Consider the following 144179-nt stretch of genomic DNA (forward strand, 5'->3'; position numbering starts at 1 on the left):
CTATAAATTTTTTCTAACTTTTTGCCATTCATGTTTTTTTGGGAGGGATTTATGACTTAATTATTTTTCTTTCTTTCTTTTTTTTTAATGAACGTATTTTTCCTTACATTTCTGATAAAAGGTCTGCTGTTCAAAAAATAAATAATAAAGATCCATGAATCTTTTTCTATCATTATTTAGCTGAACCATTTAGACACCTTAATCTCATTTTACATTTAAAAAAAAAGAAGAAGAAAATGTTAGTTGTCATTTGATATAAAGGTATTTGATTAAGGGTAACCCTTAAGGAGATCCGAGAAATAAAAATCGTCAAATTTTGCATTTTTTTAAAAAAAAAATTATATAAAAATTATTAATTTTTTTTTTACAAGGACATTTGAATCTTGTTTCTATCTTAATTAGAACAAACTATATAATTATTTTTGTTTACATGCATTTAATTAAGATTGTATTTAACTTTAAAATTTTAAACTCGTTTTTCTCCATTTGGCAATTTTTCCCGATTTTTTACATTCAAACTCTTATAACTCAAGAATTGATAAAGATAAAGTAATGAATTTTGGAGCATATCTTTTTTAAGCAGTTTATTTTAGTTTTTATTTGACAAATTAAAAAAAAAGTTTACTTCAAAAAATATGATTTAAAAAAAAATGTCTTTGAATTTTTCGAATTCTTCAAATATTTTCTATTTTTTAATGAACGAGGGGGCTTTGTCCCCTGCTCGCTAACGCTCACGAACCCCGAAGATTGCTTTGCAATCTTATTTGATTCGCAAAGATTTAAATCGTCAGTTGAAAAGAAACAGATTAAAAACGCATAATGAGTTCCCTTTCGATAAAAATACACCCCTTACCCGGGTTTCAAAAAAACTTATATCAATTTTCAGAGCAATAAGCGCAAAGGGGCTCCTGGGCATTGCAAAACTGCAGTTTTGTACGTTTGAAAAGTCGCTTTCATATTCGTGGTCTCTAGTAATATATTTTGCTCTTTAACTCGGAGCTTGAATTGAGTTAAGCCTAAGATTTTCCGTTAAAATCAAAACCCTTAAAGTTAGTGAAGAAGAAAGAAGAAACATGCGAATCGAATTTTTAACGGTTTGTAACTTTTTTTCCTTTGAGATAGAAGCTTAGTTTTTCGACCAAACGTCGAGTTGGATCTGGAGTAAAAAAAGCCTCTCTTTCCAGTAATGTCAAAATGAAAACTTTGGGAAAATTTTTTTCGCTTTTTACTGATGGATTTAATGATGAAAGTAATGCTTAAATTTTAGCTAAGCCTAAAAAATTCGAACTTAAAGCGCAAATAACTCCCGCCGCATCCAAGTTAGAGTATTGAAACAAATTGCGTAGAACGCGGAAAATTCCACCCTTTCCAAAGATGTGTAATATTAATATGTGCAAGTAATTTTTCACCCCTTTAATAGGCAATAATAGGCAATTTACGCGAAATTTGAGCTTAAAAGCTTAAAAACAAAAAAACTAATTTGAATTTAAAAAAATAAAACCCCAGGTGCACACCCCCGGGGCTCAATGTAATTTTGTTCAAAATTTCAAGGCTGTAGGTGCGATGGGGTCTTCTGGACGCAGGTTCGCCATAGACTTCCTTCCAGAATTTCTTTAAAACCTTACTTTTATTTACTACTAGTGGCACTCGCACGGCTTTGCCCGTAGTATAAAATTAAAAGGTCTTATGGTTAGCCTGTATATTAACAAAAAATGTATGATGAATTTATCGCCAATCGGCTTGCCCATGTTACGGTTCCACGTTATGATAACTTGGTAATTTACTCCTCCATCTTATGATAATTTTGCTCGGGAAAATGTTCTTGAAATTGGAATAGAAAAAAAAATCGAATTTTCAAAAAATCGCTTCAAGGTGCACACCTCCATGCTACAAACTAATTCTGTGCCAAATTTCATGAAAATCGGCCGAACGATCTGGGCGCGACAGAGATCCGGACAGAGATCCAGATAGAGAGACTTTCAGCTTTATTATTAGTCAAGATAAAGATATTAATATTGTTTAAATCGCCGAATAAATATTAAAACTTAGATATTTAAGCATAATCTTTTGAAAACAATTTGAAAATTCACCAAGAATACTTGAGTTTCAGCGATTTAAAGCAACTCCATTTAAAAAAATGTAAAAAAATTAATTAAATTCAAATAATTTTTTTTATAAATATTTATATTATGATTTTGTTTATTAAATAGATGGTGAATCAGTGCAAAAAATTTCAAAAATCTAAACTGTTTAATAAATTGTTTTTCAAAATGTGTCCCGGACCTCCTTAAAAGCATCGTGTTGCCATTTGGCAACCTACTCAATTTAGTCTTCCAAAATATAAGTACTTTAAAAACAAATTGAAACTCTGTAGTTGCTTATAACCGAGAAAATACTCATTGAAGATGCTGCTAAATCAAATTTAAACCTGTAAATGCATCAAATGCATCTGATGAAAAACAAAATATATTTCTTTTTTCGGCATTTGCAACTGTAGGATTTTTTTTTTTTTTTTCAAGTTTAGTGAGCGGGAAAATGTCTACTTTTCATTTTATGACGAATACAGTTTTACCACTACTTAAGGGTAAAACTGTACTTACCGTTAGGCCTTTTTGCAATTTTTATCAATGTTTTGGAAGGTTTGATGGTAATTATTTGTCGCTTTTATTTATTTATTTTTTTTTTTTTTCAGTTAAAGCCCAATGTTGCCAAGTGGTTGTTTAATCATAAACAGTACCTAAATTAAACTGTAATTTTTAAAGTATTTTTCTCGTGATTTGAACATAAGTTTAATGACAACGAATATATTTTAAAGTGGTTTTAGAAAATCATGTATTAAGGGTTAAAAGAAAAGGAACAATCAACGATTATCCTTTCTCCTTCTATATCTTTCTTTATGAAGCATCAAATTCTTTCCTAAATGTCAATCTTTTATTAGGGTGATGCCAGGCTTTGAAGCAGAAATAAGGATCGTGAAATTGTAACAGCTGATGACAAGGGTGAAGGAGGACGTAATGAAAAATGTGACATCATCCAATTATTTTCAGTAAGTCACAGCCCTATAGTCAGGGCGAAGGCAGAAATACATAATCAATCAGTCACTTCTTATTCCGGGCTGACGAGTGCTAATAAACACGAAACTGCAGTCCTCGGATGGAATGACTGAGCTGGCCGTGTATTTTGTGTATCACCCACTTAGTTTAAAAGATTAAAAAATAATAACGATGTGTTAATGTAATACAGCTAGACATGATACAAGGTGAGGGTGGGGGTAAAGTGAAGTGTGACATTTTTTGACCGGGGGGGGGGTCGAATACGTTTTTTTTAGTGTGACTTCATTTATAGACTGCTTAATTTTCTAACGTTGATAGAGTTGTTTTATTTTAAAGACATGTATCTATCTAGCTGGTGTTTAATATTCTCTCTAGAAAGTTTCTAGTTTACTTTAAAAAGATAGATAACTATAATATGAGACTACGTAAAAGATAAAATGTTTTTAAATTTGAGTCAAATTGATAAATTTTGTTGTGGTTAAATAAAGGGAGAGGAGGAGGGGGGGGGGTAGTACGTTAAAATTCTAAAATAACATGATATGGCTTTTGTTTCGTTTTTATGACTTGTATACTTTTTAAAGAAAGAAGTGGCTCAATCCCTGACTTCCGCCAGCCTATTATAATGTTATCATTATAAAATTTCAAAACACTTATGTTTATAAAAGTTCATTAAAGAGATTTTTGGAAGAGAGTCATTATTGTTTAACACATTAATTACCATAAAAACTCTTTTCGTTTTACCTTATTTAATTAAAGAAATCAAGATTAATATTCAGTTTGAACTATTGAAAAAAAAAAGATATTTAGCTTTTACGGGATATCTTTACAAACAAAAGCTCAGTATTTTGCATTGAAAAGGGTTTCCTTCAAATTCCAAAACCTTTGTATGTAGTAATCTGCTAATTTTGTGCGATGAAATGTTGTTTATTTCTTTTTCCTTTCCGTTTTATTTAAGCAGCTATGAGTTCGTTTTTAAATTGTTTTCAACTACACTTAAAGGCAAAATTTTGTTGAAAAACTAATACAAGAATTTTCAATAAGAGGAACTTATAAAATCCACAAACAGTTTAACTATTGAGATGACTTTTCTAAAAGTTAATTTTCGCCACTTTGAGCAGGAAAAAGGGAAGACACAGACTAACTGAAGTCTTGGCATTCATTAACCTTTAAAAAAAAAAAAAATCTGTAAATAGATTTACGTTTTTGAAAGGCAAATTTATGAATTTTTTCAGTGATTTTTAAGCAATAAATTTTCAAATACATATAGCACCTTCCCAACAATGATTATCAAGGAACTAACTTAAATGAATTGAATTTCATTAGTGTAAAAAATAATTCGCAATAATACTTAAATCCATTTGCTGTTACTAAAACGTAAGCTAGATTATTTGAAAGCTTTACAAAAAGGCACAGAACTATTGTACCACCAACAAAAACGCCTGGTAAAATCAGCTATATATCACAGACTATCAGTTTATTTCAAAGCCCAGCTCAATTTGATCTTAAAACACAATTTGCTGATCTGATTTGCAATAAACTCTTGTGTTTCCTTTTTATGCCTCAACGGCGAGCAGCTGAAAAAATTCCATATAACGCCACATATTTCGACTTTAAAATTTCCAACAATTGTTTTACTCAAAGACCTCCGAGCTTTTTGAGTGTTCAAGCGAAGGCAGTCCGAAACTTGACAACCCGTAATATAAACTTGTTTTTCTGGAAAAAACAAAAACAAAAAAAGTTTTCCCTTTTTCAAGCAATTTTATACTGAAACGAACCGCTTTGTTAAATGAATCCACCTTACATTAACAAAAAAGCACATTAATATTTATTAATTTTGAAGTTGCGGGCTGTGTGAAATAATTGTCATATGCATGCAGAAGGAGGAAAAAGGGGGTAAATACTACTGTTCCAAAACCTTCCTATTTCTTCTGGAGATATTAAGTTCTTCTCTGAATTGTCTTTAAGTTATCATCTTGTGGTTATTTTTATCGCATGCCTTTTAAATGCAGTTTATAGTTACCCAAGTAAATGAATTCTGTAAAAGTTGTTTCTTTGCCAGTGCACTGTCAATGCAAAGAAAACAACTTGTCCTCGCTACGCCACGCAATTGGTACGGTCACGAGGCTGCGGAGGTAAGGGAGAAAATTATCAACTTGAGATGAGAAATGTGAGGAATTTGTATCCTGTGGGTCATATTCAAAAGGGAGAAATCATGCTGCCTGTGTGCTTATCAATAGTAAAGTGTATCCAGGGACTTCAAAAATTGGCATTCTTTAGGATTCCTAGAAAAAATCTAACGAATTGGTCTATAACTTTTGTTATGTAAATAGCATGTTTCAGCTCTTATTTTCCAGTAAAAGTTCAACTACGTATGTATTTAGAGAACGAACAAAAAATTGAAAAAGCGAAGATAAATTTTAATCATCCAGTTTTGTAAAAAAAAACAAAGCGGTTTGGAAATGAATCCCTCTCAGGCTGGCCGAAAACCGCTGACAAAAATCCTTTTTACTTCAAAACCATGCGTTTATCAAATCGCCATTGTAAAAAACGCATGGGTTAACATCAACAATACTGTAAAAAATTGCTTAACAAACTTACATTTTAATTGTACGGGTTAGTATATGGCATGAAAGTGAGAAACCATATGAATTTAATTGATATTCAAACAGAAAATTAAAAAATAAAAGTTTTACAAAGTCGCTTTACTTTAAAACCAGATCAATCCAAATTATTTATCTGTAAATGATAGGACAATAGTAATGAAGCAAAAAAAAAAAGAAAAAAAATCGTAACCCGAATGTTATTCAAACGAAAAAAAAAAAAGTGGAGGTGGGGAGGGAGGGGGGATAAAGATTAAGGGGGCAGCGCGGGAAATAATTTATATTTCCTGTAATTTTTGTAAAAATATATTGATCTAATTCTGACACTAAACTTTTGAATTACTTTTGGATTTTCACTTAAATTAACGAAGATACAAGCATTTCTTAAAAATATGCCAATTTATTTCTTCATTGGGCTCATAAGAGTTTTCCAACAATTTTCAGAAAACTTAAAAACAAGCAAAAGAAATATTATACGAAAATTATTATTTTTATTATTTTTATGAAATATAAACACTTTTCAAAGAATTATTGTCACTGGGCATACGCGAAAAGTAACTAATTATAACCTACATAATTTTGTGGTTAGGTGTACTCGTAACAGTCAAAAACAATAATAAACTCTAATTGAACATCGCAAAAGTTTAGACAGATATCAATTGTATAATGTCCTGTATTTTTAGATTCTCGATGAGTCGTAGAAATTAAGTTATAAACTATGAGAGCGGTGCATTTCAAGAAGTATAAATATACTACATTAATGTTGTATTATAAGCCTACTTAATTTTATTAATAATCTTAATTTTGTATGTGAATTTTGTAACTTGAATAAATATAAGCAATTTTTGCATAGTAAATATTTAAACTGTGACTGCACACATAAAATTTTTATACAGAACGTAATTTTCTCATGAAAGAGGTAGTCCGCACTACTAATTTTAATTCGTAAACAATATGAATTCCGTTTAATATGTAACAATTTAAAAAAAATTGCATGAAATTGAAAATAAACGCAGGAACTGAGCTCCTGCGAGCTTTCATGCAAATTAAGCCCTGCATCAAAAAATTAGGTAGGGAGATAATTTATGTAAATTGATAGCAATAAAATGAAAGTAGTTTTAACTTCTTCAAAGCACGATAGATGACGCTCTAGTGCTGAATATTCGATTTGCATATTACTGATGAATTATTTGTCAAATCGTACTATGTTTACGATTTTTCATTCAGTGCGTTAATTAGCTCGACTATCACTCCATGTATGCCACCCCTCAGTTCTAGGGACAATAGCTGTGCCCGCTGTGACGAAGTGAGCGCTTTTTCGTCAGGGTAATCCCGCTCCTATTCAATGGCAAGTGTTTAACCCCTTTTTGCACAAGTTTTTTTTTAACAGAAAAGGAATGTATAGATAAGGTTAAAGTTATTTTTTCCAAAGCTAGTTGTGTGGGGAGGAGAGTGACTGGGCAGCGGGGAGTGAGGTAAGAGTTATTTTTAAGAAAATGGTATACAAAATAAATGGTTTTATTACATGTTTATTTTGCTTTTGAAAATGTTAAAACCAAATTATCATGCATAAGAAGCATAAGAATTGCTAAAGAGTTAGTTTAGCAGTAAAAATTATATATAGCGAAACCCTGATTTTATTTCAGGATCAGAGTGCATTCAATTGCAGCAGAGGCTAAAACTGTCTAGTGGTCAGAGGAGTCTGACGGCGACGGGGAGGTCTCGGGTTCGAATCCCGGCTTGGATGTACTTTCTCTCTCTTGTCCTTTCTTTGTGTGAATGTGTTGTTGTGATGTGAATGGTTGCCTACCCTATAAATGGGTCCTTATGGCATGTGTGTACTGTGGAAGTCGGACCTCACACTAAATTACGGTACAGTTGGAAAAGTAAAGCAGCACACCCCAATTTGCCAGCCTGGCAAAACAGTAACAACAGAGGATAAAACTACATTTTCACAAGAGTTTATTCAGATTCTTCACGATTTGATTTTCATGCTTTCTAAATCTCTGCTTTTTGTATAAGTTCTGTTTCCTTTCAATTTAGATTTATTAATTACCAATTTTTCCTTGCCATCCCAGCTTTCGTTTAATCAAAAATAATTGATCATCTAAAATTGAGATCTTCCATAACGTGTCACCAACTAGAGCAATGTCAAGCAAATAATCTAATGACCGTTTCCATTAATTTTCGTTTTGAATTATTGAAATAGAATGTTTTTTCTTTTTCTGTCTCCCCCCCCCCCAAGATTTGCACATCTTTGGACGAAACATTTTAATCACATACTTTTTAAAAATTAGTAGTTTGCGTGTTTTAAGTCAAATACTTCCATGACATTTATGGCTGTTGAATGGGAAGCATTTCTAAAGTGTTTTAATCCATAACTTGATTGAAAAAAAAAAAAAAAAACACAAGGTCATAGATTTCCTTTCTGATGGAAGTCTCCTATGACTGAATGAGGAGGACATTTGAGGCAGTGAGAAGCAAAGGGATGTAAGTGGACATTTTCAAGTTTTGAGTAAAACGCGTACAAAGATTACGTCCTTGGTAGGCTTTCATTGAATTTTTTTCTAATTCATGCCGTACAGCAGCACCTACCAGGGCTACTAGTACTATCTCTAACCCTAAGACAGAGGAAAGGTTTACTTACCATTTGTACTGGTTATCTCAAAATTTTTAATTTTGCAACTTGCATCCCTTTGCTTCTCACTACCTCATTTGATCTGTTGTCCATATTTATTACAGTTGACGAGGATAGTGCCAGAATGATTGTGAAAAACTTGTAGTTGCAGAATAATTCACAATGACAAAACCAAACAAAGCTTAAATTTTAAATTGTTATTTAGTTTGTTTCCATATTATAAGCAACTTAAAATAACATATATTACTATCAGAAAATAAAACATTGATATCATTTGTGTAAAAAAAGAACCACTGATTTTTGAGTTGTTAACTTACAGTTAAGAGATTGAGAGTTGATTGCTTCTACAAATAATTAACCTTATTTAATAAAATGTAAAATAAATACCAAGTCAATAACTATCTAAATTATCACTTTTTCAAATTATTGACAAACAAATCACATAATATACTAATAATCGATGCAAAAAAAGCGCGATTTGAAAAAGTCAGCAATGGTAGCAACCTCTAAATGTTATTCAATTTTTATTTTTAAGATACGTGAATTTTTATTTCGTCCATAGGAGCAAACGGAGAGGGTGCCTCATGAAAAAATAACACCTTTAAAAATGAGACGCATCCTAACTATACAGTCAATAAAATGTCTGACTAGAAAGTGCAAATGGACAGTTTAAATTATATTAAGAAATTATTTTAATTGTTATAGAGTCATTGAAATTAATTAAAGTAGTCTTTGAAACTCCTTGAGAAATGCTTCAATTTTATTTATTATCATGTGTATAAACAATGAATTGTCTGAAAGGCCACAACCAGGATGTTACTCTTTCGGTACCTAATTACTAAATCCCTAAACCAATTCTTTTAAAGCTTTGTATGCATTTTTTAAAAAAACTATTGATCATTTTACATTTAGTACAGAGTAGTATTTGACGGTGGGTTTGTGGATGATCAAAAACTAACTATATCGAAAATCGATGTGAGCAGTTGACGATGCGTTATCTTTTCTCCTCTTTCCCTCTTCCTCTCTGTTGGTTAATGTCAACGATCTGCGAACCAAATGTAATTTTTATTTTAGTTGATCTTTTGATTTACAAAAGAGTGTATAGTTTTTGAAAAAGGGATCTTATCTTTTTTGGCCTATTTCTTTCCTGATATTCTTGTAGTCCCAATAACCCCTTATAAGACCTCAAAAAGCAACATTTTATATCTTTTTTCCAAAATTTTCCTGGCGGGGTAGATAAATCCTTGGACCCCCTAAAATTGAAGATAATCTAAACCTCACTTGAGGGGGATTCCTGTATCGCTCTCTTGATACCCCTCCTACTCTTCCCCTCCAAGGTCAAAAAAAAAAAAAAAAAAAAAACAGCGGGTGCATTGAAAACAGTTAACATATGGGTTTGTTTATGTGTCAGTGAAAAAGGCTCGCATGCGAAAATTTTTTTTTAAACAATGCCGTGTTTAGCCACCAACGTTAAAAAGTTGTTCGAACTACGAAAGGGGCCCCATAGCTGAAATAGCATAGGATCCCGACAAATCTAAATCCTGCCCTGGGCTTAACCCTCTGGAGTTGCAACACCAGTCATTTCCACTTCTATAAACTTGGATATAAGGTTGGAAGAAATTTTCTCCAGCATCCCAAACCCATGGTAAACAGGTTATTTTTCAAATGTTACTCATGTATTTAAATTTTTAGGAACATATATTCTAGGGAAGACTACGGAGGGAAGAAGTTTAGAAGAAGTTAAGAAACAGACGCATGGGAGTGGGAGAACACTTTGCAAATTTACAACTTTTTAGAAGATAATGAATTCCCAGAAACTCAATTCTTTTACTTTTCTCATGATATGAAAAAAATCAACAAGAATACCATACTTTATACCAAACGATCGTTTTCCGTAATAGGAACAATTTCCCCGTCTAACGATCGCAAAACAAAACCGTTTCCATAGATTTAAGTGGCCAAAATGCTTTAACCAAAGCATATCTATCAGAATTGCATTATCAGCTAGAAAAATACGAGTTTCCGAAATTCATTGTTTCAAGCCTACTGTACTCATTTAGCCAGACAGGAATAACAGGAATCGCGCTGTGGGGAAGGAATAGTTTTCAATAAAACAAACACACACAGCGGAATAAACCAAAAAATGTATTGTTTTAAAAAGAGCCATTTTGAATAAATACGGCGCAGATAGCAGGCGAAATCTTGTTCAGGTAATCCTTTACAATGGTCGGGCCATTGTGTTGCGATCTTTTTAGGATTTTATTTCTCGTCTGAAATAGCTGTTTCCGCTGGACCCTCGGAATTGGGGCAAATCCTTCCTTCCAGCATTCGAGGAGAAACATTCCTTTTGGTCAGCAAAAGATTTATTCGGTGCGAAATGATTCCCTCAAACGGCGGCAGGACGGAGCAAAAAGAAAGAAACGTAAAATTATGGGATGAAAAAATATGACGTACTCTGTGACCCTATTCTCGAATGCCGAAATCGTGCTTTTTGTCACAATGGAGTCTTATCATATTCTTCTCGACACAAGTTGGCCGTAAATTAAGTTTGCAGTTTTACCGGGAATGCAAAAACAAGTGGAAACAACAAAGATGGACGCTTAAAATGAGGAAACTGAGCACAACCCCGTTGGAACTGCTTGAATTCAGCAAGTGGTACCACGATCAGTGGGTACAATATTACTAGAGCCCCGATTATATGCAAATACATATGTGCGTATGCACAGAGTCTGACAAGTCCCAGGCACCCGGTTGACTTAAAAATACCTTTCCGAATAGTTCTTTCAGAAGTCATGTTACAGTGAATTTTCCAGTAAACTCTGAGAAATAATTTGTCTGCCACCTAAAATATTTTCCTGGCACCAAAGATTTTAAGCTTCTTCGGTCTCTGCATACTGCACGGGTGGATACAGACTATCATTTTAGGGGGGAAGGGGTCATACGCTGAAGAATAGGGGAAAGTAGGGAGGTTTGACCCATAGGTAGACTTGACCCACGATAATTTTTTCCATGAAAAGAATTTCTGGGGAAAATTTTAGTATATTATTGGCTGGACCAGTCATACAGCAGTATTTTGCAGGGACAAGCCATTTCAGAATTGTCAGTGGTTTTCAAGAAATTCGGTGTTAAATGATACTGCACCTCAAAAGTAAAGTTTGAAGATTTTAGAATTTTTTAGTTTTTAACCTCCAGTTTTGAGGGAAATGGATTTTAAAAGTATGCATTCTTTGCCACTTTTCTAACTATCCATTGATGTACAGTAGTTTTATACAACTTTAATTTAAGGTAAACAAAAGAAAGCTAACTAGGGAGCTTTGGTCCAAGCTAAGTAGGGAGACTTGACCCAAAGACTAATTATTATATTAATTCATATTTTTGTTTAATTTATGTTTTTTTTAACGAATTTTTGTTTCTGAATAGATAAAATATTGTCATTTAGGCCTAATGATTTTATTTTATTCATGCAATGACTCAAATATTGTGAATATGAAGGCCTGATTTTTGAGAAATCACGATTGCTTATTGTTCTCACTTGACAGTTTTGATGTCCTTTGATTTTATTTTCCCCCCCGCCTCCCTCTGCAGCACCACCGTCGGCTGGCCGCCTCACGATGCTGCTCTCCTCTAGCGAAAACCGTCTCCAAGTTGCGTCACTTACTTGTCTACACTTACACATACACCTACACACACATACACATACGCATACATACAGACACCTACACATGCACACAGACACCTACACATGCACACAGACACCTACACATGCACACACAAACACACATACACCTACACATATACACAACTACCCACCCACACACAAACACACACGTCTACATACATACACAGACACACACACTCGTGATTGCGAAAATCATGATTTGAATTCAAGATGTCAAAGTTCAAATTATTTTTTTTTTTTTTCAAATAAATAACTATAAGAAATAGCATTTTGGTCTGAAAAATTGTTTTTCTTTAACAAATAAATAAAATACTAATAATCTTTGAGCCCAATGACTTGTTACTTAGTAAAATAACTGAAATATTGCTTAGGTCTGATCTATGGATAAACCCTTCCTGCTGATTTGGAGTAAGATTAACTTAGTAAATATATGTGACACTTCTCCTAAAGAGTGAACGTTTTGTATATTTACTTCAAGTATCACTTATTTAAACCAAAAAATACCATCAAACCTGTGTTTTCGATTTCAATATCTATGATTTTTCTTACATTCATGAGGGGATCACGTCTCCCTAAGTGTTGGGTTAATTTGTCCTAGCTCTAGGGACACTTGATCCATTTGCAGCCTTGGTGAATATAATTTTTTTTTACTCTTTGTATTTGGCATTATGCTATTATTTATGTATATGTTTTGTTCCCTTTTCATTACTCTACCAAAAAAAAAAAAATAATAATAAATAAATAAATAAAAATAAAAAAAGAAAATAAAAGAAAAGAAAAAGAAAAAAAAGGAAATGAAAAACCATAAATTGGGTCAAGTCTCTCTAGTTTCCCCTGAAAGGTTTTGGGAGAAAGGGGGTGGGCAACGAACAATCATAAATTAAGGTTCTTGTTTAGGACATGTTTAATGGGTCTGAGTGAGCGAGGGAAATTTATTCAGTTGCAAAACTTTCTTTGGAATAGTTACTTCCATAAAAATTTCCCTGCATAAATATGTTTCAAGCAGTGAAAAGTATAATGGTAAATAGATGTATTGGTAAATAGATACTTAGTTGATCTATTGCCTATTGCTATATTCGTAATTAATGTGTATTCCATTTTCTGCGCAAATAATTGTTTTAAAATGCTCTTATGCCATCGTACGAAAATTCGAAAATGGAATGATCAACATTTTTTTCTTCAAATGTAAACATTTCTCGAGGTTTTTAAAAAATTATTAGTGCATATTTTAGGTATTTAAGTATATATTTTCATGCATATTTTAATGTTCTTTTAGGGGGCTATATGATCTAATCTGGGCACTAATCTTTATAGTATGCAGAAAATAAGAGAGTAAGCTTTCTGCGGACTTAAAATTCTTCAACTCTTTTTAAAAAAGAAAGGGGAAAAAGGCTTTCGTAAAAGAAAAAAGAAAGAGAATTCGTTATATTTTTACAATAAAATTCTCTTAAAAAAAAAAAAAACTGTAATAAGACGGCGGTTTAAATGATGAAACGAGCTCTGAGAGCATCGTTACTATTTTGGCCACGAATTCAAGATAAAGTTCTTGCGAAAGTCTTGACAGCTTCTCATAGGCAATATTTATTTTATTTTATTAATTTTTGTGACTATTGCTCACCTTCTTGATAAATGCTACATAAAAATAAGTTTGCGTGCTATTTTTGCAACGATATTTCAAAAATAGAGAATTTTTTTTAAAAATAGAAAGCACTTTTCATAACGCACTCAAAAGGATGAAATAACCTTTCTGGGTCAGAAATGACAATTTAAGCATTTCTGTAGTTTTCGAAAATTCCAAGAAAATGACACCACAAACGAAGAAAAGTGCGATTTTAGTCATGAAGAGAATTTCTTATCATTATCTAGCTTTCAATCATAACTTCGAGTGTTCAAACATGCATATTTTTCTTATTGGGAAAGTTTGGTTTGAAATGACTAGAACCGCACTTTTCTTCGTTTATGGTGTCATTTTCTTGGAAATTTCGAAAACTACAGGAATGCTTAAATTGTCCTTTCTGACCCAGAAAGGTTTTTAGTCCTTTTGAGTGCGTTATGAAAAGTGCTTAGTATTTTTTAAAAAATTCTGTTATTTTATTCTTTTTAGTGTAAATGTATTTCAGAAATTGAATAATTTTACCATCACGAAACTTCCCCTTATTTTTTCATATAAAGGCTCGGTACTTAAAGGGAAAAAAACTATATACGTGTCGAAGACTTTAAGCAGTTAGCACTAAAATTTAATCCTCGTTCCTCTCTAGGATTTATGCTTGCTAATTTCATACTTGCTTCAGAGAAGCCTTGATTCAAAATTTTCATTGTGATTGCTTTTAACGTTACTGTTGCAAGGCAACAAAATTTGTAACAATGGGTTTTATATTTAAACATTTAATGGGGAAATTACATGAAAATTGCTATTTTCCATCCTAACCAAAATAATAATTTTATTTCAGAATTTTAATTTTTCAGCTTTAAGTTGTACCTTGAGATTAAGCAAATCATAGTGAAACTCCGAAGTCTCTTAAGTGGTCTAGTTGCAGAGATATAAGCAAAAGGCCTCAGATTTCTCCGTGACAATCAAGCCAAGTATAATAAAAGTGCTTAATAAACAGTTAAACAAATCTGATATGAGTACCACGTGATTTCTTTGCACTCTTGTTAAATAATTTATATTTTTAATAGCTAAAAATAAAAAGGTGCGTGTAATCAATCGTGCTTTAAAAGTTATATACTTCTGAAATGCATATGTAGGGGAATGTGAGGCAAAGTGAAATGGTTAAGATGACTGAGCTTTTTCAAAATGAGCTAATTGGAAATTTATTTTGAAAATTGCAGCACATAAGAAAGAACATTGTATTTTATTCCAAACTTGCATTTGAAATAGCATTTTTTGTTTTTGGCTGTGAATTTTCTCTTTCAAAAAACAGTGGAAAATTTTCCCTTAATTTTTTCATGGGGCAAAGAGTAAAATTAAATAATTTTGTAAGGAAATGTTTTCTATTCGATTATAAAAACAAATTGATCAAATGAATCGATAAATAAAAGGTTGAATGAATAAATGAAAAGATGCTGAAAGAAAATGAAACGAATAATTAAATAAAATAATTAACTAATAAAACTCGTTATATGAAGCATATACGTCTATACCAATTACATTAGAGGGTTTGTAACCTATACCGAGTCAGTTTGAATTGTACAGTAACTGTCATTAAGAAAATATTTTTTCCCAACTATATAACTCTGCTCAATGTCAAATTTTAAAGTTTCATAGCATGTTTTAATCATTGGATCAGCAAGCAAAAACCTTATTAGATTAAACAATACAAAGAATATTTTATTTTGTAGAGTTTATGCCTGTATAGTGTATTTAAGCTTCATACATAATGTTATAATGAATTTTAAAATTATTCTAAACTTCAGTTTTTAGTTAAAGGAAAATCTTTTGTTTTTATTTCCTTGCAAACATTATATAACACTAAATTTTTGGCCAAATATTTAATAATTAAAGAATTTTAGAAATAAAAAATTATAAAATAAATAATTAATAATTATGTAATAATAATTAAAAATAAATTTACAAATTGATTGAAGTGAAATAATTGTTATAAATTTTTACATCTCTTTTAACACTTATAAAAAGCCTACACTAATTAGTGAGGGGGCTACCGGGGAAGAAACTGCATTTTGTGATAAAATCTTGAAACTTGGCATGTTAGTAGACAGTGTATATACAAATATTTTAGAAAGGGGAGACATTCCAAATCCCCCGCAAACCCCCTGGTGGTCATTTTTGGTTCAAAACAAAAAATGGCCATTTAAAAAAAATATTATAATTTTTTAAATTATTGGCTGTATCACTCCATAAATGTTAATTATATTTTTTACTGCTTAAAGTTCCACTAAACGTCTAATTTCAGAAATAACTTCACAAAAAGTAGTTTAAAAAAATCGATATTTTTGAATTGTAAATTCTCTGACGTGAATTTTCAACCTTCGTAATATAATTACTGGTTTCTGAATTTAAAGATATATTTGATTAGGGTTATATCAAAGTAGGGTTCCAGTTATTCGAACTCCAGTTGCCCGAACTGTTCAATTATCCGGCCATGATGCACCTCGTTTGTTATGACTAAGCACGCATAATCGAAACTATTTCCAAAGGATATAAGAGAATGAAGACTTGAAGGAAAATGGGTGAAATTAATGTCAAGACAATATAATTCTCATAGAAAGTAATTTAAAGTTTGAATTTTTAATTTCTTCTTCTTATTACTATTGTTGCTGTTGTTAATTCTCCGTTACCCGATCGATTACTGCACTAATAAGTTTATACGCATTGTATGAGAAAAAATACCTGAAGTGTATAAATAAAATGTTTCTAACTACATCTTACAAAAAGATTCACATCGATGCAATGAAGACACTTTTGACAGAGAAGTTTTTAAAACTTAAAAATCCGAGAAAGAAAGCAACCCAATGTTCAAATTTTGGAGCACCGTATTAAAGCTGGGGCTTTTATTGTTAATGTTCATTATATCACAGCTTTCAACCAACTTCAATATCTTTACTGAAACTTTGAAGCAGTTGATTCTGTTTTTTTTTTTACTTTTTTTTTTCATTTTATCGCTATACTAAACGATGTACATATACTTTTTACTAACTATGCTCGATGGTTACCAGTTTTCATAAAAGATCTTCTTTATTCTACAAACCTTCCAGGCGTACACAAAGTCTTCAAAGGAGGAATGTTTGTTGTAGAAAAGACAATGAACGTGTTTTCTGTAATTGTATTCATGCTTGCAAGCAAAACAATGCGGTGGTGAAAGGAGACGGGGGTGTAATTGGTCTATCACAGATCTAAATGCGTTAAGAAGATGGATGTTGGTTGGTCTTGAAGTTATCGATTTAGTAACACATTTTGAAAAAGTTATCTCGACTCATTTAAAGAAACGCTGTATATGCGCAATGAAGAAATGTTAAGTTTCCAAGCCTCTTTTCAAGAAAGGTCTTGAAGAGTCGGCCCTTGAAGAGGAATATCTGAACATGGAAATCCATTTTTAGAAACATCGAAAGAATTGTTCTTATTAGAGAGGAATATAGCAGTAGACGAAGAATACGTGGAGCAACTCATGAAGATTGGATAAGTGGGGGGGAGGGGGGGGGGAGTTGCAACAAATTCATAGAGAAAAGAATTGTGACTCAAAAGTCACTTTATATTCGCGGGTAGAAAACAAACTTTTTAGTCTTTCATTTTTACAGAAAAACCAGCAAGTCTGTTTAATGATGCAACACTCCGAATTTATTATTATTCTTTAAAACACTTTTCCAACATCAAGATGTGTGATTTATCATAAATTTATGTAAAATTAATAACATTAAATTAACATGTTTCTTAGGATGATAAAATTTGTATGTAATCTAAAAGTGAAAAATGAAGTGATTTTCCAGTCTTATTAACATGTGCCAATTACTGGATCACAAGGTGTCATACACTGGGGTATCAGGTGTCAATTACTGGTGATTTTGGTAACTTTTTATATACATATTGCTATGAAAATATCAATACATCATCAAAAATATATATCAATAATCAAATATTTTTGATTTTAGTGAACTAAATATATGCACAGATGTGCATTCTTTAATACAAAAATATTTGCAAGTGAATATTTTTTTTCTCAGTAATGAAAACAAAGGTAAGTTTAAGGACAAACTCTTAAAGTGCCAGTTACTGGGGTAGTTACCCTACATACAAATATAATTTTCAAATGCTTCTTTACTCCGCAAATTAAAAAAAAAGAACCATTATCACTTGATTTTGTATTAATGACTCATCACTGAATTTCTGTTGACTCTAGAACATTAAAGGATTTTTCCGAGAAAGAATAAGCAGACCTGAAAGTCAATATACATTTCATGAATCACAAAAATATTGCTCGTTTTAAACGGGGTTTGCTCATTAAAAGTGAGTTGTGCTCCCATGGGCTTAACATTGTACCGACGAAATATTTCCGATTTTCTCGCTAAATCCGGGTTCTCGTTAAATCGGGGCTCGTTATACGCGAGTTCGATTGTATTGCATAACATGTAATTACTTTCAGTCGCGTCAATCTAAGGTTCTCACTCGACAACAGAAGACGTAACAAAATAGAAGACGGTGGTTAAAAATAAGGTGTCCGTTGCAGAAGCTAAAACTAGCTTATTATGGCCGATTGAAATTTTCTGCATTAAAAAGAGCATCATTAATTGGAAATAACTTTATTTAAAGAAAATAAGACAATGTTGGTAACGAAAGCTTTTATTCGTAGAGGTTCGCAGAAACTGAGTCAAAATCAGCTCTTTGGAAAAAAAAAAAGAGTGATACTAGGTTAAATGTAAACCCGATTTGCCATAATATCGAACACAAAAACAGATACCTTGATATATCAGATATTAAACAGTCTAAATATTAAAGTCTATTTTTATAATTTATTATAAAAATAAGAAACTAAGATAGCATTAGTAACAAAAGTTGCACAGTCATAAAGGTTTATTCACAGAAATGGTGAATCAAAATTACAGTTTCGAAAAAAAGAAAAGAAAGTCTCAAACTATCGAACTAAGAAATAAAACGCAATTCAAAAAAGAAAAAAAGGGGGGGGAGAAAAGTAAAATATAAAAAGAAAGACAAATAAAGATCCCACGACAAATAAAATATTTTACTTAAAGAAAATCAGACATAATTGTATATTATTTTACATTCGTTAAGTATAGTTTATTCCTTTTATATTCATTTCATTTATATTCGTCAATAATAGTCACACTTTCTGTGTACATTTATAAATATGAATTAGTAACGAAATTCATATTTATAAATGTACGCAGAAAATGTGAGTCAAAATCAGTACTTAAAAAAAAGTCGAAAATATCAAATCAAATTTAATAAAATATCGAACGCAATACTGAAAAACAAAGATCTTATGACAAACCAAATATAAAAAGTCAGAAAAAAAACTTTAACGAAAATAAAATGATATTATTAACGAAAATCCCACTAAAATATCGAAAATAAAATATAAAACCAAAGATTCCATGAAAGATCAGATGTTAAAAATCAATGAAAAAGTACATAACGAACATTAAATCAAATATGAGTTCTTCTATTATGTCTTCCGTTTCGTATTTTAGCATTCCAGAAACACAAAACAGCACAATATATATGTTGGTGGAATTTGTCATAAATGGATCATTCCCATAAAACCCCATTTTTTCCGGAAATTAGAGGTCATCTTAAGTGAAATATTGTTTACAAAAAATGAGAATGTGCTATTTCTATTCTTTTGGTTTATTTCCTACTAAAAGCGAAGCATCATCTTATTATCGAGGGCAAAGGGAACATCAGGAGAAAAAAAAAGAACATGTCGTTGAAAATACACCATGAATAAATCACCCTGTCAGACGAAGGGACAGATTGCACCTTATTTTTGTTCTTTTTTAATGGGTATGTAAGCGAACGAGTTAGGTAACTTCCTGGGTCCGCACCGAGCCATAAAAACGATTCGATTCTTTTCTTTTCCGAAATTCTACAAATGTTCCAAACAGAGAAATCACGTACAATGGCCACTAAATATTTCCCAAAACGGTCCGGGCTATCACCCATTGACTCGACGTACAAGCATAAAATGCGGCGAAACAATGGAACGAAAACGAACATTCTGTGTTTGTGTAGATATTCGTAGCTCAGTTTAATAATATTAATAAAAAAAATGGCGAGTATCAAACGGGTGGAATGAGAAGAAAAATTCCGCAAAAGAAGTCAAATGGGCGACTAAACGGTCACGAAAATGGCTTTTCGTGGAAATCTGGTCGCGAAGCGTTTTTCATGCGAATGACGTCTGCGACGGCCATTTTCTGACTTTTCCAATTCACGCAGAAGCTACATAAATTAGGAGCGACGGTTTCCGTATTTATGAACACAGTGTCAGAAGGGCAGCGTTAATAATGAACGGAATTAGCAGTCAACTAACGGGATAAATATTTATTTTTCCAGCTCAAATCAAACTGAGAAAGGGGAACTCTTGGGGAAATGAAAAGAACAGAAGTAAGGTCAGTTGGGGTGTCATATGGGATAAACTTAACTATTTTATACTTTTTAGTGCATTCGATTTAACAGTTCAAATGAGCAGGTTTTGAACAGTTCAAGGGGGACAAATACTGTAAAAGCACGAATTTTTGCGAGCTGTAATTTTCGCGAAAATGAAGATATTGGTGTTTTTGCCAGCTGGAAATTTTGCGCTGAACAGAGACAAAAGTTGATTTTTATATAAAGTTAAAATATTTTGCCAATTTTAAATTTTCGCAACTACAACGAACTCGAGATAATAGTGTTGTTTCCTCCAGTCAAAAGTACTACTTTTAGTCACTGAAATTGATAGAATTAGTAAAAAAAAAATAACATGAACCCAGAAAATACTTTTATTTCCCCAACAGTTATTTTTTAATTAATTTTTTAAAATGTCCGATTTTGAAAACAAGGCGTGGTCTTTATGACGTCACAAATGATGCAATTTATCGCATCTTTCTACCACGGTTCTACGTTATGATAATCAAGAAACGAATTAAATATTGCTCTCTACGCTTGTTATCAACCATATCGTTGCCAGTACACGTGAGTAAAGATGCGAATTAAATATTTTGTTCTGTGAATGGCAAACTGAATGGCATTTCATCATTTGCGATGTCACACGACAGAAGCGTGAACAATAAAAGCGCACCGATTTAAGTAAGTTTTCAAAAATATTAAACTTAAATAAATTATTTAAAAAATGGTCAGTCCTATATTTTTAAGCATGATCTTTCAGAAAAAATACTTTTAAAGTTTTGGAAACCACCCCATTGCGAAAATTAAAGCCTTGCAAAAAAAAAAGCGCTTTTACAGTAGTCATTATTCATTTACTATTTAAATCACAGCCGAGAAATTTATCAACGATTATAAAACATACACTTTTCTCTGCTTATTTACAAATTTTATTGAATTTTGAAATAATTATTCATTTTGAAAAATAGAAAAAAGAAGAGAGACAGAGGGGAAGAAAAAAGAGAGAGATAGAGAAAGAGAAAAAAGAAGGCGAAAAGAAGAAAGAACGAAACTGGGGAATGAGCTGTTAAGCTTAGGCATCCTTCAAGCAAAAAAAAAAAAAAAAAAAAACAAAAAAAAAAAAAAAAAAAAAAAACAGTTCACTCAAAAAAAATGTTAAAGAGCAGCAGACAGACTGAACGACGGACATTTCATCTGAATAACTTAATTTCAAGTTTTATTCATTTGCATTTTTGCTTTAAATAATTAATTCTCATTGCATTGTTCTTATAAATATACGTATGTATTTATTTGAAACACGCTTATTTTCACTTTTGCTTACTCATTTAATTTCACCTTTATCAGTTTCTATTAAAATAATTTTTACAAATTCATAATCATTATTTGATGTGAAAAGCTTGGTTGAAAACATGGTCATTTAAAAATGTTGTAATTAATTTAGAATCCCTACTTAAACGCAACTAACAAATATTCTTTCACCCATTCACCAAAACTTCAAAAATACATATATAGTTTTAAGTTTTTTTTTTCCTTGGGTGATTTGCTCCCCCCCCCCCTCCCCCCCCCCCGATTTCAAAACACAATATAATGTGCATTTTGCGTGTAATTTGGTGCTGTTTTCCTATAAAATGCATTGAGTACATACCGTTCGATCTCTCCCCCCCCCCCTTGGAAAACTTTCAAATGACAGGCCTGGCCCCATGGGAAGTTAAATTGATGACAGGGTGTCAAACTTAGTGAACTAAATAAGATAATAGGTGAACTTAGAATATGTCACTTTGAAGAAACAGATTTTAGAAAATATAAAAATAATTTTAGTGAAATTACCGAAAAGTCAAATTCTTTGAATAAAAAATTCTATTAAACATGAAAAGTGAAATTATTGTCCACTTCACATGTGACTGCGAAAACAAGCAAATAACAAGCTCATAAAAAGTAGAAGTATATTAAAATAGTAATAATAATAAAAACACTTTGATGAGGTTCTAAAAAATGGCAAACTCTATGATTGAATGTTTTTGAACAGCAGTTACACCGTACCCAGGGTGTCACATACTAACGTAAAATTAAAACCCATTGCTGAAGTGCCCCTAATGACTTCACTGACACTTCCAATGTCCTCGTGCTTGCCATGGCACGAAAATGAAAATATTTTGAGACTAACCATTTATGATCATGGCAGAACGAGTGAAAATTTCCTTTTTTGAAGAAACTTGAATTTATCGTTAAAAATTATTTTATTAAATTAAACTTACTGTATTCGCAACTCCAGAGCTCGAATACGCTACCTTGCGGTGATCAACAATACTAAAGAAAAAGGTAAAACATTCCATTCCACGTGTTTTCTTTGGGGTGAATTACAGGCTTCAGACAGTTTGTGGTGTAATGTAATTTCAGAAGAATTGAAAAGAAAGCTTCTCACAAACACGATAAAAAATTACTGTCATTCACTCAGCGTCAAAGCAAGTTATAAGTTACGGCATTTGTTTGTTTTAGCTTTTTCATCCGCCATTAGACAGTGGCTGCAGCTCCCCCTATAGTTCATTGGAGTTGCGAATATGTTACAATGTGACAAAACGTTCTCTAAGAACCACTTTAAATAAACGAACTTTCAAATATTTGAAATTTCCGATTTTTTCACTGATCTCTGGAATTTTGAACTATTAGTAATCTAAACTTAGACGCAAAAAAAAGAGTTTTCATCCATCACACAAATTTGCCATACATGTCTCTTAAAGTAGCCATAATTGCCTGGAAATTCTAACCTTTCAAATTTCTCCAGGCAAGGTCATTCGTCGCTCGATATTTAAAAAACAAAAATGTTCTCAAGGTTGCTATTAAAACGAACTGCAGTCTTTTCGAACGTCACGTCACAATTTCCATGTCAAAAGAGCGTCACAGAAAAGAATAAACGCGTCGTTTCTGGAACGTTCCAAAACTTGAAAAGAGTCTAGAAATTGGAAGACAATCAGTAGCGATTTTCTATCTTTTTCTCGGCAAGTTAACCCATTTTTTTTTCTTCTGTCCGGCGGACAATTAGCCAGACTCAATAAAGAGAGAACATGTAGTGTCAAAAGTAACTTGAAGGAAATGGTCGAACTGCAATTTGGCAAATTATCACTTACGGTGTGTCAGTTCCCCCGACAAAAACACTCAGACGAAATTAACAACGTTTAAAGAAACTAGATAAGAAAAAAAAGGTTCTTTTTTTCTTTAAAGCGAATGGAATCTGTTAATTACACGGAGTACATTTGACGCAATAATCTGTGTTGGGCGTAATGCAACAGCTTTTTTTTTTTTTCCTTTTCTTTAATTACAGCTTGTTCAATCATTTCGAAGTGCAACCATTTTGTTGGCGAAGTCTTATTGGAAATGAATAAAGTTAAACTTCGCAGAAATTAGTTTTTAAAAACCTCAATTTACTGGTTTCCTTTTCTTTTCTCTCTTTTTTTGGATAATTTCAGAAATGAATTCTAAAGTTAGCAAAATCAATGACATAACAAGAAAACAACGAGTGAAACCATTGCGTGAGCACTACAGACTTCAGAAGCAAGCATCCTAGTTGGAATTGCAAGAAATGGTAAATTAAATTACAATGTTACTATATAAAACTGGTAGCCGACTTAAATTATAAAAGATTGCTCTTACTTAATAAGACTATAATATTAATCAGCATCTAAATTGTTTCTTACCGTTTGGTGTTTTTTCTGTTGTATGGTTACAGTTTTTAATATTTTTATTTAAAACCCTCGCTAAAACGAGAAGGGATTGAAATTGGTTAAAATCAGGATTTATAAGGTAAAATAGAATTTTACTATTGTTGAAGTCAAATAAAATGTAGCCTATGTTCCCCGGATCACAATTACAAAACAAATGACACCTTATTTATCAAAATCGGATGCGTAGTTTAGGCGCTACGGTGGAACAACCGTAAATAGAAACATACATAGACTGCTGAAATCATAATCCTTCCTTTTGGCTTTGCCGTAATTGGGTAAAAAACATTATTTCAAGTTTGTTCTTAGTTTAAAGAACTTAGACATTTTGTACTTGATATAGCTCTACTTATCTTCCTAAATGACTAATTGTACTACAGTAAACTCCCGATTATCCGCGGAATTGGGGTGGCACAAGTGCCGCGGATAATAAAAATCGCGGATAACCGCAAAAAGACTAAAATGGGGGACAAATCAGGTAAAAATTATCCTATCTCAAATTCTTAACTGTATTGATGCATAACACTTTCTGCAAACAGTGAAAATATATATAGAGTACAGTACAAATGTTTTGTATTTTTGCACAACCGAACTTAACATCAATAACAAACAAGTGTATGTACGATGAAGAACGCACAAAAATAATAATAATAATAATAATAATAAAATTAAATCAAATCAATCAATCAAGCAAAAATAACTGAGTGTAAATTTACGATTTTTCAAAAAAAAAAAAAAAAAAAACAGCCACTGGTATTCGCTTTTTACTGCGAAAATACATGTTCGTGATTGTTGATTGATTCGCGGATAATCGGGAGTCTACTGTACTATACTACAGTGCTAAGCACAAAAGTCGTATCTGCATCTGAGTTCAAAATGAGAAATTACCGTTTAAAGTTGTGTGCGTCCATGTATTCGATACAGATGCAACTTCTTCAGAATCTTTTCAAAAATATTTCCCACTCACAAATGAATATAAAAACTTGCATTTAAGTAAAATATGTGACAAAGAATCATTTGGTGGCCGTAACTCAGTTTTGATAAAAAGTGCAGATGAGTCATTCTTCAAAAAGTAACTTTTCTGTCACATGCCTTTTACAGTAAAAACTTTGGGCAACAATTCATTTAACAATGCTTTTTAATTTCATCAAAAATATATCTATTTAAATCTGCCAGCAATTTTTTAATATTTTTTAAGTTTATTTTTGGTCCACAACATATGAATTCTCACCTCCGTGTCATGTCACACACCTGGTGTGACTGTTTATGTTACTCAATAACTTGTTTAATTAAAAGTATATACTTATTTATTTATTATTTCTTTCACAAGTGTCTCAAATACTAATTGTTTAAGTATATTTAATTTTTTAACATTGTGTTTCAGTTCGTTTTAGTAGGATGAAGAATCACGTCACACAATAAATTCTCACCTCTCTTACCAAAACACAAAATGCCATTCCTCATTAACACGAAGCTGTAATGACATCAAATTTTATTTTCCATGATACAAGGGAGCCCCCTCATTTATTTTCAGTCATAAAGAAGTTGTGATATTTTTGTCGAAAAATAAGAAGATATAGATTTTGTTTTAAAAACTAAGTGTGGTTATTGTGACTTCTCACCTCCGTGAACTTGAATTTCAAGGATGTAAATTAATGTAAAAAGAGAAGTGAACATGTTTTCATATGCTTTAACATGTGCAGATTATAGTAACGAAGAAAAAAATATTTCCCTGAAAAATGTATCCATTAGGCTTATATTAATGGAAAATTTCTCAGCTCCTTGATAGACCTTATTAAGGTCATTATTTCTGAAGTGAAAATAAATAATGGAAGGGAAATACATCAATCTTAAGCATTCGACCAGCATTATAAATTGCCAGTATATTCTCAAATTTACTAAATACTATTTTTTAACACACATTTGAACTAAAAGGATAACTACTAATTAAGCCTTACTTAAATTAAGAGAGCTTAATATTTGATTCCCACTAATCATTAAAGCAGCTCATTGTTTGCACAAATAACAAAATTACTACTTTGATATTAAATTTGACCTCAATTTTTAAACATTAAAAGTTTTTCTTCTTTTTTTTAAATTTCTGTGAACAAGGCATTTTTTTATTTTTTTTATTTATGAGTAAAATAATTGGAACTTAGCTGGGCCATTGTTTATGGTGACTTCTAGTAGGTAACACTTTCATGTAAGAATGAAAAAAAGAAAACAAAAGGTTTCGAAATTGAAAAATATTTGCTTTCAAAAGTTACATTTTCTGGAGAATGACCCAGATACGATTTTTGTCTTTAGCACGGCAGTATAGCTCACGGATGGATTACCAGGAATGCATGTAAAAAATTAACTATAATATCCATTTACTAATTATTAAACAGATATTGTTACAAAGCTATGTACATTGATGAAGAAATAAACAAATCTTCTGAATGTCGGTGTGCCAACTTGAGTCGAACACTGAATTTATTTTCCCGTTGTCATGGATAAATACTGAATTGCACTTCCGAAAGTGATGTCTATTGAACTACCTTGATTCTTCGAGTTATTCAAGGGTTCACCTCTATGGCTCCTTTTTAAAATTATTTATTGATTGATTATTTATTTATTTATTTATTGAGCATCTACACTAAATAAGAAAACTCAAGCGGTTCTGCAAAAATCGTGTTTACTTCTGTCTCATAAAAATATTTTGTGCGCTCTTATTAAATTTACAACTTTTTAAAAACTGCCATTGAAACGCCATGAAACAATAGTTAGGATTAATCAATAAATAAATACCTTTGTGCCGAGTAATAACATTAAATGTCCAACATTGTTTAACACAAGTAAACAGATGACAGAATACACATGTTTCGGGGTTTTCAGGAACACCTTTTTCAATTTCAAAGGTGTGAGCTTCTAGATATAAAAAGACATCCTGTATAAGCTTTTACTAGATGTCTTTACATCTTCATAATAGTTAGGATTATTTTTAGTTGTCAGTATTCTATTAATTTTCATTAATTTACACTTTATATTATATTTTGTGAAACAAAAAGTTAGAACTAGTATTGCTAAAGTATACACTCGAAGAAAGTTTTGTTATAAGTTATTCTTCCAATTGCTTATGAAGAAAAGTTCGAAATTTGGATTCAGTGTTCAATTTCTATTATCGAGTACGACTTTATAGTTTATCCTGAATTCAGGTAAGTAAAAAAAAAAAAAATCTTGACGTTAAGTTTCAAAAGTTGTGGTATAGATTAATGTCTGACCAAACTATATCCATGCCCGGAACGATGGATTAGTGTACGGGAGGCAAAGGGGCGCTTTGCCCTGGTAGGCAAAAACTTATTCTACGTCACTAGCTCTATAGCAGAAGCAGTGTGACGCTGCGGCGCATGTCACAGATTCTTTAGAAAGTCTGCAGACTATTTCTTGTTTGGTAGGGAGTTGGGGATAAAACATCAAAAAGAAAACTTTAATTTCTGCTAACGAAATTTGTACGCATTTTCTGGGACATAACTCACTGGTAGAATGTATTTGAGGTTTTTAAGTTTAGGATCTTATTTTCCCTTATTTTTCGGAGTTGATTTAGATTTTACGATTAATGTAATGTCGGTTCATCTCGCAGACTATTTTTGGGTTATTCAATCTGCGTCGTATACCGCTGAAAGAAATTTTGCTGCTGGGATTGCAATTGCAAACTGTACAAGAAGGTTGCAACATGTAAAAAATGCTGTGAAAGTATGAATTAGTATTTTGACCCAGATTGTACATAGTACATAGTACCCTATAGTACATAGATTTTTTTGATGAACGCAATGAAACAAATACATAATACAGCATCATTGATCTTCTTTCAGTAAATATTCAAAGTAGAACATTTGCTGTAGATATGTTTCTTATTCATACATCTACACTTCAATGCAAACATTTAGTAGAAGATTTGAAACCTCAAACTTTATATATATATATGTATATATATATATATATATATATATATATATATATATATATATATATATATATATATATATATATATATATATATATATATATATATATATATATATATATATATATATATATATATATTATCTCTCTCTCTCTCTCTCTTTATATATATATATATATATATATATATATATATATACCTTTTTTCTAAAGAGTATTTTCAAAGATTCTGCAAAATTGTAGATGAGTAAATCTTATAAATTGACTGTTCTGCTATAAGCTATTGCATTTGTTCCAAATTATTTCAAGAAAACGGAGATTGCGCTGACATCTCAAATAGATTGAACTAAAAAAATAATAATTTGTGTCGATATGAATGCGAATGTCATTGTGAAAATACAAGGTGATGCCCTGTTCACAATTTTTTAATTTCTAGTTTAGAATCTCTCAAAAAATGCAATTGCTTAGAAGTCAGAAGAAGTAATTCTAACAAGGCACTTATTTAAAACCTGTCACGAAATTTCACCCTTTCAAAAGGAAATTCCTTTTCAAATTCGGAGAAATATTGTTCGCGACGCTGTTATTAAATATTGCTATAATAACGCCCTTTCTTATTTGTAGTCTGCTTGAAAACAAGTGCACAACTACAGTTATTTATTCATGCAAAAATACCTACGCGCGTGTATTTCATACCTTCCTCTCGCATTAAGCGAGCGCATACAGACGACATTTTGAAGGATTCGAATTCTAAACATCCCTCGCTCCCCACCGGCAGGGGCCCTTGTCGCATAACTCAACATATTCAATCCCATATTAAACACGATGCAAAGTTCTGTTTTCGAAAGTGGCAGCGATAATACCATTTTCAGAAATTCTTTTTGTGCTGCTGTTGTTTACATACTTAAGCTAAAAAATACGAAGAAGAGTTGAAAAAAAAGGTAGAGAGAATAAGAATGTAAAAGGACGACGACAGACTCGATATGCGCGTTACTTAACAGTCCCTTTTTATTCTTATTTTCGCATTTGTTACTTTCTCACAGAGAAGGGGGGGGGGTAGAAAAGAAGGTGTTCAGATTCAATATGATTATTATTATCCGTTCTATCTGACGACCGTAATGCAGCTTTTGCCTCGCAGATTCTCGCCCGAGAATGAGATTCTGCGAGGAAAAAAAATGAAGGAAAAAATCCATTTGGCTGTTTTTTAACTGCATCCCCTTATGATGCAAATATATTTGAACATGTTCTCTTCTTTCACGCATACCCTCTTTTTATTATCGAATGCAAAAAAGGAAGAAGAAAAGTACACATCCGTTCGTTTTAATATGGGGGTCCCATTCTTTTTGAAGTTCTTCTGAGGCAGTCTCCGTAATTTGGTCGGAAAATGCTGCAAGCGCGGGTGCAGTTATATCTTCCTTAAATTATAGCGGAAGGGGGAGCAGCAATGGAATTAACAATGATACGCTTAGATAGCTGATGCGTTGGTTCTTTTTGATCCAGGAGAAGACACACTTCGTTTATTTTAATTATTGCTCAAAATGCAGCGTTTTACCCTTTGATTTGCGCCGATTTTTCGAGCTAAGCACAAAGTTTAGAAAAAAAGAAGGGGCTGGAAGTATGTGTATTTGATTCGTAAATTTTATGCGGGAAATTTCTGACACTCAACTGTTTTTGGCGGAAAAATCATACTTTTTAGTTTTTTATTAAATAATTCTCCAAGTGTAAAAGGCGTTAATAGTTTTTCAGTTGCCAAGCAGTTGTTATTGGCTAATTGCTCATGTTAGTATACGTCTTAACTTAATTATGACGTAATTAGTAGCCGATTATCACATACTTCATTTCGATTTAATGCTCAAGCTGTGCAGTTATTTCTTTTTTGGTACAAAACCATTTAATCAGCGTACTATGCTGTCATATTCTTAAAAGGTCGCACATACTCATTTCATAGCAAGTGACATTAAAGTTTGTTCCTTGTCCGTCAATTCAAAAATATTCAGAGGGGTGTCAAATAGGGTTGCAAATTATATTTAAAAACAGCAAAAACCACAGCCTCATATATCATTGATTTCCCAAAAACGGGGGAGGGACAATTGTCCCCTCCTCACCTCTTAAATTACTGGCCTGTTTTATTATATAAAATATCTATGACTGCCTATGATCCCACTATCGTTATCTCGTTAAACCGTCGCATTTAACCGCACATCAGCAATCAACGACATTATGAGCGTGCATCGCTTTGGAATGACATGATATTTGCTTCGGAAATATTTTTTCGCAACGGAGGAGAAAAAAACTACTGACATAGAGCATTGGTTCCCAACCTGAGTGTAAATACCCCTTGAGGGGGGAAAAGGAGATTTTACAACAGGTAAAGTAAAAGGATTATTCCGTATGTCCACCGTTCTGTAACAAAAGAAAATTCTACGTACCATATTATCATTAATGATTATTAAATAGTAGCTAATGCATAAGAATAGCGATTCTCAACATGTGGTCAGGAAAACACATAACCCTAAAAACATCTTCATTTCTATCCTTGGCTTCGAAAAGGTATGAATTTCTTCTGCCTCACAACAGCCATTAAGTATGTTAAAAAGATGGTCTAGCTTCGAATTATTTCCATTTATTTGGTGTCAACGTCTTTGTTTTCCTTATTTTTTATCATCTACATTAACTTGAATTTGAACTAAAATATCCTGAGAAGTATACCCTAGAAGTGATAACATTGTCGTCAAATTTTATGTAATTTTCAAATACTTCTGTACTCCACAAATTAAAAACAGAGGCCTTCAGTACTTTTTGTCAGGATATATGAGTACTTACTATTGCGTCTGTTGTATAACTTACAATAGACTTCGGAATGCTAAAGGAATTTTCCAAGAAAGGATAAACTGAACTGGAAATCAATAGAAAATAACAAAAATATTACTCGATTTAAGCGAGGTTTGCTCGTTAAAAGCGAGTTATGCTCCCATAGACTTAACATTGTACCAACCAAATCTCTCAGATTTCCTCGCTAAATCGGGTCTCTCGTTAAAACAGGGCTCGTCATAAGCGAGTTCAACTGTATTTCCATCGTATGTGATCCGCTTAGGATTCGAAAGGGAATCAAGTGGTCCACGGTAGGGAAAAGGTTGATAACTATTGCATTAGAAAATTTTAGCTACAAAACTTGGAGCATGACTTACGATGTGCATTGGTCGACCGACATTGCATCAAATATTAAGCAAATAGTTTGAACTAAGCAATATCAAACCGTCTCATAGGCTACTTCTTGGTCCAAGACTGGACGGCTTAGGAACTAAAAAAATCGATTTTTTTTTCGATGGAAAAATGTCCCAAAGACATAGTTAGACAAAGTGCAGAAAGCCCAAAGTGGCAAATTCTAGTAGTAATAGTTCAAAAATTTGGTTGATTTCATAAACCACTGGAGAATATTTTTCGGCTCACATGAAAAATGCTCTATTTTGGACTTTGCTCGTTTTCTGCTTATAGTCCTCAGTTAATTGAGGAAAAATACGTGTGTGTTTTTTTTCTTTGAATGAATAAAATTTATTAAAAGTATTATTTCTTTTGTATAATTTTAAGAAAAAAAGACTTTTTTTTATTTTCAGATTTTTTTTTATTTTCAGAGACTTTAAATTTTTATGGAACCCAAAAAATTTTGTCTTAGAACATTTTGTTTCAATCTATATTGCCAAATGCAGTGACCATATGTATAAACATACAGTAACTGCTGCCCCCTCCCTTCCAAGGAGGAAATTCTAATATCCTTATCATTATAAAACTTGTGATTTCAATCTGTCTTAGGAGCAATAAAACCTTATTTCGACACCAACAAAATCTCAAAACTGTTACAGGCACAGATACAGTCAAGTTGTATTAATAACATCCATGAAAATAAGAAGCAAAGTTTAAAGAAAGAGAGAAAAAAATAGAAGTCTCTCTCTGAGTCTCTTAATTTTCTTTACAAGTAACAATTCCACTTGTCCATCAGACTGGCGGAAGATCGGAAACGGGGGGATGTGAGGGGAAAATGGGAGGAGAAGGAATCACGGCAACTAGTATAATCTATCTCAGAACTTTTTTCTCCTTCCTATTTTCTATTCTCATTTTTGATTCTCAGTTTTCTACCTATTTCAGGTGGTTCTTTTATTTTTCACCTTTGTGTCGCGGTGTACAATCTGCGGGCTTCCAAAGAAGCGTTTTCGTAATTGAATCTGCTGGATGTGTAATTAGTGTAAAACGCTGACGGCAGTAAGGGGACTTCTTTTTCTCTTTCTCGCTTTATCTCACTCTCGTTTTTCTCCCCTAGCTCTCCCCCCTTAAGTTTGATTTTGCTTTCGCTAGATGTAATTCGTCGGGGGAAAGTAGCAGCAGCCATGTGCACTTTTTTTCGATTGATTTTATTTTCGCTAAAAATTAATGTGGTACATTTAAACTTGGAAAAATATTGTTTTACAGGGTGACAGGAAAAACTTGGACATACGTGTGATCAGAGTTGGCTTTCTGCCGGCAGAAACTGGTTATAACCGGTAAAAACCGGCAGAAACTGGCAAAAACTTAAAAATATCTTTAATAACTCAAGTAATTAGTAAATGATATTTGTTTAAGTAAATTAAAAAATTAAACATCATTTCATCATTAAAAAAAATAAAATCCAATGCTAGTGCCCTTGATTTAGTTCAGAAAGGGAACTTTTCAATTGCAGAGGCTCGTAGTATTTGGATTAGTTTAACAAAGGATAAAAAATCATACAGGGGTGTTTAGGAAAGAGGAATTAAACATACAGAATTAAACAGGCATTACTGATTTTAATTTGCTCACTTCTATGCTTCCTCTAAATTGTTTGTGATTGAAATTATCATGTCATGTGCTTCAAAAAGAAAGTGCCAGAATTTTACTTGCCTAGATTTTGTACCTAATGTCACAGCTTTGCAAAACAAATTAGCCCCATTTCTCAAAACTTATTTTTCCAATCAAATTTTTACCACAACCCCAGTTACTACATGGTGGACCTGTTATATACAATAGATGAAAGTTTCACGAACATTGCTTGCTTTTTGATGCATTGTCTGCTAGCTCTTCTGTTTCAAGAATATTCTAAAATTTCTCATTTGTGCGTATTAAAGTGAGAACCTGTTTAGATTTTTGAAACCACCTTTTCTAAGAGGCAATTGCAGGGTCCAAAAATGTAACATTTGATTTTGAATTGTGATAATTTTGTCATAAAATTACAGTGATTAACAATTATTTATTTTTCCCATGCATTTTCTATTGTATATCAAGAATTTATTTTTCATTTTGTGAGTTTTTGCCAGTTTCTGCCGCAAAGTGGCAGAAAGTGGTTTTTGCCATGCCGGTTTTAACCGGTTTCTACCAGTGGTTTTAACCGCCTCGACAGAAACTTGCCGACCCTGCGTGTGATACATCATAACTTTAATGCTAATGAAAATATTACGATCAAGCTTCAAAATTAATATGAATACATTATTTCGTCTAATGTATTTACAATTTTTTAAAGTGACTACCTTTAGCCGTCAGGGTGTCTTATAAACATCATAAAATTTTGGCATCGCTAAAGAAACCCTTCTGCAAGGAACGGGATAAAATATCCATGTTGCCAAACAGTCACCGTCGAATAAATGGACAACGCAATTATTCGGCGGTGTGTACCATGTTACCAACTTTTGTTTCGTAAAATAAAGAGTAGAAAACTTGTTTCATAACCTTGACAGAAAAGTGCAACATTGAGCCTCATAATTTTTTTAATGTATTTATTTAAAAATTAATTCAAAATTAATCGACGCACATAGCTCAAAGTTACTCGAAATGAGTGTACTAAAAATGAACTTGGTAAGTTGTTTCATGCTCCTTTGAATTTCAATAAAAAGCAGGTGAATTAAACGAGTGAACTTTTTTTTTTTTGTTAACATCGCTTTAGCAAAGTCACTCTCGATTTTGCTAAATATAGTTGCTCGAGAGATCACATTGAAAAAATCGTTCATTCATTTACTGTCCAGGAAGATTACCGCAATGATATTTGGGGGTGGTCGTACGTCAGAAACACACTGAAAAGGAACTATTGGAACATTCAAACAGATACACTGAACTATTTACTCAAACATAAAAGAGGAAATCAAAAGTCCAACTGTCGACCAGCAAAGAACATTACTTCAAATTTCCACTAAGACAAAGCACATAAGAAAAGACGGGAAAAAAACTTGAATGCGTGAAACATGAAGATGATATTTTATGTTTCAGAATCGCATATTGACTGCTTCTCACAAGCTGACATTCCATCTCACATGTCCTTCCTCTAAACGTCAATTGCGATGAATGAATCGTTGGGGAAAGGAAAAATGCTCAACATCTGCCACTTCTTTTGACCAAAATCTACCAAAAGTGCTGTGTTCAAAGCCACTGAATACGTGTGTGTACCTTTCCTTGATGGTCGGTAACTTTTTGCATTGATGGATTGTGATCCAGTAATTACAGGACCATATCTTTCCTTGTCATGGGTGAAAAGGTATTCTTCGAATAATTGAAACATGTAAGCGAATCAACATTTCAAATGTGTATTTCACATTTAAAGTTTAGTTCAATTCGTGACTTTTGCCGTGAATGAAGTCTTTTAATTCCTTATTCAGACATGAAAATGATTAAAGAAACAACAAAAATATGTCACTCATTAGAAATGCATAATTAGAGATAAGTATTCAATAAGAGAGAATGAAACAAGCTATTTTCGTTTCGATTAGAACCTTTCCTGCAAATAAATTGGAAGCTCAAATTCATATACCATTGCAGTATAGCTTCGATTATCCGTAACCGATCAACCGATTATCCTATTAACCGGAACTTCTCACTTATTTATCTTTTTTCTCCATTTCTTTAACTTTCATTTTCTGTCACCTTCTACAGGTTGGTTCCACGAAAACTGGTGCTGACACACTGAAATATTAGTTTCACATACAGTGTAAACAAATCTTATTTTCAGACTAAAACATGTCTGTTCCTTTCAATTTCAGCATCAATTTTTGAAATAAAAACATTTTTTCTATCAGATTTTGCTCAAATTTGACAGCACACAGACAGCAAATAAATAAATAAATAAATAAAACATATTGTTAATGAGATCAAAAGTCATATTTCTTTAATCATTAATCTTTGTTCGAAAACATTATGAAATACCACTAAAAATGCTCCACTATAACTATGAGTTATAAATTAATAATATAAACTTTTAGTAAGTTTTCAACTTTGACCACTTTTTTCAGTCACACGCGTGACGCATAATGTAGTTAAATTTTTCTCCTAAGTTAAATTACAGGACTAAAAGAAAATTATCTCATATTATAAATCGTTTATCTTATACGCTTGGTAGCAAGTATTTAATAATGAAAAGATGTCATACTCGTAACCCTTTACCGTAGTTTTCCTTACATGTTGGATCTTTACGTTTGAGTATAAGGGGAGGAGGCTGTTTTTTAAATGATTAATCTGAAGGCATTGTGTGCTGACCCCAAAACTATGCCTCAGTGAAAAAATTAAATGATGTTTAATGTATGATATGTGCTCAAAGGATATACAGGGTATCTATAAATGATGGACCGATTTTAAAAGATCATATTTTCAAAAGTTCTCGACGGAATAAAATAATTAATGCATAAAATTAAAGAGAAAAGTACTAAGTTTCTACTGTAAAAAGTGACAATTATCTCAACATACTGGAAATTTGGTTATTTCCGTAACTGCTTGAGGACAGTCCCGATCTTATCTTCCAACAATATGGAGTACCTCCTCATTGGTCTTTGTCGGTTCATACTTAACCAATGTGCTTCCACACAGATGGATAAGCCGTGTTGGCTACGATGATATAACGTTATTCACATGACCACCAAGATCCCCAGACTTAACCCCATGCGATTTCTTTCTATGGGTTACATGAAAGACCGTGTTTTTGTAGAGCCAATGCCGAAAACGCTAACAGAATCGAAACAACGCATTTCTGAAACATTACAAACCATTAAGAGAAACATGTAAGAAAACGTGTGGAATGAACTAGATTATTGAATGGACGTATGCCGTGTGACAAGAGGGTCCCATATCAAACATTTATAAGGTAAAAAAAAAACTTGGTACTTTTCTCCTTAATTTTACGCATTAATTATTTTTTTCCGTCGGGAACTTTTGAAAATACGATTTTTTTAAATCAGGACCATCATTTATAGACACACTGTATTTGAAGAAAGAGAATAAAACGGAAGGAAGAATTGATTTAAGTACCTATAAAGAAAAATTGAAATTAATTTTCTTTATCTACACAACTTGCATGGCGAAAAAATTGCTGACAGAGTGAGTGAAAAAGAAAAATCTGTAGTTAAGCAAGAAAAATGTCAGTAAATTGATAAACTTAAAATTTCAGCCATCAACTAATTTCTTCAACGTAATAAACTATCCTGCGTCTTCAACTAAAGTAGTTTTGTTTAATCAAGTTAAGATTGTCTGGAAGTTATACAAGACGGCCTTTGAAAAAACGTAAAAGATATTCCAAGTATCCAAATAAACTTAATGTTATATCAACTATGAGTGCAAAATTATGGTTCTCAGATGCAAATATTCTGTAGTACATTTGACAGTGACTTTTCATTATTGAATAAATGAAACAAAGGCTGTTACTGAGCTACATGCAGGTACGTGGTGTTTAATCATGCGAATAAGAGACATCTTATCCGCATACTGTCTGATCACGGATTGTATGGAAAGGCAAACATCCGGTTTACACGCGGAAATGGGCGCATCTATTAGTTTTCAGGGATGTCAGCTTTTGCAGATGCATGTTAACCTCTAAGTTAAGAAGTGTCTCATTCAAATAAGCTGAATACGCGCATCAATTTTTTACTTTTTTCTCTCATTCAGATAGACTCGTCTTAACTGAACGTTTGCCAATTCCATACAACCCAAGGTTGGACAGTAACTTCGAGAACCACAAATAGAAGTTTCAGTGATGGTCCTATCAGGGAAATATTGGACTGACCAGACATTTTGTTCTAACGGACCAAGTGGTAAAAAATTAAAGTCATCAATTGCAGGTAACACAGGGCTTAACATCCTCCTAAAGGCGATGGCCAACGCCTGCTCCCCTCCAACGCTACAGAGCAACTCCTCATTTCCAAAACGAGATCAAGAGTCCAATGAAATGAGCCCCCTGAAGATTTTTTAGTTCATGTGATATGAAATTGGTTTGAATAAATCCTATTTTACTATTAAAATGACTTTTAAATCAACCATATTTCACGCGTGGTCACACATGTAACAGATTGCATTAATTTTTTACTGACAACGTGCACTTCAGAAAAAAAGTATTTTAAGGAGTAATTATTTACTATATGTAGACGCATCATCGCTTGAAAAAAAGAGTGACCAACTCAAAAAATACCGAAAATAAGATTTTTAATTTATAATACTTAAAAAGAATTAATCTTTTATATGGAATAAAGACACAAGTCGTAGATAGCAAAGTTGCCGGTAGATGGCAAGTTTGATTCAAACCTAATTTGGCCTAAATTTGATAAAAATTTCTAAGAACCCTAAAAGTCTAGCCTAAAAACGGAATGAAATAAGCAAAAATAATAGTATTAACCATTTTTAAGGGTCATTATAAAAATGAGGAATTGTTATGAATGAAACAACAATGAATTACAAATCCCAACAATTAAAAAAATGGTCTCCTGAAAAAGTTGCTTTTTTGAGTTGCATCACTATTCTTTTCAAGCTGCGACATGTAAAAAAGAAACACAGTTCATCGCACTTTCAAAATTCCACACAAATAATTATAAAATAAAATGAGGAGCAGCTCATATTTACAGGTTTTGCACGATTTAAAATGTTTTGAAAAACTTTGAATTATTCCTCACTAAAAGTATTTCCATAAAAATAGTCTTAGATATTCGCTGTTATACTAAAGAAATTTAAATTCTGGGAAGAGAAATGACCCAAATAAGCTTTTAGTTGATCCACCCATTTTTGCTTCCACCCCATGCTCATTCTGCAGGGAATAATGAGGAACTTTGAGAAAGCTGTGAACAAAGATGATTTTCAAATACCTTAGGGGGAAATTCCCAAGATGTATTGAAGCTGAAATTAAGGAGATAATTTTTAACGACCCTTCAAATACGCACAGTTATGGAAATCAAATTTTTCTGAAAAAATTTTTGAAAAGGAAGAAAAAAAAACACCTACGAAGCCTTTAAAAGTGTATTATAAGTATTTAAAAAGCTGTGAAGCTATGAGCGAAGAAATGTGCCACCAAGATATCTTTATAATAGAAAACAGATAGCAAGGTCATTGGGCTGAGTTAATGCTCTCATTAAATGCTGCTGAACTATTACAAGAGATGGTCATTCTATGATGTACAAAACGCAATCAAAAATGAAGCATTTACAGCATCAGGCCAAAAGCAGCCACTGCTTCCGAAAAAATAAACATTGTTTAATAAAACATGACCTATTGAATAACATTTATTGCACAGGTGTTTTCCCCCCTTTTCAGCCTTACCCTCAAATCAATGCGTGGTTATTGTGCACCTTTCTCCGCAGGGCCTGATTACCGCACAGGCCTACTAGGTCTGGGCCTGGGGCCCCCTCTTCCTAAGGGGCCCCAAATTACTTAAAGAATTATGCACAGCATTACAACTATGCAAAAAATACACACATTTTTAAAATAACAGCCTTCAGGGGGCCTCCAAATTATTGTAGGCCTGGGGCCTCACTTTTAGTTAGTCGGGCCCTGTTTCTCCGGTAGGCTTTTGTGTATCTTGAAAGCAAGAGCTAATAGAAAAAAATCCACTACGATATTCGTTTTTTCCGACCCAAAATTAGTAGGAATTGACTATTTGATACCAGAAGAATTGAATACAAAAAGTTCGTTTTTTGTTGCGTAGTGTTATTTTCCACTTTATTGGGGCTTAAATGCAATTTAATGGCTTTTTTAGTTATTTGATCTGATTGGACCATGACTTAGTATCCAATCCACCAGGAATCTTGCCAAACTTTTTGCAGAAAGATTTTAATGTCTGAAGTCCTCAGCACTTTTTTCAACTGTCGCTGTTTTTATTACCAGACTATATTATATTTTTTCTCGGATTTCACGATGTAACCAAATATTGCCATTAAAACAATCTTTAAAACTTTTATTCATATGTAAAATATTCTGCCAAATAAATTAGGGGTTAGACATATCCTTAAACAGAACAAAAACTTCCATTAATTTGTTTTTTCGCACAAAGTAGGGAGGGGGAGCATCATCCAAGGTACCCCAAAACGATAACTGCAAATTTTATAACATTTGAAATCGCATCGAGAGGCCACAATAATATGAAATTGACCAAAATAACAAACGCAAGTATAGGAGAGTTGCGGGAAGATACATTTTTCGCAACAATTTGTACTTTAATTGTCATATAGAGAAGGTTTAAGAAAAAAATTAACTGTCAAATCTTTTAAACAAGTGAAGGAAAAAAAACTTGGAACATATTTTGGAAATTCTTCACATTTGTATGTTTAAATGTCGTGCTTTCGTGTCTAAATGAATAATATTTTATTATTTATTTTTTATTGCTGTTTTAGTTTTGTGGGTAAGGATGGAGCTAGATTTTTAATAGCGTCAAAGCGGTGCATTTTACGTTTTGTCAGTTAAAAAAGAAAAATGAAAGTAGCTATTGTTTCTCATAATTATTAAACCAGGGAGGCCGAGTTTTTTTTTTTTTTTAATGCGCTACTTTAATCTTTTTGAGGGTTTGTTCCAAGAAAATGGTAGGCCCATCAGATAGAATGGTTAATCATGCTGCGTTGATAAGCATTAGAGCAACGGCGGGCAATAAGCTAATTTTTAAAAAGTATATTCGTAGTCAATTATAGTATTTTCATATTAAAATAATGAAAATAGTGTTGCTAATTAATATTTCTTTTTCCATGTATCCATGCTCTATAGTTAATTCTTCAGATTATCTTTTTATACTTTTTATCACTCAATTATTATGCAAAGAAAAAAACAACAACATTAATAATTCAAGACACATTAAAAGTTACACCATACTTTGCATTGTAGGGGAGACCGGGTATGCGAAGGGGTAAGTGTGCGAATGTTAAATCATTTTTTCGTTATTGGTTTGACAGCTCTGAGTGAGCTGTCACGTAACCACGTAGCTGTCTCGCTACTGTCAGTGTATTTTCAGTGAAATCTGACTAACTGAACGTGTTGTACGAGATAAAGTAGTTTTTTTTTTTTTTTTTTGCAGTGTTATGTAATTTTTTTCATCCTAAGTTATTTTCTTATAAAACAAATAATAGTAGAGTAATTTACCAAATCTTATTAACATTGAATAGCCCATGCTTCTACGCAACAAATGACGTCCTATTCTGATTATTTTATGAAACCATTTTTAAACCAGTGTAACTTGATTTCAATACGACGATTTGGGGCTAATAGGCGAACTTTTTTCGGGTTAAGTGTGCGAATTCGCATACCTGTCCCAAGCTACGTTTTTAGAGCCAAAACATTTAACAATTTAAATTTAAATTCTGTAAATTCTCAATTTGATGAAAGGATTGCATTACTTACACTATTCTTGAGCTTATTATTTCTCACAGACACGCTTATACAATTGCCAACATACGTGCTCTTCCTTCCGGAAATGAGAAAATGCAAGCGAAAAACCAACAACAGGAAAACCCCACCAGATGTCATGCTGCATGTATGGTGCATCCCATAGTGGGTAGATGACAGCTGAAATGTTTCTAGATTTCTTAAATGATTTTGCTAAAAACACTTGATGTCCAGAGAAAATCCTCTGATTGTCTTACTAGACATTTGCGACTTTAACGCCAATAGAAGGGCTTGATTTTTTGTAAGGAAACAGCTACAGCACTAAATATATTAATAACACTACTCTCTTTCCCACCACGTTGTAGACATTAATTGCTGACTCTTGATAAGAGTCTACGTGGCCCATTGAAAAAGTATCAATTCCGCCTATGATTCTTGGATGGTGAATAACCCAGGAAAGCCAATGACGATTTACGACGTACCAACAGTGGTAATAGTTGCTTTTTCACAAGAAGCAAGCCCCATAAATATTATGAATGGTTTCAAGGGATCTATGGTGTTTCCCTGCAATTCAAACATTTTTCAGGACTGTGACTTCATGCCAAGTTACACTCATCGGTCAGACAGCCAGTCTCCTCTATCTATGAGTGAATCTGTTTGTCCCACCAGGCAACCATGTCGGAAGAAAATAGTAAAACTGAATGTACCTGTTCTAGAGCAGATTCAGTTGCTACTTCATTCAATAATTCAGATGTAGAGTTTCTAACTGAAGATAGTGCTATGTCTCAGCTATACCCACATATGCCTCTGAGCATTACTCCAGATCATGTACGAGCTTACCCTAAAGCTGGAGAGGGTCAGACCAAAAAAGGAAGAAAACGAAAGAGGCCTACAGCAATACTCTTTGATATTCCAGTCAAAAAGGTTCTTCAGGAAAAAAGAATCGCAGCAGAAAAATGCCAATCATCACAAAAAGTCCCAAAAACATACAAGAAATCTCTGAATTCAGGAAAAAAGGAATGTAAACCCAAAAGAAACATAAAAAAAAGAACGGAAGCAAATTAAATAGTTCATTTCAAATAATGATTACATTTTTATGCTTTTACTTCTAAAATCAAAGTTAAACCTTTCGGTGTAACATAGCAATTTTAAAGCAATTACAATACTAATTTCGCTTTTTTTCATTCATTGGTAAGTTTTACTTGCTTATTTAAAGCATCATTGAGGCTCTATGTGAAATTTTCTGTGTCTATTCTGAATTTTTCTCAATTCGCTAACTTATCGAATACGGCTCGCCAACCTACCCCGTGACGGGGCAAGTGTGCGAACTCTGCGAAGGTTCACAAAAAAAAATGTGTAAAAAATAGGCAAACAATGGTACTGTCAAAACAAAAATTGGACTTTATTGCTGATACCATACAGATTACCCAAGCAATAAAAGGAAAATTTTCTACTTTACTTGCAACCTTTAAAAAAATAAAGTTTAAAAAGTTCGCCAACTATTCCCGGTCTCCCATACATTATGCGATCATAAAAGTAAAAAAATCTACGGAATGAGAAATGTGCATAGTTGAAATCACTACACTACACATTATAGAACTAATAATATTTATATTATAAAACATTATAAAACTAAGTCTTCCACCGCGTCTGTCTGTTCGCAATAAACTCAAAAACTACTACACGGATTTTCATGTGGTGTCCGCCAATAAATAGGAACACAAATACAATTAAGGAATAAAATATTGTACCGAAAAATGCTAATTTGGAAAATCAGGGAGGGAGGAGTCAAGTAGGGGGATGTGGAGCAAAGTGAAATGGTTAAGATAACTTACTATTTTCGAAATGAACAAATTGGAAGTTTGCTCTAAAAATTACGCAAGAAAGAAAGAACAATATATTTTATAATGAAACTTGCAATAAAACGTAATTTTTTCATTCCCGGCAGTAAATTTGTACTTCCTAAGAAAGGCGGAAATTTTTCACTTCTTTTTTTCATGGGGCAAAGTGAACAATATTCTAATTAAAAAGTGAATAGTTTTCTAATGAAATACTTTCAGTTCTGATATTAAAGACATTTTTACCATATAAATGAGTAAATAAAAGAATAAATGAATAAATGAAAAGAAAATGAAACAATAAACGACTAAACTTTTAATAAATAAGTTAATAAATGAGGAAAATAATAATAAGTAGACAAAATGGTGAGTGAATTAGAAATAAGTGAATGAATGAATAAATAAGAGAAATATTAAATGAAGGAAAGCAAATGAAACAATCAATTAATGAATGCGTAAGTGGTTTAGTGAATGATTGAATGAGTGAACGAAATAAACTATTTCACTTTGCCCCATCCACTTTGCCCCCCCCCCCCCCCCATGAACTTGACTAGTTGTAAAGTATATAAAAAGCAAACAAGGTTTGTATTAAACAAATAAGTTCTGCACTGAATATTAGTAGGTCTTCATTAATATTTAAAATGTTAATATGACAAGAACTTTATCCTTTAAATAATAACAAAAATAATTTTTGACTCATAATGAAATATTACAATATGAGTATCAGTTCGTGAAAATTGCTTGTATTATCATATTCTTTGATTTTCAGAGGTAATTTTTTCTTGACTGGAATAGACTACATGTGTTACTGCACAGTTAAAATACTACTAGATACGTGGCACTAAAAGCAGAGTAAATATTTACTCATTTCACTCTGCTCTGCTATTTCACTTTGCCCCACATTCCCCTACTTCTCTACATTTCTAAACATACATACATATTCTAAGCATACATACATATTCTAAGCATACATTTTTGTATGTTTTGGGTATTCTCCTCTCTGTCATGCATTAAGTATTAAGTATATGCACCTTTTGCCGTCACCCCCGCCTTGAACATTTTGAATCATGTACTTTTTTTTAATTAAATTGTTAAAATTTCAAATTTATGTTCAGCTGATAAACCATACTAAATAGACAAAAAAAGAGCTTCAATCATATTTTGTTTTTTATTTTCAATACTTGCGTGAGCTTGACATATATATACATATATATTAAATTTATTTTACATGCAAATGGACGGAATTCGACATTTTCAGATACATTTGTCTAAAACATGAGATCATATAGCACAGTTCAGGCAACAAAAGTCTTTTTTTTTTTTGGATAGCTCTGTTGCTCCCAAATTTTCTCAAACACTTTTATTACAGAAAAAGCAAAGCATTTTTTTATTTACATATCAGAGTTCATATTAAATAGATGCTTTAAGAGAAAAAAGTCTTATGTACAAAGTTAGTTCCATCAATGTTCGGACTTAAAGTTCTCAAAAAGTATTGTTTTTATTTGCTGATTTTTAAGTTGACTGACATTATCAGCAGTTATTACATATGGACTAGACTTGTCTCAATATTTATATAAATTGCTCTTCGTTGATTAGTTCACAAATATGGTATTGGATCAGTTTCAAAACTATAACCAACTTTCATTGCACAAAACTAAACAGTATTCATTTTTAAATTACTGAAATCAACTGTACAAATTTAGAAGGAAATGTTTGTCAGCAATATAATAATAATCTTTATCACAATCTTTAATCTCATTTCCCGAGATTTGAAATCAAATACGACTGAAATGAAGAACACGTTTCAAGTTTTAAAGTTTCCAAAACTGTTCTGACAATATTCTTTTTACCATCTTTACTTTCAGGTTTAACCTGGAATGACGCTAAACTCGTTCGCTCTTTCTTTGTTCACAATAAGACACCCTTTTTTTAAATATCTTTTTAACCATCTTTTTCGTTTCAAGAGATATGCATGATAGTCTGATATTTTTTTTCTGCGCCACTGAGATAGTTTCTTATTGGCTAAAACAAATTTTAAAAAGGTTTTTTTGAATTTCATTTTAACTTCAAATTCCTTTTCGAAAATTCTTTTCTTTACTTTCACTATTTGCACTGCTTTCAGTTCTTCAACACATGATTTATCTTTCATATACAATTATGAAAAAAGTTTCACGCTTTCGAAAATCGAAAAACCTTTATTTATTGATAAAATTTCAAAAATTTAGACTACTCATTGCTCACTTTCTGTATCCATTCTGACTGATGCCTCGATTAAATTTTTCTGAAATCGGCATAAGCAGTATCAATGTAAATTTATCTCACTTGAACGACATTGATTTTACGATGTTTTGTGAGGTTTCACATTTGAAGAATCATTAAATTACATCATCCGCAATTCTCTTCATAATTACATATATACATCACTGAACCATAACATTCAACCAGTATAATTTACCAATTATATCTTATACCACCAACGTTGTCTTTAGGCAGCAAATCATTTGAACTAGTGGATAAATGTCTTATATGTGTTTCTGTGACAAGTCATATATTTTTTTTTCTACTGTAGAAACTGTTCAACAAAATTCTTCTCATGTTTCATTTTGAGTTTTTCTTTTAATTCCATTACTTCGTATTTTAAACGCAACGTGCTAAGCTCACTGGGTCGCTTGGCCTTGATAAAATGGCTGCAATGATGGATATCCAGTGGCAGAAGGATAAACGACCCTGGGCAACACCGGCCTTGGTGCAGTAGTTACAGGTGGAGTCGTCTGCCTTTGATAAATATCCAGGGATGGAGGCATAGCAGTGGAAGATGTCGGGGCTCCGAGATGGGAGGCTCCAAGTCCTGAGAGTGAAGAAATGGTGGAGAGGTAGCTGCTGTAACTGTACGGCCAGTACGGTGATGGTGCTGGGCCCCAAAGTCTGGGAAAGCGGGATAAAGCTGCTCCATCTGGTGGGAATACTTCGAAGCCGATCATGGCTTGCCGTTTCCATTTAGTCCTGCGGAAATGAAAGGCAAAAATTATGAGATTTTTGAAATTAGAAATAAAAAAATAAGATTTATATTAAAATTACAGGTATTAATCTCCATTCCATGATCCTTTGTCTCCCATTACGACTAGTATAACGTGCCCCTCCCCCCCTATTCGTAAGTACATTATATTAGAGTTTATACAGGTTTAAAAAATATTTTTTAAGAATATATTACGTTTTGCTTTTCCTTCCATAAATGAGTCAACTTTTCTGCATTTTTTTTTTTTTTTTGTCTTGCTTGTGCCCATATTTATGGGTATTACACCTTTTTGCCAGAAGGAAGCTTCTTACAGGTTAAAAACAGCTGGTGAAACCAAAGTTGCAGCACATGAAACCGAATTCATAAAGGCAATCATCCAAGGAACACTATAAAGCAGTGTGGCCCAACCTTCACCCTAGCGCCTGCTAGGTAAGGGTGGCCCTAGGGTGAATTGAATTTTAGGATTAGAACGTGAGGGTAGGAGACATTCGAGAAAAAGAACGAACTATTTCACCCAATTACACATTTTGCTCAAAAACTTCTTTCGACGTTTATTAAAATTAACGTTAAAAGAAGTACTAGTTTATATATTATAGAATATACTAGTTTATTTAATAATCACTTCATTTTACTGATGAGAAATTGATGTGATAATTGTTATTGCACTCTTAAGACAAGTTTATTGAAGTCCACTTTAATGTAATGAAAGGCCCTTATAGCGTTTATAGGGAAGAGTAAGCTGCTGCTGACATAAACAATAAAAAAAAGAGGGGTAGAGAGTTGTTGAATGTGGGGCAAAGTGAAGTAGGGAAATACTTACTCGATTTTTACCTCTACCTATTTGATAATATTGTAACTGTGTAAGAAACACTTGTAGTCTGTTCCAGTAAGGAAAAAAATATCTTTAAAAGACCAAATCATATGATAATCCGTAAAAGCAAATTTGGTGGGAAACAGGGCGTCGAAATTATCTGTGCAATTGACATCAAGTTTTAATGATGGTATATCGTATTGGAGGATAGCATTAGGTCTGCAAAAGGCTATAAAGCCTAACACAGCTTCATGAAAAAGAAAAAAAAAACTTCATACTGAAAGCTACATTTTACGGAGATTTAAGTTAAAATCTAGCTTTTTGTTTTAAGTTTACGGATATTAGCACTGGTCAGTAACACCCCTGGAGATTATTTTAAGGAAAAATAATTTATTTTACTCGTTCGCAAAAGAAAAAATACATTAAAAAAACACAGGCCTACATGTTTTTTGGTGTTTTGAATTTCATAAGTGTCCTTAGCTAATGCAAGTACGCTGATTCTAAATATGAATTTAGTTTGAGCCCATCACGTCAAGATTTTTCCCAAAATTAAAAAAACTTGATGAGATATTTTGCAATAAAGCAAAAAAGCACCTTACTGATACTTCCTGAATTGCATTGAAATTATTTCTTTAAAATGTCCTACCGCCAAGAAAACAAATGTCGGCCACCAACAAAACCAAATATCCAACGCCAAGAAAGACGAAAGAAATTAAACACGCGACTAAGGACAGTTTACATGTTGGGTTTTTTACCTCTCTGTATCTCAGCCCCATAAAGACTCCCGGAGTTGATTTTTGGTATACTCAACTTTAGTGACCCAAGATGAAATCTCCATACATTGACTAAAAATATTTTTACGTTAATTTCATTTTAGTGGCATCACTTTTTCATTTTCGCATTTGTCAAAGTCAACTTGACGGTATCGACATTTGTTTACGAAATAGTCAGTTGCTTGTAGCATCGAGTTGTGTTTTGTTTTCTGAGTGTTTAGTGCGTCATAATGTCATCAAGAAATTATAAAAAGTCCTGATATATTTTGTTACGTGTGTGTGATTCAACGATAACAAAGCATCAAAGAAACATAACAGTATCTATCAAGAAAGCTCATCACACTTCGGTGTAAAGCTTGGTGATCAGGACAAACATTGGGTTCCACACAAAGTGTGCTTAGCTACTGAGAAAACGGACAAAAGGTACACGTAGCTCTTTACCCTTTGGCATTTCTATGCATAGGGAACCAAAAAACCATGGAGACAACTGTTACTTTTGCTCCTGCGATGTCAATGTCGAATGTTCGAAGAATAAACATACATTTCAGTATCATGATTTACCATCTGCTACATGACCTGTACTTCATGGACCAGGATTTCCCATTCCTGCACCTTTTCCAACCATCCAACAGCAATCATCAGATGCAAGTTGAAACGACAAAACTGATGAAGAAAAAGCGAAAAAACCAATTTTATTCAAAAGAAACCCAACGATTGTCTAACGTAGATAAAACTGCATTTTTTAATGCACTTCTCAATTTTGTAGGAATTTTCTATTAAATATAGTTTCAATAAATATTCTCTCAGTATTTTTGCCAGTTTCTATGAAAAATGTCAAAAAACACTTCTCTTGAAAACCTGACATGCTGGAAAAAAAACTAAGCTCAGATTCGTGATCAGCAGACCCCATTTACTATAGGGCACATATTAAACTTGAAACACTTTTTCGTGAAGAAAAAAATGTAGACCTGTGTAATTAGTGCGTTACGGATATGAGGAAATAATTATGAAATCTGTACCTCCTGTTTTGATACCAGGTCTTGACTTGTGTGTCTGTGAGGTTTAGTTTGGCAGCTAACTCCATTCGATCTTGGACACTCAAATATTTTTGTCTTTCGAAGCTCTTTTCCAGCGTCTAATCAAACAAAAGAGAAAAAAGATTATTTAATTACAATGTTGATTTTTTTCTTCAGAAATAGTATCTCGTCTTGTGGCATTTTATAGTACGTAAAATGAAATGTGGTGCCGTGTTAAGAAAGAAATTAATGCTTTCTTAAAAAAAGAGAAATAAATAAATTAAAAATAAATTAATGAAAACATAAAATAAATGAATCTATTGATTTAAATTATCTATTACGTAGTTCTACACTGCAAACTGATTTTCCAACTGGCTTAATTACATATATGGAAAATTTGCATTGGTTCAGTATTTTCTTATTTTAATACTTATTAAGTGAAATTCATAGACTTAAAAAAAAAGAAATAAATAAAATAAAAATAAAAAAAATACGTAAACAAAATTTTTAATAAAACATTTTGTTAACAAACTAATATTGCAAAATAGTATTTGAAACTTGTAAGGAGGGGAGAGGTAGATAGAAAAGAAAAAGCTTTACATCTACTGATTGGGTACAGCTTACTGCACTCTGAAATAAAAGGTTTCTTGCAGAAAATAAGTGGATATGATACTTGTAAGTCATAAGTTTTGCAATAAATTTCTTGTTTCATTTCTTTAATAATGCATTAACTTTAAAAACCTAGTATTGTAGCATTCGAAGTATTATTATGATGATAATCATTATAATAATTAATATTAAAGTTAAAATAACCAAATTGTCGCAATGATGTCACCTTGCTAATTTTTCGCAAATTATGTGTGTTTCTTACATTCCGAAAACAGTTTAGACTTTAATTTGAAGCACATTTTTACTTCCAAAACATTTTTGTCCCTTTTTCATTCCTCAACACTCTGATATCCTCCTAGAGTAATATTTGCTCTGAGGTCGAAGTGTCAATCGTGAAGTTAGATTTTGTAGGTAGAGCAAATTAACCTGTAACACGGAGTTGACATTTATAATTTAATGTCCTATCTCTTGATGTGTGCCATTCAAGTTGGCAAAGGCTCCATCCTGATGTGTTTATTAGCCCTCACATGTGTAATTAGCTGTTTTTCTCTGTCTCGAGTGTAGGCTGAAAGGGGAAGAGCACCCCAATAAAAGACCCCGCCAGAAAAGGTCATTAACTCGAAAAGCCGAAAAATGTCTCGCTATGAATCACCAGCGCCATTCATTATAGCTCTGACATTCCCTGGACAAACAAGAAGGGTCTGAATGCGTGGTCGAAATGAAGTTGCCATCTCATTTTTAGAAATAAAAGAAGAAAACGCAGCCTTCAGATTAAAGCATAATTGAGAAAGAGCGACACGCCAGCTACCATTAAATGGCGTTTTCTGCGATAAATCATTTATTGTCACTGGGCTTAAATGTACATTTTTTCTCTCTCGATTCAAAGCGGTTCCGAGCGCCTTTAAGTGTTGCGTGCGCTCTCTGATTGAATAGCAATTGACAGCGGTTACAGTTGAGTTTTTTCTGCCGAGACATTTTTAATTATAGTCGAAGATTTGTTGTGGAATGGAGGACTGCTACCGAGACGTGTCTGCTTGGAGAGATGTTCGCTAATCGTTCTGAGAAATTTCTTTCGCAGATTTGGCATCCGTGTGTGTTGCCTTTTAATCTTTGTACAACTTCATAAAACTTGAAAAAAAGTATTCTGACGTTCAAAGTGCGGGAAACCTGTTACAACGAGGAGAAAATGTCGTTTTTGTGTACACGATCGTTCTGAGACATTTCTTTTTTCATTTAACTTTTGCAAATGTTGCCTTTTAATTTTTGCAGATTCATAAAACTTAAATGAAAAAAAAAAAAAAAGAAAGAAAGAAAAACAGCCGAACCTTTCCATTTCGATTTTTACTAAAAGAACGAACTGACTAGAAGCTTCTTGATTCGATTATATCATTCTGATTTTTCAATCTTTTTTAAATTTAACAATGTATGAAGAAATTGCTGCTATTCCACGAAACGTTAGTTAGACCCTACGCCAAAAACTTTTCTGCCTCCCCCCCCCGTAGTCAAATTTAACTGTGCATTTTTAAAATCTGTTTGCTAAAGCCATTTTAGCCATTTGATGGTCCCTCAAAAGCAGGGGCATAGGCCATGGCCTACTTGGCCTATTCAGTAATCACGCCCTAGAGGGGGAGGAACATCAAATAGTAAAGTGATTAGTGCTTAGTGACTCTTTAAGTTGTCATTTAATGTGTTGTATTTTGCAGTAAGTCCAACTATTTACAGAATATGAAAATATTTACTTTAAACACGTATTCAAAATTAAATAACAAAACTCTAGAATTATGTATTTCTTTTAAGGGTTAGTTATTAGTGAAAGGCAATGATAAACTTTTTGAAAAAAACACTTTTGAATTTTTTTCTCCAAATTCTGAATGATTTTGTATGTTCTGTTCTTTAAAAAGCTTAGGTGTTTCTTGTTTGAACAGGCACCTGATACATATTTGTACTTACCACTTTTTGGTAACAGAGCTGGAGAGATTTAAAAAAATAAAAAACTTACTCTGAGCTGATGGTCCGTGAAAGCTGTTCTCGCTTTTCTTGGTTTTTTGTTCTTTAATGAAGGACTGTCCTCTCTTTGCGGCCGACCTTCATACCTGTCATTTCCTATGTAAACAAATAAAATAAAAAAAATATATTATTGTACTTGATAGCTTATATTGTTTTCATTTATTTATGTACGTATTTATTTTTTAAATTCTTATCTGTAAAAAGCCGTGCTTTCATGTTTAGCACTTTGGATTGTTTTATGTATACGTTTCTTATTTATTTATTTATTTATTTTTGGCTTTTATTGATGGAGTAACAAATCTCAAACTGCTAAATTGGGGTTAAGGGAAAAAATAAATAAATAAATAAAACTTCACAATGCTCAGAAAGGGGAAAAAAAAACCTCTCTCTCTCTCTCTCTCTCTCACACACACACACACACACACACACACACATACACACACACACACACACATATATATATATATATATATATATATATATATATATATATATATATATATATATATATATATATATATATATATATATATATATATATATATATATATATATATATATATATATATATATATATATATATATATATATATATTAAAAAAACCATAATAATTCTAACCGTTGCCAAAACATAGGCATAAAATAATATAACATGAAGAAAGGATGGTGAGCGATACATAAAAAATAACAATTTCATTTAATTTGTCTATCTAAAAAAATACTTTTCAACCATCAGACGATATTTTTCACATTCATAATTTTTCAAATCATTTTCAAAGACCATCGCATACTGATTAGCGGAAACCGATACATTATTCATGCATGTATTTTGAAACATCATATATAACCCAGTCTGTATAAAAATGTCTACCTTAAGAGCGAGGCTGTGCAATTTATACGTAATTATGGGCACACGGACCATTGTCCGAAAAATCCGTAAACGGCCAACTTGATCACGAACACGATTTCGCTTCGTCACTCTCCTGCGACGAATGGACTGCGTTCTGTGGCACCCTCTATTCGCAGGTTGTTATCAGAATAGAAATGAGAATCGCATGCTGGAGAGAATAGAATATCTACTTTGTGCCCATTCCGAGAGAGTTACGACGTAAAATATTAAATGTTTGCCAAATGTGTCCACAGATGGCGTTGCGGGAGTTTGTTGGTTAGTTTCATTGCAATAGCCGCGAAAATCAGATCTCGAACATGACTTCCGATTCCACAAGGTGCATCATGATCTGGCATAACCTACCATTGATTCCTCCCCTTTCCAAAACGAAGGAGGGGGGGATGTATAATTTTTTTGGAGTGTTTCTTTTCCTTTCTGTTTTTTTTAAATCTCGCATTTGTTTTAGTTGTATTTATCGAAAAAAAGGAAAATGAAGAAAATGATAAAGTGGTCTAAATTTATGCAAATCATAAGCTCCAAAGTTGCTATTTAACAGGGTTTTTTTCTTTGTGTCTTCCTTTTTTATTAACTTTTAAAAATTAAAAAAAATCATCACCTTGCGAAGCTGTTAATCAAAAATCATGTTATAGTTACTCTTAGTTGTTAGTTCTGAAATGTAACTTTTTAAAAATTTAAGACTTAGTATTGTTCAGAAGACTAGGAAAATGTTCCTAAAATTTACTGTCATAGAATTGATGGGATGCTTGCGTATAAGAAATTAAGTTTTCACGGTTATCAAAACTTCAAAACATAATTTGGACATTCGTAAGCATTTGGTTCGATGCAAATGTAATTCGTCTTGGAGGAAAAACATTATCCCTCTAACGTAAAATAATTCATTCGTGAAAGGTTGGAAATAAGGAATAACAGAAGCTGAATGATTTTCAGTAATTTTGCTTCATCACAAATTAGTTACACACGGAAAGAAGAATTTAAAGTAGAGAAATGCGGCGCAAAGGGGAATTGTTAAGATAACTTACAATTTTTAAAATGAGAAAAATGGAAATTCGTTCTGAAAATTACGGTACATAAAGAAAGAACAATATATTTCATCATAGAACTTGCATTGAAACATTAATTTTTATTTTTAGCAGTAAATTTGTACCTTCAAAAAAAGGGACAAAAAACATGGAAATTTTTACTTGTTTTTTTTTTTTTTTTTTTTGACGGGACAAGGTGAAAAATAAAATATTTTTGAAATAAAACTTTTTCTACTCGATTGTTAAAGATATTTTTCATCAGATAAATGAGTAAAAAAAAATATGAATGAAGAAATCGAAAGGAAATGGAACAATAAACGATAAACAAATTAATGTATGAAAAAAATAAATGAATGAATAAAATAGTGAATGAATAACAAAATAACTGAATTATTAAATGAAGGAATGGAAATGAATAAATGAATAAATGAATACGTAAGTAATTATATAAAGGATTGAATAAGTAAATGAAATGAAACTATTTCATTTTACCCTATCCACTTTGCCCCGCATGCACTTGACTAACAAGTACAAAACACTTAAAACAGAAAGAAACTTAATATTAAATAAAAAAATACTTTATCGAATATTAGTAGGTCTTAATTAATATTTCAAATGTTCATAAAAAGAAATTTATCATAAAAAATAAGAAAAATTATTTTTGACTTTCAGTAAAATTTACAATATGAGTACCAATTTTTGAAAATTGCTTGTTTTACCGTATTCTCTCATTTTCAGAGGCAATTATTTCTTGACTGGAGTAGGCTACATATGTTACTACCTAGTTAAAATATTACTAGTTAGGTGGCGGTAAAGGGAGAGTAAACATTTCGCCATTTCACTTTGCCCCACACTTCCCTACCTAATTGGAAAAGATCATCATAAAAAACTTTTTAAAAATACCCCCCCCCCCCCCCCGGACTCTTTTATTTTATTTTTTGTTTCTTAAAGCTATGTTTTTTGTCTTCCTAGTAAAATATTTTTTACTTTTATTTTTTTAAAGGATTAAACTGGTTTTGATACTAAACGTCTCATTTGTAGCACATCGTACATTCGAAGCAACCAGAGGGGTATAAGTATCAAAATTTAAAATTTGGCGATAACTAGTACAAATGGCAGGCGAAACTCTCATCTGTTTTGTGGTAAGAGATAGTAGCAGGACCTGGCTAATGCTGATATACAGCATGATTTAGAAAAGCTTTCAATGAAACCCTACCTACACTATAAAAAAAAAATTCCGAAACGTTACTGAGTATTTCCGTGTAACGTTTCGGGATTTCAATGGTTTTTATCCACTTCCTGGAAATATCAAGTATCATTGTCAAAAAGTTTCCTGAATTGCTACAAGTTGCACCCAGTTTAAAGAATAACTGAGAGTATTTGTAAGATATATCGGCTTCAGTTCGATTATGGCTCGTCCAGACTAATTAAGCTCCTAAACAGAGAGAATAAGACTTTGGACTACGTAGCTTTGCAAAAAAATTGCAAGCAAGTGAAATGCTTGATACTTGCAATTCTGGCTTAGCTTTGGCCATGGTTATTCTTATATTGCTTTTCGGTTTCGATTCCGAGTCACAACTGACTACAACTGTATTTATGTCGAGGACTGCATACTAAGTGCCTTGCCTCCATTATTTTTTATACCGATAGATGACAGCACCATTACCGGATCGAACAGTTAATGAGAATTTAGAACTAGACCAGGAGCTAATAGCTACCTGGTGCTAGCACCCCAGAAGTATCTTTTCACTTGGAGGACAATGACGACGGTGAGTCTTCGACCATCGAGGTTCGAACTCAGGACCCTCCGGCCCCGAATCCGACACTCTACCGATCGAGCTACCACGGCCCCGATATTGCTTTTGGAACTGTCGTCTTGATAAATCAGGAAAGTGCCAAACTGTTGTACTATCCGAACTAAAATTATTCTGAAATTCCAGAGATGTGACTGGCTTTAAACGGGAAGATTTTTAAATTTTTCGGGATAATTTTAGGAAGGTTACTGAATTTTCGCGGAAAAGTTTCCTGGTTTTTGCGAGATATGTTACTGGTAGAAATTTGGTACATCAACTGCCTATTATCTTCCAGGAACGTTTCTGAATCGTTTTTACAGTGTAAGGTCTAAACTTTGCAAACATTTTCCCAAAACTTACAAAAAGTAATTCACATGCGTTTGCTTCTCCCTGCTTCATTTATTTTCCCAAACACAAAAAAAAGTAGAAAATGCGTAGTAACAGTAAAATACGATTCGTCTGACATTAGATTTTTCTATTCAAGAGTCACAACTGACTTCAACTGTATTTTATGTCGAGGTCTGCATACTAGTGCCTTGCCTCCATTATTTTATATACCGATAGATGGCAGCACCATCACCGGATCGAACAGTTAATGAGAATTTAGAACTAGTCCAAGAGCTAATAGCTACCTGGTACTAGCACCCCCAGAGGTATCGTTTCACTTGGAGGACATTGAGACCACGAGCATATTTAACGTCGCCCAGTCCCCTTTAATGACAACGGTGGGTCTTCGACCAGCGGGGATCGAACCCGAGCCCCTCCGGCCCCGAGTCCAATGCCCTACCGATCAGGCTACCACGGCCTCCTGACATTAGATGAGCAAAGTTATTAAACTGAACTTAATCGGCACAGATACATATTAGCATGGATTATTCTTGTCATCGACTTCATGCATTTGAATTGTGTGTGCACAATAAATAAAATACAGGATCATAATTTAAGCCAAGTGATATTTATCTATGCGAAAGTTCATAAAGCGTAACAGAAAGAAGGGGGGGGGGGGGGGATAGAAGATTACTCCAAGACTACCATTTGGGAGATCCAGAATTCATGGTACAAACTTTAAGTGTTGGTTAACTGTAACAATGATCTATTGCATAGTAATGTATGGGAGCAAGTGATGCAGTGAGGCGCAAAACACATGAAATAGGAGATGAAAAGAAAGATAAAAGTGTTTAATGACAGCATCGTTGACAAGTACAATTTCACAAGAACTGTTTAACTTTAAAATGTTGCTGCAAAAGCTTTTTACAGTGCCAATTGTAAAGCACTGTTTAATATTCTGAAAAATTTAAAGTTAAATATTAGTGTATAATGTAGTGCTTAACAGCTACAGTATGGAAGTACGCAGGAAGTTCTGAAGCAAACTATACCGGAAAATTAAACAGTCGCAACGCGAATAGGTAAAATTTCTTAACAGCAAAATTTTACAATAAAATAGTATTTTACTGTAAAAAGGTCTAAGGCGTGGTAGCTTGATCAGTAAGGCGTTGGATTCGCAAATGGAGAGTTCCAGGCTCGATGACTTGTCGGTTGGAGAACTTCCGTGACCGCTAATGATGTCTGGTACACGTTAAATCTGTCATTCTTAAAGCCCTCGAAGTTCCCATTCTAAATGAATATCTATGGGGATGCTGGACCAAAGGTTATTCGTCTCCTGGTCGGGATCAAAAACAGAGCTGTCTGTCTTCAGGGCCTCATCCAATCGGTTGCACCACGTGTAGTGGTGGGCTGGTAGGCGTGAGGGAAAAAAGAAAAGAAAAATTGTACTAATCTTAAAGCGTTTCTTCTAAATAAATTTTCTCAATTAGTGCCAAACTTTAAAAACGCCCTGTACTTTATACCGTAAATTTTAAGTATTCCCTCCCCCCCTCCCAGTGATAAGTTGCTTAACAGAAAATGAGCATTTACTATTTACTGAACAATAAAACGTAAAACTTAGTTTGTTGGAAGTTTCAATTTTATTTTCTTTGACGATGTTTTAAATTCCACAAGACAAGATTGATCAATCTCTGTCTAACATGAGTAACAGCCGGTTTAGAGAAGAATTTTTTTTTTTAAACTAGACATTCCAAATTAATCTCTGTGTTGAACAGTTGTTCTTCCAGCAGCCGATAGATATTCCACACTCTGCCGACTCGGAAGTCCTCTTGCCGTAAATCGCGCGACAAACAAAAACAGTGATTTACAAAATGACAAAGCTCGGAATGACAAAGCTCTTCGCTCAAAGGTAACGAATTGCTCTCGCTGTTAGCGCATCGTTCCTGTGGTTGCGTACCCTGAGCAATGGCGCGAGAAATTTCCGAAAATTCTTCTTTCGATTATCCCGAGATAAACAGCGAGATGGAAAACGTTTGGGCGGGAAACGCGTCGCTTTTGAAGTGCGTGATTTATGTTTTCGATGATGAAAAACTATGTTTATAATATAAGAGCTTGTTTGGTGTTTATATATCAGAAAGTTGTTTGGGATCACTTTGTAGTCTGTTTGGTTTCGTTTTCAGAACTAAAACTTCTTTCATGCAGTAGCATTTCCTTCAAGGGACACCTTCGAAAAGTGCTCTGTTTAAAAGACTTTCCCTTCTGTTCAAAAACTAATTCAAGTACGCTCAGATGGTGACAGATATTCATATCATGCTGCAGGGTACCATACCTACCGCTATTTGTGGCTTAACTGGTTGGATGGGGCTCTAAAAATAGCTCTGGGTTTTTTTGAGCAATCACGATTGCTTATTGTTCTCACTTGACTGTCTTTGATGTCCGTGCCTTTTTCAGCTTAGACCAGGGGCCTCTGCAGCACCACCGCCCACCGTCCTCTGCAGGCCCGACTCTGAGCACTGCCTCCTGGAATCCGTTTTTTCCTGGACGGTGGCGTCCATGTCCTACATACACGCCCGCTCACACACACACACGCTCATACACACAAGCCTTTACACTCATACACACTCTCATACGACCTACGTGCATACACACAGGTCTACGCACACACACAAGCCTACACATACACACACAACAATACACACGTAACCACCCGGGAGGAGGGGCAGGCTTGGGAGGACAGGAGCCGTTTCTAGAAACCATAACTCCAATGAGTAGGGTCCTGACGCAACTCGTGATTGCGAAAAACATAATTTGAATTCAAAATTTCAGAATTCAAGTTAATTTCTTTTTTTTTTTTTTTGAGCAATCACAATTGCTTATTGTTTTTATTTGATCGTCTTTGAGGTCCAGTTCCTGTTTCAGGATAGACCGGGGAGCTCTGCAGCACCGCTCTCTACCGTCCCATGCAGGAGCTGCTCCTCTGGTCCTGAGCCTCCACTAGCAGCACTGTCCACTGGAACCCCTTCTCCTGGGCGGTGACGTCCATGTCCTACATACACACACACTCCTACACACTCACATGTCTACTCACATACACATCCTTACGCACATACACACAAGGGGCAGGCTTGGGAATTGTTCTCACTTGATCATCTTTGAGGTCCGGTTCGTTTTTCAGCTTGAACCAGGGGATTCTGCAGCACCACCGCCCACCGGCCTCTGCACGCTCTGATCCTGAGCACTGTCTCCCGGAATCCACTTCTCTTGGTCGGAGGCGTCCATGTCCTACACACACATACACACACGCCTACGTGCATACGCACAGGTCTACGTACACATAAAAGCCTACACAACACGCACACGCGTCTACACTACACACACACTCACGCCTGTACACACACACTTCTACAGACGTAACCGCCCAGGAGGGGGGGGGGCAAACTTGGGGGGACAGGAGCCGTTTCTAGAAACAATAACTCCAATGAGTAGAATGCGAAAAATATAATTTGAATTCAAAATTTTAGAATTCAAATTCTTTTTTTTTTTCTTAATTTAGACCAGAAACTGAATAATCCCTGATAGAGCAGCAAAATAGGTATTGATTCACCTGGAGTCTTTGAGACAACGACACATTTAACGTGCTCCAGTCACCATTGACGAACAAGGAGGATCTTAGATCCGGCTGGTATCGAACCTGGGACCCTTCGGCCACAAGGCGTACGCTTTACCGATCAGGTCACCACGGCCTTGTCGACGAATAGTGCATGGCAAATGAAAATCTACAGAAAATTTGAAATGCAAGTACCATTTACAAATCACATGTACGCAACAGGGGTACGCGCGGGGGGGGGGGGGCACTTATTGGCCTGGACCCGAGCCTGAAGGTGGGCCAATATTTAGAAATCTAGGCGTGAACTATAGGGGTAAACAATATGGAGGGGGGCCCGGAAAAGTCATTTGTGACGGGTCCCAAAATTTCTCTGCCCGCCCCTGTACGGCAATATAAATTGCATGGCGTAGAACAAATCCATGCAACGACTTACTCCAAAATAAATGCTATAAGTTACAAAACGTTTCCACTACCAAAGTTTCGGTTGAATTTAAATTTCTAAACAAATAACTTTTTAAATTTGACTAATTCTGAATTGTATTTAGTATTATATGAAACATTTTCAGAATTTATTTTGAAATTTTAATAGTTTATGCTTATTACAAAATCAAACGAAGTTAATACACTACATGCATCCACTCAAATATCTCCGAAGAATAGACATATTTTACTTTAGGTTTTTCAAAAAAAGACAAAGTTAAATTTATTTATTAATTATTATTATTAATAATAATTAATTTATTCATTTTTTTTAACAAAGATGTTTATCAAAAAAAAGTAAAAAAGTATTTTTTTGAATTTATTACTATTATCATTTATTTATTTATTTATTTCATTATTATTATTATCATCATTATCATTTATTTGTTTGTTTATTTATTTATTTTTGAGAAAGATTAAGATTCTGCTATCTAAATAACAAGAAAAAATATATATAATTGGAAAATTATTTGCAGGGAGCTCATAGCATGTCCCATAACGGTCCTTACAGGATCAGCGAAGCGGGTCTGAGCAATGCACCCTCCACTTTATTATGCTTCGGTGGGTATGAATTTAATAAGAAATTAAACATGGCCATTTTTCAGCTATAAATCATCATAAAGCCCTCGCCGCAGAGTTCTATTACTAACTGGAATGCTGTCATCCATAGAATTTACTTTAGAGTGTGCGAACAGATAGGATACATAATTCCTCCAAGATTGCAGATTCTATCTCAAGATATCTCGCTTCGTCCATAGACCGTAATCGTCAAGTGAAATCAAATTTGAATTTTCTTTCGTTATAAGTTGTCAATGAACATTTTGTGTTGCAAGCGGTTGCTTACACACTGAGCACAGAAAATAAAGCTACATTCTCTCAGGAAAGGCATGTTCCGTAACTATGTTTAAAATGTCTAGAGCTCAAGAAAAGGCAAGCAAAATTATCCGTGAGACTCTTTAATGGTATCTAACTTTGTTTTCCTGTTAAAAAAAGGAACTTTCGAGCTGTGCGGACAAAATAGCAGTGTTTTTAATATTTATATATATATATATATATATATATATATATATATATATATATTCATTAGTAAGTACTGCATCAGTGTGGGCATGAAATTTTATTAATTATTTTAATGTTCTTTGTTGCGCAACCATGAAATCTTTCTTATTAGCTTCGTGGGTTTAATTTTCGAATTAACGTTTGATATGAACCAAAAGTCTATTCAGGACATTCAACTAACAATCAGGGAAGCAAAGGAACTGAGATTGTTCAACTATTAGAAAGGTAAGCGAATTAGATTTACTTTTAATTTTTGGAGTCTAAACGCAGCAAATTTAACTCCAAGTTTAATATCCAACTCTGAGAAAACTTTGTGCATAATTTAAAGAAAAAACTTTGATTATTATTATCTACTAGAAAGTCGCCTGTCATGGCATGACGGGTGAAAATTGTTTCTACATTTGATTGCCTGTTTGGTGATGTTTTGATAGTTGAAATGTTAACCCTAACACCAGTGGATTAACCCTAAACTCCAGTAGATAGTGTCAATTTGCATCTCCAGAGCTCGAATACTCTACCTTGCTGTGATTTACAATACTACCAAAAAAGGTAAAACATTCCATTTCACGTGTTTTCTTTGGGGTGAATTACAGGCTTCAGATAGTTTATAGTGTAATGTAATTTCAGAACAATAGAAAAGAAAGATTACACAAACACATATAAAATTAAAATATATTTAAAATTTACATGGTGGAAAAAAATTGAAAAAGAAAGAAAATTAAAAAACAAGAATTGTTGTAATCATAGTTATATGTTTATTCTATTAGCTCTAAGTTTCCACCTATCGATTTCTTATTATTTGACGTAAAATTTGCAACATCTTTCGTATTATTGAAGGAATATGATTGGTTGTTTTGTAAGGCTCCAAAATATGTTTTTTGATTTGTAACGTTGAACATATAAAAGGGTCACGTGTATCAGCTTCATGGGCCACAAATAGCCCGTTGAATCACTGATTTACACCAATAGAAGAAAGTTTAAACCTCTTTCTGTTTCACATGAAAATAGTGTAAGTCTAGGTTTTATCATTTGCAGGGAGTCATCGTAAAACAAAACAGCAGTTGTTTTTAGTTCAAAAGTGGCATTTAATTATTCAAAATCTTTGTTTATTGACCTACACCGCTTTTGCTCTCAACTGCTCAAATATTTCGACGGCTAAAAACAGAAACTAACGAACTCAGAAAGAAATGATTTTAAAATAAAACGTTCGCACAGAAAAGAGCATCAAGCATTAAAAAGGCACAATTTAAAAAAAAAAGTGATACAGAAAACGGGTCTGATCGTGAAGCCAGCCAAGCAAGCAGCCACGGACTCAGCCGAAGTTAACCCTTCATTTTTGTCGAGGAAGGCCCATTTGGCGCTCAAACCATCCGTGAAACGCAATTTACCATGGGCAGAAGTGGCGAATTGTCACACAATTCCTTAAAAACATCAGCACCGCGAATAACAAATTGCGTCCGATACGAAGGAGTCCTGCAAATGCTTTTGGGACAGTTTTTGGCCGAACTAAACTGTTGCAGCGGAGCCTTGAAGAACGCGAGCAGACTTCCAACCATACCCCCGTAGACACGGTTGACGGGCCCTGTTGTCTTTCGCGGGAGACATTGACCCAAGAAGGGGTTTGGATCGATTTATTTTTCTGAATTTGAAAATGTTGATAGTTACTGAAGTGGATGGTCAAGGACATATTCATGGAGACTAGGGTCATATTGTTTATTGTACTTTTTCCTGTGAAGAATTAGAATTGTGGTTTATTTTATGATTCTTCAGTATGTAAAAAAAAATCGAAACATAGGAGCGTTTGAAAGTGGTTGCTGCAGTAAAGAATTCTTCTCGGTCGATATTTTAAAAAATACAACTAGCAAGTAAACCGAAAAATACAGAAAAATGGCCAAGTTTTACACATTTAGAGCACAAAAACAACAGTTAGAAACTCTTTAGTAAAACTAGCAATCCCCCCCACACGCACACACACACATACTACATACATAAAACATACAATGCTAAAAATGGATTCAGATGTGGTGATAACTCTTTTTTGTTGAAAAAAAGAAGTAGTATTCTAATAGAGATAGTGCGTCATTCCATGAAGAACTCAACCCTTTTTCCCGCACGTGACGGTTCATACATTTCATTAAAAAGTAATAATTTTAAAGGATAATGACGAGACTTTTTGCTTAAGAAATCACATATAAGTTTTGAATTTGTTAAGCAGAAAAAATTGTTCATTTAATATTTTAAAGAATTATTTTTAACGAAATATATGAAGCGTCACGTGCAAGACAAAATGACCGGTATCTGTAGAGTGGGCTTAGTATTTAATAACGCTGTCTTCCTTTTTTTTTTTTCGTGTGTGTGCGCGTGTACTTGAAATAATTATAAAATGATGCCTACACGTTCAAACATCTTTGTACAATATATTCAAGCATCAAAACGCAATCGACTGAAATCAATGAGGTAGTCTTGAAAAACATCGACAAAACGTACTGGATGACTTTTCAAACATGCAAATAATTATGCGCTTTTTTTTTGCATACTTATTCCAACAATTAATTCTCTTGCTTTGGTACACATTAGAAATATTAAATTTTTCCTCATTTGGTACTTTTCTTCTTCTTTTGATCTTCATAAGTTTCTTTCCTTTTCTCAATCCTGTAGCAGTACACAGTTCAAGTTACACATGGTTATTCTAGGAAAAGTATAGAGCACTCCTCCCCCCCCCTCTCCGTTTCCTTTTCCGAAAATAATTTTTTGTTTGATACTTCACACGCATAAATATAATACTTCTTTTAATTGATAAGTTTTAAGAAAGGCAAAGGGCTAGAAAGTAGTCTTATTTAAGTTGTAAGTAGTCTTACTTAAAATAGTAGCCAGAAGCAAATAGATAGAGTAACCTGTGTAGTGGCGTAGCGAGAAATTTTATATGATTGGGGGGGGGGTTACTTATGAACACAGACATACATGAATATATACGTAGATACATGTAGTTTGTTGTACACAAATAATTTTAGTGTTTTATGGGGGGTTTGACCCCTACCCTTCTTTGCTAAGCCACTGCTGGCCGAAGTTTCCCATCTCCTTTAGTACACCTTGAAGAAATTAATGCTTTTAAACGAACTTATGCAGAAATAATTTGCTCAAGAGATGCCGGAAATTTCGTTAACAGTGGCAAAAAAAAAAGTTTCGCAAAGCTATCACAAAATCTAATCTTGTACTCGTCCATTCAAAGCTCAAAAATAAAAGGATGATGTGAGGTCAAGTGAAATAGTTTAACAAAAATCCGTCCTTTCAAGCGAGGTGTATGTCTGTGTTTGCGAATGCTGTAATTATCTCATCACACGCAACCCGCGCTGAGCATTCTGAAGGATTATCGTGACGATGCCGCTGCTTTTTTTTTGCGAACAACTAAGCGCTACAAAGTGTTTCTAATGTGAGGTGTGATGCCTGCTCGTGTGCACGGCCGCAGGCACAGAGTGATGGACACGGCGCCTGCATTTCTGCTCTTAATTAAATTGCGTGTGGAAAGATGCAGTCGCATGTTCTGTAGGCATTCACAGTTTGGGGACATTAGAACATGCATTCCGAAAGAGTAGTCTTCATCTAGTTGAAAGGTTGAGTAGGAATTGACAGTTTCATTGAACTATTGAATATTGGCTGGAATAGCTCGTGGTCGAAAATCGATCAATTGAGGCTGTAAGCAGGGCCTGATTACTGAATAGGATGATTAGGCCGTGGCCTAGGGATCTCACTATTCAGGGGCCCCCAAATGGATAAAATTGTTTCAGTCAATGATTAAATTTGTGAGATTTGATTACAGGAGGCCCCCGAAAAAGTGTGTGGCCTAAGGCCTCCAAATATCTTAATCGGGCCTTGGGTGTAAGTAAGGAGTGTTTGAAGTTTTGAGTAAAACGCGTTCAAACCCGTTGAAAAGTTATCTAAATCATGCTAGCAGCACTCGCCGTCTCCCCTAAAGAATATAGTGCTATTACCATTCCTTCCAAAAGCAAATGAGAGGCTGGTTCCCCTACCATTTGTACTAGCTAAATCCAAATTTTAATTTTGGCACTTAACATCTTTGCTTTTCTAGGGGCTTCGATTATCTTTATAGTGTCTCTCTCTATTTCTCCGTATGTCTCCTTAATCCGATCTGTTGGTGTTCTTTTTGGAGGCATAGCGCATATACTATAATTTCAGTTTAATTGTATATATGTTGTAATTCTTGTTTTAAAAATGTAACATTTGAGCTTTCCTTGTCAAAGTCTTTCAGTTTTCCATTTCAAGTACCTCTAGGGGATGATGGACCAACGTTTGCTGCAGTGCTTAAGCACAATTTTATTTTCAGAAGCTCTTATTATCGATAAAAACATTAGCACTTGGTGCAAGGCATTGAAAAATGTTTTATTGACATGCGTACTTGAAAACAAAAGAAAGAAAAAAAAAACTGTGAGAAGTCTAGTTAAGATTCCGCTTCAAGTTTTTCGAGGATTTGATTTAAAAAGGTGCAGCATCCCAGTCAATGAAGGCGTCTAACTATTAGTGAGCAAAATGTTCTGGTCGTTTTCATTTTGAAATTGCTTAAAAGGAAGTTACTGTTGCTAATTCATCAAAGAAAAAACATTTGAAACCCTATTCGGGGAAAAAAAAAACTGTTCATTTATTGGGGTGTGTTCCTTCCTTCCTTAGACTACCCTACAATACAAAGTAAAAAACTTGATAAAATATAGTCATTCAAATTGTCTAAAGCTGATGTAATCACCGCTGCTCAAAGTTTAAGCAAAAGAAAACAAATGCTGCAATGCGTGATAACGCGCTTCGAGTCTTTTAAAATGCATAATTTGCATTATATTTCTGAAAATAAATGGAAAGAAAATGCACAAAAAGATAAAGTCAAACTCTTTTCTCTCTCTCTCTAAATTGCTCAACTTAACGGACGCCAATTTCCGTGCTTCTAATTTCTTTTCTCCCCGGAGGAGATCGGTAATGAAGAACGATCCATTTGGCCGGATGAGAAAATCTGGAAAATGATCTGCTAATGCGAAAGTTTTACGGAGAAGTCCACTTTTTCAAAAGACAACAAAAGAGAAATGTATCATTCGCAAATAAGCAGTTTTAGAAAGTAAATTGCGAACAGTTCTCCGTGGACCGGTGCTCCCTTTGTGAGTTGTTTACATACTCTTTTAACTCAATAACAATGTAACAAAGAATTAAAAACGCGAACCAGCTTGCATTAACGGATGAAGAGCGAATAAATGAATTGCGAGCGTCATAATGGAATCTATCCAGAGGATAAACATTTTTTTAAAGTATAATGACACAAGAGCAAAAAAAAATATTCTTTTATGTGAAAGCGAGAATTTTAGACTATATTAATGATAAAAGTTTTTCACAATTTTTATCTTTATCGAGTATTATTTTTTTACTTTTCATTTTTTTTTCTAATGAAAAGATGGCAACGCTTTTGTTATCAGAGCACAATGGCGGCGAAAAATGAATGTTTTGCATGCATAATTTGAATTTTTCTAGGAGTCTCTCTCTTTTCACGGTAGTAGCAAGTATTTTATAAACTCGGCAATTTTTATCCAATTTTTTACGTGCTACTCGAGGACGTTATTTATTGGGGGAGATTAAGGGATGTCTAGGAGAAAATACCCCACCTCCGTTACGTTTTTTATGCCTCCGAAAAGAAAAGAGTAGAAAAAAAAAACTCATGAACGCTTTGTGCTGCCTATGAAGTAAGGATTTAGAAAATAAGTATGTTGCTTCCCTTTTCTCCTTTAATTTATTAATATATTTTCAATGACGCGTATGAGGTGAACCGAATTTAAAGCGAAAAAACAAGTAATAAAAATAATTTCTAATGCATTTACCTTTCTAGAAGATTTTCTCTGCGACTTACGGCTTGAATTATGATTCAAAGCGAACATCTGTTTTGTTCAGATATCTTATTATGGACATTATGGTTGCTTTAAACCATTTATTTTGTATTATTCTTCTCTGACTGCGAAAAAATTATTTAAGTTTTTATGGATTAAAATATGTGTGATGAGGTGAATATAAAGTTTCTGATAATATAGATGAAGTGCCTTGTTATTGGGATGTTGTTGAAATGCAGGGTTACTACAAATGATTCATTCGCTTTCGGAACGCTATATGTCCAAAAGTTATGACAACAACCAGACTCATAAAGATTTATAATGGCGTCGTTTCCGAAATTCTAAAAGTATTTTTTTCTGAAAGAGCATGCTTAAAAACATGGGATATGACCATTTTTTAACTAATTTGTTTAAGTTTAATATTTAAAAAAATTACTTAAATTGGTGCGCTTTCATTGTTTATGTTTCTGCCCAATGAGATCACAAATGATGAAATGCCATTCAGTGTTGCCATTCACAGACCAAAATATTTAATTCGCATCTTTACTCACCTGTATTGGCAACGATATGGTTGATAGCAAGCGTAGAGCGCAATTTTAATTCGCTTGTTGATTATCATAACGTGGAACCATGGTAGAAAGATGCGCCAAAATGCATCATTTGTGACGTCATCAAGACCACGCCTTGTTTGAAAAATCGGACATTTAAAAAAATTAATTAAAAAATAACTGTTGGGAAAATAAATATATTTTCTGGGTCTATTTTACTATTATTATTATTATTTATTGCTTATTTTATCCATTTAAGTGACTAAAAGTAGTAGTACTTTTGACTGAAAGAAACAACCCCATTGTGTTAACCAGGTGGAAATACGAGTGAAGTATTTTGAAAATGGAGACAAAACATGAAAGCGTTTCTTTTGAGTGCTCGTGTTACGTCCTGGTATCGTTTAGCGTCGTACTAGTAGCGTCTAATGTCTTTTGATAATAGTCATCACCGCCGCATGGTTGTTAACATTGGGTTCCTCTACGTTTTTGGCAGTGAGTTTATATAAAGAATTAATGTGTTCTCAAAGCACTACTAGAACAGATGAACATCACTCATACTCAGTGGCGTACACAAGGGGAGGGCCCAGGGCGAGCGAACCCCTCACATCGCCCTTGAGTTTTTTTGATTGCCTATAATCCTGTATATGTTGCACATAAATAATTCCAAGCAAAGGTGAATAAAATGTATGTGAACATAAGTTCTTCTACATTGATTTTGCATCGCTGTTTTTATTTTTAACTATGAGAAAAGTAAATGCATTCATTCCTGTGCTTTCTGGTATTTTAATTAAACATTTGTTAGAAATAAATTTATTTTATTAACTAATGCTAAGTAATTATTCAGTATTTTTTTTAAATGTTTTCAACCGATAAAATTAAAAGAATGTGTTTAGATTCGTGTTGGAGTATGATATGAGAATAGTGGGCCTTTGATCCTGAATCCCCCCCCCCTTTGAAAAATTCATGTATGCTCCATTGCTCATATTGTAACACACATACGGGGGGGGGAAGGGGGAGAGAGAGAGAGAGAGAGAGAAAGAAACGCTTTTCTTGTTTGGTCTCCATTTTGAAAATACTGCACTTGTATTATCACCAGTTTAACACGATTCCAAATCTTGATGAGATTGTGGTTATTTTCATATATTCCTCATCGTTGTACATCCAGTACTTTTGTATACCTGTATAGCGTTGAATCATTTATAGTAATCCTGTATAGTTTTTTAGGGCAAGTTTGATAAACTATTTCTTTAGTTTTAAACGTGTCACTCGTTTATTTCATCTATCAGAATAAAATTGAAGAACTCTATAAATCTCATGTACTTATAAAAAAAATTAAGAGAAATAATCATACAAACCATTTAAAAGGGATTATTAATCTCATTCAGAGTTATGCAGTCATTATGGAACAATGTGGAAAATGGGATGTGAAATGAACTATTTTAATAAAGGAAGTGTAACTTTGAACAAGAAAAATAAATTTCAAATGTTTAAAAACATTTTTCGGAGTATCTCACAAGATTTCTACCATTTATAATATTACAAAGACAAATATATTATAATGTAGGACAAAATACTTTAACATCTGCAATACAACATTCAAAAATAGTTTTCAACTGTAGAAACTGCAAAATAATTGAGATCTTTACAGTTACTTTTGAAGCCAAATATTCTAAAAATTATGAAGTAGTGCAACATCTACCACCATGGTTCAAAGTTATCCCACATTTCTTAACGAAGACAGCAGGTTATTTTCACTGCAATAGCTACATAAGCTACAGATTTTTTTTTTCGCTCTAGGGATCCAAACTAATTTCGTGCCAAATTTTATGACTCGCTGTTGCAGGTCCGTCTCGACGTCAGAAGCAAATAGACATGCAAATTGAACCTCTGTTTTATAAATCCGCTGTTTTAAAAATTGCCTCATCTTTATTTAAAGATGAGTCAAATATATACAATAACTAATATGTAACACTAACAGTTTAATATCGTTAAAACAGTACACATAAAATCTAGTTTAAACTACTTTACCTAACTCTGACGAAGCTCTTTCCTATTGGTAGGGGAGGGAGGGGGTTATAGACATTAGAGAAGCAGACCAAGCAAAAAGTCTTTAAAATATGCTGCGGTTTAGTGAATTTTTGAAGATTAAAGATGATTCAAAATTTTAAGAATAAACAGTAATCTAAAACGCTGGGGCCTTCATGGCCGAACGGTGAAAGTGCTAGATTCTTATACCGGTGGTTACTTACTGGTGTGATTCCAACCGCGGTGCCCTGGGTGTTGTTTCTTTGCGATGTAAACTCTATTCGCAGTTCTAGAACTTGAATAAGTCACCTTGTGATGATTTAAATAATAGCCAAAGAGTAAAAACATTCTATTCCTCTGTTGGGGTGAAATGTAGACATCAGACAGTTTCTGATGATAACGTTTTTATGCAATTTATCATTCGTTATGTCTAAATTTGCTATAACTCACTAAGTTTATAAGCAGGTTATAAGTCACTAGATTTATTTCCTTTACCTTTTTCAGCCGCCATTAACCAAAGGCTTTATCGCTTCCTATAGTTTATTCGAATTGCGAATTCTGACTTGTGCTCTTCTCACTATGGAGCACTGTAAAATACCTGTATTCAAAAAGAAAAACCCTAAATTGATTATATTTCAGTAAAACTGACTTACAGCATTGTTTCACTGAACGAAAATGCACAATTCCCAACCAAAGTTTAACTCAAAAGCCCGGATAGAATCCACATAGGCAGGCAAAAGGCCTCCAACGTCGAAGTGTTTTTTTCCTTTTCGGCGGCAGTCGGCGAGGCTTGTCACTGGAAGGGTCGGAACTGGTCATTAGTGTCATGCCTGCTACCGTCACGCACACCTCTCTTTGGGGGGGGGGAGCGGTAAGGGGCTGTTGTACAAAACACCGAACAAGTGCAGACGATCACGCCTTTAATGCCGTGTGAAGAGGACAAGCTGACGACGATGAAACACAGTATCCCTTTTGAAGTTATTTTACCTACCTCAGTGTTTAAACTGACCCCCCCCCCCCCCGAATGAAAAGTGTTGGACATACTGGGATCTAACTACTATAATTATAAAAACCCTTTGAAATGAATCATTTACTTTGAACCATTTGTAAAATGTGCTTCAAAATAAGTTCTTTTAAATTCTAGAAAACAGCACAACTTTGAACTAGAAAAAAAAGCCTAAATATCTAAAAACTTCCCATTTTTATTTCACAGTTTTCTGAAATCTCTATAATTAACTTATTACATAGAATATTACAATGTAGGGCAAGAGATCTCAACTCTTCTAAATCAGCATTCAAGAACAGCTTTCAATAGTCCCTTCCGAATAATAGAAAGATACAATGAATAGTGTACGATGTACAATGTTGTCACTTATTTAGTAAAAGAAGTTACATAGAAAAATAAACCATTTAAAAAAGGTTTGATTCATTGCTTGAACCGAGGAAAGCCTAGAGAATCTGTATATTTCATTGGTTTTAGTCAGTAAAGCAAGTAGAGAAGTACTGTCTAACCACGGATTGTGTGGAATTGGCAAACGTCCAGTTAACTGAATCGGGGGGGGGGGAGTTTAAATGTGATGCGTGTGTTCCGCTCATTTGAATGATATACTCTGCTCAATTTAGAGGCAAACATACATATACCAAAGCTGACATCCCTGAAAACAAATAGATGCGTCCATTTCCGCCTGTAAAACGGATGTTTGCCTTTCCATACAATCTGTGATCAGACAGTAGTAGAAAATGCAAATGTTAAGATCATAAGTCCATTATCCACAGTTTTATGCTTACTTACGTTCAGCCTTGCGATTAATTTATTAAATTTAACAATAATTGACTTTGTAAGCATAGAGTAAAGAAATTTCATAGAGAGTTCCCGCTATACTGAGAAATTGAAGCCGGAAGTTGCACCGCTGTATCCCAAGATCCTTAGCTTCTTGAGATACATCTTGATTAAAACACTCCATTACTGAATCTCAATTGGTTCTTAATTTAATCTTAGATATCGTTGCAAGTTTATGAAGCATGTTTTCGAAATTGCATTAAAACATGAATTAAAATGCAAACCAATCCGCCAGCTACTTTATACGGTTCCTTTGCGAGATTGGTAAAAACTATTCTCGTGAAGCGATCATGTTATCATAACCCCGATCATCATTGCACCGCTGTATCCCACAATTCCGGCTTCAATTTCATCTCCTTTTTGCCATAGACGGGGCCTCTCTAAGTACATTTCTTTACTCTATGCTTTGTAAGTGCTTTTATTCAATTTCTGTTCTTGGCACCGATTAAAAAGCCCCCACCAACCAACGGCAGAGCAAGCATAATAAAAACATCATAATATTAAGAAGAAAAAAAATATGTGTTGTAAAGATACAAGATAGAAGTAAAACTTTTACCTTTTCTTTTTTTACATTCTGAACTATCATTTCACCCGCACGCAATCGCTCATACCCCGCTCTTGTTCTTTCTGAGCCTGACTTAGTCATATTCATGGTGCATTTTAATTAAGAAAGGAAAACAACAAGAAAACTAAATAATACTCAAAATCTGATTTTTAATTGTTTCCAAAAACAATGAAAACAATCGAAGTTGTGAAGTTAATTTTGTTAACAAAAGTTAGCAAACTAATTTCAAGGGCTAAAAACGTAAACAACGCGGATTATGCTTTTAAACTGGCTTCTTGACTTGATTCAAAGAAATCTTCGACAACCTGCATTATTTTTAAAAGTTTGAAATTCTCAAAATACATGAATATATGCTTGCTTAAGTTGAGCCTGAAATTTATTTGTTAAAATTTTTAACAAAATTAACTTCCAAATTACTATTATTTTTCGTTGTTTTTGGCAATAAGTAAAAAATAACTACGTCACACAAAATGGTTGCGGCTCAGAATTTCAAAGCCCTCGCATAAAAAGTTTCACTTCAGTAGGTAAAATAACCTTGAGGGCAGAGGACAGCATTGAGCCTTCTACGGTTTCTTTCGAAGTCAAATATGCTAAAAATTATGAAATGGTGAAAAGTTATACTAAATGATTCAATGCTACCCCAAATGACTGTAATTATTTCCTGCCACATCAGTCTCCTTTAGCGCTGGGACATCTCAGAGGTAGGTTCGCTCTAATAATAGCAGTACTAACAACAAGATTCATCTCAAGCCTGTAATACTATTATCTAATCACACAAATCACTGAGCCCTGTATCTGAACACAATCTTTACTTTTTTTACACTCGATGATTTGTAAAAGATCAGCAGCGGAAAAGACTATCTGCCATTAGCGTCTAATAACGGAAGTTGTTTTGTTAGTGGATTGGTTGCAAGTTTCCTTAATCTATGTTTAATGATACATTGTTTTGTTCATAAACGGTCATTGTCGGGACAATAATGAGTGCAATTGACAAGTTAAGGGAAGGTTTGCTTTTAGAACAGCCGTTGACAGGTTAAGAGAGAGTTTAATTTTAACTGAAAAGGATTATTGATAATAATTAAATGAAAGATGGTATTAAATCCGCCGTTCACAAGCACTTCAGTTTTTGAATTCTTCGAATTCAACTCAAAGAATTTTACAAATAAATCTCTACATAGTATAAAATGAAGTGTCCAAAAAGCGTCTGTGTGTTTGAACTCGCAAAACTCGAGAACTACCCGGCCGATTTCGCTGAAATTTTCATAATTTGTTCCTTTAAGTCCTGAGAAGGTTTGCACACCAGTTCGAAAACAATTCGATCAATAGTTCTTTTTTTTTATTGCAATTTAGGCCCAATTTTCACATAAATTCCCGAATATGGGGGTGAAATATTACTCGCAATTAGTAATATTATATATCGTTGGAAAGGGAAGAATTTTCCGCGTTCTACGCAATTTGTTCCAACGCTCTAACGTAATTGCGACGGGAGTTATTTACGTTTTTTGCTCGAATTTGTTTATGATTAGCTGAAACTTAGGCACTACTTTCTTCATTAAATTTATCAATAAAAAGTGAAGCGATTGTCCTACAGTTTTTTTTTTTTTTTTTTTTTTTTTTGACACCTTTGAAAAGAGCTACCTTTTTTACTCCAAATCTAACTCGACCTTTGGTCGGAAGTTTAACCCTCTATCTCCATTAGAAAAAAAGTTACAAGCGAATTAAATGAAGTTCAAAAATCTGTTATTCAAGTTTTTAACTATTTTATTTTGCGTTTCCACGGTAACGCTTTTTGAATCCATTATTTCCATCTTTCTCATTTTCAATTCTGAAACTTATTTTATTTTGTGTTTCCATGGTTACGCTTTTTAAATCCATCTTTCTCATTTTATTTTAATTTCTTAAAATTATTTTAACATCTGTCGTTATTGTTTGGAGGGGAAATTTTGCATGATGTTTTTTTTTTTCTTTTATTGCCTGATTGTTGAATACACGTCACTTGACACAATTTTTGTTTTTAAAATAGACCGGGCAAAGCCGGGCAACGCAGCTAGTAAAGAAATAAATAAATGGTTCATCTACATGCATTTTATTTTTGACATTGCAATTTTTACTGTTTCATAATATTAGAAAAGAAATTAATGTTTCATTTAGCTAATCTTGTTATTTTCTCCAGGAGTACCCACAGGGGGGAATTATGGCGTAAGTTACGCCATCAAAGTTTTTTTGGGGGAGGGGAGGATTTTACATATATATATATATATATATATATATATATATATATATATATATATATTGGTTTATTTATTTATATTTATTTATTGATTTATTTTTAATTTAAATTATTAATTTAATTAACTTATATTTTTTTCTGTTATTTTACTTCATTTATTTATTTAGTTTGTGTGCGTATGTATGTATGTCATTAAAAGGCAGAATTCTTCTAATAAAATAATAATAATAATTAAAAATAAATAAATAAATAAATAATATTAAAAAAAAAATAAAATAAAATAAGTGAGCTAAAAATAATAAATAAAAAAAGGAAACGGAGTTGAGAACAATTTTGGGGGGGATGGGCACCCCTGATTTTCTCTGTTAACGCACTAACCTAACTACTTTCAGAAAAAAATAGTTCATACATATTGGTTATTTGACATAAATTACAAATTCATATTTAAACTAGTAGCGTATCACCATTCTTTTCGTATTTTTACGCACTTCAAACGATTCTTTAAAGTACAGTGAAGTCCGGAAGGGAAAAAAAATGATAAATGACTGTGCATGGTGTGTGTATGAGTTTGTTTTCTTTTGTAGTATGAATAAGAGCCATGTTGTATCTGGGGAATCAGTATAATGTTAACTGAGAGGAAAGCATGTGTATCATGTATCATTTTACAAGAGAAAGTTCGAAAATATAGTTTAACCACTGTCCCTTGTATCAGAAAAGACAAAACATATTTATAAGAAGAGGGGAAAAAAACTGCGTGAAACAAATAATTTTCTTCGGTTTAAGATATTAATGTTGTTGCAAAAAGTTAAATTACATTTAAGTTCATGTTCGGTTATTTACTGGAGATGAATCTTTTTAAACTAAAGCGATACCACTAAAAAATAAACAAATACAGGAGAAAATTGATGAGGAAAAAGTTATAAAGATGTTTTTATCGGTATAATTGAAACATATTATAATTACAATTTTTTCTCTGGGAATTCATCAAAATATTGGAAAAGAAAAATCCTCTATTCAAATTCCCAAACTGTTCGAAAATTTTGCCTATTATAGTTTCAGTATGCTCATAATATTTCATCATGTAGATAGTTGGAGCTGGGTGCATAAAACTAAAACTTTCTCAGATAAAGTATATTCTGTAATTAGATCGTTGTTAAATCATTTTCTCAAATGTGTTGACGTCTTTTCAATTGCAAATGATAAAAACGTGTCAAGACCGATAAGTGCCTGATCGGCGAAGCCTGAAATAGACACCGAATAGAATGGATAAATAGGATATAGTAACTAGAATCGCTAACTTCGGACTGCACGTTTCCAGAAGAATAAAAAAAGAAAAGAAAGAATTTCAAGATGGAATTTTTGGTGAAATGATTGTCACAGAAAATGATTCGTCAGATTTTGAGTGAATCATGAGAAACAAACCTCGAGAGCCATCCGATATCTTGACTTTTGAATGGTAACAACAGATGGACAACGGACGACCGTCATTTAAGACAGTATTAAGGACAGTCATTACAATCGAAACTTAATTGAAGTCATCTTCTCTGAGGGGCTACGCTTGAGTTGTCGTCGGAATATGCTTATATAGCCCTTGGGGATGGGCGAATGGAATAAAAAACATTCTGGAACTAAACAGATCGGCAAGAAAATAACAATGTTCATCTGGTATCAAGTGCCGAAGAGAAAATTGAATGTGATTGCCGTGCAGCCGGTTTGAGTGCCTATTAGCCGTTGTTTACGGAGGCACTAAAAATAATTGACTGTGTTTGGTTCAGGTCGGGGAAGTGATTTTTCTTTTTTCTTTGTAATCCGATTGAAATTTCATTTGTGAGTTTCCCACGTTTTTCAAAGGACAATGATTGGCAACGCTTGATTAGCAAGAGTGCTCTTCGAATTATAGTGGATGAAATCTGAGTCTGGTCAAAAATCTCAAGTGTGAATATTCTTGAAAAAATGTACGAAGAGAATCTATATATATAAACGAGTACTTTTAAAATAATTCATGTGCTTTTGCAAAAATGGCGCGGTTTTTTATTGTTATTTATTTATAAAACGTTCTGGTTCATGTTTTTGGCGGCAATTTCAGTGCGTTGCTAATGGCTATGAAACTGGTAAAGAATATTTCTCATCACAAGGGGTATCAGCTGACCCTTTGACCACCCTCTGAATCTGCCCTTGAAGTAAACCGTAAATAAATAATCCTGAAAAGCTACGGTAAAAAGATACTGGCAACCAAATCTGGTCAAAATTACAAGTATGAATACTTTAGAAAAATTCTGTCATGAGAACAGACACAAATGACGCTCCAGCTCCTACAAATAATTTATGTGCTTTTGAGATAGTTAGCATACTTGGTTATAACTAAATCATTGAGATAATGTACTGTATGAAGTACTGACAATAACACTGCCAATTCATTTTTACTATAATATTAAAATATATGAACACAGAAATGTATAAAAAGATATGTAAGCAGTGAGGCAATGAAAGGTGGACAAAAAAAAAAGCATACACATTTAAAAATTGTCCAAAAGACAAACCGTTAAAATGGTACGGAATTTCCGTATTTGCTACAAAAATCAGTCAAATTCAAAATAAATAAAAATGTGTCATGAAATGTGAACAGACACAAAGGACATCCATACTTGTAAAAACCTTTTACAAGTATGGATGTTATAAAATTTAAATTCACTTTGATGTCGGTATTTATGTAAAAATACCGACATCAAAGTGAATTTAAATTTTATAACATCCATACTTGTAAAAGGTTTTTAAAGGATGTATATCGTGTTCATGTTAATGTTGGTGCCAGTGTGGTATGTGCTAAGGATGACTGGGTGGCCAATGTTGGAAGGTATGCCCTAAGATAACAATTATGAAGGAAATTGTTAAGAGTAACAAAAAGTAAATTTTTGGCATCTAAATGAAGGAAATCACGCAAAGCGCGTTATGTTTTCAAAAGCTAGAAATTTTTCTTTACGTGACGGGCACACGCGACGCATCAAGCATTTAGGAGCCATAAAAGATATGGCTTGTGCGAACATTTCTGAGAAAACGGACCCCATCTCACCGATTAAATACATGACACGTTTATGGAAGGCAGCATCCTCAAATCATAAAGTAATGGGATTGACAAAAGAAAAAAAAAGGGGGGGGGGGAGATTGAAAGGTTGATTCCGCACGCGCTCCATTATGGTGGGGTTGCAATATTTAAGGAGAAACTCAAGCGCCAAACGGACACATTGGACTACCGAAAGTCGGCTGGTCGTACTTTTTTTTTATGGTGACAACACCACTTGTTGCTCAGGACAAGGCTGATGCCTTGCGTAAACTCACAGCAGGGCCTAGTTGCTGAATAAGCTAACTAGACAGTGGCCTAGCTACCTCCTCCTTTTATGGGCCCCCAAATGGCTAAAATTATAAGGTTGGACAACAGGAAGCTTAGTGTGGTTCAAATATACACGTAAAAGTTTATCCTAGATAACAGGACACCCCTCAATGTTTTTAGACCTGTGGATAGTAATATACTGGAAGAATTTTAGCTTCCTATTTCAACTGAAAGACCCAACCCCCTCAACACCCCCCCCCCCCATAAACTTCATTTGTATGGGGACGGCTGTTAAAAAATACATTGAACTGAAAAAACAATGCTACATATTATAATATACACGAGCAATATGCATTATACATTGCAATAAAATAATTATTTATTGAAAAACAGCTGGGGAAATGAAATGTTTCTAAATTTGTGACATTTTCTATGCTAACGAATAATGTTAAATTGAGGGGTCATTGAGTAAATTCTTAAAATTTGAGTAAGAAGTTAAAACTTTTACAGCATAATACTATTAGTAAGTCTAAAAAAATAGGGGATGTCCTGGACTCTAGCTGAAAAAAAAAAAAGTTTTTTCGAACCACCCTACGGAAGCCCCACAGAAAAAGTGTTTGGACTTGGGACCCCTCGATATCTTAATCAGAACGGAACTTCGCAGGAGAGGAAGAGAATTACGCAAATAAATCAATCCCTATTAAAACAATTGAGCGTTTCTGGGTTTAAACACGTAGTTCTGAATTATAAAAGTTAAAACTCTGATTGCATTTTAAATAAATAAAAACTTATGACGAAAGAGTCTGCCAAGCGCGTAAGGGTTAAAAATCGAGGATAGGCAATCGAAAATAACAAATGTTCAGCAGAAATTCTGAAGATTTCATCAAAAATTCCAGATTTTCTTAAATATCTGAAAATTAAAAAAGCAATTGTGTGCAAGCTCTTTAAATTTTTGCAGCAGTTCTGCAGATTGAATCAAATTAGTAAATTTAAATAACTACTCGCAAACGGCGCTTATTAGGCTCAAAACTCGACATTTTCACACGATAAAAATTCTGTGATAGAAACACAAATTGCTAACAATTCAAAGATGTGTTGTGACCACAGCCTCAAGTATTGAAGAGTTGTTTGGAAGAAATCTGCATAGTTTCAGCAGAAAATGTGTCTTCTTTGACTGCCAGTCCTCGTGTTATGCTCCTTACAAGCGTTGTCAGACCAATTGTCAATTGACCAATCAGATCGGCTATATGAATACTCTCTTCTCAAGCGACTTTTCAAACGTTGCCGTTTTGCAATGCTCAAGAGCCCCTTAGCACCTATAGCTGTGCAAGTTGGTATAAGCTAGTTTGGAAGCCGGAAAAGGGCAACTTCAAAGTCCTTTTTTTTAATACTTCGGTTATGCACATTTTTATCAAGTTCCTTTTGTCATCGGAATGGAGCGGGATTATGTTTTAAGTATGAGCTCTTTACTTAATTTCCATTTTCTATGTGAGGTAGAGGAGGATTTTCATTTTGTTCGAAATGGAACTCGTTACGCTTTTTTTTATCTGATTCTTTCTAATGGACGATAAAAATCTTTGCGAATCAAACAAGATTGCTAAGCTATTCTGGGGGTTGGTGATCATCAGCGAGCAAGGGGCGGAACCCTCTAGTAAATAATTAGGGTAGGTGAGGGTAAAGCCCCGCGATTTTCAGTTTTTATACCACCATGGTCAATAAAGGGCATATTTTCCCATTTTTTTCAAATTAGAGTCATTGCGTGGGTTGTTACCTATAATCCTTCCAAATTATAGCTACATCTGATTAGTAATAATTGAGAAAATTACAATTTAGCGGGAAAGCAAAATTGCGGGGTTTTGCCCCTCAAAATGGGGTAAAACCCCGCAATGCGGATCTTTACTCCACTCAAGATGAATGTGATTTAAAAGGGTGACTGCTTGGTAAAAACACTTGAAAAACCTCCTTGAACCATCGGTTTACTGTTATTCAGCAGTACCGAACTTAAATATCTCACACTTTAAAAGTTTATTTATTTATGTTTTTTTAAACTCTGTCACAAAAATAATATTTTCTTCTCCCCAAAAGGAGGATTGACTACCCAGGAAAAATGACAGCCGCATTATAAAAATTAGTTTAATTGACTGAGGCTATAATTTAATCGAATATGTAGTACCCAGTGCTTTAAGTAAACAGTACACTAAGTTGAGTTTTCTAAAAATGTTATTGCGTCGTGGATGGGACCGTGTCCTGCTGAGGTTACGACAATTAAATAATAACGTCTTCATTTCCAATGACTCTTCCTGTGTCTCAGTACGTTTGCAGGCTTTTAGATGTTTCATGTAAAAAAAAAACCTTCTACATACCCTCCCCCTTCTTGTCATATTAAAGTTATCTGGGCCACATTGTGCAGGGATAAGCTTCGAGTTATTCTCTTCAGTTTAACTCGATATGATAGAAAAATCTGTTTCTTCTTTAAAGTCTCAAGCTTTTGTTCCAATTTTCAGAGATGTTCTTAATCGATATTTTTGAACCTAACTTTAATGTCTACCATACGGAACGAAGAAATGGCTGCAATTAAGTTATGTGCTTCATTAAGCTCGACATTTATCATGGTTCTGAATTGTTTTTCTTCTGAAGGTACTAGAATAAAAAATTAAACGTACGTAAATGTTCAAAAAAAAAAGCGAAAAAATTATTACATAATGAAAGCACATTTTAATTGAAATGAATGTAAGATTTTTCCTAACAAATCTTATCCAAATTAAAACATCATGAGCAAATGTCCACCAACAATTAATTTTTTAAGTTGAATAAGTTGTACAAAACACATGCTAAACAAAAATATTAATAATATTTCAAAAAAGAGACAATTTTCAGCCGAGTGGAGAGAATACTTGACCTTTTGGAGATGCCGGGTTTTACCCCAAAACAACTGCGGAGATTTTCCCCATTTTGTCACTTTCTGAAAAACGCGCCATGTTGCTTTTAAACAGCCATTAGAATAACTGTTTTCACGCGAAAGTGAAGCTTTAATGTACCAATATTAACATGTAATTCATTGATTTTTCTTTTCAAATTCTACATTTTACAATGTTCAAATAATGTATTAGAAAAGTTAGATCAAAGTAGTAAAAAACAGACTTATCCCCCTTTCTCGTCTCTGGAGTGCCTAGTCAGGACAAAATTTCATTGATCAATAGGTTTCCATAGGACAAACCCAGTACCTAGAGGTAAATTTCTTACTCCAAGGTGATCAAGTTAAAATGTCGGTGCGGATTTTTACCCCACGCGGGGCTTTACCCCCACCTATCCTACATACATTAATAAAAAATGTTTTGAATGCACCAAACGCTGGTTTTTAACGGTTTAAGCATAAGATTAATGTTCTAAAATTTAAGTTGTGCTTAAATGGTCATTTACTGGTTGAACTGCGCTATGAGTGGAAGTAGAAATTACTGTGATATACTTCCGAGCATTTTACGTTTTGCCAACAATCGAGAGCCAACTCTTTGGCTCTAAGGAGCCGAAGTGGCAACCCTATTGTACATAAAGAATGACGACTGCGAGCATTTTTCGCCGCAAACGAGCAGATAAAAGAAGATACAGAGATATCACGTGAAAAGAAGCAAAACATACGAAACAGCATGGCGGGCAGCAGATGAAGAAGAAAAAAAAAAGGCCCGTTCAGCAAACAGCAAAAGTGGGAATATTTATTAGAGTATTCTCCGGTGCTGAACACAATGGTCGTTACGAGCACTTAAACTGCGGGTTCCACTTGAACTCCGGGATTTATAAAGAATATCTGTTTACGACTTCTTAAAGAGTTTATCCGCGGCCCTGAGTTACGATTAGACGCGGACATAGCGCCTCATCTTCGTCCGCCATTGTTTCGGCCATCTTGTGTCGTCATTCGATTGTGTGAGGACTCCTTTTTACATAGAATGCCTTTAACGACGCATTATGGACGGCAGATGGTTAATATTTATTCCCATTCTCTCTGATTCCTCGAATTAGAGTTGCTAAACTCTTTTCGCTTTCTTTATACACAAGCGCCGTTATTTTCCCCTTCCATGGCGCTGTTTGGGATCGAAATGATTAAATTAACAACTATTCATTTGACAATGAGCAAATGCGGTTTCTTGAGCTCTCGTAGATTAATGGGATATTGCATCACAGGCATGAGGTGAAACAAAGACACTTGTTGCAGTTCTTGGTCATTCGATTTTATTTTTTACTCTGCAGAAGAAATAATGCTTGTGACAACTAGGCGAACATTATTCCACTATTCCTTAAGCATATCTTATTAATTTAATAGTTGGATTTTCCAAAAACTAGGTATACGAAAATCAACGGTTAAATTAAGGCATTTTTGCAGCTGTGCACGGGGGTGGGGGGGGGGGCAAAATAAAATTTAAAAGAAGTTTATTGGAGAAAATCAAGGTTTTACGTAATACTGCAGTAAAACCTGTAAAGTTGACTACCTGTCTAAGTTGATCGCTATTTTCAGGCACAGAACTAGATCTATGTCATATAATTCGACCTCTATAAATTGACCACCTGTTTAAGTTGACCACCAAGCTAGTGTACCGCAAGTGGTCTACTTATACAGGTTTCACTGTACTTTCAACTGATATATTTTCAAATGCTGCAATAGACGTAAGATTACATTATTAACTACAATAGTTATAGCAAGAAAAATATAATAAGATTTATAAATTTATGGGTTTTGGTTTTTATAGTCTAATGCAGGAGTTCCCAAAGCGGGTATCGCGACACCCTGGGGTGCCCAAGAGAGAGGAAAGGGGTATCGCGAATTGTCCACATTAGCACAAGGTATCAATAAATACTTGATAATTGGGATAGACTAAGGCTGTGAGAAAATTCTAATTCTTCAGAGGGTGCCGCGAATCAGAAAAGTTTGGGAATCCTTGATTTAATTTAATAGGGCATAGTAAGTTGGAAAATTTTCTGCCAAGTTAGGAAACTTTATTGATATTCCACGATTGATTATATAGTGTACTAGTGGTGCCTGCACGCCTTTGCCCGTAGTAGAAAATTAAAAGGTCATTTGGTTCGCTTGCATATTTACAAACAATGGATGATGAATTTCTCGCCAATTCGCTATGTTCATTCGCTCACCCATGTTATGGTAATTTGCTCGTCCACGTTACAATAATTTGCTTGTCCATGTTGTGGCAATTTACTCGTCCATGTTGTGGCAATTTACTCGTCCATGTTATGATAATTTGCTAGATAAAATTTTTTTTATAGCATTGGAATAAAAAAAGAGCAAAAACGAATTTTCTAAAAATCGCTATGAAGTGTTCCCCCTATGATGCTACGAACTAATTTTGTGCCAAATTTCATGAAAATCAGCCGAACGGTCTAGACGCTATGTGTGTAACAGACATCCAGAGATCCAGACATTTAGACTTTCAGCTTTACTATTAGTAAAGAAGATAGCACCAATCATATAAACTAACTTTGTGCCGGTGTGGCAACCATGAAGATCATTAAATTTGGAATTTGAATCAAAAATAATTTCCTTCTTTTCCAATCTCCAAGATGCACAACTATTGTCACGGTGAGCGATAAGTTAACTTGTTTCAATTACGTAAATATGGTAGATGGCAGTGTTGGGCATTAATCAACTAAATCCTCAATCGACTAAAGTAATCTGACTCCCATTTAGTTCAGACTAATATTTTAAAAATTTAATTCAATTGCAGACGAAGATTAACGTTAGTTTAAACTAACTCGTTAGTTGACTAAAAAAACTAATTTAGTTCAGATTGATTTAGTTCAGATTAAAGTAATCAGATTGAATTTAGTCAAACTAATTTAATTAGATTGATTTAGTCAACTAAAGTAATCAGATTAAATTTCGTCAGATTAAAATTTATACTAAATCTAATCAGATTGAAATAAATCTATACTGTTAAAACTACAGATTGCGTTTGGATTCTTTAAGGGGTTCCTTTCTCTTCTCCCCCCCCCCCCAATGATTATTAAGAAGCTCCTAATGTGTTACGGGGGGGACATTGGGGGTTGGGGGGTTGCCCCCCTTACCGATTTAAAACCTTAAAAAATCAATAATTTTTAAAAACACCCCCTTTGGACTGACGCAGTTTGCGACATGACCCCTCCCCCATTTGGTACACAATACTGCTTTTGGTCTTCCTTATCTTTATCTTCTTTATCTTTACTAATAATAAAGCTGAAAGTCTCTCTTTCGGGAGGATGTCTGTAGGATGTCTGGATCTCTGTGACGCGCATAGCGCCTAGACCGTTCGGCCGATTTTCATGAAATTTGGCACAAAGTTAGTTTGTAGCATGGGGGTGTGCACCTCGAAGCGATTTTTCGAAAATTCGATTTTATGAATTTTCTATTAAAATTTTAAGCCTTTTACACATAATCTTTACTAATAATAAAGCTGAAATTCTCTCTGTCCGGAGGATGTCTGGATGTCTGCAGGATGTCTGGATGTCTGGATCTCTGTGACGCGCATAGCGCCTAGACCGTTCGGCCGATTTTCATGAAATTTGGCGCAAAGTTAGTTTGTTGCATAGTGATGTGCACCTCGAAGCGATTTTTCGAAAATTCGATTTTGTTCTTTTTCTATTCCAATTTTAAGCCCATTTTTCACAGAAATTTAATGAAATGGGAAAGAATTTGTTCTGAAAATTATCTTTCTTTTCTTTACTTCTTTATCTTTCTCCTTTTCCTTTCTTTTTAAACAACAAACCTGAAAGTCTCTCTGTATGGATGTTTGGATCTCTGTGACGCGCATAGCGCCTAGACCGTTCAGCCGATTTTCATGAAATTTGACACACACTTAGTTTGAAGCATGGGGGTGTGCACCTCGAAGCGATTTTTCGAAAATTCGATTTTATAAATTTTCTATTAAAATTTTAAGCCCTTTTTCACATAATATTTACTAATAATAAAGCTGAAAGTCTCTTTGTCTGGAGCATGTCTGGATGTCTGAATCTCTGTGACGCGCATAGCGCTTAGACTGTTCGGCCGATTTTCATGAAATTTGGCAAAGTTAGTTTGTATCATGGGGGTGTGCACCTCGAAGCGATTTTTCGAAAATTCGATACGTTAACACGTATCCATACACAAATTCTAGTAAGTACACGAACATACTCGTATATACAAGTATTTACTCGTGTTTGCACACATAAATAAGTATACAGGATGTATCAGTACAGCGTTTACATACTTTCAGGGCAGATACAGTGCACCTAGACGCGACAGTGACGACACAAAGCGTAAGACAGGGCACGATTAAGAGGAGAAAACATGTTTATTATTTTTAATACAGCAAAAATACTGGTAAGATTTGTCTGATGCATACAACAGATGTTGCTACGTAAACCGAAGCATCAGATGACGGTGCATGCGCACACGTGGTTTTTGTTCCACCAGGAAGTCCGGGACCCGCCCGGTATTTTTGCTAAATTTCGATATTACGGGCGGGGTCGTAATTTCGAGCACCTTCTTTGATGATGATCGTTGGCCCCTTAATTTTCTTTTTCCTTAGTTTTTTGCTGTACTAAAGATTCTGAACATGTTCTCTTCTCTTATTCGTGTTTTGTCTTTTTGGTGATTGGTGTTGTCACTACCGCGCCAGGAAAGTGTTTCTGACCATGCATTGCTATGTGTTTCCCCTCGTCTAGGTGTACTCTATCTGCCCTGAAAGTCTGTAAACGCTGTACTGATAAACATTGTGTACACTTAGAAGTTTGAATATAAATCCGGGCACTAATAGACTCTGGAAATACGTATTTATACGTAAAATTTCGTGTTTACACTTACGAACTCATATATACACGTATTTACTTCTGTTTGCACGTAGAGATACAAAATTCCTGTAGACACGAATATACTCAGGTTAACACGTACAGCTCCGTATATACACGTACACACTCGTATATACACGTACTTACTCGTATATACACGTACTAACTCGTGTATGCACGCATAAATATGTATTTTAACCAAAAATACAAATGTACCTCTCTACTCGAGTATACTCGGGTTAAACACGTATCTATACGCATATTCTTGTGTGTGCACGTACATACTCGTATATACTTGTATTTTCTCATGTATGCACGCATAAAAATGTATATGCAATCTTAAATACAAATGTACCTCTACACACGAGTATACTCGGTGTAACATTTATCTATACGCATATTCTCTTGTAAATACAACGACCTCTACACACGAGTATACTCGGTGTAACATTTATCTATACGCATATACTCGTGTGAATACTTACATACTCGTATTCTCTTATATGCACCCATAAATATGTATATACATAGCAAATTTCTCTGTACACGAGTATATTCGGGGTAACAAGTATCTATACACATATTCTCTCGTGTGTTCACGTACATACTCGTTTATACACGCATTTATTTATGTATAAACGCTCAAATATGCATATACACATAGAAATACAAATGTACAGTCATAGAAAAAAAAACGAAACACTTTTAATTATTCGGCCATTATACATGCTAGAAAGGAAAGAAAGGTGTCATCCGACTTGGTTTAAAGTCTTCTTTAAAACTACGTTGGTAAAATTTTGATGAGGGACCATATACAAAGCAAAACGAGCACCAACTCTTGATTTTCAAGCGGGAACCCCTATTTTTTACTACATAATTATGTTTAAACTGCAAAATACAGCCAGGGTACGAAATTTCACTGCATTCCGTGCAGTAGAATAGGAGTTATTAACGAAAAACGTTTTAGGGACCGTCACCACATTGAAAACGCTTCTTTCAAGGTCACGGCTTATCAAGTAACGGAATGTAAACAAAGAAAAGATCGAGATTATCCAGCTCAATTCATGATCTTTTGAAATTCTCTCTTTTTCCGTAATTCGAAACTTTTTGGGCCGATAATGTTGCGCCAAAAAGCGATTTACGGTCAAAAACTTTTTTTTTTAAAAAAAAGTTAAAATATTTACAGATTTTTGTCTATCAGGATTAACCTAAGAATGACGGACCGGGTTTGACTGGTCCATCGTATAGATCGTTGTTTAGTAAATCGAATAAGGACAAATTAAAATTAATGGAACTTTTTGCCTTTTCTAATATGAGCCTATTAGATTGCTTATATAATCATTCAGCAAATTAGCCTCAAAGAAATGTAAATATCAAATCTTATACCTAGAATCATGATGCGAATGTGTTTGATAAATGTATTGCACCTATGTTACAGGTTTATTTTGGAATGAATAGAAAGTCTTTTGATGTCAAATGGAATTGCTCGTTTTTAATTTCGCAGAACATCGGCAGAAGTTTGAGCCATCGCACACAAAAATATAAAAAATGTACCGCACAACGTGGGAAGTTGCTGCATTAAATAGATTGGAGACACGAGCGAAGCAAGGTTTATTTATTCCGTGAAAATTTACTCTATATACATAAAATGAACGAAGCATCAATCTGAAAAATAAAACAGAAACAGAAGAATATAAATACCCGTTAATAAGCAAACTGTTCATACTCGAACTTTATTTGGTAAAAATTTGATTATATAAATTAACACAGTGGACAAACACGGTAATTGTTTTAGCGGCTTTTTTGTAATAAAAAAAAAGAGAATTTGTTTCAAATCCAAATTTGATGCGGAAGATCATAATGCGTGGTAATATTAAAAAAGCATAACACAATTGGCGGTTTAAGTTAAACATGTAATGACTCTCAAAAACAATTTAGGAAAGTAATTTCCCAATGCTATTTCTAGCAACAAGTTTCAACATGGTCCAACCCGTGATTTAAAAAGACAAAAGTTGTTTTAGCTTAAACCAAGGTGAACCGAAATCAGACTTCTTGTCATTTCTCCGATTTTGTAACTTAGCAGATGCAAACAAAGCTTAGTATTATTTGATTTTGTATCGCGTACTATATACTTGCAAATGAACATCTCCTATAGTGTGAAGCTATAGGCTGGCGCAGCTATAGCAATACTACATGAAGCATACCCGGGACAGACGAGTTTAATCTATCCAGAGACTACAATTTCGTCCTTGCTACGGATTTCGCAGACTGGAATCGAAACTAATCGTGCGGGATGCAGAAGTTACCTCATTGAAGCTAAGAGTGCGAATAAACTGGTAGGTAAAGTAAATTTATTTGCTGTATGTTTACGGCATCTTACTGGTGAGATAAATTTTCTTCATCCACCAGTTTTTAGGCACTCTCGGCTTCAATGACATGACACCTGCTTCATTGTTCGGTTAATCCAGACGTTCGGTGCAGGGCTGTTGTGCTCATTATTAGGACGCTCTGCAGCCATCGAGTGGGATAACCAGACCACAGTGGAGACGCGGGCCACATTCAGCCCTCGCAGGTGGTCCATGTGGCCCGTTGTTTGCTTAAAGAATAGGACCAGAAAGTTGAATTAGAGTGCCAGTGTCATAAAGGTGGAGCCGAATATTCAGATATTGGATTCTGAAACACATGCATTTAATAAGATAGGCATCTAGTAGTTGATAACAATAATTTTTTACAACTCTTTTTTTTTTTGGTCGATATTTTTCCACGTTATTAAAAAAAAATTGAAATTTTATCTTTGTCTTGCGAGAATAGTTTTAATGTGAAATGCACGGACAATGACCGAGAAAATAAATAGAAAAAAAAAGTATTTAAATTATAATTAAGAATAGACAAAAACTCAACTTAATATCACACGCAAATTAATGTTTTGTTAAAAAAGTTCACAATTAGCTACAACTACTACTTTCGTGCAGAATGAGGCTCAAAGCACGCGGTCCTCTACTGCCACTAAAATTTCCTCTCCTACCACATTGAAAATTATTCAAATACTTTACAAAAAAAAATAATAATAATTCCTAAAAACCAGTAAACTTATCTAAGAGCAAATATTACCTATTGACCCATCTGGATACTGTTAAAGGCGAAACTTCACACTGTCGGCTATTTTTCGAGTGCTTTTTCCCGATTTAGACAAGGCAATAATTTTTCCTTTTAGCAAATTATTACCGGGAAGAGCCATTAATTCTACACTGTCTATTGCAAGAAAAAAAAAACAGAAGTATTTTAAGTGTCTCTTTTAATTAAAAAATTTCTATAAAATATTCTTTTATTAAACAATGAAGTAGTGTTTCGCATTATTTACACATTGACGTTTGAATGATATCCACAAAAAACTGACGGTTGCAATATTGTGTTGTTTTTCTGCTGAGACAACGAATGAATTTATGCATTTAAAAAATTCATAGACGTAACTCTAATGTAGAAAAACCACGTTATAATTGGTTTGCTTATTTTGTTGAACATTTTTTTTTCTTTTTTTACGAAGAAACCAACTTTCATAATTTCTGTTTTAAAAAGTATACGGTCCCCTAAAGTAAGAAAAAATGAAGTTTTAAGCATAGTGCAAAACTACTGAATATTTTGAGCTCAAATTTTGGATTCCCGCACAAAAGCTCTTCTAGATTGTTTTTCTGTTAAAATTTAATATGGTTTCAGATCATATTTTTTTCAAAAAGTATTAAAATAATTCATAAAAAAACTAAAATTACATTTTAGATGTTGTAAAGGGCGTTTTTATTATTGGGTAGATTCATATTTTGATATAAAAAGAAATCTTTGCCGTGCCTAATCTATTTTTTGTGTTATGGGTAAAAACATCAAAATACGTTTTAACATTGCGAGAGGAATTTATCAAAACTCGATTCTGAAGTAACGGCTGGATCGAATTAAACAAAACTTTGCATACAAAGTTAAAAAAGGATGCTGATCACAAATATGTGATAAAAAAAGGGGGTTCTCATTGAAAAATTTGAAGTTGATGCTCGTTTTAATATGAAGACGACCCCTTAACAGCAATTTTTTAACATAATTTTGTAGAACTTTTTATTTCTGAAACAATGACACCTCTCACGTGTCTGTAGTGTCAATAGTCTTCGAATACGATCGAGTGTTTCGTTTTTTTTTTTCTATGACTGTACCATTGTACACGAGTATACTCGGGCTAAAAAAAAACTAGACATCTATTCTTGCTTGTACACGAACTTACTCGAATATACATGTATTTTCTCGTATATGCATGCATAAATATGTATATATACGTTTAAATACAAATTTACCTCTGTTCACGAGTATACTCGGATTAACACGTATCTATACGTATATTCCTTTGTGTACACGTATATACTCGTGTATACATGTATTTACTCGTGTATGCACAAATAAATTTGTACATACACTTAGAAATCAAACATATCTCCGTGCACGAATATACTCGGGATAACACGTATTTATACGTATAAACTCGTGTTTACAAATATGTCTCGTATATACACATATTTACTTGTGTTCACACGCACTTGTAGGTATATACACGTAGAAATACAAAATTCCTATATACACAAACATCGTTGAGTCAACACGTATATACACGTATATGCACAAAAATTCTCGTATATACACGTACTTACTCGTATATACACGTATAACTCGTGTATGCACGCATAAATATGTATTTTAACGTACAAGTACAAAATTTACCTCTGTACACGAGTATACTCGGGTTAAACACGTATCTATACGCATATTCTCGTGCGTATATGAACTTACTCGTATATACTTGTCTTTTCTCGTATATACACGCATAAAAGTGCATGTACTAGATTAAATACGAATTCACCTCTGTGCACGAGTATATTTGGGTTAACACGTATCTATATGCATATTCTCGTGTGTACTCGAACATACTTGTATATACACGTACTTTCTCGTATATGCACGCTTAAATATGTATATAAACGTAGAAATACAAATGTACCTCTTTACACGAGTATACTCGGGGTAACACATATCTATACGCATATTCTCATGTGTACACGTATATACAAGTATCTTCGCTTGTGTGCACGCATAAATATGTATATACACAATTAAAAGCAAATTTACCTCTGTACACGAGTATACTCAGGGTAACACGTATCTATACGCATAACCGTGTGTACACGTACATACTCGTATATACACGTATTTACTCGTTTATAAACGCATAAATATGCACATACACGTAGAAATACAAATGGGCTATGTTACACGAGTACACTCGGGTTAAACACGTATCTATAAGCCTATTATCATGTGTGCACGTACTTACTCGTATATACACGTATTTTCTCGTATATGCCTGCATAAATATGTATATACACGTTTAAATAGAAATTTACCTCTGTACACGAGTATACTCGGGTTAACACGTATCTATATGCATATTCTCGTGTGTACTCGAACATACTTGTATATACACGTACTTTCTCGTATATGCACGCTTAAATATGTATATAAACGTAGAAATACAAATGTACCTCTTTACACGAGTATACTCGGGGTAACACGTATCTATACGCATAATCGTGTGTACACTTACATACTCGTATATACACGTATTTACTCGTTTATAAACGCATAAATATGCACATACACGTAGAAATACAAATGTGCCATGTTACACGAGTATACTCGGGTTAAACACGTATCTATAAGCCTATTATCATGTGTGCACGTACTTACTCGTATATACACGTATTTTCTCGAATATGCCTGCATAAATATGTATATACACGTTTAAATAGAAATTTACCTCTGTACACGAGTATACTCGGGGTAACACGTATGTATAAGTATCTTCTCGTGTGTACATGAACATACTTGTATATACACGTACCTTCTCGTATATGCACGCTTAAATATGTATATAAACGTAGAAATACAAATGTAAATCTTTACACGAGTATACTCGGAGTAACACGTATCTATACGCATATTCTCATGTGTACACGTATATACACGTATCTTAGCTTGTGTGTACGCATAAATATATATATACACAATTAAAAGCAAATTTACCTCTGTACACGAGTATACTCGGGGTAACACGTATCTATACGCATAATCGTGTGTACACGTACATACTCGTATATACACGTATTTACTCGCTTATAAAAGCATAAATATGCATACACGTAGAAATACAAATGTGCCATCTTACACGAGTATACTCGGGTTAAACACGTATCTATAAGCCTATTGTCGTGTGTGCACGTACTTACTCGTATACACACGTATTTTCTCGTATATGCCTGCATAAATATGTATATACACGTTTAAATAGAAATGTACCTCTTTACACGAGTAAATTCGGGGTAACACATATCTATAAGCATATTCTCGTGTGTGCACGAACATACTTGTATATACACGTACTTTGTCGTATACGCACGCTGGAATATGACGTAGAAATACAAATGCACCATTTTACACGAGTATACTCGGGGTAACACGTATCTAGACGCATATTCTTATGTGTACACGTACATAGTCTTATATACACGTACATACTCGTATATACACGTATTTACTGGTGTATGCACACATAAATATGTATATTTACTTAAAATTTCAAATATACCTCCGTACACGAACATACGCGGGATAACACGTTTATATACGTATATACCCGCACGTAGTCGTATGTACACGCATTAACTCGTGTATGCTTGCATAAATATATATATACACGTAGAAATACAAATGTGCCTCTGTTCATGTGATATTTATATTTTACGAATGTAATCTGAATTAAAAAAGTAATCATATCAATTTGATTACTTTTAATCTGATTACTTTTAGTCTGACTAAATTCAATCTGATTAATTTAATCTGAACTAAATCAATCTGAACTAAATTAGTTTTTTTAGTCAACTAACGAGTTAGTTTAAACTAACGTTAATCTTCGTCTGCAATTGAATTAAATTTTTAAAATATTAGTCTGAACTAAATGGGAGTCAGATTACTTTAGTCAACTAATCAATCAATTACAAATTTAGTTGATTTTTTTAGTTGATGCCCAACACTGGTAGATGGCACACGATGTATGTGCGGCAGATGCGAAGTTAGAAATAGTTCTCGGGGAATTAATGAGAACGAACCCGCTTCCTTTTTATGCTAGAAAACCGTCCGTCACGGTATGACGGATGAAAATTGCTTCTACATATTAACAAAGTAACAGCCTGTTTGGTGATATTTTGATACAGTCGACTCCCGATTATCCGCGAGCGGTTTATCCGCGGGGCGGATTATCCGGGAATCAATTTACAATCACGAACGTGTATTTTCGCAGTAAAAAGCGAATACCAGTGGCTGTTTTTTTTTTTTTTTTGAAAAATTGTAAATTTACACTCAGTTGTTTTTGCTTGATTGATTGATTGATTTGATTTAATTTTATTATTATTATTATTATTATTATTATTATTATTATTATTATTATTATTATTATTATTATTATTATTATTATTATTATTATTATTGTGCGTTCTTCATCGTACATACACTTGTTTGTTATTGATGTTAAGTTCGGTTGTGCAAAAATACAAAACATTTGTACTGTACTATATTTTCACTGTGTGCAGAAAAAGTGTTAGGCATCAATACAGTTAAGAATTTGAGATAGGACAATTTTTACCTGATTTGTCCCCGATTTTAGTCTTTTTGCGGTTATCCGCGATTTTTACTATCCGCGGCACTTGTGCCACCCAATTCCGCGGATAATCGGGAGTTTACTGTAGTTGAAATTGTAACCGTAACTCCAGTGGATTAACCATAAACTTCAATAGATAGCGCTCATTATTGACCACTTTTTCCTTTCTTCATTCTCCTAAAATGACAGTCTTGCCAGTAAAACAGTTATGCGACCGGATACAGTTCAGCCTTGTCAAAATAAAGCATCTCCCTGCATATCAAACATTACCAAAAAATATTATCAAATGATCATGCTATGGCGCGAGTTTCATTGTTGATGACGTCAGAGCGTTACTCGATCAGTGAATCCGCTGTTATATGTATATGAGGATGCACACAAGAATATACCGGCGACAACACTGATAAGATATTGTTAGTGAAGGTTTACCTCTGTTCTTTGAATGGTGTTGCAGATATGGCATAATTTTTTACGATTCAGGTTCGAGAGGGTACAATTTTCAAAACCATTGAAGTTCTTAACAGAACTTTGAATTTTTTGCTCCAAAAAATAAGGCTAAATTTTCGATGAATTTTAAGATAAAGATCAAGCTTGTGCCAAAATTTTCGTAGAAATTATTCAATGAATTTAAAAAGGATCATGTTACTTGTATCGATCAGTCACAAAGACAATAGATAAAACTACATTTTCCAAGCGAAGTAAGGTCAATAAGCAATCTCATCTGTTCAAAATAAATAAATAAAGAAAATAATATTAAAAAATAAATAAATAAATACAATAAAATAGTAAGTAAATAAATGAATAAATGGAAAGAATATTATGTATACAGAAATTTCAATTTGGAGCAAAGGGTTCGAGATAGGACTTTAATAGCAAAATTATTTTGATACTTATCTTACTAAAGGTAATTTTTTGACTTAATTTCCGCAGACGGAACATGTTATTTGCTGATGAGGTTTTTTCGAATATCAAATGCTTATATCGCTCGATTGGAAGAGGAATGCCACAATACAAAATTTTTAATTTTTCTTTTTTTTTTTGAGCAACCACGATTGCTTATTGTTTTCATTTGACTGTTTTTGATGTTACGCTGATTTTATTTTCCCGCCAGCACCCTCTGCAGCATCACCGTCGACCGGCTCCTCAGGATGCTGCTCCTACAGCGAAAACCGTGTCCAGGTTGCGTCCATATTCTACACACACACACACGCATACATACACACAACCTACACACACATACAACACACACACACCTACACATACACACACTCATGCCTGCACACAGACACAAACACACATACCTACATACACACACACGAACGCCTACACGCACAACACTGCTACACAACACTCACGCACATGCATACATACACTCACACACACACGCACCCACCCACACACATGCGTCTACACAAACACACGCACATGCGCCTACACAAACACACACGCCGCATACATACACACACAAGCTCGTGATTGAGAAAAACATAATTTGAATTCCAGATGCCAAAAATTCAAATTAATATAATTTTTTATCCGCTTAAAAGTCTTCAAAGGAAGTTATCTTCTTTGGGAAATAATGATATATTTTTTGTCCCAATATTAACCATGGGAGTTCACAGTAAATTTATTTTTCTTAATGCAAATTGCCTGAAGAGTTCAACCTCAAACGCTTCTCCTGTAAAATTTTATTTCTTCGTATTGTGACACGTTTCTTTCAAATGAGCGATACGTCAAATGAAACCATTTTCTCCCTTTTCTTTTGTGATTTTCTTAAGTTTTGAAAAAAAATGAAGAAAAGCGACCTCCGTAAACTTAATTACATATCTCATGATTTCAACTCTCTAATTCAATTCTTTAAAAAAAGATCTTGAAGGTAATCGCATTAAAATGTGTACCATAATCATCAAGTGCGAAAATAAATGCGCACACAAATAAGACTTTAAACACCGTTTACAACAACCTAAACAGTCAAAACGATGCTTTATTTTGGGAACACTTCGTTCAGGACACCTTTTGCAAATTATCAATGATATTTCGCCTCATTAAACTGACAATTTTACATTCTTCACTCTTCTAATACCAGTTTGCCGATCCCCCCCCCCCCACTCATGTGCCCAAAAGTAGTAATCATTGCTTATGACAGCAGGAAAACTTTTCAATTGGCAATGATGTTGATCCAAACTCGAAAACTCTGTCATTAGGTCCATCAACCTAAATAACCCCAACTGTGCATAACCAGTTTCTTTTCTAGCTTGCTTTCCAGTAGGATATAATAATTACCTGTCTATGTTTCATTATTCGCAAATGACACGATAGAAGTGTACAAAAAAGTATTTGTTTATGATATTTGTAAGCACTTACGTCTTATTACGTAACGATTTGGATGAGAATTGCACTTCTGTAATTTGCAGTTTTTACCACAAATATGATCTAATTCGAATGTAGTATAAAATACTTTATAGGTAACGCTAACCAAATACGAATCACGCACATCGATAGAACACTTAAAAGTATTGAATCCGTGTTTTTTTAAACTTATTATTATTATCGGCAACTAACATCTTTAACGGAGCAAAATTTACCCCTAAATATTGCATAATTGAGATTTAGAGCGTACAATATATTCTTTTATCTTAAATTTTAATTACAAAAATTCAAATAATGATTAAAAATTTGAAAAAAAACTAAACAAACTTAAGTTGACGTGTTTCAGGATTTTTCTGAAAATATATTAATTTGGGTAAACCATCCTTCACAATATTACCCCGTCATGGTGAATGATCCTGAAACTTAAATCTATCGTAAGAAGGTAATGTTACATATCAATAGAAAGCTCTATTTTTTAGCTTTACTATATTTTTTGAATTTTCATTCTACTATAATTAGGCGAGAAGTTACAGCCATTCAAAAGAACAAACTTTTAATTTTTTCGCACATTTTGAGTTTTTTTATTGGTTTATAGTTCGAACAATTTTTAAAATAGAAATGTCATTTATACCAAATTTTATTGAAATCGAAAATGCTGAGGTCAAGAAGGTGTTTTTTCTGATATTCAATGGCTTCATAGGCAACTAACTAGCCGCACGACGGGGTAATATTGCAAAAATTACCTCTATAAGTAGTATTTTCAGAAAAACGTTGAACACGTCAACTTTAGTTTTAGTTTTTTTTTTTTTTTCAAATTGTCAACCATTATTTGAATATATTTTTTATATATTTTATCCTCTAAATCCGAATTATCCAATATTTAGGGGTAAATTCAAAGGTGTTTGTTGCCGATTAAAAAAATATGGGTTCAATATTTTTTGCAGAGTTTTATTCCAATCGGTGGTTCGCACTTAGGCAGGGTTACTTGCTAGTTTTGGATGAGAACGGAGGCGATTTGTTTTCCTTTCTTAAATGAAAAGTGTTGGACCCATTTAACTTTGGTTGGACTCAGAGACACCTCGATGGGAGGTCACGTGAGGCCACTGTGATCTTCCAAAAATTTCCATATTCGGCAAATTTTGGAATTATGCATAAATATCATCATTTGGCGAAATTTGGAGTTCCATTCGTCAAAATGTGGAGTTCCATTCGGCAAATTGAGAATTACGCCTTCCCAAAAATTTAAGTTCCGGGCGCCTCTGGTTGAACTGAGGAACGTGTTAACTTTGCTCAAACTTTACGTATAGTCATTTGGATCTACAGTGTACCTTCTCTGCACCTCTTTCCCCCGCTTTAAAATGCAAAAATCCAAAAAAAAAAAAAAAAAAGTCCACCTGTGTATATTTAAATGTGAAGAAAGGCGGAGGATACCACTTGTTACTTTCGATTCACCGATTTCGAAAAATATTTTTTCAAGCAATCAGTGGCAATCGGTAGTTTGACTCCCTATTTATACCAACAGCGAAGTGAATTAAAAGCCAACTGAAATCAATAAATAATGTTGATTACTTAAAAAATCCGAAAATTTTCTTCGTTTTACTGCTCCGTTAAACAATCGTCAAATTATAAGTTTTGAAGGCATGAAAATAGAACTAATTTTGAACTCTATGAAATGTGAACTCGATTTGAAACTCTGCTGGAAATTGTAATTGTGAGAATTTCATTCTTTAGTAAAACAAAAAAAAAAAAAAAGGCAGAGACGTTTAAGGCAATTATTTTTTAAAAAACGTGAATATTTTTTCAAGTTGTCAATTTCTCGTCTCGTTCTCAACAGTCTCGTTTTCTATGCAAATGTTGTGTTGGAGAAATATTTTTCCTTGGAAATGTGAGCCCAAAATTATTTTGTGAGCTACAGATTTTGTGAAGAAGAAAGCAGATGATTATTTCAAGTTTAAGGAAACAATTTTCAGCGTACAGTAGATTTGAATCAATTATTTTTACGATTTCTAGTGGCGGTTTTGTGCTTGATGTATTTCGTTTTTTGTATTTCCTTCAATCAACGTCAGAGTAAATTTTCTGTTTAAATGTGAACGTTTAAAAGCGTGAAATTTTTTGGAGCGTGAAAAAAAAAAAGTATTTCATATTTCAAAAAAAGAAAAAAGAAAAGTTCATTATTATTTGATCTAAATTAACTTTAACTATGTCAATAAGTACAAAAATGTAAAAAAGGGCGATTCTTCCTTGTCCTTTGGGACATGATCTGTGTTAGAGTCAAACAAAATGAACATTCGATTAATCAGCGTCCGAATAATTGGAAGTATAGTGTAATTTTCTTGCTCTTTCCCTTAAAAAATATCTAAGGCTTCCACCCAGTCAATTTTAAGTCAATATCGATTTGTCTGCAATTGTTCTGCAGCAAAAATGTTTACCTTTCTATACGAACGTTCAATCCATCTTATTTTAAGGCGGGTGCGTCGGATTACCACACGTCCGAAATCCGAATTTCCAACTCTTTAAAGATGGTAATCCAATAATTTTGGACTTGATAGTTTCTAATTTAGTATCCTTTTAATTTTAAGTAGGGGGGAAATTTCGAAGAGGTGGGTAAGCAGGGCAATCAACCCCCGCGTCAAGATGTGAGAGGGCGCCCTAAACTATAAGCTTTTGCTGCATCCTATTTTTTTAGTATCATGCTTTTTTTAAAACAGTTTTCAAAAGCTAACACATTATTATATTATTTTATTCCTATCTAGAATGGCACCATCTAAAAATATTTCAGATTGCATGTTCAATTATATTCTAAACTAGTGGTACCCGCACGACTTTGCCCGCAGTTAAAAATTAAAAGGTCATTCGGTTTGCCTGCATATTTACAAATAATGGATGACAAATTTCTCGCCAATTGGCTATGTTCATTCGCTCTCCCATTCCACGTCATGATAATTTCGTAATTTACTCGTCCATCTTATGATAATTTTGCTCCGGAAAATGTTCTTAAAATTGAAATAGAAAAAGAATAAAATCGAATTTTCGAAAAATCGCTTCGAGGTGCACACCCCCGTGCTATAAACTAACTTTGTGCGAAATTTCATGAAAATCGGCCGAAGGGTCTAGGCGCTATGTGCGTCACAGACATCCTACAGACATCCAGACATCCAGAGGGACTTTCCGCTTTATTATTAGTAAAGATAAAGATTAATGTAAAAATGTTGGGTATTTTCTCATTATACGTCCACTCTTCTGTATGTGGGAGGGAAGAAGGGGGTGTCAAGAAATACTCGCCCCGGACACCGTCATCTCTTGGGACGGCCCTGATTTTCAGTTCTAACTTTTTTAGTCAATAAGTTTTATATTACAGTAAAGCATCGTTTGTGCGTCGTTTAAGGTACTAAAGTGAAACGGTGTATAAATGAAAAATGACGTATAATCGAAACGTTAGTTTTAATTTTGCAAATTTAATCCCAGTAATGGGTTTTTTTTCAAATATAACAGGTTTAAGTTTTTAAAAAGTTTTTTTTTCCTGCAGCTAGAAAAAAATGTTCTGTGATAGTTCGATACTGAAAACAATGGTTGAATTTGGAAAAGTAAATTATAAAAGTTGTCTATTTATTGTATATCCTGAATACTTATTTTTTCATTCACATTTTTTCGTTTTGTATCCTTAGTTTGATCTTCTATACCTGAACGAGTTTACCCCTCTGTAGAAACAGAAAAAGACAAACAGAAAACTTTCGAACTCTAGGAAAGGAAAAATGGCGTATAATTGATATTTTGCAATGTATAAAACATGCACTTTCCATTGAAAGGAATTGGAATGAATAGGGACTTAATGAAAACGACGTATAAATGTAAAAGACGTATAAACGATGCTTTACTATATTTGATACTAATATGGTTTGTAGTTTATACTAGCCCCATCGATCGTGAAGTAATTAAGAAATCACAAAATAGGAGAGAATAAATTTGTGAAGCACACATTTTTCGAAGTTATGAAAAGCCCTTTTTCAAGGCAAAAAAAAAAAAAAAAAGTCTTTAATATCAATTTATTTCGGAACAAACATTTATTTTGTAAATAATCATACTTTAAAATTAGCTCTCAGAGATGTTGATAGGTTTTCACTTTAATATTCAATTGGATTTAAATTTATATTTGATTCTTCTTTTAAATTTAATTGTTATGCATTATTTTGGACAAAACAAAAATTAATTTTTTGCAGTAAGTCAACGCGCTAAGGCAGGACTAAGGCAAAATTACATGAAACACACCGCCAGCTCAGTCATTCCATCCGAGGACTGCAGTTTCGTGTTTATTAGCACTCATCAGTCCGGAATAGGAAGTAGCTGAGCTGGAAGTGGAAAACCTCTTAAAGGAGCCAAGAGAGCCAAACAAACTGGTAGCTAATGCAGAATTAGTACACCAAACCGAGTGACAGCAGCAATGGTACGGTTCAACTCAAAGATTGAAGGCATAGCTATGTATTTTGCTAAATACCTAGCTATGCCTTCAATCTTCAAAAACAAATTTTAAGGAGGCTAATGAACGAAAGACAAATAAAAATTATGAACGCTTTTCTTATAACTTGCCCTAGACGCATATGTGCAGGGCCGTCGGGAGGTCGAAAAAGTAAGGGAGTGTATGAAATTGATGGCTCCTTAATTATTTCAAACGTATCTCAAATGCAATGAAAGGTAATGGGGTTCATTTTTTCGTTTTTTGAGGAAGTAAATACTATGCCTAAATATTGACAATATGAACATAATTCTGAACATAACAATCACTCCATGATGTGGGGTAGGAAAAAGAGAGGCCTGGGGGTTTCCCCCCAGAAAATTTTAAAACTTGTAGTCTTAAAAATGCATTTTAGCTTAAAATTTTTTAAAATCTCGCAATTCAACTTCGGGTGTCATTCAGCAGACGGGTGACACCCGTGGCGGATCACTCCCCCCCCCCCCGTAGCGACGCTTCTGGATGTGCCTATAATAAGATAAAACTCCAGTAGTTGACACTGCGCTACTACGAAATAAATTAATACCTTTGTGCCGAGAAGTAACAAGAAATAACCAACGTTTTGGATCACAAATAGACACATTACTGCAGACACGTGTTTCGTGTTCACAAAGGGACACACCTTTGCAACTTCTTTTTGCCGGGTGTCTTTACATCCAAAAGCTCACAATTTTGCTTTGAAAAAGGACCCCGAAATACGTGTCTGCAGTAATCTGCATATTTGTGCTACAAAACATTGGTTAATTCCTGTTACTGCGCTGCTGTTGGCACTTGCAAAGAATCAGTTGAAAGATATGCATTGCAAATTTAAACACCAACCGATTTAAAAAGACATAAAACAAAGAACTACATGAACTTTTAATCAAATTTATAAAATGGAGTTTAAATTAGAAATATACTTACCGTTCAGCTCAGTCATTGTAAGTTTCAACTACTAGAGCAGTGTCAACAACTGGTGATTTTACCTTAATCAAGAAAAACATGCATTGCAAAATTGGGTATAACCGCAAGTTTCTCTGATTTTTTTTAAAATAAAAAAGGTCCTTAGTAAGTAATTGCATCCCCCGCCCCCCTCAATGACAAACACAATGCATGAGCTATTTTAGCTCACCACTTTCAGTTTTGCCTGAATGACTGTGGGAAAGTTCTTGAACCTGAGTTGATTAAATCAAGATACCTTAATTAGCAGGAAGAAAGTGATAGCTTAATCCTTCTTGACGGATCAGCTAATCCCTCGTAACAAGTTGGGATTACGAAGTAAATGGAACGTGGGAAGCTGATCATTTCTGCAAGAGATATTTGAGTAAACAAGCAAACAATGTTTAAACGTCTTAGGTGAAGTGGTTTTATTAAAAATGGTTGAAAATTATTCTGATGGCCGTTTTGCTTGGATTTTGAATGAAATGTTTGTCATTTTTCACACAATAAGCTAATTTTTGCTTTGCTTCCTTTCACTCATTTATCTGCTTAGTCTACGAGTTTATTTATTTCAAATTTTATTAAATATGAACTCTGTAGACTTAGATCTGTTTCATAAGTACTGCATTGCTAAAATTTTTGAAATATATTTTGAGTATGATTTTATGTCTGAGAAATTTCAGAAAATATTACACCAAGCTTCACTATAAAAAAAAAGAAAGGCATCTGAATTTTTTTTCCAGTGTATGAGAAGACGTTGCGATCCATATAAGTTTGTGTACACTGAAAAGTAAATAGAATTCAGCACTACAGATTCCCAAAAAGCTGTTCACGAATTTTTTTTTTTTTTTTTTTTTTTTTTAAATCTTAAGTCTAGTACAGTGTTTCCCAACCGGTGGGTGGTTTGCGAAAAAATATTAGCCAGTGCTTAGTTCCCAAACACGTTTGGTACTAATTTTATCCACTCACTGAAGGGATGAAAGGCTGAGTTGACCGTGCCCATTCCGGAAACTAGACTGACTCGAAGCATTAAAAGTTTTCATAAAAAAATCAAACAATGACAATAAATCAGCTGACTTGCTAGCTATCAACCAATCACTAAGCGGCTAAGCTAATAAAGTGCAAACTTTCCGAATTTTTTTTTTTTTTTTTTTTTTAGCAGAGATAAAAGAGCACGACTACAAGAAATCTATTTGAAAATAAATTATTAAAAATTTGAATAGATAAAAGAGTTTTTTTAATTGTCTGTTTTTTGACTAAGCTTCAAGTTCACCAACGTCCTGGTTTATTAAAAGAGGCATCTGTGGAAAATAATGCACAATGTGCCACATGCTTTCATCGTACATCATTTGAATTTCGTAGAAAGTCATAAACCTTTATGAAGCACGATGTGTATCGTGGTTTTAGCCATAAATTCAATTTTTTCGATACTCTTCTAATTCATTTGCCTTTCCGAGAATATGTTTGATATACTCGTTCTACTACCATGCCTTTTTTTTTTTTTATAATTGATGTTTCCAGTCGTCGTCATAAATTTACGACACTAGTCACGAATATTTTAATGAGATGATAATGTGTCTACGTACTTTGTTTGATAAATCTGTTGCGTTTGACTATCAGAAATTCTCGCGTAATTACGCAGCACATGGCGCTTTCTTTTCTGGGTATTCCATTCTAAAGGATCAGTGTTATGCGCCGTTCATTTACTAAAAATTTTCACCCCTTCTTTGATATACCTTTTGAAAGAATTTTTCTCCCACTGTTCGAAAAATCTAACCATTTACATTTGATCATTCTCGTTTTTGAAACTCGCAACTGCCAAAAATGAGGTATGAGGATATGAAAGATTTTTTTTTATATATATAAAATCAAACATAAAACTCAATCTCATTCTTTCAAACGAAAAATGTAGAAAAACTTTCATAAGGGTGAGAGACGAGATAGATCTCCTTGGAAGATTCCTGTATTTAGAGAAGAAGACTTTCACTTCGTTTACCGGGTTTCATACGATGTAGAATATGTATCGTCGTATACCATACCCACATAACTTTTTAATAATGTCCGAAATGGTATTTCTTAAGAATCCATGCGGAAGATATTAATATCTAAAATTAGTTAAAATTGTCTATACAAATTCAAGTGTCACTTTGTAAAACAAAAAACCTTCATAATTCCAATTAATTAAGGTTTTCAATAATTAAATTCTACTTAAAGAATTTGAATTTATTAAAATTAGGGTACACCTAACGGGGAATGAACACCGCCAGTGAATGAACAGCTCGTAGTTTTTTAAAAATAAAGAATCAAAAAATTTTTATTAGATGAAAATTGGCTATAGTCGCTTCCTTCTATATATCCTTCCAGAAAGAGCGCGAGTAAAAAATGCTGCGCTTGTCCACTGATTCAGTGTGTTCGTTTACTGAGTTGGTGCACCTCTTTCTTTTTCATTTGAAATCTCCCGAAAAATTGATGCAGAACAGTAAAAGATCTATTCTTTGAAAAATAGTTGTATCTGCCAATTAAATGTTTTACTCTCATTTGCCAAATGTTAGATTCAAACGATGTTATGGTATTTTGATAATGAAATTGCGCATGAGCGTCATTCTCTGTTCGGTCTGCACTAAGCATTTGTTAATTAAAAGAATCGCTGTTGTAATTTGTTGTATCTAGACTTCAAAAGAAGAACCTAGAAACAAAGGAGTGAAAGTGCCAAGTGAATAGTTTGGAGCATAAGTGGTAGGGCTATAATAACCAGTACAAATTGTAGTACTAACGCTCATCTGTTTCTGGGCAAGAGTTAATAATGGTAGCCCTGGTAGGTGCTGCCGTACAGCATAATTTAAAACTTTTCAATGAAAGTGTCTACCTACGTTTTGAACTTCGCAAGCGTTTTGCTCAAAACTTTAAAACATCCACTTACATCCCTTTGATTCTCATTGCCTCAAATATTTTCTCCATTTCACATATCTACCATTAATCCCCTCTTCCTTCTTGTAACTATATTTCTAAATTCTAATCTTCTCGAACTTGTAAAAGACATAGAATATGTAGGCTTTTCCAGCATAAATATCGTAACGAAAAAACACCCACAGAGCTGAAAACCGCTGTACTATGCAAAGCTCTCAACTGAAACAGGAATTATATTTTGGTCACAATCGCTGAATATGGTATTCACAGAGGAATCACTTGATCTTCGTTTGCATGGTGTTATTACTAAAACGCTGCTCGATACCGGAAGTCCCATATCATTTTCGAAACATTTCGGAATCGGTTTCCGTACGGTCAAGACGCTGTAAAGTCCCACGCGACTCCCTCGCATCCGGATTAAGGCAAAAAGTGTCCGAAACCAGAAACAATGGAGTTCGTTTTGGGCCAATTTCTCCGCAAATATCTTCTGCGTGGGAAAGGTGGGACTCTCGTCACACAAGCAGAGCGCGACACCTGCGGGCGATCCGCAGCCCCGGGCGAGAATCGGACTGTCGAATGTGCAATTTCACCAACTGATTTCAAGGTTGAATAAACTGTTTCGGTTTTGTTTCCTTCCGTTTCGTGGACATCATGAGCCGATTTCAGTCAAATCACGCAAAAGAAAGTGATCATCGATATGCAATGCCTAGGATCGTTATTTGGAGAGGTGGCGGAAGTAGTAACGTAAGTATGGGGTCTAGCGCCCCTTGCGAACTAAAGGAATTGCCCCCCCCCCCAGGGTTGCCCACACGGGAAGTCACCGGAGGTCATTGTGACCTGCCAAAAACACTTTTTTTTGGAACATTTTGATTAGTTGATTCGACAAATAGGAGGCACTATTGTAATTTTTGTTCGTCTTCTTATTTTTTTTTTTTAAATTGTTTTCAATAATACCCATGTTTCTTCTCGGTAGATGTTATGTATGTGTCTCTATCTCTTTTCCTTGCGAGCTTTTGTTTCATTTTTATAAGTATTTTTCATACTGTATGATCAAAAAAAAAAAAAAAAAAAATCTTTAAAAATTCTTTTTTTAATCAATTGAAATGCCGCCCTCTGCTGCGGCGCCCCTGGCAAGAGCTACTCCTGCCAACCCCCTATTACGCTACTGGGCAGAAGTGAAAGTTTCCTCTCATAGGCGGCTGGTACACTTAAAAAAAGGGGGAGGGGTCAAAAGAAGTGTGGTGATAGAGGGCGCCCCCCCCCCTGTAGCGGATTTTCTTATTTTCTTTTTTTTCTGAGCAATCACGATTGCTAATTGTTTACATTTGACCGCTCTTGATGTTTGATTCCTTTTTCAGTTTGGAACAGGGGCTTCTGCCAGGTGCAACTTCGCTGGTGCTGAGCACTGTCCCCCGGAATCCGCTTCTCCTGGGCGGGAGCGTCCATGTCCTACACCTACGGATGCTCACACAAACACGCGCCTTTACACACATACACACGAGCCTATGTGCACACACACAAATCTACACACGCAGGTACGCCGACACCCACACATGCCTACACACACTATACACACGTAACTGCCCAGGAGGAGGAGCAGGCTTGGGGGGGCATTAGCTGTTTCTAGAAACATAGTGGGGTCCTGTCGCAACTCGTGATTGCGAAACACATAATTTGAATAAACAATTTCAGAATTCAAATCAGTAGCGCAGTCAGAAATACCTTCTGGAGGGTTTTTTTTAAATCAAAAACACCTTCTGGAGGGTTTTTTTTTTTTTGAACAAAAGTACCTTCTGGAGGGGATTTTTTTGAACAAAAGTACCTTCTGGAGGAGATTTTTTGATTAAAAAAAACCTTCTGAAAGAAATTTTGTGATCAAAAGTACCTTCTGGAGGGGGTTTTTGATTAAAAAAAAAAACCTTCTGAAATGGATTTTTTGATAGAAGATACGTTCTGAAAGGGGTTTTAGATCAAAACAGCCCTTTCACAAGCATAAACTACTGTATTATAATTTGCATTTAAATTAAAACCAATGCCTCTGGGGAGCAGGAGTGTTTTCACCCCGAACCCCCCCCCCCTCTTCGCTGCGCCACTGATTCAAATTAATTATCATTATTTTTTGTTGTTGTAATTTTTGGGATGTGATATTGTAAATAAACATGACTGATTAAATTACACGAAAAAAAGTGCAATTTGGACTCAAATATCTTGAAGGGTAGCCAACGTAGACTTTCTCCTTCCACTTCAAAGCTCCATCTCCAGAAGAGTCTATTTATTTGGAATATTTAGTTTTTATTTTCGTGTAAACAACCAATCTCCCCTGTAAAAAATATTGTATATTATGTCCTGGCATAATATACAATATGATTATAAACAAGCAAAGAAACACATGGACGCCACTTTTGGCGACTAAGAATTAATTTCTTGGCATGGACGCCCATATAGAGAGGGGGGGGGGGCAATTGAGGGATCGAGCCCTCTCCCCCCCCCCCCCCTAGAAATTAGAACTTCCTTGCTTTTAGTAATTTTTTGTTTGCAAAAATGTAAAACATTTCTTCTCCATTCATTAATGAATAAGCTATTAAAAAAGTCATATTTTAATGACTCTAACCTGTACTGAAATCAGTTTCCACGGGGAAAATATCTGAGCTCCCCCGCCCTTAAGATTTTGCGTATGGACGCCCATGTTTCCTGCTAACCATTTTCAATGAAATGGTCGCCCGTTGGCTTCTGGTAACCGCTAATCTGAAGATTTATTTTGCCACCAGTGAAGACTTCGGGTACACAAAATAATTACGAACGGGTCGGTCCGGTAGAAAGACTCTTTCCGTGAATTCTCCCCTTTGACGGAAGCTAGGAGGATTTCCCCGGTTTGTCTTAAAAGAGTTAACATATAGTACTTTTCCAACGAAAGGGTCCCGCCGCTTCCTGTCACTGCCTTCGTATGGGGTGATATATGACACGGTTCCCTAAACGGGGAAGGTCAAAAGTCAAACACACTTAAGACAGGAGATACCGAAGAAGGAGAACTTGTTGCTAAAATCTTTTGCTTTCCTAACATACAGTTAAAAAAAAAATCCAAATAAGTTATATATAGATGCCTCACTTGCCAAATCGATTAATTCCATAAAACAAAGATTCGAGGAAAGTGATGAAGAAGATAGTGTTATCTATAGGAATGAATAGGCACTCGTGTTACATTTTCTGCCATCACATGGTCAGAAATGTACTGAACCAAAATTTTAATATAAATTCACATGCCAAGCATTGATAAAGCACTATTAAAGCAGAAATGAGGATTTTTTTTAAAAGTGGAGTTAATCGATTTGGCAATTGAGGCATCCACATGGCATTTAAACTAAATATTAATCATCCTACAGTTACAAGGATGGTTTTGGTTAATATTTGAGCACATTTCCACTAACGAGCAATACTTAATACAGGGCTTGATTTGAGGGTCAACTCACGAGAGTTCAACTCTTGTACTACTTTACACTTTTATGAAAATGTTTTCCAATGACTGAGCTTGGACAATTGTCATTTAAAAATACTTTTTGAAGACTATACTGCCATGCTAAGCACAAAAATCATGTCTGCATCAAAAAAAATAATTAATTAATAAAAATAAATAAATAATAATAATTATTATATTATTATTAAAATAAAAATTGAGCTATTGTCACCAGGTGGCAGGAGCGTTCGAAGAGGGAGGCAAACTGGGCGATCGCCCTGTGCACCAAGATATTAGAGGGCGCCATTGAATGAGCTATTACTGGTAACAATATTGCCTTTTGAAAATATTATTCCCTTTTAAAAATAGCTTTGAAAGTTAATATTAGTTGTAACAAAGCAGTAGTATAATCATTTAGTCAGTACACATAACAGTTATTAATCATTGAATTATTTATTTATTTATTTTATTATACGACTTCCATAGATTTCAGATGGCACGATTATTAAAATACAAACATTTTCGGTACTTTTTCCTCAGGCATTCACCACAATAATTTGCACGATTTTAAAAGAAAACCTATACATTTTCATTTACTGCATTGAAATTTTATAACTTACTTCCCTTTTGGGGGATTGGGGGAGGCAGAAAATATTACACCCGGATGCCCCTTCTCATGGTCCTGCTAGGTGGTTGTAACATAATTTACCTAATCTTTCATGGACATTTGTAAATGAAATATCTCTTTATAGTAAATCTTTACTAATAATAAAGCTCAAAGTGTCTCTGTCAGGATGTCTGGATCTCTGTGACGCACATAGCGCCTAGACTGTTCGGCCGATTTTCATGAAATTTGTCACAAGGTTAGTTTGTAGCATGGGGGTGTGCACCACGAAGCGATTTTTCGAAAATTCAATTTTGTTCTTTTTCTATTCCAATTTTAAGAACATTTTCCCGAACAAAATTATCATAAGATGGACGAGTAAATTTCCAAGTTATCATAACGTGGAATCGTAACATGGGCAAGCCAATTGGCGAGAAATGCACCATACATTATTTGTAAATATACAGGCGAACCAAAAGAGCTTTTAAGTTTCTACTACGGGAAAAGCCGTGCGGGTACCACTAGTAGTAAATAAAAGTAAGGTTTCAAAGAAATTCTGGAAGGAAGTCTGTGGCGGGCCTACGTTCAGGAAAGCCCATAGCACCTACAGCCTTGAAATTTTGTACAAAATTACTTCGTGCCTCGGAGTGTGCACCTGGGATTTTATTTTTTAAAATTCGAATTATTTTTTTGTAATTAATTTTTTAAGCTGAAATTTCGCGTAAATTACCTATTATTGCCTATTAAAGGCGTGAAAAATTACTTGCACACATTAATAATATATCGTTGGAAAGGGTAGAATTTTCCACGTTCTACGCAATTTGTTTTAATGATCTAACTTAAATACGGCGGGAGTTATTTGTGTTTTTAGATCGAACTTTTTTAGGCTTAGCTAAAATTTGGACAATACTTTCTTCATTAAATCTATTAGTAAAAAGCGAAGGAATTGTCCTACGTTTGAGTCCCCCTTTTTGACACCGCTGGAAAGTGCGGCTGTTTTTACTCCAGATCTAACTCGACCTTTGGTCGAAAACCTTAGCTTCTATCTCCTAAGGAAAAAAAAGTTACAAGCCGTTAAAAATTTAAGTTCGAATAATCTCATCTCCATTAAAATTAGTGATGTTTTATTTGGCGTTGCCATAGTTACGTCTTTTCGATTTTCATGTTTCTTCTTTCTTATTTACAAACTTTAAGGGCTTCGCTTTTAACGGAAAATCTTAGGCTCAAACCCCGAGCTAAAATGCAAAATATATTACTAGAGACCACGAATATGAAAGTGACTTTTCAAACGTACAAAACTGCAGTTTTGCAATGCTCATGAGTTCCATTAGCCCTTACGGCTCTACAAGCTGGTACAAGGTATTTTGAAACCCGGGGAAGGGGTACTTTTAGATCCAACGGGACCTACCTCATAATGCGTTTTTAATCTGTTTCTTTTTTATTGACGATTTAAATATTTGTGAATCAAATAAGATTGCGCAGCAATTTTCGGGGTTGGTGAATGTTAGCGAGCAGGAGGCAGAGCCCCCTAGTTTTATAAAAAAAAATCAGAAAAAGCAAAATCTTATTTTGAACTTAGCCGCAGACACAACTTTTTTGCTTCAGTATATACGGTTCCCACCGTCCTTTTATTAGAATCTAAGTACTGCACGACAGTTTTATGTACATGTATGAATGTAATTTTGATTTTTAAATTTTTGGTAGAAGTGCATGACGCAATCTTTTTGACTGCAAGTCACTTTTGATTAATGAAACAGCATTCAAACGCAATAATAATCTAGATCTTGCTTGAATTATGTTGGCACATACCACTGAAATATTTGATTCAATAATAATTTTTTTAACATTCTCGTTACCCTGAACCTCGTCAGAGGCTCCAACTATAAATAATGTTAATTTTGGTTCAAAATTTTTATGCCTTTTTTTCTCAGTGACATCACTCTTTCATGCAAATCTAACATGAGGCATTAAAATTGCTACGAAAATCACCGTTAAATATCGTCACGGATGATATTATCTTATTGTTGATGTTAACAAATCGAAAATATTTGTATGAAAAGAAAAATTAACTCATTCGAACTGAAAAAAGGTTAATGAATGTTTTTTAGAGGTAAGTGAATATTTTGCTACTTTTTTTTTTTTTTTTGAAGACGAAACGTTAAAGCAGATTTTTATTAAACAAAACTATTTATGAAACAAAACAAAGAGGTGAAAAATTTTTGAAGAGAAAGAAAAAAAGAACAGTTAACATCTGCGCACATTAGAATATAATCTATAAGGTAAAACCACCATCAGTAGTTGACACTGCACTAGAAGTTGACACTTAGAAAAATAGTTAAGCATTGTAAAATGAAGCACCATTGTAATAGTTTTGATTTGAAAGGCATAATATACCTTTTAATTCAAAATTATAAAATGGTGTTAAAACTAGCAATGCTTACCTTTTAGCTCATTTTTTCCAAGTACCAACTATTATACTAGTGCAGTGTTGACAACTAGTTGCAGTGTGTCAACTGCCGGTGATTTTACTTTTAGACAGATGAATAACCGTTTTAAAAGAAAATTGTGATAAAACCGAGAGTACGCCTAAAATTGAGAATTATAAGTTTCTAAATGAAGGACAATATTTCTCTCTTGAAAGCTTTCATAAAAGCATGTGTCTTGGAGAAACCGGTGGCTATACTAAGAAGTAATTATTTATATTTTTTATAAAAATTATTCAAATAATATACCAATAGTATCTATAATCAGTGGTGCAGTGAAGCGTGAAGGGGTGGAGGTAAAACACCCTCCCTCCCAGGGCTTTGGTTTTAAAATTAGTGCCACAGTACAGTAGTTTTTTTCACATACAAGAACTGTTTTTATCACTCTCTCCCCTCCAGAAGGTAATTATCGCTGCCCTAGGATGCTAGATCAATAAAAGCGCAATTGCCAAGATTTTAATGTATAACAAGCAGCGGCGCAGCGGGCTAGAGCCCTTCGCTTGTATTACCAATTCTAATACAGTGGTTTAATACACGTAAGAACTGTAATGATCCACGCTCTCCTTCACAGAAGGTAAATTCTGGCTGCGCTAGTGATATCAAGATAAAATTGACTTCACTTTTTAAAGCATCTAAATTTTAGACACTGAATTATTTTTGTTTTTATCATTCTGTGCAAGTGCATCAAATTTGAAATTATATGACTGAGATTCGATATGTATCTCTTTTACTGTCAACTAAATATCAAGGACGAATGCAGAATATTTATAAAGTGTGTGCAATTATTATAATTCTTCTGACTGGCAGAACTAAATGACTGAGGTGAATATATTTTACAGTATTTGTATATAACATTGTTTGGAAAAGAAATTTTGTTCTTTTAAAGATTGAGATAAGGAATAAAAAAAAAAAAAAAGTTAAGACATTGCGAAGATAATATCGGTAAAATGGTTAAGCTAAAAAAAGTTGTCTGCAAAGTTTTGTATTAACGCTCTTAGCATAAATATGAAGATGCTATTCTTCAGACCGTTAAATTGCTAATGAAATGAGCTTTTCATGCTTCCGTGGATTGGTTTAAGCTAAGTCTCTCCTAATATTTTTAACGACTTGGAGTTATTGTTCAAGTAATTGAACACTTTAGGTAGTATTCTTTACTAATAATAACGCTGAAAGTTAGCCTGTATGGATGTCTGTGAAGCGCATAGCCTAGAAGACCCGTTTGGTCGATTTTCGCGAAATTCGGCACAAAATTAGTTTGTAGCATAAGAGACTGAGAATGGGGTTGTTTCCGAAATTTTAAAAGTATTTTCTCTGAAAGAGCATGCTTAAAAACATAAGATCTCTCCATTTTTTAAATAATTTGACAAAGTTTAATATTAAAAAAAAAATTTAATCTTTATGCAGATTAATTTTATTTTTTACGCACGCTTCTGCATATGACATCACAAGTGATGAAATCCCATTCACTAATGCCATTAGCGCAAGCGCAATACTTAATTTGCTTCTTGACTCACATGTACTGGCATTCAGCCTGTTCCGTTACATTTCGTTTTTTTTTTTTTTTTTGTTCTTAGCATTAAAAAAAAACGTTGTTCTTTTTCCCAAGCCCTTTTGTTTTATTAAAAAGGAATTGAATTGAAATATTTCAACTGTTAAATAAAAGTCATCTGCTTTTATTTTCTCAGTTTTTAGGAAATTATGTTCCGTAAATTATTAAAATATCGCATCGCAAGCGATTCTGCAACGTTCTATCAAACATGTTAAATTTTGGGAAAAAGTTATAATTTTATATTTTAATTGGAAGCTAAATTTCCTTCCTCTTTTAAATAATTCTAAGGCTTCTGCAGGTTTCTGCAAGGCATGAAATTTCATTTAAATCTTTTGTCAAGTTCATGATGTTAAGTTATAACAAAAATTGAAGACTCTCTAATCGCGAAATATCGGTTTATTACTACTGATTCTGATTTAAAATGCCAACATTTCTTTTCAAATAATAAAAGCATTTTTTACTCATGCTAAAGAAATTTTTACTGTTTATTTCATTTTAAGTTTATACAGTTTGTGGTTTGTTGTTGGATTTATTCTTAATTGAATGTAATTATACCAATGTTACATTCACTAAAATAAGATGTTTGTGTGTGTGTGTGTGTGTGGCGTGCTTCCCGGGAACACGGTAAGGCCTAGAAAGATGAAATTTGGTATACAGTTGCAGTTTTTGCCGAAGATGTGCACCTCGGGCTTCGATTTTTGAAATTTTAATTAGAAAAAAAAAAAGGTATTTAATGTTTTATGAGTTTTTTTGCACTTTTTAGTACGTTTTACCTCACAGACCCCCAACCAATCGCACTACATAAATATTTTTTATACTATAGTGTAGGAAATTTAATTTTAAATATGATGAATGAAAAAATTTTAAAGATAGAGCAGTTTTTGTATTTTTTATGAATTTCTGAAAAAACCTTTAATTTGCATTTTTTCCTGGGTTTTATTTTTTTCTAATATCATCCTGCGAGAAGTATCAGAGCCTCATTTCTAAAATTTAAGTTGGTAATAGTAAAAACATTTCGCCCTCTTCAAAAGAAAAAAGTTCTTAAAAATACGCAATAGTTTTTTTTTTTATAATTTTTTTAATGCTGAACACATTATGTCTTTCCACGCATCGGTCGAAAAACGTTCTTCAATCTCTTATGTCTCTGACGTCACTATTTGGATTTCGATTCGATATTTAGGATGGAATCTTAACCGCAAACAAATGCGATAAAAACAGCGAGATTTTTTTTTTGTCAAACGCTACTTTTTGCACACTACGGGGAATTTAGGAGATAACTTTTTTTTTTTTTTTTGCCATACTTAAATAAAAAAAAGCGGTTTTTTGAGTGATCTTTGTTTTTATTAGGAAATGGGCGGAAAGGTTAAAATAAATGGAGATGGATAAAAAAAATTAGAGATAGATCGTAAAGGTAGATAGCCGCCGAAGGCGGCAATCTTTGCGTAAAAATGTGAATGGCACAAAAAAAGATAGAGATGGATTGATTAATACTGCTGCCAAATTTATTTTAACAGCTGCCGAAGGCGGCAAATTTGAAGTAAAAAGGTAAATGACAAGTTAGCCAAACAGCCGCCGTAGGTGGCTGCCTGCATAGAATGGCGAATGGCGTAAGAAGGCGAACCAGCTGGCCGCCGCAGGCGGCTATGAGGAAATAAGATGTTTGTGTGTGTGTGTGTGTGTGTGGCGCGCTTACCGGGAAAAAGGTAAGGTCTAGAAATTATTCTATTAAAATTAATAATAGTATAAATATAGATTGATTGATACCGCCACGAAATTTATTTAAGCAGCCGCCGAAGGCGGCAACCTTGGCGTAAAAAGACGGACCAGCTGGTCGCCGCAGGCGGCTAGTATAACATAAAGTTATACTACTTTCGTCCCGATAAAAGAAAAAAGGTCAACTTAAAGTGGTAGCAAAATTACAAAATAGAGTCGCTGTTGGCTATATCACGAAATACTGGGGCGGAAATGACGTCTTAAATGGGGGAGCATTTGACGGCAACTTTTAAATATCTTAAAAGTTAGTAGCGAAAAAAAATGTGCAAATTTATTATCATTATCATACTTAAATTTAGTGATTAAGTTCACGTCACAGTAAAAGTAGAATCATGAAAGCATTATTAGAAAACTAAGAAACACAAAAGTAGAAAAAAAAAAAAAAAAAACCTCTTGCTCCCTCATGTTAATATACCAATGTCAGGGAGGCGAACATTTGACTTGGATATATTTTTACTGTTCAAACCCTAAGTATTATGAGCTTGATCGATATGCGTGCCCTGTGCGTAACGCACGAAATGTCCAATTCTATTAGAAACAAATTTATATTTTCTGCAAAAATACAAGGAAACACAAAAACTGGTTTCAGTCATGATATTTTCTACAGGTCATTATAAATGGCACTAAATGCTTTTTGTTGGTCAGTGGTGGAACTCCCATAGAATCTATTACTTTCTCTCAGACTTTAGTAAGTTACCTGTCTCAATTAATTTCTTCATGTTCCTTATTTCAGTTCATTTGTTGATTTACTTTGCTTAATGCGGTCAAAATTATTATTGTTCTTTAACATTTTATGCTTGAGTTACTCGCGTTATATCCACATATGAAATACACTTGCATCAGTTTTAAATTTTTTTTTTTTTAAATATTAAAGCAGTTGAAACATATGCTGAGCCTGGTTTCTTATTTTAAGCTTGAGGTATTGTTTGAAATAGCCTTTTGTGCAGATTATTTTTTTTTCTGCCGAAATTTTTCAAACAAATGTGTTGTTAACAAACGATAGGAAAACTATAGTAGCAAATCATTCCCCTAATAGCAAATCATATCATGCGAATTGAAAGGACTTAATCAAATTTGATTCAATATTGTTGTGTGAGAATTACAAAAATTATAAAATGGAAGAAAAGCTATCATTTGGTTCGAAAAAAAATAATCATAGTCATTTAGAAGCTCTAACATACACCTGCCCCACATGTGGAATCGACGCAAACCTTACCCCTGATCCAGCCAGGGCCGCAGAGAGCCAAGGCGAACCCCTTGTCAGTTATGTCGCCGGGCCCCTCCCGCCCCCCCCCCCCCAAAGAAAGAAAAAAAGAACAGAAAGGGGGGAGAAAAGGGGGAAAGAAAGGGAGGGGGGAGGGAAAAAATCAAAACTACTTACTAGAAAACAATTAACTCTATTTCAAGTGCCACAACAGTAAATACCAAAAGAGTAAATTTTACTTAATCTCTACGTTTTCTCTTATTCGGAGTTTTTTCCCCCTTTTTCTTTTTCCTTTCTTTTTTTTTACGTCAGTGTCGTCCCCCCCTCCCCAAAGGCCCGGGCCCCTAGTTTCCGACTAGGCTGACATGGCCTCTCGTCGGGTCTGGACCTGGCTCCCCCAGAGGTATTGATTTGGAAGGGGACTTCCCCAAGTCCCCTTGGGGGACTTTGTGACCACGAACATATTTAACGTGATCCAGTCATCATTAGTGAACACGGAGGATCTTCGAACTAGTAAAGTACAGAATAATGGCTTCAAACTACACTTCGATTGTGGGAGATGTTTGTTGTAAATTAAAATTTGGGATCTAAAGAAACCAACATAAAAGGGAAACAAAATTAAAGGATGTGATATAGTGAGAAGAGTCAAGTATTTTAAATAACACAGAAACTACCATGTGACTGGAAGAAAGGACAAAAGTGGCACCTCAAAAATATTGGATTAGTAGTGGCATCAAAACCACGAGAAACGAATCAAGATGGTTTTATGAACCAATCAATTCAACTGGAGTTAATTGAAAATCAAAAGTGGTATGACAGGAAAAGCTCTGAGAAGATTTTTATAAAGCGGTGAATTTATAATGATTGAAAAACAATAAAAATTCTGATTATTTCAACAGAGTTTAGAAAGTTACGTTCATGTTTTTGTACCTTTTAAGTTTGTTAAACATTTCAGAGGTTTTGTTAAATCTTGAAGGACTATTTTATGGAATGATTTGCTTCCCATGTTATGAAATTAAGCCTACACCACCAGTGCAGCTAGTTTGAGATTTTTTTCCTTCCTTTTTGCAATTCCACAATTTGACTTAAAATTTCCACAAAATTTTGAAACCTCTACACAGATTTCAAAGAGATTCACGTTTTTTTTTTTTTTTTTTAAATTCTTGAAGAATGATTCTGGGAAAACCTGATTTAGTGTTCTGCCAAACTCATTAACTTGCTATTAAAGCCTGGAGCTAAACTTAAGTCATTCTTTAAAACAGTGAAGTGCTTAGATAAGAGAGAATGAATAGTATTATTCATTAATATGAAGTAGCATAATAATGAATCAAATACATTATCAAAGACAAGAAGGGAATGAAGAGCATTATTCATTAATACTATGTAGCAAAAATCTAAATGTTTCGATTGTAAATATGGTTTCCAATCAAATTGAAATTTGGGAAAGAGGCATTCTAAGTCATACATCAAATTTGGGTAAGTTTGTATGTGGTGATATTGTTAAACATTTCTGAAATCCAACCAAAATATAGCTATAACAAAATTTTCCTCACCTGTGTGATGGAGAGAATTTTCCGCATCAGAGTCTGCTGCGTGGTGACTATCTTTGGATGACGTGACATCATCCCGATCTTCCTCATCATCTTTGAATCTATCCTCCCCAGACGTGACAGATGGATCCCTGTCCTCGTCCTCCGGGTCGCTACCGTCCTCCCTTGGGAACAAGGAGGTCATCGTTGGAGGACAACGGGGAAATAGATGGGGGAACATATGGAATGGTGGCATGGGATGGTAGGAGGGTGGAGGTATGTGAGTTCTTCCATCTTCTTTTCTGTCGTCTTCCCTGTTTCCGTCGATAAGATTGCGGATGAGGAAGGATGGTGTTGAATGGGGGACTTCCGTGCTGGTGACATCTATATCGTCCTCATCCAGATCATCGTCCTTTTTCCTCGTCCTCAGGTCTGTTGGTTGTTCTGTAGGCTCGGGTGTGGTGGTGCTTCTGTCTGAAGACATGGTCACTGTCATGTCCGTTTAAGTTGTCATGAAACCACAAAGACAATCAAAAAGTATTTGTCGAGTTTTTTTTTTTTTAGGAGGAACCGATTGTGGTATTGATGTACCACAAGCAATAACTAAAATTATTGATGTGAGCTCTTGTTGCCCCTCAAAATTAATCTTTTAAACACTCTGTAAGTGAGGACAGCCGTATGTTCTAAAGCATAACTACTAATAGGATTTTCCATTCACGTCATAATTACATTTGCGAATAAGAAATACAATTCACTTCTTCAAATGAAAATCCAACTTTCAATGCTAATCAAACTATGAAACATATGAATCGAGGGATTAAATTCAGACTCTTTTTCTTTTTCAAAATCACTTTGCATTGCAAAAAGGTTTCAATATAAATATTACAAAATGGTTTATAAACATCAGTCTGTGACTTAAAGCTGTTTTAACTTGATACAGAACCGATGAACTGGAGTTTTTTTACTAAAGACAAATTTTGCTTGAGACAAATTTTGCACACATTGCACCTTTTACAGTCCTTTTTTCCCCAGTAGTTTATATTTCCACTGTAATCTGTCATGCAACATGGAAGGTGATGGAAACAAAAGTTCTTGAATTTTTCTTCTTTGAAACTGTGTTGACAAAATGAGAAGAATAATCACTGAAGTTTAGTGAAGTTATTTTTGAACAATTTTCCGTTATAAACACATTATTTCCAAAAAAAGAAACGAAATCAATCACATTTTTTGTTCATAAATGACAACTCTTTCATCAATTCTGTGAATCGTTTCTCCAATTTGCATTTGGGATCATAAAAAGTTTGCTAAATACAAAGCATCTCTCTGCCAATGCTCTGGTTCAATGTTTTCACAGCAACCGTCGATGTGGAAAAAAAAAGATAAAAGCTTGCATCCGAAACACTTCTCCCCGTTTGTAATCTATAGCATGTCACACTTGGCTAGTACAACTTTGGAGCAGTTTGTATCATCCCGAAGGAGCTGCCCACCCCCCCGGATGACGTCATCCACGGGCAGGCTATTCACTGGACTCCGAGTCTCGGTTCCTCCACCAACCGGAGGGCTTGTTCGAGGAATGGTCCGTTGCGCAGCGCCCCCTAGTGGCACCGAAAGGTGTTATTGCAGGGGGGATCTGCCCAAGTGATTTATCGGTCGGCCGGTTTGTTACTTAACAAGAAACCGAGGACACGAACGATAAGGGATTAATCAAGGAATGGATGACTTGCAGAGGCTCGTGATGCGTGGGATGTTTTTTTTATATTTTATTTTACATAAACAGGCTGACTGTTATTGCTTTTGTTATGGTAGCTGTGGTACGAGTTTATTGCCTCCTATCACAGAGAAACAAATTGAGACGTGTTTTTCTACGTGCTCTGTTAATTTGAAATATGATCAAAAATTAAAAACCATTGCTCATCGCGTCAAAATGAATGATTATAATTTTTTATTCAACATAATTGGACATGATAATGACGTAATTATTAAAACGAGGCACATAATGTATTAATGATGCATAAAAACTACAAAAGCATATTTAAAATAGCAAAAAATTGTCAATCAGAGGGAATTAGTTCATGGCGCCAAAATATATGATTAGAATATGTAATTTAAAATGATCAATCATTTAAATAATGTAAAAGCTGTACGAGAATTCGAGAAGTATAATAATTATGTTGAACACGTTAAAAATCACGAAGCATATCAAACAGAGGAAAAATAAACATTTATGATACAAAAGTACTTGACAAGAACTTTAGTACAGGAGTAGAGTTTTTTTTTTTTTTTTTTTTTTTAACGCACCCACAAGTGTATTTCGCTTATTGAAAATTGAAATTTTACCTCAAAATTGTTCTCAAGCGTATTTTTACGCTTTGCATTTTAAAGAAAATTTACGCTTCGTGGGTACAAAAGGGAATTTAAAGATAAATTTTCAGAATATTTTATTCTTTTCTTGTACAGAATGTCAAAGATTTCTGAACTAAAATCGGGCTCATCTTTTGTTTCCACGCCATTCTTCATTTCATCTTTAGAAATTTAAGAAAGAGCTATGTCATCGATCCTTAGAATGCTCTATTTCCATCATTCCTTTAAAAATATCAATGAACATTACTTTAAAATAAATAAATTTAATGCAAAAATAGTTTCGCTTTTAAATTGTCTAATCTTTAGGTGCGGGAATGTCCAAACTGAGCGAAAGTTGTAATATCATTCAAATTATTTTGTCAGAAGATGAAACTTAACATCTCCCCCTCCTTTTTTTTTTTTTTTGAAAAAACATGATTCAGAATAAATCTTACAGTTTCTATAGGAAAATTCGCTGATTTTGAAAAAAAAAAAAAAAAGAAAAAAGAAAAAGCTTTTGACATTGAAATATTAAAAACGTCGTAATAACACGAAACATAAACTACGTGGTCTAATTTTGTTTTAAAAGCATCTTGCCATCCATTCTTGGGTGTTTTTGCTTTCTTTTATCTGTCATTCCCGTTTTCTTTATTGATTCTATAATGGATCTAACAATTTTCACGTTTTCAAAATTAATTAAGAGAAGTACAATCTTTTAATTTCAATTATATTTCAAATTAAAATCATTTGTATTGTAAGTACATTCACTGATTTCAGAAATTTGCAGATTCAGTCCCCAACTCAAAAAATTCATAAAAACATCTTTTATTTTACTTAAAGTATTAAAAGGAACTATAACTACGACTTTTGTAAACAATGCTAACGAAATTTAAGTTCATCATATTAATTCAAAATTTCAAGATTCAAGAGATAAAAATCAAAGCAAGACTAACCAAAGGCGTAGAGGGGGGGGGCGCAAGAGGTGGCACGTGGCCCCCCCCAACTTGCTGGACACTTAACCTTTTGTCCCAAAATTACAAAAAAAAAAAAAAAAAATAGCACAAAGCTCAGAAAGAGTATCTGTTTTTTCCAATTAGTATGGCCTTAAAAACGCATTCTAGACGATCTTTGCTAATGCTAAAGTGGAAAAGCGGTCTGGTGGTGTTTTCTGTTGGCCCTCGCAAGGACGTAGCCAAGGGGTGGGTCCATGGGGTCCGGACCCCCCCTTCCCGAAAGACCCCTCTCCTTTTTTCTCAGTTGTTCCATCTCGCATCAACAAAATTTTTCCGAAAGGTAATGATTTTATAAAACGCAGCATTCTCTCCCCTTAAATATTCCCAGTAATCGGCAATTTTCTCAGCGCTTGAGTCAATTCAGAACACGAGAACCTCGTGCAACAACCGCAGGTTCCCAATTTTCATCTGCTTTTTGCTGTGTCACCTACTCCGTCCGAAACGGGGAAATGTCCCTTTCGACTTTCAAACCAGCTGGGTCCTGTGACCTTGAAATTCATCCCCTCTCCTTGGTCCATCAAATTGCCATTGGCAAAGTAAAAACAAGCATTTATTGCCACTTCCGCCGTATCCCACAGTCTCATATTGGCGTGGTTTTCTTTATTTCTTTCTCTTTTCTTTTTGGATTTTCGTGGATTTCCTAGACGCATGTTGTACGAAAGACAGTCAGAGTGAGGTGCGTTCCTGGTGAATCAGTAATTGAATTCCGATTCTTTTCTGTTTTAACACGCAGTTTTTATCTACGTCATACTTATAGGAAACATATCTTGAACAAAATTGTATGCAAAAGAAAATTAAGTTTACTCAAACTAGGTAAGTCGCAGTGCTCACTTTTAAAGTTTTCTTGATAATACGAGCAATTTTACGTGTTAATGTGTTTTTCCATTTAAAAACTAATTTTAGATTCTAAGCCAGCAGCGAAAAAAGAAATTCTACACATTTCGTGTGTTTGAGGATGAGAAAAATAATTATTGATTTTTTTTTTTCATTTTAACTCTATATTTTTGGCTTGGTTCATTTCAGATTCATTTTATATTTTGATAAAAATTTTATTTGAACTTTTAGATTACTTTTAACATCTCTCTCCTGTCTGAGTTACAAATTACGTAGATTTTTTACTGATGTTTTCCCCCCAATATTTAAGCATGATCATGAAACATATTAAATGCCCCCCCCCCCCCAAAAAAAAAAAAAAATTCGTGTTCGAAGGTAAAATAAATAAAATAAATGAATAAATAAAACTTGAAGTTGATGCAACAAACTTTTTACGGTATCAAAGTTTTATAGAAAAATTAAATTGAAAATTACTTGAATATTTTACTGTGATCAGTTTATGAAATTACAAGTTCGGCCTTATTAACGCATCTAATAAGTAATTTATTAGAAATTATTACTTTTAAATATTACTGAATTGTGATTCTATGATCCCAAAAGAAAAACAGTTAGTTTTTAATTGGCGAAAAAAAATCTTATTCGATGTTGTTCCATAAAACATGTTTGTATTTGCATCATTGGAATACATTTTCTGATTGTTATTCACTGGCTTTGTACTAAGTAGTTATTTAATTAGCATCTATGCATCCATCTTTAGTAAATTGTGAAGGTAGCATTAAACGTAACAAAAAACAGGCATACGCATTTAACTATAAATTACTAGGTGAAAATTACCGCTATTTACTGCGTTACAAGCAAAGAAACAAAAAAGGTGAATACGAGGTAAATGTTTTTGAGATTTTCTTTTATATATTGCCTTTTTTTTTAAACACTTATTTTCTTCAAGCTAAAGATATTTACTATTTCTTGCAATAGTGTTTTGCTAACATCGTATTGAAGAAAAAAATCATTATCTGCGTCGTAAAATATGATATGTACTGTTGTTAAAATAAAATTACACAGATGCTTAATTTAATTCATTAGGTATACATTACATTAATCGGCATGTAAAAGATCCCTTAGGTCGTTTGACTGTGAATACTCTTGACAAAATTAAATTCCTTTTGCAGTTTCGTATCGAAGAGAGCTCAGGTGTCTCCATCTGGTGGAAACTGGGCATCAAATTTTCCTGTGACATTCACATCCGCGCCTTAATGGTGGCATATGAATGACTGGATGCCATATCGTTGGTTCGCACTTGTTCCGCAAAAGGCTAAAGCCTCTAACACAGCCTCGTGAGAAAGAAAAAAATAATGATAAAAAACGGCAATACGCCTTTTCCGATATTTAAAATTTTTTCGAACAGCTTTCACCCTTTGAGGAATAGCGACTTCACTTGAGAACACCATTTATTTCTTGCTTCTCTTTTTTTTTCCTTCAACTAACTGAAATCACTGTGTCAATTGACTGAAGAAAGAAAAAACATAGATAAAAAATGGTTGCAACAAAGGAAGCCTCCGTCCCTCAAAGAGTTAATAGTTTGTTCAAGCTTTTAATTGATGATTAGGAATGATAATTAGAAAATAGATAAGATTGGAAATATCATTCTATTTCGTGTTATCAAAAAAAAAAAAATTATAAATGTAAATAAATAAAAACTAATTCAAGCTTTTTAAATGAAACTTTGTTAATATTTTCGTTGAGAGAGTTGTGGGATTTTGCCTGAAATGTTGTTCAAATCGGACAGGGTTACGTTATGTAACATTCATATAGTTATACATTCGACACCATAGATATAGATTTATTTATCCTCATAATAAATAATGCCGATGATCGAGTAACCCGCGTGTTTCAACAATGAATTCGCACCACGGCATGATATGTAATTCGATAATATGTTTTGGTAATGTTTAACATGCAAGGAAAGGCTTTATTGTGACAAGGCTGAACTCGATCCGGTAACTTGAACAGTTTTACTGGTAAGACTGTGTCATATCAGAGGAATGAAGAAACGAAAACAATGAACGTTATCTACTGGAGTTTAGGGTTAATCCGCTGGTGTTAGAGTTAAAATTTCAATTATCAAAATGTCACGAAACAGGCAATTGCTTCGTTCAAATGGAGAAGAGTTGAAGCAATTTTCACCCGTCATGCCTTGACGGGTGACTTTCTAGTTTTCAAATAAAATGGCATAAGTACAAATGTACATATTTTGTTGAAATATATTACAAAGCTTTAATATTTTATTAAATTATCGCATGCATTTTCCAAGTAATTTCTTGAACAGTTTTCGTTTTCCGTTTTTCTTTTATTGTGCCCTTTTTATTAATAGAAAATATATCACTTATTTTCAGGAGGACAGAGGTTCACCCATATTTGGAAACTTTGTATGTGATAACTTTCAGTTTAATGTTAATTTACGAATTGACAATAATTAATTTACCACTTAACATATTAACTTTTTGTTAACTAATTTTAACTAAAGACTCTATTAATTTCAATTATTTAATTAATTTTAGTTAATTATCATATTATAATGATCAGTTTTAATTGAATTTATCTTAGTCTTGTGTAATTATCAGCTACTAGTTCTGCTTTAGCATGCCTCCTCTTTTGAAGTTCGTGCAACCTTGGACCCCCCCCTTAACAAAGTTCCAGCTACGTGCCTGGCCCTCGGGAAAAGGACCAACGGATGTGGAATGGTAAGTTCGGGAGAAATGAAGCAATGGAAACTGAATTTCATTTTAAATAATATTTTATTTAAAACATATGTATAAGTATAAATAGGAAAAACAAATATTCAACATTTATAAAATCAAATCCCCATAAACAAATTAAATATATTTCCCCCCAACATATATCAACAAGAAATATCACATTATTCGTTTTCTCTAAATTTCAGTTCTAAAACGTCCTCAATAAACAACCCTAAACAGCATGCCACATTTCCATGGAAAACTATTGGAAAAATTTCATACCCTTGTAAGTACACTCACAAGCACTTGACACACAAAACATGAAGGCCACATCCATCAAAAGGATGAACCTTTGAGTTGAAAAAACCACACGTCCACTCGTAGACGACATACCATCCTCTGTCAATGGTCACTGCATTCCAGGCACACCCATACCACAGTAGAGGATTCCTCACCATATGCCGTGCAGGAAATTATTTACCTGGTTTCTTTGCCAAACAGGAGAACATTCAGTAGTAGAGTCTATTAGAGGTCACCTCACCATTCAAAGAAATGCCTCACCCTACACTGAACCCGTACGGTCCGACCAGCTCGGAACCTAGGATGAGCAGCTTCGGTCCTCCGGTCCTGTTAAGCCTATTTAAATACATCAGCTCTTTCTTTCTACTTAATTTTATTTTCACAAAACCGCCTTCTAAACATAGGGTACTGTTTTAGAACTTATCCTGCACTACTAGCAGGCAAAACGAATTTATTTTCACATTTCTTTCATAAACTTCCACGTCCCCTGCGTGGACAAATCAATCAGAGCTCACATGTTCACATCAAAACAAACCGTCTGCAGAACGGAAGCAAATCATAAGAGATCGATTGATTGATTGACTTTCTATTTAAACTATCACTGCTACCCCAACGCTATGACGTGACGTCCAAAATTTGCATCTGTTGCATCTCAAAGCAACTCACAGTTACTATTTTAACTGTTGCTATTTTTAAATTATCTTCTTTACTGCTTTCAGCAGAAAGATCCTCAACTCTGAGCTCTGACGTCACGTCCGCCGATGGGCGAAACACGTGATTGACTTGTTGGGTGTTTAGTCACTTGAGGATTTCATTCTTCCGCCGGATAATTTACGTCTTTTAAAACCGGGAATCTACTTTTCTCGAATAGGTTTGAATTTGCAGGTAAGTTTTAAACAATTTAAAATACAGTCAAGCGTCAAGCTTTTTACGAATCTCTCCAAGAACCAAAAATAATGGCTTTTTGCCAACATTTTCCCCGGCCATTTTTCGATACTGAAACTTAAAAAACACAATTTTAAATTTTTTCTCTAATTACGTAAAGGAGATTGGGATTTTGGGGTTCTTCCTCGAAAACTTTTCAAAACTGTTGTTTTAAAAACGCAGTTTTAGATGATACTCGGAGATGTTAAGGAGAGGGGAAATCCGGCGGCCCCTTTCCGGAAATTTTTCGAAAATGAACAATCTAAAAAATGCAATTGTGGGCCATCTTTGATATCGTTATGAGGACAATAATTTTTTCGAGATTGGAGCTCCAAAACAATTTTATTCAACCAAACAATTTTATTCATGATATTAAGTGTGAGTTTTCGGGAGCTTTTCCCCAGTAATTATTCAAAATTTATGACCTTAAACGAGATTTACGAATCTTTAATTATATTGGCGAGGCAGGAGGGGCGGGGTGGGGGGAGGCCGGATGCTCATTCATAAAATTTTTGCAGTTAGTTCAGGGTGGCGACAGATCAGGGAAATCAGGGAGATCAGGGAAAAGTCAGGGAACTTTATTAATCAGGGAAAAGTCAGGGAAACATCAGGGAATTTTTAAAAAATTACAAAAAATCAGGGAAAATTGATTTTATGAAGAAAAAAATTTTTTTTTGCTTTACAAAATTAAGTGCTCTAATTCCCTACGCAGTTTCCGCCAATTATCTGTTCAAAAAAAAAAAAAAGTAAAATAAAAATGAGGTGCGATTATACACTGCCGCATATTTGTGCATCTTTTTTCCTCAACGTCTAAAGTATTGAATCTTACTTATTAACCACAGTATGAACTTCCTAAGATTGCTTCTGTGTCTGTTAGGTTGTTTATTTTACGTAGCTTGAAACTTCCCTTTACGCTTTCAGTGCTACGTAAAATAAACAACCATACGGACAAAGAGGAAGCCTTCATTAATGCCTTAACTCCTTTGCCTTTATTCCATTGTCTCGAAGTAATTAGCCTACTGTGATCACGATTTCAAGAAGAAATCTTTGGTTTTTGAATTAATACTATAAAAGCTTAAAAGTTATTACTTCTTTGCGTTTTTCATTTAATTGCTAAAATTGAACTTTCAATAAAAAAAAACTTTGTTTTTGCCGTTATACTATTTGTTGTCACCGCAGATTATAAAGGTTTTCTTTTCTTCAGACTTATGTAATTCTTTAATTTTATAACCAAGTTGTATTCTTCTTTTATATATTTTAAAATTAACTAATTGATTTTTTTTTCTTTTTTTCTTGCATTTCAAAGTTGTTTATTACAAAAACAATCTAAGATTTTTTCTCGTTACATACTGAAATCATTTGAAATAGAGTTAACTTGTGTACTTAAGAAAATATCTTTATTTTTTTATTGTTAAAATGCTGTATTCATTCATTAAAACCTATGTTCTTGATTAGAGAAAAGCTCCCTATGAATGGATGTCAAATGGTTTCATCTGTTTTGCATAAATATTTCAATTAGTTATATAAGAATAACTACATTACTTCTATTCTTTCACTATTACTTGTTATTCTTGCAACAATTATTATACTGTTTGAAAACTTAGTTCAAAATAATTTCAATTACTTTTTAGTTCTATCATAAATACACATATGTTTTTAAGAGTAATTTTAATAGTTTAATTCTTATGCTAAGTGGTTTCTGGAAGTAAAGTTTTTTTTTTTTTAATTATCTCTAATTTTTTTCGTGTAGAAAAATTTAATATCCTGTTTTGTAGGATTTTTTTCCCAAAAAAATTGACTTGATATGTTTTTTTTTAACCATTTTATTAAAAAAAGTAGCATCTTTTTTAAATATATCTTTAATTCAATAACTTTACACAACTTAAAACGTTTAAAATACTGCATTTTATACAAACATACAATGGATTTCAAGTAGAGCAAAGAAAGAAAAAAAATATTATTGGTAACGTAAATCAGGGAAATTTGGTGAACTTAATCAGGGAAATCAGGGAAAAGTCAGGGAACTTTTTTTCACAGTTCCTGTCGCCACCCTGTAGTTGTTAAGACGCAGTTTTAGACGATCTTTGGTGATGTTAACAGGAGGAGACCCAGCACTTTTTCGATATTGAAATTCCAGAAACGCAATTTTAAATGACTAGTTGAAACGCGCAAAGCTTTCGCGCTCAAAGGAAGAGTTTTCTGATTCCAAAGCAACCTCGATATGCTATAAACTAAAGCAATGCGTAGTAAAGCAGCAAAATAATTTGAAATTTGTACTCCTACAAAGTTAAACTGCGATTTACCCGTTTAAAATCAATGCTTTGATTCCTGATTTTAATAACAGATAAACAGCTTAGAATTCTGCTATGAGCATATGAATGCAAACAGATAAAAATTCTGCTGAAGGAAAACCCCCCCATTAAAACGATCTTTTTCGGCCCAGATTTGAACCCACACACTTTCCCTCTTTAGTACACTGCTTCATCCAACCGAGCCAATGTGTCTGGTTCGGCTGTTATTCATTCAACTCTCGGCTGTTATTCATTGAAAAAATAAGTGATTAAAACAAAAAGAAAAAAAAAACGGATTTTTGACAAAAATAAAAAGGACTTTTTAGATCGTTTATACATTTTTAACACGTTATATTCATATCATTAGCAGATACGATAGGCTTCAAAATAATGGGCGAAATCATGGAATTTGATAAAGGAATTAATTAAATAGCGTGTAGCGACAGAAAAACAGGCTAAGAGAAATAGTATATAAGATGTTCAATGATGTTATCAGGGTGTTCGGGGACTCTTCCCGGAAATATTATCAGAATTTAAGCTTTAAATGCGAAATTTTAGAGTCTTCGGTGATATTAGAGGTAAGAAAAGTTCGGGGACTTTCAGAATTTTCCCAAAGTTCCAAAAACGGAATTTAGCGATCTTTAATGAAGGGGAAGGCTATTGTTTCAGGATTTGAGCTAGGGTAAACGACTAGAAGTTTTTTTGAAATCAAAGTCCTTAAATAATTGTAGGATATCTTTGATGGCGTTAAGAGAAGAGATGGAGTTTGGAGACTTCAAAATCAAAGTTTCAAAATCGCTCTTCTATAGGCCAAGTTTGATGACGTCAAACAAATGAATGGAGTTCGGGATCCCACTGCCTCCCCCTTTTCTTTGGCAATATCACTATCGTTTTTATTTGATTAAATTATTGATAAAATGTTCTGAAAAAATCTCCACTAGTTTTTCTTTTCCAAAATTATTAAGTGCTTTGGTTTTTTCGATAAAAAATATTTGAAACGATCCTTTCAGCGTCCCTCAGTTAGTTAAATCATAATGCAGAACCTTGGATGTTCCTAAATAATGTTCAAAGATTGCATTTGCTTTCAAAATTTTGCAGAAAAAAAACTTTTTGACACCTTTATTCTATTTGTTCACTTGTTATTTCTATTAAATGTTCATAAGATCGCGAATTTTTCTTTTCTGCTTTTTTTATCACTAAAATGAAATTGGTGACCCCATTTCTGAAAAAGAGAGGGGGGCGCAAAACCATTCACCCCCCTCCCAAATTTTTGGCCACACTACGCCTATGAGACTAAATGAACTAAAAGCAAGAACAAGAACTCAGAAGTTTCAAATAACAAGAAGACAAATTAAACAGACAAACAATATATATCAGTTTCCAAATGCACCACCTACAGTTAAAATTAAAGTTACATTAAAGCTTAAATATCCTTTCAAAATAATGTAAAATTTTTGCTAAGATGCAATGATTGAACTTATTTTTTCAGCATCCTTTCGTTTTCTCCATTTTAACTCCACAGAAAGTCTTTACAAATATCTATATACTTTTCTACTTCATTTGTAAAACTTTATTTTTTCTTAATAGGCTTATATTTACTTCATTTTTCTATCTATATTTTTGTACTCAACTTTACGATTTTTTACTGTAAGGTAGAGAATTGAATGTAGTTATAAAGAATTACACAAGGGTCATTCCATAGAAATGTCAACCTCAGCCTCAGAATTTTTTTTCACAAAGCCATAATTGTGACCTATCATTTCATTCAGCATACTTTCTAGTTTTTTAATCCAGTAACAATTTGAAAAAATTCCATTCGGTGCTTTTTTTCTGGCTCTAAGCATGCAGGGTTGTCGAAAAGGTTGACGTCGTATACGGAAAAAAAATACGTCTAAATTTTCTTGCGTAATGTAAAATTTTTTGAAAATTTTAAAAAGGACTATGTTTATTGTAAAAAAATAATGGTAGCCCAGTAAAATTAACTGTTCTTTTTACATACATTGAAAGATAAGTATTCTAATTAGTTTGATTATTTCGCTGAAATCATTTGCGTTACGTTAGTCACGAAAAAATACTATTCCCTGTTTAAGAACTAAATCAGCTAATTGTACCAGTAAACACTTTTTATTTTCTTACATCTGTATCATATCTATTTAAAAAATGCAAGATATTTATTTTGCATACAGTAGATATAAAATAATTAACATGGGTAACGTAACATTTGAGCTGTGACTAACGTAACAGATCGGACAAACGTAACATTTTAAAAATGACTGTTATTATTTAAAACTTATTTAATTTAATTTACATATTCATTAACAAATTTAAAAGTGAGTAGACATTCTATATTGATTAAAAATATTTAGGATGAAAAATAGAAGGAAAGGGTGGGTAAAGTAAAATCAGTTCTCCGCTGAATATGCATTCAACGCAAGAATCCAGGCAAAAGAATGAAGAAAGTAGAAAGACAATATTTAACAAAGGAGAACGTTTATATGTTTCAGAAAATGTCTCCAAGAACTATTAAAATGAAGTAATGACCCAACTCCTTAGAAACATTTCAAGATGTTGTATGCTAGAGGCTACAGTTACAATAAATGCTGCTATAGCATATTACAAAAAATGCATGAATGATGATTTAAGCATTTGCGGTGACATCTGGAATTAAAATGCATTCTACAAAAATGTTTGACTATTTTTTTTTTCATTTATACATTTTAATTCAGGATGTATAACACTATTTGCTTGATAAATTAGTAAACCTTGAAGAATAACATGCTGTTAAAAAGTACTACGGAGTTTCTTATGGCAACAACTAGCATATTAGCAGAACACTAGAATTTGGTGAAACTGTCAACTTGCATAAAGTAAACTTTTTAAAAGAAGAAATATTATGGATTTAATTAGCCCAAAAATAATGTTATTCAATTAGTAAAAGCAGGTTTTTTTTGACTTATTCAAAGTGAGTTAATTAAACTGAATCTTTCCATTCAATTTCTTACAGTAATGTAGAAAAAAAGTAAAGATAGAACCATTATGACTGATTTGCAGACTATATTATGATTAAAATGTTTATTTCTGACGTATTGAAAAAACCTTTTCTATGATTAAAAATCCGAAAGGAAGAAATTTCTAATATTTCAAGTATGGCGGTGAAAATGACCACTATTAGTCTTTCTAGGTATACGGAAAATGCAGTCTTTTTAGTGTTTAGTTTGTTCAAAGCAGTTCTAGCAGTTTGTCGACGATTTATATATGATTAAAATTTCTCTCTAAGTTCTAATGTTGACAATAATTTAATTGTGCAATTTTTACCAATAATTGATCTAATTCAACATGAGACTGGTATGTTCTGACCAATAGTTTGCAAGTATAAACATAATTTAATGCGAATATCGAACAGGCTATTCCCACAAACTTTATTACGCAAGGACAAGTAACCTTACCAATTACATATTGAACACATTTTCTTTTTCTCAACATGCATTAAAATTATTACTTTATTGTTGATCTTAGATATGTTTTCAAGACATATTAAATCTCTTTTCAAACGTTAAAAATAATCCAAAAAAGTAGACAGACAAAAATGAAATAAAAATCCCCCAATTCCTGGGAGGGGCAACTGCATCCAAAACTGCCACTATATAGGACAGAACTTTTCCATTTTCGGAAAAATCATATTCTATTCAACATTCTTTTATAACTTGTATTTAATTAATTGTGAAAGGAATCTTTATTTATATGCAGAAAAAAAAAAGCATATGTGCAATGGAAGGAGGAAAGAGCTAAGAAGGCAAATGTAAAATTTTGTTCTTCATACAGCCATTATACTTATTAGAGGCATTTGTTCCAGCGGTACACCAACCCATCGAAACCGGCATGGAAGAAATCATCGTCAAGGTTGCGAAAACAAGTCAAGACACGACTTGTTGAACAGCAGCAAATCACTAGATGAAAGGTCCGGAGTGTAAGAAGAGTGATCTAGTTCTAGTACCTCTCACCAAAGCGGCGTATAACAAATTGCGCGTGCTGTGGCCGTAAAGTTATATACTTTGTTCTACAGAATTCCTAAAACTAGAGCAGAATTCTCTACCGGAGAGCCAATGCTCAAATCTCTTGCATTCAACTCAACAGCCTTGTGTCCGGGCTGTACCATAAGCCTATATTCTTCTTCAGCAGCACTACAGCGTAGTGCAGGCTAGGACTTTCTCTGTCTGCTTCCTCCAGGCGGTACGATTTTCTGCTAGGTTTTCCCACTTATTTATTCCCAAGATCTTCAAATCTCTCTCTACAATGTCCAACAGCCTTGTTAGCTGGTCTCTCTCCTTGTGCCTTCAATCTTCGAAAAGGTTAGTTTTTTAACTGGTTCAAATTGAACCGTCGGAAAATGTGCCCCAGCCATCTGATTCTGTTGGATTTAATAACTTTCAAGATGCTAGGCTGTCTGTATTTAGTGTATACTTCATGGATATAAACTTCTTTTATTCTCCATTATTTTCTTTTACTGCTCCAAAAATTGACAGCAGGATCTTTCTTTCAAAAATGAACAACCTGTTCTCCTGTTTTGTTAGTTGCCCATGTCCCATTTACCATATAACTGAAAAATCGCCAGTCAAGGCATGACGGCTGAAAATTACTTCTACATTTGAACGAAACCCTTGCTTGTTTGGTGATATTTTCATAGTTGAAATTGTAACCCTAACTCTAGAGGATTAACTCTTAACTCCAGTAGGTAACGTTCATTGTTGACCATTTTTTCGTTTCTTCATTTCCCTGAAATGAGTCTTACCAGTAAAACAGTTAAGTTACCGGATAGAGTTCAGCATTTTCACAATAAAGCCTTTCCCTGCATGTTGAGCATTACCAAAACATATTATCAAATTATCATGCCGTGGCGAGAGTTTCATTGTTGAAACATGTGCGTTACTCGATCATCGACTGTTACATATATGAGGATATGATTTGTCTAATAAGGTACTATGTTCGGTTTACATAAGACCACTAAATCAAGGGAGCTGACTCAGTGCTGGATCTACAGGGGAGCAGGAAAGGCCCCTTGCCCCAGGCGTAAACTTATGGGGGGGGGGGGACAAACGCATCTCATTCCCGTGGTTTTTTTTTTTTTTTGGAATCAATATAAAACTGGTGTATTGTATCAGAATAAAAACTTGAAAGAAGATGGGTAAGGGTGGCAGTTTCAAGATTTGCTCCGACTCAGAAAAGTCGAAGATCCAGCTTCAGCTGATGCATCCGCTCTCCAAAAAAAAAAAAAAAAAAAAAAGAGCTTTTTGGTTAGTTCTACTTGTTTGCGCAATGAAACTGCGTTGAAGAAAACTGGTAACTGAGCTTCAGTTACATTGCTTAGTTGTTGTTTGATTATTTTAGTCTGTAAGAATATGCTTTAAATCTTGCGAGATATGAAAAGCAGTTCTTTTCAGAAAACGTTTTAAGAAATCAGTTCTCGTTTGCTAGATTTGCTCTAATGGCATTTTGTTTCACTTTTTATCATACACGATGTACCAACCTGCTACAACAATTACTATTTTCAAATGCTTCAAACAAGACGCACTGTAAAAAAATTCCGAAACGTTACTGGTTATTTTCGTGGCAACTTTTTCCGAAATTCAGATTTTCACCTAATTTCCCCGTAAAATCAAGTATCTTCGCAAAAAAGTTTCCTGAATTGCTACAAGTTGTACAAATGCAGATGTTTCAGTGTTGTGACTATGAGGAATATTTTTAGCTGCTAGTTTAGAGATTGAATGTGTTACGAATTGCCGTAAGAGGGCGTATTCCTCACCTATTTAAGCAAGTTGTCTTGTATCTTTTGGCTTATGTTATGTTATGTTAAGCTTATGTTGGTGATGTTATGTTACATCAGTTGAAGGGAGCCGCCAGCCCTCATAATACTGGCAAGAACGAGCACTGCCTCGTTATCTTCATTCTCTTTTACGTTTTAAATAAAAGTTAGTTTTTAAATTAGTGTTGATTTTTGGAACCACCGATAAAGCTACACAAGTCAAATTTATATGTTGCATCGGCCGGGAATGGAGCTGCTATGAATTTGAGTAAAAGAGAATGTACAGTGAATTAAAGCTTCGACAGAAACTAAGGTAGGCTCATAAACTTCATTATTCAGTTTATCTCAAGTTTCAATTGTACGAAAATAAGTTTAAAAAAATGACTTCAATCCAAGAATTGGAAAGCGATAAGTTTCAAAAACTTACAGCAAAGAGAACTGTTTTGCGAAGGTTAACTACTCAATTAGTCAATCAAATTGAGAAAAAGTTAAAACATGTAGGTGAAATTGATGAAGCAGAATTACGCGACGATTATGAACTTTTAATTGCAAGGTCTAACGGATTGACAGCGCTTGATAGCGAAATGTTAGAATTTATTGAACTCGAACAAATAGAAAAAGAAGTAACTTTAAATGATGAATACGAAGCTAAATGCCTAAAGTTTTCTAAAAGAATATTGCGTTATTTAGAAGATAAAAATAAAGGCAGTCGAAATTTAAGTTCTTCAAGCAACCAAAGTACAAATGCTAGAATTAATGAAAACTCTAGACAAGGTTCAGTTAAATTACCTAAGCTAGTTATAGAAAAGTTCTCAGGAGATTCAAAGCATTGGCAAAGTTTTTGGAACAGCTTTGAAAACACAATAGACAAAATGAAACAATTTCAGAAGTCGAAAAATTCGCGTATTTAAAAGCCCTTTTAATCGGTCAGGCAGTTAATGTTGTGTCTGGATTCGATCTTTCAAGTGAAAACTATGATAATTGTAAAGAAATGCTAAAAAATAGATTTGGCAAAAGAGATATCATAATTAACTCTTTTATGAACAAAATAATTACCTTAGAAGAGGTTAAGAGCTCTTCCAATGTTCAAGCGCTACGGAGAATTCATGACGAAATTGAAATCGCTTTTAGAAATTTAGAGGCAATGAATGTAGAATCTAAATCCTTCGGACTCTTATTAATGCCTATTTTGTAAAAAAAGCTACCTCATGATTTAATACTGCAATTAAATAAGCAGAGAGAGGACGGTGATATTGAAATTTCTGAATTCATTTCATTTTTAAAGAAAGAAGTGGAATGTCGGGAAATTACTTTAGCAGCATGTAATGAAAATAAAGCTTCCACAATTTCTAAAGGTTATAGTAATCAAAAGAATGTTAGTAAAAAGTACGATAGAGATATTGCTACAGCCAGTGCATTGAATACTTCCGTAAATCAAGTATGCATCTTCTGCCAAAATGCACATAGTTCCTACAAGTGTAACATTCGTGCAACGGAAAAAATAAAACAGCTTAAAACGGATAACAGATGTTTTAAATGCTTTAAGAAATTTCATTTGAGTAGGGTTTGTAATGATAAAAGTGTTTGTTTCAAATGTAATGGGAAAAATCATCATGAATCGATTTGTTTCAGAAATAGTGACGAACGTTCTAACTCAAGTAAATCTTTAGAGCAACTTAAAACTTCGGAAAATACGTTAGTCGCTTCTAATTCAAATAATGAATCTGTAGTTCCTAACGTAAATGCAAACGCTTTTGTTTCTCAGAACTATAATAATGCTTTGAGCGCGAAAAATGCATTGCTACAAACGTGTACTGTAGTAATTTGTACAGAATCAGACTCGAAAACTACGCGTGCAATTTTGGACCAAGGTAGTGAACGTTCTTTCATAAAAGACACTTTGGTTAAATCTTTGAATTTAAAACCCATACGCACTGAGAAACTATCAGGTTTCGCATTCGGAGCGGAAAAACCCATCGTTAAAAATTATCCTGTGGTAATAATTGAACTTTACGACAGGGAGTTGAAGAACAAAATAAGATTAGAATGTTTAGTAACCGACACAATTTCCTCATGTCCTGTGAAGGGTCCAAGTTTGCGCTCGCTCGATAAAATACAGTGCTTGGGACTAAAGCCGGCCGATATTGTAGAAAATGTCTCCGATTTACGACATTTGGGGGTATTAATTGGGGTCGACAAATTTTGGGATGTAGTGTTGACAGCGAGAAAACGTATAAATAGAGATCTTCAGGCCGTTAACTCTATATTTGGGTGGTTTTTAGTGGGTTTAGACAGAAATACGTTTAGGCAAGCCAACTTTTCGAAGCATTCAAATGTATCGGTAAGAAATGCAATTGTTTTAAATGATTTAAGAATATTTTGGGAATTGGATTCTATGGGTATAATTGAAGATTCTAGTAAATATTCGAAAAAAGACGAAGATTTATTTCATTGCTTCGAAACAGATTTGCGATTTGTAGACGGGAGATACGAATGTAAATTACTTTGGAAAACCACAACTGACGGTCTCGAAAATAATTTTGAGGTAACTAAAAGACGCTTTGAAACTTTAAAACAAAAACTGGATAAAACTCCAGAAATATTAGCGAAGTATAAGGAAATAATAGAACAGCAGTTAAACGAAAATATAGTTGAGAAATGCGCTAATGAAATCAAAGATAAAGATTATTATATGCCCCACAGAGCAGTCATTCGTAATAGCGAAACGACGAATGTTCGTATCGTATTTGATGCATCTTCTAAATCTGAAAATTGTAAATCCTTAAATGAATGTTTAGAAATTGGTCCTAACTTGAATCCGTTCGTTCTTGATATTATTCTTAGGTTTCGGAGCATAAAATAGCATTTAGTGGAGACCTAGAAAAGGCGTTTTTGATGATTGGGATAGCTAAACAAGATCGGGATTTTTTGAGATTTCTCTGGTTTGGGGAATCAAACGAACAGTTCAAAATTTTGCGTATGTGCCGCACGCCGTTCGGTACCAGTATTAGCCCATTTATACTAGCCGCTACTATTAAATATCATATTAAAAATATAAAAATAAAAACCCTGATGTATTTGAAATGCTTAATTCCTCAATTTATGTAGATGATTTGTTTTATGGTGCTAAAACGGTGAAAGATGCATACAATTTGTCTGTAGATGCAGTAAATATTTTCCGTGACGCGGGAATGAATTTGAGAAAATTGAAATCAAATTCAAATCAACTTAATGCTTTGTGGCTCAGGGATAATATTAAACATTACGAAAATTTGAGCAAAAAATCAAAATTTTTAGGCATGAATTGGAATCCCATTAATGATTCTATCAATTTAGAGCTAACTGCTGTAATTGAATCTGTGAAAAGCAAACTAGACGACACAAAAAGGACAGTTTTAAGAACTGTAGCTAAAATATTCGATCCAATGGGATTTCTTCAACCTTTTACTGTGCGGATGAAGATATTGTTACAAGATATTTGGCTGTTGGGTCTAAACTGGGATGAAAGTCTTCCTAGTGCTTTAAAAGGAAGGTGGAATAATTGGTGCTCAGAACTTGAGTTCTTAAAAAATCTGACTTTCCCAAGGAAATTCTTCAGTGAGGCTGATTACAAGGAACTGAGCATTCACATTTTTTGCGACGCCTCTCCTAGAGCGTTTGGAACGGTTGCTTATTTTAGATACTCTAATAGTTACGGGGAGGTTAAAACTTCCTTCATAATGGCCAAGTGTAGAGTTGCACCTTTGAAAACTTTATCTTTGCCAAGATGTGAGTTAATGGGAGCTCTTATAGGTGCTCGATTAGCGAAATATTTAAAAGGCATTTTTCCGAACTTAACCGAAAATCTGTATTGTTGGAGCGATTCAACAATTGTACTACACTGGCTAAGAAGATCTCCAAATGAGTGGAAGCCCTTTGTTAGCAATCGCGTAGCAGAAATTCAGGCAATTTGCAGTCCAAATCAGTTTTTCTACTGCGATTCAAGAAGTAATCCTGCAGATATGTTAACAAGAGGAGAACAAGCTGAAACAATGGCTTCTAGTCCACTGTGGCGAAATGGACCTAGTTGGTTTACCGAATCCGCAGAGTTATGGCCAAAGAAAATAGCAAAGTTCAACGAGGGAGAAATGTCCATTGAAAGCAGAAAATCGCGAAACGTCCTACAAATTTCCGCTAATAGTGAACCCAAGCAATCTGATAGTTCACTATTTGATTAAGATGAATTCGGCACTTTGAAGAAAGTGTATCGTATTACCGCATGGATAATGAGATTCATCAATAACTGCAAACCAAAATCTGAGAAGTTGTGTGGACCAATTGCAGCAGAAGAAATTATGACTGCCGAAATATTTTGGAGTAAAACCACGCAAATGGAACACTTCAAAAAGGAAATTGAAACCCTATCCGATGGAAAGAATATCGACAAAAATTGCAGCCTATATTTGTTGCATCCTGAAATTGATGAGAATGGTCTTTTGCGTTTAAAGGGGCGAATACAGTTTGCAGATTGTCAAGAATCAGCAAAGCACCCATTGATATTGCCATCAAAGTGCAGATACGTGGAACTTTTAATAATAGATGCACACGAAAGTGTATTTCATTCTGGAGTAGATGCCACACTAACACATCTCCGTGAAAAGTTCTGGATCATTAAAGCACGACAAAGAGTTAAAACGGTTCTTCACAAGTGTTTGATTTGTAAAAGATTCAACGCGCGTCTAGGGGCTCAGGTTGTAGCTCCACTCCCTGCAGATAGAATAATTGAGTCACCACCCTTTGCAGTAACTGGACTCGATTACGCAGGACCCTTTTATTGCAGAGAAAATAATGAAAAACATTATTTGCTTTTATTTACGTGTGCAGTTACGCGCGCAATCCACTTAGAACTGGTACCTTCCATGAACACTGAATCATTTTTACTGGCCTTCCGGCGGTTTATATCTCGACGAGGACTGTGTAATACAATTTATTCTGACAATGCAAAGTCATTTAAACGAGCAGATATTGAGTTGAAAAAAGTATTTAAATGCTTTGGTCATCCTTCTGTTAAAGATTTATTTTCACATTACAATATAAAATGGAAATATATTGTAGAAAGAGGTGCATGGTGGGGAGGATTCTGGGAGAGAATGGTAAGAACAATTAAAACAAGCTTAAGAAAAATTGTTGGGAGCTCATCGCTCTCTCTCAATGAACTTGAAACGGTGTTTATTGAGATTGAAGCAATAATTAATTCTCGACCCATTACTTACGTATATGATGATCCCTCAGAACCCCCTCCCCTCACACCTGCACATTTTTTAGTAGGTAAGCGATTGTTATCCCTCCCTCCAACGAGAATTTCAAAGGATGATTTATTAGGATCTAGAAAATCCACAGTTAAAAATTTAAACATCAGCAAAATGTGTTAAATCATTTTTGGAATCGCTGGCGAAAAAATTATCTATTAATGTTAAGATCTGCTCATGTGTGTCAGCAAACTTCAAAAAATAAGGAATTTAAGCCTAATGATGTTGTTTTAATCGAAGATGATCGTTACCCAAGAAATATGTGGTCTTTAGGGAAAATTACTGAAATTTTTCATGGCAGGGATAACAAAGTGCGTTCTTGTACGATCAAAACTAAGACAGGAATTATCAGAAGACCTGTTCAACTAATTTACAACTTAGAGCTCACTTGAGCAAATAGACTGTTAAGTTTGTGCACAAAATTTGAAAATTTTAGTAAGCATATTAAAATTTTTTGTTTAAATGTATTTGAAACTGTATTTTGTTAATAATTGTTTATATTTTGACAAGGTAGTCATAGAAGAAATGTTATGTTGATCATTTATGTAGATGAAAACATTAGATGTCCTACATGGTAAGTTTATAAACTCTAAGTAGAGTTTAGGTGGGGAGTGTTACGAATTGCCGTAAGAGGGCGTATTCCTCACCTATTTAAGCAAGTTGTCTTGTATCTTTTGGCTTATGTTATGTTATGTTAAGCTTATGTTGGTGATGTTATGTTACATCAGTTGAAGGGAGCCGCCAGCCCTCATAATACTGGCAAGAACGAGCACTGCCTCGTTATCTTCATTCTCTTTTAAGTTTTAAATAAAAGTTAGTTTTTTAATTAGTGTTGATTTTTGGAACCACCGATAAAGCTACACAAGTCAAATTTTATAGAATGAGCGTGTCTATTAAGTGCAATGGCACGTCTAGATTGACTGAGCTCTCAGTGAGAGCGAATAAGTCACTAAATAGCCGCAGCTTTGCAAGGCATTAATTTCAGGTAAGAGATTTGCTTGATTCTAACTTCGAATTCTCGCATAGCTTTGACCATATGGTTGCTCTAATGCTTCTGGAGCTTTCTTGATAATTCAGAAAGGTTCTAATCATATACGTTAAATCTACTTAATTTTTCTAGAAGACCTCCGAGACATAACTGGCTTATTTAATAGGAGAAATTTCCAAATTCTTCCTAAAGTTTCAAGGACAATTTCAGAAAGGTTACTGACTTTTAGCGGAACATAATCATGGTTTTTGCTATATAGTATGTTACTGGCAGAAATTGGGCCGATGAGCTAGCTGCCTATTATTTTCCACAAGCGTTTCTAAAACGTTTTTACATTGAGGCAAAGCCATGTTAAGGGCAAAATGTCGGACAGGTCGATCTGTCTTCAGAAGTAGTTCTAGGTTGTAGTTCTTTTTTAACTTTTAAAAAATGCCCACGCCACTGGATACCAGAAGAAATTGTAATACTTTTTTCTTCTAAACTTTATGGAAGTTGGTGGACAATTTTGTCCTTCAACACGGTTGTCCTAACAATGAGAGTGATCGTCGTAACATTCAAACACTGTATTTGTACTGATTGTTTACTCGGTATATTCCTTTTTACGACTTCTTAGTTCTTTTCATGGCCCGATCAAGCTAAAAGGATACCCAGGTCCAGGTAAAAAATGGTGCCCTCCTCACAAGAAAATTCATATGTTTTAAGAATATTAGTTGTGTCATAGAAAACCCCAATAATTAATACCTATATATTTCACACTACTCCTGATGTACTGTTAAAAATGTTCCTGAAATTTTACGATAAAAGTTACTGACATCCCTGTTGCTAATCCTATTATAATGTGAAATTTGACGGTATAAAAAACGAGAACGCTGTGGCTAGTTGTAATAGCCGCGTTCATAACACACTTTTCGACCTGGTAAATCCCCGCTCTGGCTCCGCAAAAAACCGATTGAAGAATTCCCCGGTTCCATGTAAAAAGAAGTTCTCCCATTATACCAGAGAAAGCGGTTTTTTACCCAGCATCCTTAGCGGCTAGTAGACGAACTTGTTTCGCGTAATGCATTCCGAGTAAAAACACCGCTTTCACTCCAGAAGGTAGCAGGAGTAGAAAGATTCCACATAAACCCCGCAAATAACCGGAATGCGGTGAAAAGCAGGTTTTTTCCGGGGTCGAAAGTGTCCATGGAAACATCCCCAATGAGTAAGAAGAACGAAACGCACGCAGTCGGGTTCGAACCTGCGCCATCGTGATTCGAGAGCGCTTCGCTATCCGTATACAAGTTATAGACGCGGAAGGTAAACGGAGATGGAGAAAATATATGCATCGCGTGGTGCACAAATTGGAGCTGCTAACGCTTACTTTTTCCCGTACATTTTGCGGTAAAAGTTTTCTGCACTCCGTTTTACAGTAATAGTTACCTGAAAATTTTCCACAATTTTAATAGTGCACTGAAATGTGCACTCAATTTAAAATTATGTTAGAGCGCTAAAAAACAATAAGAAACGGAAAAGGAGAATGTTCAGTGTTATTTTGACGCCTCTAGAACGATGGCAACCACGTCCACGAACCCGTCAAAGTGTGCGTCAATCAGGCCCTGGTTTGTTTCCCTCTCTATCTTACTTTAGGGCAACAAAACCTAAGCACGTTTTGCTCAGAATTTGAAAATTTTACCATTTGAGTTTAAACCAGTTAATATTGCTTTAACTTTGACGGGATGATTGTAGATGGTTCTAGTTTTCGCGTGACGCATCCCGTAAGCATTCTAACTAGTTTGAAGGGGTCTTCTAATATTCAGTGGTAATTTCTCGCCAATACTTCCAAGATGGATATTGATTCTAAATATCGATTCCGGCTTTTGTTTCAGGGGCTATTTACCGTGACGAATGCGTGTAAGCTGAACCATCTTCGTCGTCTGCAGTTAAGAGCCCCGTATTAGTGCAGAACGCGGGTATCAATATTTAATTCTCGTCTTGATAGATGGCAGCCATACGAGACCAATTAGCGGTCGATGAGTAGTCACTGGCTTGCCTGGAACCGTAACGGAAAACTGCCACGTGTTATAACTTTCACTTAATTGGTTAGCTGCGAGAGAAAGCAGGCGATTATTGATTGCCGAGACGTGTTTATTGGGCGGCGTGTATTATTAATGCTTGCGAGGGTATATTTGGAATGGGCAGTCATGCGGTACATTTCACTATTGATGCTGGATGGAGAGCGCGGAGATCGGGGCTTGAATAAATTGACAACCGCGAGCTTGGAGTCAATGGAATAGAAATGTGTCTTTTGCGAACGGACATATTTAATTCACAACCAAAAATGAATTCGAAAATAAAACGAAAAGGGAGTTATGTAATTTTTGCGCAATCAGCTTCTAATTGATACAAATCAGGTTTTTCCACTCAGTAGGGTAACGGCACCAGTAACAGACAGGCTAAAGACTTCGCTCTCTGGTTAACTCAATTTTTTGAGCCTTTTAATGTATTTAGACTTTTTAAAATATATTTATCTCATGCAACTACATCTCGTTCAACGTTTAGTTGCTTCTGGATCCTTTGAATCAGTTAATTCTATTTTTATATGCTTAATTTTGAAAAAAGGTTCGACCCCCAGTAACAGACACCGACAATTCTGATGATGCCCAGCGACAGATAGGAAGAGTAACGGACAGATTTTCCCTATATACTCTTCAAAAGGTGCAAACAATCTTTATTTTTAGATATAAAACCTTATTAAATTCAAATGTACATGAAACAGTAGTAGACCTCGAGGTAGCTGTTCATAACCTTCCACCACTGCCTTGTAAATACCAACTGGCTCATAAAATCCACTAACACTAGATGGTTTCCCCAGGGCCTGATTAACGCACGGTCCGGTGGGTCCGCGGACCTGGGCACCACAAATTTAAGGGCACTAAAATAGCCTAAATTAACTTACTTCCTTTTTTTTTCTGTTCCAGTGAACGTTCCTTTTCAGCTTTGAAAAGAATCAAAAATCGTTTTAGAAGCTGCGTTTCTCCGGATAATTTACAGGCGTTTTCCTTATTCACCATTGAAAACTCTGCGACATCAAAAATAGATTTCCATGATGTGATCGACACATTTGCCTCTGTTAAAGCCAGAAAGAAGCCTTTTTAAAGCTTAATGTCAGAATTAGATATTTTTTTTTGCTATTTTTGCAGTTTTAAATTGTTTTTTAATTCAATTTCACCTTAAGGTAAGGCAATTTTAACTATGATTAGTATGGTGACTATCAAGTGTTTGGTATTCAAATCCCAGGTTTCTGTAGTAATGTGTAGGTTTCTAGTATATTAGGTTTCTAGTATAAAACATTGACTTTGAAATTGTGCTGATTTTCTCATGGGGGGGGGGGGCACCAATTTTTACTCAGGACTTGGGCACCAGTTTGTCTTGATCGGGCCCTGGGTTTCCCCGAATTCATGGATCGCAGCCGCAGCAACATCAGTTTCACCCGCCTACAATTCTTATTATTTAAATCCAAACTTAAGACTGTCTGTTACTGATACCGTTACCCTAATCATTTTCCAATCAAGAAAACTTTAAACTGGCCTTTTGCACATAAAAACCGCATATAGAAAGTTTGGGAAGATTATCGGAGGGATAGAGAGCGTAGTTTTTTCACATACGTGCAGCAGAGCACCAGTTATCCAAACTCCGGAATACCAAACTGTTCGTAACTATCCGTATCCAACCAATTATCCGTAACACACCGTCCCTCTCATTGTTTTCCGACTGAATCAGGGGAGTGCACTCAAATTTTGGGGCTCGTCACAAATGACTTTTCCAGGTCCCCCTCCATATTGGTTACCCCTATATTGGGTCCCCTTCAGGCTCGAGTCCGGGCCAACAGGTGTCACTTCCCCCCCCCCCCGAGTGATATTTTTTAATTATTTATTCATCAACTTGTGTCAAGTGTTTAACTAACAATAAGTATGGTAATAACGCTATCTTTATATATTAATAGGCAAGCCGTTTTCTTTCGGCTTTGACGGTTTAATTAACGGAGATATTAATTAAATACGCCATTTTCATCCTAAACGGCTCTTTCTACGCGAACGGATAGTCCATTTTTTTCAAATTTGATATGGTTGGAAAGGTCTTTAAAAAATACTCCTAACGAAGAAATTGTCAGGGCGTCCACGGTCCAATAACCTAAATCCCCTAGAAAAAAAAAAGTTATAAGCGTATTTTAGTTAGCGAAACTCAAAAATTTTAATTTTATCTCTTTTCCATAGTTAAAATTCATTGTTGGAAGCGCGAAACATTAACTTTTAATTCATTTTTTGAAACGCTCTTTCTAGACGTAAAATACATTTTAGTGCTTCGAGTTTGGTATGGTTAGATAGGTCGTGAAAACTACTTCTAAAAACGTTTGCCCCCTTTACGGCTCAAAAATGGAAATTCGCTATGACTAGAAAAGGAGCTGGGTCATTCCATACGAAATGAGCAAATCAGCTGTGGCTGACATGTCACAGATTTCAATGAAAATTTTTATTTAAGTAAATCATGCATATCTATGAGGGAATGAAAAGTATGAAAGTTTAAAAACTGTTTGTTGTTTTGTTATTGAAATTCGAAGTTGGTGCTTACGCTAAGCCTATATTTTCAGAGTACATAGGCAGCCAGTTTGTGACTCAATAACTCTGTAAGTTATAAAAGTACACTTAAAAAATAAATATTTCCACATTCTATAAACAAATCTCTATTAGGAAAGAGCAAAGTAAAATTTATTCACATCTTTTTTTGAATCTGAGATATTAACAAAGATTGAAAAATTGCCGATTTACTACAGATTTCAAATCACTCTTCTAGCTCTTTTAATGAAAAAAATAACAGTAAAAATGATTCACATCGAAAACATATCTATGAATAACTTACTGTTCCAAATTATTAATTGTTTTTGAATTCTTTGATAACGAGATCGTCCTTTAAAAAATCAAAACAATCCGAAATTTTCATTTTTTCCTCTATTTCATATGCTTGTTTGAACATGAGGGGGCTTTTGTCGGATGTCTTTTCATCCATAAGCTCATTATTTTTGCATTGAAAAAGGCGTTCCCTGTAACGCCGAAACACGTGTCTGCTCTAATTTACAAATTTGTGCTTCTACTTACGTTGCTTGGTCTGACTTTACTATTCAGCACAAAGGTATTTATTTATCTTATGAGGGAATGCTCTAAATTTGCTCAATTTTTTTTACGTAACACATTGAAGTGTCTTTTAGATAATACAGTCGACGCTCGATATAACGACCATCTCCGTCCCAGAGAAAAAGGTCTTTATAACGAGTGGTCGTTATAAGAGGTATAATTAAAAAAATATACACGGTCATCATGCATGCCCCGCTGTTCCCAAAAAAAAGGTACTTTTTCAAACATTCCAGTTAAATGTCCAAATTATTTTCATCATAGGATTTTTTTAGAAAAATCGTGTGCAAAATATTATGACAGAATATTAAGCAAATTTTAAAGTAGAAAATATAGGGAGGAAAATGTTACACACTTGCAAATCTGCTACTACTACTACTACCACAACATTTTCTGAAGATAAAACCAGACAGATGTGTGCCTTTTTGACAGAAGTGATTTTTGCGAAACATTATTTTCTGTTTCAGATATATGTGATAAATTGTGTTTTTCTTGCTTTTCAAAGAAGCATTTAAAAGTCCCTCGAGAACCCCAAATTTTAAAAACCACTAGATTCAAACACCAAACTACCAACACATCTGTCAACTCCCTTTTCTTAGGAATCTGGAAATTTCTCGATTTTTCATCCCATTATTTTTTCTGTGCTAGCAGTGGTGAATGGTTATCCCTCCACCCCTCTCAAAGTTCGATTTGACATTGAAAACTTCAGGCAGATGTCCGTAAACAATAATCAAAGTCATTTCAAGATACAAATTTGTTTATTGGAAAGAACACCAGAAATAGCATCCGCTGAATTCGGTCGCTGTATTGGATTAGAGGATACAAAAAGGTCGTTATAATGAAAGCAAATTAACATAGAGTTCATAGGAACAAATTTGGGACTTTTACCACTGGTCGTTATAATGGGACGGTCTTTATAATGTGTGGTCGTTATAATGAGCGTCGACTGTACTAAATTTTAATCATTGGTATCAGCGTATTTTTGTTACTAGAGTAACTTGAACTAAGGTTCAATTTCATTAGTTACTGCTATTTTATGTAAGTTTAGCAAGACATTTCTTTCGTGTTTCTTTTTTTCAAAAGTATGTTTATGAAGTACTTGCCAAAATGTTTCCTTAAATATTGTGAAGCATATAATATTCCAGTATGCGTAGTTAAATATAATTGTGCCACTGAAAGTTCAATTTTTCTCTCCACCCGTAATATAGGACAAGATAACTCTTAAAGTTTCTAGAAAACCTTTCATGTCAGCATGACTAAAAGAACATACTGAGTTTAACACAGAGGGTTTAAGACAGAGGACCATCTCGTCTAATTCTCAATAGCATTTGATGTTGGGCTACGAGTTGGCAGAAATTTGTTTTATCCATGCATAAGTATATTTGACGAAATACAATAATTTATTTCAACCATCCTGCTGCAACGTTTTTCAAAAAAAAAAAAAAAAAAAGGTTTTAAACTTTGATAGTGAAACTCGTTTAGTTTACTGTCTGACCACGGATTGTATGGAAAGACAATCATCGTTTTACAGCCGGAAATGGACGAATCTATGATTTTTTTTACCAATGTCAGCTTTTGCAGAAGTAAAGTCTCATTCAAATGAGCGGAATACGCGCATTCAATTTTTACTTTCCCCCCTTATTCACATAGGTTCGTCTTATCTGGACGTTTGAA

At 34.0% G+C, this 144179-nt stretch overlaps 1 protein-coding gene across 1 annotated transcript; it reads right to left on the minus strand.

Annotated features, from left to right (window-relative positions):
- Nucleotides 1-44505: 44505 nt before the first annotated feature.
- LOC129222714 (barH-like 1 homeobox protein) lies at nucleotides 44506-115443 on the minus strand. Its single transcript, XM_054857245.1, has 4 exons — nucleotides 114852-115443; nucleotides 50374-50477; nucleotides 47769-47884; nucleotides 44506-45152 (listed from the first exon to the last, which is right to left on the minus strand). Exons 1-4 carry the CDS (start codon nucleotides 115321-115323, stop codon nucleotides 44807-44809), a joined length of 1038 nt encoding a protein of 345 aa, XP_054713220.1. The 5' UTR covers nucleotides 115324-115443; the 3' UTR covers nucleotides 44506-44806.
- Between the last annotated feature and the right edge of the window lie 28736 nt (nucleotides 115444-144179).

Source organism: Uloborus diversus, chromosome 5 (assembly GCF_026930045.1).
Source record: "Uloborus diversus isolate 005 chromosome 5, Udiv.v.3.1, whole genome shotgun sequence".
NCBI lineage: Eukaryota > Metazoa > Arthropoda > Arachnida > Araneae > Uloboridae > Uloborus > Uloborus diversus.

What these genes read in the sequence shown, in the direction of transcription:
- LOC129222714 (XM_054857245.1), bottom strand. Translation starts at nt 115,323, where the DNA reads ATGACAGTGACCATGTCTTCAGACAGAAGCACCACCACACCCGAGCCT. An exon ending in TCACGGACCATCAGCTCAGA is followed by an intron (nt 47,885 to 50,373) that starts GTAAGTTTTTTA and finishes TTGTTTGATTAG; the next exon opens with ACGCTGGAAAAGAGCTTCGA. An exon ending in ACCTGGTATCAAAACAGGAG is followed by an intron (nt 45,153 to 47,768) that starts GTACAGATTTCA and finishes TCATTTCCGCAG; the next exon opens with GACTAAATGGAAACGGCAAG.